The 144,179-nt window shown below is 40.6% G+C and overlaps 5 protein-coding genes and 1 long non-coding RNA gene across 7 annotated transcripts; 2 read left to right on the top strand and 4 right to left on the bottom strand.

Moving 5' to 3' along the window:
• Positions 1 to 9,953: 9,953 nt before the first annotated feature.
• On the bottom strand, positions 9,954 to 14,188 carry LOC133552375 (uncharacterized). Its single transcript, XR_009806691.1, has 2 exons — positions 14,111 to 14,188; positions 9,954 to 10,508 (listed from the first exon to the last, which is right to left on the bottom strand). It is a non-coding gene; the product is annotated as an uncharacterized LOC133552375 (long non-coding RNA).
• Positions 14,189 to 38,743: 24,555 nt separating this feature from the next.
• pigh (phosphatidylinositol glycan anchor biosynthesis, class H) lies at positions 38,744 to 41,991 on the bottom strand. Its single transcript, XM_061901276.1, has 4 exons — positions 41,172 to 41,991; positions 40,448 to 40,657; positions 40,007 to 40,090; positions 38,744 to 39,914 (listed from the first exon to the last, which is right to left on the bottom strand). Exons 1-4 carry the CDS (start codon positions 41,346 to 41,348, stop codon positions 39,843 to 39,845), a joined length of 543 nt encoding a protein of 180 aa, XP_061757260.1. The 5' UTR covers positions 41,349 to 41,991; the 3' UTR covers positions 38,744 to 39,842.
• On the top strand, positions 41,540 to 56,165 carry zfyve1 (zinc finger, FYVE domain containing 1). The gene is made up of 12 exons (XM_061901274.1): positions 41,540 to 43,270; positions 43,341 to 43,590; positions 43,769 to 44,029; positions 44,092 to 44,306; positions 44,401 to 44,507; positions 46,345 to 46,453; positions 46,526 to 46,623; positions 48,089 to 48,206; positions 48,297 to 48,467; positions 51,161 to 51,341; positions 52,985 to 53,098; positions 53,165 to 56,165. Exons 1-12 carry the CDS (start codon positions 42,779 to 42,781, stop codon positions 53,398 to 53,400), a joined length of 2,352 nt encoding a protein of 783 aa, XP_061757258.1. The 5' UTR covers positions 41,540 to 42,778; the 3' UTR covers positions 53,401 to 56,165.
• wdr21 (WD repeat domain 21) lies at positions 56,028 to 73,334 on the bottom strand. The gene is made up of 13 exons (XM_061901275.1): positions 72,936 to 73,334; positions 69,577 to 69,677; positions 64,476 to 64,633; positions 62,465 to 62,547; positions 62,278 to 62,359; positions 62,045 to 62,188; positions 61,887 to 61,936; positions 61,706 to 61,785; positions 59,315 to 59,407; positions 56,914 to 57,011; positions 56,657 to 56,839; positions 56,476 to 56,590; positions 56,028 to 56,411 (listed from the first exon to the last, which is right to left on the bottom strand). Exons 1-13 carry the CDS (start codon positions 73,052 to 73,054, stop codon positions 56,182 to 56,184), a joined length of 1,536 nt encoding a protein of 511 aa, XP_061757259.1. The 5' UTR covers positions 73,055 to 73,334; the 3' UTR covers positions 56,028 to 56,181.
• A 732-nt stretch (positions 73,335 to 74,066) lies between these two features.
• Positions 74,067 to 137,663, top strand: dpf3 (double PHD fingers 3). 2 transcript variants are annotated; one of them, XM_061901272.1, is made up of 12 exons: positions 74,067 to 74,220; positions 92,510 to 92,670; positions 101,320 to 101,427; positions 110,563 to 110,696; positions 116,748 to 116,843; positions 117,273 to 117,345; positions 117,682 to 117,723; positions 120,352 to 120,492; positions 120,581 to 120,709; positions 131,570 to 131,682; positions 131,818 to 131,899; positions 131,992 to 137,663. In XM_061901272.1, exons 1-12 carry the CDS (start codon positions 74,189 to 74,191, stop codon positions 132,057 to 132,059), a joined length of 1,179 nt encoding a protein of 392 aa, XP_061757256.1. In that variant the 5' UTR covers positions 74,067 to 74,188; the 3' UTR covers positions 132,060 to 137,663. The 2 variants fall into 2 exon arrangements, with proteins under 2 accessions (XP_061757256.1, XP_061757257.1); XM_061901273.1 differs by lacking the exon at positions 117,682 to 117,723.
• LOC133553258 (uncharacterized) lies at positions 95,972 to 99,779 on the bottom strand. Its single transcript, XM_061901271.1, has 2 exons — positions 99,442 to 99,779; positions 95,972 to 98,568 (listed from the first exon to the last, which is right to left on the bottom strand). The coding sequence occupies exon 2, from the start codon at positions 98,530 to 98,532 to the stop codon at positions 96,289 to 96,291; it is 2,244 nt and encodes a 747-aa protein (XP_061757255.1). The 5' UTR covers positions 98,533 to 98,568; positions 99,442 to 99,779; the 3' UTR covers positions 95,972 to 96,288.
• Positions 137,664 to 144,179: the final 6,516 nt, after the last annotated feature.

Here is a 144,179-nt window from a genome sequence, read left to right as displayed (position 1 = left end):
TTGGATAAAACAATGCTCAAAGTAGTAATTTTAGTTGTTTACCTTGTAAGCCTAAATCATAACTAGTCTGGATATGGAAGACGTAGAACACACATTTAAGAACACACATTAAGGTGAGTTGAGTTCAAAGTGTTATTGCACATAACAATTCTCAACTGGTTCTAAACAACACAGAAGTCATTGTTTTTATGTAATGATTGTAGATATATGCTGTTTTTCATTTACTGTAGGTAGAGAAAATTAATAGCCTTATAGGATTTCTGAAGGTTAAACATTCAGTTACATAAATGCAGTGTCAAAAAAAGGGTGTAAGGACCCCCAGAGTGAGTTGTAGGGTGCCCCCTGTTAAATGACAGTTAATAGTAATGGACCTTTATTGGGCCATTTAATTCCATATATACACTCTCAGTTACATTAACATTATTACCAGTACAAGAACTTAAAATGTAGAAGTCTGGGAATAATTTGATTTTGTTTGACTCTGTTCCACAATCAGAAAAATATGTTTACTTTTAAATATGTTCAGTTTTATTGATTTCTTTACACGTAAAGATAGAGTTTGTTAAAGGGGAAGGGCACTTATTTTGGAATTTTGCCTACCGTTCACAATGATTATGATTACGTGATGACGGACATATTTTTTTAAAGTATTATAAATATTAAATAAACGTGATCAAAAGTCCGCTTACAATGGAGCCTAAGGGAGACACTCTATTCTGCCTATAATGCCCTTAAAAACATCTAAACAGCTCCATTAAGATTGTGTATACATGATGTAAGCATGTATGTAATATAGTAATAGTCACATGTATAATAAGATGTAATATTTTAATGTGATAATTTTAAGCATAGGCGACGCATTCATTTAAAAAACGCATCACAACATTTGCTTTTTCTTCCAACATCACTGATTATTAATGAGAGCAGACAAATATAATAAAACATCACTTGCTGTACAAGGTCTGCTGTCATTAAGATGCTGATTGATAGAATCTAGTTACATTGCGGTTTAGATGACTCATAATCCTCACGGAGAAAAGGGAGGAGGAGCCAAGTGTCTTTTCATGTCATTCTCGCTATTACCAGGTCTAAATTGGCTGTCAAAGTGTACCAACTTGTTGGAATTTGCCTCAGCCTTCTTCTATCCAGGTGAGATGCATGATTTATGATCTATAATAAACATTCAAGGAGCAAGCTAGCGAGGAAACAGCTGACCACTCGTTGCCGCTTTGAGGAATCCCCCCAACTGACACAAATTCAACCAATCCTCGCAAATTATGTCTGGCCTCACAACTTCATCCAATTGTCCACATATGCATCGCATATTTTAACCAATCAAATATGTCTCTGAGCGCTGCACAATTGCGCACGTCAACTGTCTGATCAAAACATATGGTGTAGACGAAGCAGGAACATCAACGTTTAACAATGTATCTACTTTGTATTACCAGCACAGCACAATTGTTGTCCTCCTGCAGCTCAGACCTACTTCCTGTTCCTGTTTGAAGCACTAAGCCTTCTGGGTGATATAGTATATAAACATTTACATGTATTCATAGATTTATTTAACTTTTACATATCCAGGTTAAGACAAGAACATATTTTCATTTATAATTCTGACCTAACAAAGAAGCAGTATTTACATGTTAATGTGTGATGATAATCTCTCATTGTCTTTCATTTACAAACCAAAGTGCTATAGTGCTAGAGATCGCTGTCAACAGTTTACAAATGCTCTTAACGTGCAGGGGCAAATATTTACGGACATAAATTAATGTTTTAAGTTGGACACTTTGGGCATGATTATCTTATCACGTGTTGCTCTCTTGAAAGGCAGCAGCCAGGGAGGAGAGAGATGGTGGAGCTGGAGCGAGAGCGAGAGCAAGAGACAGAGACAGCCGGAAAATGACATTTGCTGAAACGCACCGATGAGACTGAAATATTGAAAAATAAAACAGTGTTCCAACCCTGCAATGGAACTCTCATGTCAGTGCTTGGTGGCCCGAGGAGCCTGGAGGAGAGAAACCTGCACATATAATTATTACTATTTTTAGTTATACTGAATTAAAACCGTACAGAGCTCTGAGTATGTGCTTTTACTGCCATCTAGTGTCTACTCTTAAGTCTTACTGGTATAAAATGAGCAAAACATCAATAGAGATTTGTTTTCCAAATTGTATTGAAATCCTGTACTTTTATAGGGTATGGTTACAAGGAACACTTAAAATATTGTTAACAAATTCATAAAATCAATGTCATTGAAAAGAAATAAGCCTCAAAACATGACAGCTTTTGCCGCAAATTTCTGAAAAAGATGGCATGAATTCAGGCATTTTAGATGGCAACTATCACAAAAAAAGGCCACAAAATCCTGAATGGACTAAGTCTGTTAAGTCCTCACAGAAGGCCAAGGTACAAAAGACAAGTCAACTGCATTTACTGTGGAATATTTTTGCTACGTTATGACTAGTTTGGTATTGAATTCCAATACTTTGTGTACATTTGTTAAAAAAAATTTTTGCTAAGATAAAACCACAACAAAGACAACCCCAAACTTTATTGGACAAGGAAGCATAGATCACAAACATTGTGGACAAGTGTTTTCCAAATGGAATGTCTGTAAAAAGGCTGCTAATGACAGGCTGAATGTGAAAGAGGTGAGGGATGTTGTTGTTTTGGAGGAAAGGTTACACAAAGGTCAGCGCTGTGATGGACATGGCAGGGCCAAGGCTAGCTGTCAGACTCCTCGTCACAAATGCACTTGAATTTATGAAGCTTTTTCCCTCTCAAACCGTTTTACGCTGTTAAGTTCAGACAAAACACAGATGCTTCGCTTCACATCAAAAGGGGAGAGAGTGTCATGGTTTGAAAGATGTGTTATGCAAGCATGACCACTACTACGTTTGACCAGTTTTTGGTCCCTGAGTATCTGTTCACCTCTTAGTTCCACATGTTCGTCATCTATTTTGTGCGGCTTCTGCTTCTCCTCCCAGGATTTTCCGGAGGTTGGCGATTGTGTCATAGGAGTCGTCAACCAAGTCTTCATCTGGCAACCTGCCAGTTTCACTCCAAAGTTGCAACATTTTGGCAAGCGCAGTGTGGGAATCAGGCACACCAACTGGTCCGCCTGGCTTTGCAGTCCAACGCAAGGCCTTGTGCAGCCCTTTGAGACACTTGTGATTTAGGGCTATATAAATAAACATTGATTGATTGATTGTTTGTTGGTCCAAGGTGTACTTATTGTAACAGAAAGTATTCATCCAGACATCCATTTTCTACCTGTTGTACTTATTTGAAACTAATGTTTTGAGTAAAAAAAATTGTTTATTTATTGTCGATATAGATGTTGAATAGATCTACCAAAACCTAACCTAACCAACTAACCCATATTATTTGTATTCTTGATTTGTTTCATTAGGAATTTATGATGTAATAAGACTGTGATGAGGTGGCCAATTTTCCAGGGTGTACGCCGCCTTCCGCCCGAATGCAGCTGAGATAGGTTCCAGCACCCCCCGCGGCTACAAAAGGGACAAGCGGTAGGAAAATTGATGGATGGATTTAAGAGAAATTTATCTTTAAATGTCCAAAAATCGTCTTATTTTACAAGTATAAAAAAAAAAACTTTCTCCCAAAGATAATAGGTTGAAACATCAAAATAAATGTAATATGTAAAAAATTAATTCAATCATGTTTTTATTTAAATATATTTTTAATTTATCAATACCAAATGACATATTTTACATAATAAAAAATATTAAATAAAGATATTTAAAATGTTAACAAAAATTGTACCAAGCCTTATAAAGTTGGCTGTTTTTATTTGTATTTCCGCTAAAACAGAGGCACCCACCTAATGAATAACACTTTTCTATTATGCAAGGTACTTTGATTGGTGCATTTGCAGGATTCAATCAAAAAGGACTACTGTATGAAGCAACAGTATGTACGGAGGTGGCAGAGGCGAACAATATTTTTTGTGAGGATCTGGACAAAAGTTGCTGATTGAGAATAGTATTTTCGAGTGTGTCATAATTTTAGTCTTGGTGGTGGGAAGTCAATTAATATCCACCCAGTTATCCATCATGCATAATTCAGTTGTTTTTCAAGCCAACGTTCACGTTGTTATTTAACATAATCTCCTTGGGAAAAGGTTTAAAAAACACAACATTTTCATTTGCAGATGACTTTCCCATGTAAGTCCGTTATTCATCTTCCATAAACTGCCAGTTTCGGTGTTGAGTTCGTGAGAACTGTCCCAAACTGATTTCACCTGAGGCAACGTGCTGATTTTTTGTTCTAATCCGAGTCACCTGTGGTGAGTAATACACATGTTGATTGTTTTTATTCTTTGAGCGTGTAACTTGGCTCGTACACCTTAGCCATTCAGCTGTCATCACCTTGTTGTCTGTTACAAGCTTTATCTCCAATCTGCATGCATCAGGAAGTAAATAGCCACCCGTCGATGACTGCACCTGATGGAAGTTGCAGCTGCAGAGTGCATTAATCCTTGAGGAGGAGCCCAGCCAGAATATTATTTATTGACTAGTGTTTCCAACTGTAGCTATATTTGTGGTACATTGCTCAGTCAAAGAAAACTAGTGAAGTGAATTATTTTTATATAGCGCTTTTCTCTAGTGACTCAAAGCGTTTTTACATAGTGAAACCCAATATCTAAGTTACATTTAAACCCGTGTGGGTGGCACTGGGAGTAGGTGGGTAAAGTGTCTTGCCCAAGGACACGCGGAAGCGGGGATTCGAACCTGGAACCCTCAAGTTGCTGGCACGGCCACTGTACCAACCGAGCGATACCGCCTATATATATATACATATATATATGTATGTCTTGATTGGATTATCCAGAGAATAGTGCTCGATACCGTGGTAGAGCGCAATATGTATGTGTGGGAAAAATCACAAGACTACTTCATCTCTACAGAACTGTTTCATGAGGGGTTCCCTCAATCATCAGGAGATTTTAATGGAAGCCAGATGGAATAATCACAAGGCCTCCTTTAGAAACCAGACTTTGAGGAATTCTACAGAACTCAGCAAGCACATTTGGAACCTCAAAGACAATAATGTTGAATATTCAATAACATGGCAAATTCTTGCATCCAGCACACCTTACAACAGTGGTAATAAAAGATGCAACCTATGCTTAAAAGAGAAACTGTTTATTATATATCATCCAGACCTGTCATCCCTCAACAAGCGCAGTGAAATCATATCAACATGTCGTCACAGACGGACACACCTCCTAGGTAACACATGAGCCAATAACCACACCCTTACGCCTGCCTGTACCCACCCACTCTGTGCCCTTTATGAACCATTGTATGTGAATGCTTCCATTAAATCTACTGATGATTGAGGGAACCCCTCATGAAACAGTTCTTTAGAGATGAAGTAGTCTTGTGATTTTTCCCACACATACATACATATGTATATGTATATATAAGTGTTTTGCGTCATTTCTTTTTGGTCATTTGTTGTCCAAATCCTCCTCCTCCTATCGTCAATTTGTTCAAGGTATTACACAAACTACACACTGATCTCCAATAATCTTTGGACTTTTGAAATAAAAATTAAGAAAAAAGAATGGCACTTCAACGCAATGCATCTTGAGTCTTACTGCACTGTAAGAGCTTCTTTACATTGGGGTTGAATGCAGGATTCTGTCTTAAAGTTTAGTTAATTTCTTTAACAAGTTTAAAACATGGCATGAATGTGCGACATAATAAATTGTCTCAGTGGTTGACATGATTGTTTCAGAAAGAAAAATATTTTTCTTATTTTCAGTGTAGAAGCAAATTCAAGGAAGTCAGGGGAGTGAGCTAATACAGACACGATGAATAGCTTGGATAGCAGCTGTGAGACGATCAAACATCACTTTTAACGCCATCACATGGTACATGTTGGTGTCTTCACAGCATTTTCACACTAGTCATTTTGAATCAAAGCATCTTTAATTTTGTTGCACATGTAGCCTTTAGTAGGCTGTTGTCGCTAGCCAAGTTAAGATAGCTGCAGGTTAGGAAGAACAGAGTATTTGGGAAAAGAGCAATAGCAATATTCATTGATCAATAACTGAGAAGACTTTAAATATTTCCCAAATCAAAGCAGACTTGAAATATACTTCGTTTGAAACACATTTCTCCAGGAGACACCACACAGTGACGAGTCCTGTTGACTTACCTCTGAAAGGACTTCAGTCTTCTCTTCCTGATGTAAAATCCGAGGTTTTGCTCTGACCCAAAGTTGGTTCATCCGTGAGCCTTCACCGACTTTGCATTCCGAAATGTTTAGCCTGTACAAAACTGACTCAGCTGACGACCAAGATACAGGACTGTCACGACCGGGTTGCATGATGATGCAGGGTTCGTTCTCCCAGGATGCAAACGGACTTCAGACACAGTGTTCCGGTAGGGAATGATTTATTTTAGAAATTAGTCAGACGGGAAAAAAGAAAAACGTGCTCATAGCACAGAAGGCACAACTAAAGGGGCTAGCGTGGGAGCTAGCAAGTAAAAGGGCCTAGCGTGGAAGCTCGCAGGTACAGAGCAGGAATCGAAAACTGTCGTCGACTGTTGCATAAAGCAAATTAGGAAGCCAGGCCAAATGAGGCCAGGGCATAGAATAAATACCTCTCTGATTAGTGCCTGGGCAAAAGGTGAGGGTCCTGAACACTAACCAGAGGCAGGTGAATGTAATCTGCCGTCATCGCAACTGAAAACACACAAACTCAAAAGGTGCTGAAAACACAGGTGACTCGAAAAACTTAAAAAGACTATGATCCGGGCAGCGGATCATAACACGGACGTGCTCATATGGATCCATCCCACCATCTCTACTTATTTTTCAAGATGGCCCGACTTTGGAACATGGTCCATTTGTTTTGGTACAGGCCCTTAATTTTTTTTCTTTTGTAGGATCCATTTGAATCTAGTATTTTACTCTCTTTCACAATACCGCTGGTTGAGTACAACCATGTAAACAAAACCCTGTTCAGCAACAATGGTCACCAGCCCCACAATGCATTGCAAAATCACGTGTCCTTTCGAGCCTTATAAAAACTATGAAGTAGCCTGTTAGTTAACAAACCGACAAACAAACGTAGATTTTTCACTTTTGTTGCTGGAAATTATACTTTCTGTTTGGGTCCTGATGGAACCATTCCCATAGGATACATGGGAATGTACATTCTGACTATTCAGAGAAACATGAGTGCACTTTCATTGAAAAAAAGTTGGATGATATTACATAAAACTCCATTTCCACTGAACTTTGAATTTTAAAATAATTATTGATTTGGTACAATTTTATGCCATTCTCCATGAACCAGGAAGTAGCCTGCTCGCTAACAAGGGGTGGCACTTTCGTGACCTCTGTGGTGCTTTTTTTGTGGACTTCTGGATCTGCCTCCCGGGAGCCTTTTGACTATGGAGACCAGCTGCTGGGTGTCTGCTACACCAGAGTATGTTTGGATGTACTGGAGGAGATGCTGATGAGGGGACAGGACTGCGGAGCTAGCACTGAGCGCTGGGACGGAGAGGCTTCGCGGTGTCTTGACTGGGTGAGCAGGTGTCGGACACCTCAGTCACCTTGGACGTATCCTCGCTCATCCATTCGGCTGTCTTGGTTGCTTTGTTGGGTCTGCTCCTGTCTCTGACCATGCTCCCTCCTCCCCAGCAGACGATGGCGTGGAACACCGCAGAGGCCACCACAGTGGATATGTTTATTTTACTTTTTATTCATAGCTGTATGTAGAAGTGTCTGGTTGAATCTGCTGCTTTAATGTCTTTAATGTCCTCTGTGTTCTTTGATGTTTGATGTTTCCCTCTTACACACATGGAAGAGGGATGTGTACCATAGTTATGAGTTGTTCTTTTATTTTTTTTAATTTTTTCCCTTGGCCTCAGTCTGCACCTCCTCTCCAGGGCCCAGGCAAAGACCGATTTTTTTTATTTTATTTTAATCTTCTATTTTTTTTCTCTCTTAAGAGTGTAAAAATCCACTCCATCTCATTTAAATGATCTAATAAAGGATATTACATAGGCTGACCATGTTGTGAAATCCCAAAAAGAGGACACATATATGCGTGCTAAGGCGGGCAGCATGCCAAGGCCGGGACTAGGTGAAAATTTGCCAATGATACTGAACTTGCTTTATAAATAATATATTTATTTAAATAAAGCATTTTTTCTCCTCTGTTGACAGCAGTGTTGGCGCTAGGAATTTTCTAAATGGGGTCCCATGGACCCCATCAAGTCATAAAAATGGGGTCCGACAGTACATTTTTGGGGTCCCACTTTTTTGTAAGCATTTTGAAAACAAATGATAAACGTATGCATTGTCCTGTTGTATCTCACATTTTATATTGTCTTTTGGAAAAAGGTTGTCAGAAACTTTACTTAATTCATTAAAAGAAATAATATAAAAAGAAGACAAATTTGTATGCATATGTAAATGTATTCTCAGCTACAAGCGCCCCCCGCGACCTCAAAAGGGAATTAGCAGTAGAGTATATTTAAATTTTCCTGAAGGAATCAATAAAGTACTATCTATCTATCTATCTATCTATCTATCTATCTATCTATCTATCTATCTATCTATCTATCTATCTATCTATCTATCTGTTAGGGCTTCTTTGTATTTGTTCTGTTGTGTTTATGTTGTGTTACGGTGTGGATGTTTTCCCGAAATGTGTTCGTCATTCTTGTTTGATGTGTGTTCACAGTGTGATGCATATTTGTAACAGTGTTTCTTGGGTTGTACTTGTATTGTTAACCGGATCACACACGTAGTTTGCTTAAGTCCTTTTGAATTACCCTACTACGTTTTGATCATGTTTTGGACTACCGATCCCGTTTGTTAGCGCACTTCCGTGTTTTGTATGGTCACCATGACAACTTAATTCGCTCCTCCTGCACGCTCTGTTCACACACCGGTTTGTTATTAAGTTCTCTGTATTTAAGCCCACCTGTTACCTTAGTTCAGCCTGGCTGTTTCGTTTGCTCACGCGACAAGTTACGATTTGTTATTCCTCATTGTTTCACTCTGCTAAGTTTTAGCTTAGCTTTCCGCGCGCTCGGCTCGCGCTCCTTACGGACTTTTGAACTGTACCCTTGCTACAAGTAGCATTTAGCTTTTCGTGCGGTGGCATGCCTTTTCTGTTCCTTTGTCAAGTGTTTTGTTGTGTTTGATTATTAAAACTAGTTCCTACCTCCACTCCTGCTTGCTCCCAACTTTGGCATCTTGGGGCCGACACCTCCGCGCATCGCAATGCGCCCACCAAATCGTAACATGTATAGCGCTTTTCTACCTTCAAGGTACTCAAAGCGTTTTGACACTACTTCCACATTTACCCATTCACACACTGATGGAGGGAGCTGCCATGCAAGGCGCTAACCAGCACCCATCAGGAGCAAGGGTGAAGTGTCTTGCTCAGGACACAACGGATGTGACAAAGTTGTTACTAGGTGGGGATTGAACCAGTGACCCTCGGGTTGCGCACAGCTACCCTGACACTGCGCCTGTCAAATAAAAAATATTTTAATTCCAACTTTCAGATTTCCAACCAACCTTTTGCCATCATTTCCAATACTTTAAGCCCCCAAACTTCTCTAATCCATTAACTTGGCCGTGCTGCCACCATCTCTACTTTTTGGTTTGTTTCTGACCGCTCATGCCAGATTTGACATGGCCGTATAAAGTTGTTTATACGGCCACCCTCAGTGTGACCTGTATGGCTGTTGATCAAGTATGCGTTGATTGACAATCAATCCACTACCTCACTCTCTCTGTCTCTGCCCCTCATTCATTGATGTTGCTGCGTGCGCACACCTTTACAATTTGTTTTGTTATTACATTGAAAAGACATGCAAAAACGCCGGACATGCAAAAGACGACATGTCCGGGAAGGGGAAAAGAGGATGTATGGTCAGTCTATATTACAGAAACTTCTTTTATAGTTTACAGTCAGAGCAGCCATCTTTGAAGCCAACTAAGGGGTGATGAGGACTTCTTTGACTTTCCCCGTAGGACATCCAAACTCATGGGACGTTGTCGTTGACATTTTTGACTTCCAAGTAGAAATGGAACACAACATTATGTTGCCTTTTTGACTTCTGACTCACAAAAGTTAAGCATCCTTCTTTCACCAGAATACAAATGGTAGAGCTCTCTCAAACTATTCATAACATCATAAATCACAAAGTAGCCTGCAAGCTAACAAGCATCCATCCATTTTCTAACACTTTGTCCCTTTTGAGGTCAGGGGGGGCTGGAGCCTATCTCAGCTGCATTCGGGCAAAAGGCGGGGTACACCCTGGAAAAGTCCCCACATCATCACAGGGCCAACACAGATAGACAGACAACATTCACACTCACATTCACACACCAAGGACAATTTAGTGTTGCCAATCAACCTATCCCCAGGTGCATGTCTTTGGAGGTGGGAGGAAGCCGGAGTACCCGGAGGGAACCCACGCAGTCACGGGGAGAACCTGCAACAAGACAAAAAAACATTAGTATGGCACTTCACAAGATTTTCACTTTTGTTAGAGAAATTACTTTTCAGTTTTTTTCTTTACACACTGCACCAAATTAACACATATACTAATTTATCATAACATATGTTAACATAATTTGATTCCCGAGCAAGGCCACCACTGCTGCTCACTGCTCCCCTCACCAGCCAAGGGGTGATGGGTCAAATGCAGAGAGTAATTTCACCACACCTAGATTGTGTGTGTGACTTTCAGTGGTACTTTAACTTCAACTTTATGAACAAAGAAGTAGCCTGCTGGCTAACAAATGACCAAACATAAATATGGAACTTCATCAAGTTTTCACTTTTGTTAGAGGAATTACTTCTCTGTTTTTGCCATTGATACTGCCCCAAATTAGAAATATACTAGCTGACTTGAGCAAGGAAGTAGCACGTAAAATACTCAAATAAAAATACGATGCTCTACCATTTTGCTTTCAGTCTGTATGAAAATGTTTACTCGACGACAAGACACACTGAGTGCTCACGACAAAACTCTGCAAAAGCAGACAAAAGCTTGAGCGACACTTGCAGTAAACTTCAGTCATTGTCTTGCGGATCACAGTCAAAGGAGTGCAGATGAAAGAATACAGAAATTAGTCCCTGGTGTTTACAACACCTTCCGTTGGCGTTGTTGTAAGACTGTTGTGAAAATTCCTCAACGGCTCATTCCGAATGAAAAAAGCAAAAGAAGGCTAGCCAAAATTCAAAGTGGGATCCTGCTGGTAAAGATGTGAATAATCAACTCGTGTAAGATACACAAAAGGTTGTGTATTTAAAAAGCAAACGAGCGTCTCGTCTTTAGCTACAACAGCCAACAATAGTGGAGTGTTGCAAGGGTGTCAAACTCATTTTAGATGGGGGGCCACATGAAGAAAAATCTACCCCCAAGTGGGCCGGACTGATAAAATCACGGCACGATAACTTAAAAATAAAGACCACTTCATATTGTTTTCTTAGTCTAAATATAGAACAAGCACATTCTGAAATTGTACAAATCATAATGTTATTGGGTTTTTTTTACACTTATATGTTGTGGTTAATTGTATTCTACCTTTATTTTCGTCATTTATACTTTCTGAATAAATGAAGTGATAATGTTCGTCAGTCAACTAATTGGTGTTCATTTTCAATCCATCAAGATAAAAAAAGTAATAATATCAAAATCAAATTACAGGATTTTATTTACGTAGTTTGGACATTTTCCTCGACTGGTGTACTAACATCATGTGGTTTATTTTCATTTTTTTTACATATGAAGCATCATCTACAAAGATACAAAGAATTTCTATGGTGACATCTAGTGGACACATTTAGAACAGCAGTTTCTTTCATTCAAAAATTTCGGCTAATTTGTATACTTAGCAAACTCATCCCGCAGTCCGGATAAAACCTGTTACGTACGTTTGACACCTGTTAGAATAATGATGTATATATTATCATCATAACTTTATGCTTAAGGGCCGTCCCTATATAGTACTGTCAATTTATGCCGAAGTGGTATTTCAGTATTTGTGCAGAGCTAGCAATCCAAAGATTGCTAGCCTTTTTTATCAGTGTTTTGTCCAGACTCGGCCTGCTGGCTGCCAATTCCGAACATTGAGTACCCGGAGCAGACAAAGCAGAGACTGGGCGATAGCACCAAGTGTCAACATATTTTCATTTTTGTATAATCATATATTATGTCTAACTGGAGTTGTCGCGTCTACCCCCTTCCCTCAGAGACAGTGATGTAATAGGGAGTTTCCTAATAAATAGAGGAGGCGCGCGGGCTTGATTTTTAGAACATAGTTTGTATTCGTAACTAGAGTACAGCCCAAAACACGTGTCTCCTCATGAGCTAAATGGAACTCTGTCTCTGCATGATTCCTTTCTTCTTGTCTAATTAATAAATGTCATCAGGGACGGCGTGGCGCAGTGGGAGAGTGGCCGTGCGCAACACGAGGGTCACTGGTTCAAATCCCACCTAGAACCAACCTCGTCACGTCCGTTGTGTCCTGAGCAAGACACTTCACCCTTGCTCCTGATGGGTGCTGGTTGGCGCCTTGCATGGCAGCTCCCTCCATCAGTGTGTGAATGTGTGTGTGAATGGGTAAATGTGGAAGTAGTGTCAAAGCGCTTTGAGTACCTTGAAGGTAGAAAAGCGCTATACAAGTACAACCCATTTATCATTTATTTATCAGTGTTTGAACCTGAGAACACCCCTGTTCTAAAGTGTATGCAAGAACTCTATTACTTTTGAATTAAATTAAACACAGTACAGTAAAGGTAGTTTGAATCTTTTTTTTTATGATACAGTGGTCCCATCAAGGGAAGAACCATATTGTTTTTAAATGATATGCAACAATGTGGGACAATCAAGGTAGTTTAAAGTCAACAAAAGCTCCTTTCATGGATTCATCAACTACTTCACTGGCTCTGTAGCCTTCAACCGATAATTCTTGGATTTTCTCCACTAAAGTCAGACTCTTATTTATTTTTTAGTTGTTGATTAAAGTCAGAAATCACAGATGATCTTTAAACATTCAGGGAATACATTTCTGCTTCAAAGCCAGAAATCTATGAATTTTGTCCTTTACTTGTCATAGTATTCATGGTCGTGTGAAATAGATTAGATTAGATTAGATTAGATAGTATTTCATTTATTCCTTCAGAAGAGTTCCTTCAGGAAAATTAAAATTTTCAGCACAATCCCATTCAATATCAGACAAACGTTACAGGGAGACAGAACAGGATCGCTGCCGGGTCTGCCGGCTTCCAGCGCCCCTTACAAAAAAGGTGAGATACAGGTAAACAAGTGGGGGAAATGGGAGAAAAAAATAGAAGATTAAAATTAAAATTAAATATAATAAAAAAATTGCTCTAAGCCTGGGCCCTGGAGAGGGGGTCCAGACTGAGGCCAAGGGAAAAAAACCAACAACAACTCATAGCCATAGTACACATCCCTCTCACATGTGTGTAAGAGGGAAACATCAAACATCAAAGAAAACAAAGGACATTTAAGACATTAAACCAGCGGATACAACCAGCAATCTCAATCACTATTGTTTTTGAACCTATTGTGTTGCTCGCCAATCAGTGTAGGTGAAGTCAAATAGTTGCTTTCAAATGTCAAACATTCAGAGGAGGTGTTTTTGTTACTTTTCAGTGTGAACCCGATTGATTTTGAACGTTTGACAAGATTATTCAGAGTTCAAGTCGAAGCCAAATCTCCTTTTTGAATGACCTATTTTACTTTCCACTACTTTATTAATCTATAATTCATCGTATTTACTTAGTCTCTCTATATTTTTGTCTCTGTCAAAGCAAGAACCTTATTGATTTTGAAGAACATCTGACAAGTACAATCCAATATCAGGACTTAAAAGTCTCCTTTTCAATCCATATATTGGTGTCTTTTGTTTTGTAATTTCTACCAGTATTGAAACACAGCCAAGTCAGGCAGGTCGCACCAGTACACCTCCAGATTTAACCCATCATCATAATCATCATCATAATCAGACATGCAAGGACAGTAGCTCACATCAAAGCAAGGCATCTATTGATTTTGATAGTCACCATGAATTATGGGTTTATTTGACCACAAAGTGCTGTTCCCGAGGCGAACGGTGACTTGTCAATGAGTGTGAGGAGAGTGTTGATTTGGGCGTGACGGTCACGTCTGGGAGTTAAAGGGGTGGGGCGTTCTCACGGTGACATCAGCAAGAAAGGGTGGGTGTGTGGGAAGGGGGTGATTTGCACACAATTGCCCTGAAGTTGCAAAGTAACTCAGACGACATCATGATACAATATGACATCATATGATATATGACCATACAATGCAATATGGATATTTTGTCCCATGCCTACGGTCAGATGCTCCACTGGTTAGCGACAGCATGTCAACAGCTGCGGCATTGTGCTTAAAACCTCTGTGGTGGCTGAGTAAACATTGTTGTGTCGTAACGTGCTCTCGTTTAGATTGTACCCAATGTTGCTGCTCACAATACACAATAACTCACCTTGCTCGGCCTGTTTGTGTCACAGTCACGTGTGTTTGTGTGTGTGTCTGCGTGCGTGCGTGTGTGTGTGTGTGTGTGTGTGTGTGTGTGTGTGTGTGTGTGTGTGTGTGTGTGTGTGTGTGTGCGCGTGTGTGTGTGTGCATACCTCTCCCAAGGTTGACAGTTTAACTCAGGGGTGTCAAACCTACGGCTCGCGGGCCTGAACAGATTTGATCCAGCCCGCTTAATGAGTTTGCCAAGTATTAAAATTAGTTGCTTTTTTTTTTTTTTTTTGAAAGAAACTGCTGTTTTAAATGTGTCCACTGGATGTCACAATAGCAATTCTGTTAGGACTAGCAAGAGGTACAAAGTAAAGCGTGGCTGCGGCTCCTCTCCCTCGACCCAAATGAAACTTAAAACCTGCCGTTCTATGTCTTCTGCTTCGAACACATCATTATTTGGCACCCTTACTCCCCCATATTGTCTCTGTCAAAAACAAGAAAACTGAACACTTTTGAATAGTTTTTACCACCGTTTCTTACGGTTTGTTGAGTTAGCACTGGATTGATGCGTGGACATGACAAGGGAGGTATTAAAAGTGAAAAGTTAAAGTACCACTGATAGTCACACAGACACTAGGTGTGGTGAAATGTGTCCTCTGCATTTGACCTACCCCTTGTTCCCACCCCCTGGGAGGTGAGGGGAGCAGAGAGCAGCAGCGGTGGCCGCGCTCGGTAATCAAAATTTGATTTGATCCCTAGAAGAGTTTACATGTTGTGTTTTTTGTTCAATCCTGGAAAGACTGTGACTTAAAGTTTAACCGTGGCTTTGTAGATACACACTGAGATGAAGTCTAACCTCCTTGTGTTTTAGAATAGAATAGAAAATCCTTTATTGATTCCTGGGGGAAATTCAGCACCACAGTTCGCTCACAATAAACAATACACACTTAGGTATTTTTTACATGTGAATAATATAAATACAGTCTATTATATAGCATTATTCACATGTGAATAATATAAATACATTCTTCACGGTGGAAGAGGGGTTGGTGCGTCTGCCTCACAATACGAAGGTCCTGCAGTCCTGGGTTCAAATCCAGGCTCAGGATCTTTCTGTGTGGAGTTGGCATGTCCTCCCCGTGAATGCGTGGGTTCCCTCCGGGTACTCCGGCTTCCTCCCACTTCCAAAGACATGCACCTGGGGATAGGTTGATTGGCAACACTAAATTGGTCCTAGTGTGTGAATGTGAGTGTGAATGTTGTCTGTCTATCTGTGTTGGCCATGCGATAAGGTGGTGACTTGTCCAGGGTGTACTCCGCCTTCCGCCCGATTGTAGCTGAGATAGGCGCCAGCGCCCCCCGCGACCCCAAAAGGGAATAAGCAGTAGAAAATGGATGGATGGGCATTCTATTATACAGCATTATTCACAGTCTATTTTTGAAGCTGCACCAATTTCCTCAAAATTTTCAACAAACTTGAAATGTTTTGTCCAGAGGATTATTTGTGATTTATACAAATTCATAATGTGCTTGTTCAAATTTTTGGCCAAAGAAAAACAAAGAAAACAACCTGGAGTTGTCTTTATTTTTAAGTTACCATGCATGATTTTACCATTACGACCCACTTGGGAATACATTTTCCTCCATGCGGCCCCTGAGCTAAAATGAGTTTGACACCCCTGGTTTAACTGCATAAACACACGAATGATGACGTAAGTGTAAGTGCTATTTCAGTGCACGGCGGGGTCAAAACAATGCATATCAGAACTGCATTGGGGATTGGCGGACGGCGGAGAAGTTTTGTGGCAGTGCCCTCAGCAATACGATACACATCCAGTGAAAATACAGGGTTATGCTGTCTTTAAGTTGAAATTGAGGGGTAATAGTTTTTGGCAACACTTAGTGGCTACAATAATTGATAAAGGTAAACTTGTGATGTAGTAAGTGGAATGATGCAGACACATTTGTTACTGGATACTTTCTAATAGACTTCTGCCTTGAAGACTTTAAGACGTGTAAGTAATATGCTACTATAATTGTTTGATCACTTGTATTAGCAGATATTTAGAAAAAAATTGGCTGTGTTGACTTATTTTCAGTCTGGAGTAAATATGTTACTAAAGCTGTACAATGACAACTCTAAAATACATTCAAGTGTACGTTCTATAGTATTAACCACTGAAAAAATAGATGAAATTGCTTCACAATGTTGGAAGTCATGCTTGGTGAGGTTTTTGTTTCACTTCCGATACAATACCAGCATTGGAGCGTAGGCCGATACTGATATTACAATAATCTGATACAATATCAGAACAAATAAAGACTACTTTCATTACTTAGTAGTGTGGTATGTTAGAACATGTTTTATGAAGTGATTTTAGTCAGACAGAGAACAATGGTAGGTAGGAAAAACACTTACAGTATCTATTTATTATTAACCATCTATAATGGACGTATGTTGTCTTTAAGTTGAAGTGGGGTGGTAATTGGATGTTGTTTTTTAGCGACACCTGGTGGCCACAATAAATCATGAAGTTAAACTCACGATGCAGTAAATGTGTGATGCGGACACTGTTCTTACTGGATACTTCTCCCTTACAGTCTCGTAGTGTGGTGCCCAGGCTCGTGCAGAGGGTCATAAAAAACTCCCCAAAAATCATCGGCTGCCCTCAGCCCACTCTGGGACACGTCTGCCTCAGGAGAACCACGGGCCATCACGGAAGACCCCTCAAACCCTGTTTGACCTGCTGACCTAGAAGACGTTACAGGTCAATAAAATCCCGCACCAGTAGACTGACAAACAGCTTCTTCCCCTGGGCCATTCGGGCTGCAAACACCCACAGAGACATCCACACCAGCAAATAGACTGCGATATCTCCACCCCTAACATCTGCCCCCCCGATCCACGAACTATAAAGCAAACTACCTCCTGAACTCTTGCACCTTTTATTGCACACTTTTTACCGACCTCCATTGCACCATCAGTATTTATATTTTGTATTTCTTGCATTACCATCCAGTTTAATACTCATCGTACTTTCAGTATTAATTTATTCAGAGCACTTTTTTATAGCATTTGTCTCTGTTTTTATTGGCACCTTCATATTTTGTCTTTGTTTTTATTTTGTTTTTGTCTGTGCTGTACACAGTGGCCGTGGGAGTACATCCCCCTAAATCTTGTTGTAACCCCCAGTACAATTAACCTGACTCTCACTGAGCTCCACACAAGGATCTGGGACTTCTCAATAGGAGATGTACTTCAGAAGGTGGGGCCTTGAAGAAAAAAAAGTAATTGTATGTGATTGGATAAACCACTTGTCTGATATCTTGAATGAGGTGCTGCTTCAACCACTCACATCGAAATCAGCCTGTGACACTGATGAGAGCGACGCTGGGAAATCCAAAAGAGAGCGAAAAGTTCTCTGTTCATCTTTTAAAAAATTGATATTCGATAGATTCGAAAAATCATTTCCAATAGCTGAATCAATGTCAGCACACGACTCCTCGCTGCGTACCACCACTGTTGTTTGAATCAAACATTACCTTCGGTGCTACCTCACATCTATGAAATCTCGCCCGGCGATCCTGATTGGTTCATTATTTTTTGTTATCTGGAAGGAGTTTGCATTGGCCTCAAGCCCAGACCCTTGTGTGGAGCTCAGCGTACTACAGGGATCTGGTAAGAGTCAGGTTACAGTACAATGACAATAAAGGTGAATCTGAATCTGAGGACTTTGTAAGTGTAAATAACATACTAATATAATTACAATTGATACTTGTTTATAGTGCAAAAGTGCTGTCCTATTCTGCAATAGTGTTTTAATAAAGGACAATTAATATGTACAGTATATCTAACTTGTGTGCTATTGTGCGCTTAGCTGTTGTGTAGTTGTTAGATTCTAGTTGGCTATAGCTTACCATGTTTACCATCCATCCATTTTCTAACGCCTATCCAAGCTGTACCCTGGACAAGTCACCACCTCATCACAGGGCCAACACAGATAGACAGACAACATTCACACTCACATTCACACACTAGGGCCAATTTAGTGTTGCCAATCAACCTATCCCCAGGTGCATGTCTTTGGAGGTGGGAGGAAGCCGGAGTACCCAAAGAGAACCCACGCAGGAAGAACATGCAAATGCCACACAGAAAGACCCCAAAATCCGGGACTCGAACCCCTGTACCACTGGGGTGCCTCCTTTTCGTAAATGACTTGACTAAAATATAAGAAAATGTGATGTCAGGGTTGCATGTCATTGCGCGGATCGTTTTACCAGGATGCACACAGAACTCCGGAGGCAATGTACAGGTAAGACAATGATTTATTTACCATAAATCAGTCAAATTCCAAAAATACAGGAAAATGCAAACAAACACAGGAAAAGTGGACGATTGCAGCCGGTAGGTAAGGAAATAGCGAACAGGAAGACTTCGCATTGAATCAGGAATGAAATAGTATACCCACGTAACTTGTTGCAAAGCACAAACAAGACAGCCAGACTGAGTGTGGCGAAAAGCAGGAACTAATCGCTCTCTGATTAGTGCCCGGGAGCAGGTCAGCGTCCCGAACACTAATCGGAGGCAGGTGAAAGTAATCAGCACACATGGTAACCAAGAACACACAAACCTAGGGGTGCTGAAACATAAATAAGTCTCTAACCAGAGGTGGGTAGTAACGCGCTACATTTACTCCGTTACATCTACTTGAGTAACTTTTGGGATAAATTGTACTTGTAAGAGTAGTTTTTATGCAAGATACTTTTACTTTTACTTGAGTATATTTATAGAGAAGAAACGCTACTTTTACTCCGCTCCATTTATCTACATTCAGCTCGCTACTGTTTTTTATCGATCTGTTAATGTTTGTTTTGGTTTATCACAGACCTTCAAAGTAGGATCTACGCATGCCTGCGTTTTACCAATTACATGCAGTCACTGGTGACGTTGGACCAATCAAACAGAGCCAGGCGGACACATGACCGTCACACGTGGAACCCGACTTAAACAAGTTGAAAACTTATTGGGGTGTTACCATTTAGTGGTCAATTGTATGGAATATGTACTGTACTGTGCAATCTACTAATAAAAGTTTCAATCAATCAATCAAAAGTGTAAAGGAAAAAAGACACTTTTTATTTCAACCGTACTTCCCGTCAAACGCCGAAAGACTGATCGCACAGTTCCTGTCTTCACAATAAAAGTGCCGCTCCATCGCGCCCGCGCTAACAAAATAAGAGTCCGAAAGCCAGCGCAAACAAATTAGCAAGCTACGGAGTTTGCCGCCAATGTATTTCTTGTAAAGTGTATAAGAACGAATATGGAAGCTGGACAAATAAGATGCCAAAAACCAACGACTTTCATGTGGTATTAGACAGAAAGGAGGAACTATTTTTCTCCTCCATTTGAAAACGTGGATGTTATCAGCACTACTGTCTGATTCCAATCAATGCAAGTCATCAGAATCAGGTAATACACCAACTTATATTCTTGTCTTCATGAAAGATAGGAATGTATATGTTAAACATGCATATATATTCATTAAAACACCTTTAACATGTCAACAAAAACGGCAAAATAAATAAATATAAATTATATACTGTATATATAAATGTATGTGTATATATATATATATATATACATATACATATACATACACACACATCATATACACATATAAATATATATATTGTGTATGTATATGTATATATAAGGTAGATCACCTCGACTTGGTCATTTATTAAGTAATTGATTAAACTTGAAAAACCTATTTGGGTGTTACCATTTAGTTGTCAATTGTACGGAATATGTACTGTACTGTGCAATCTACTAATACACGTTTCAATCAATCAATCAATCAATCAATCAATCAATCAATCAATCAATCAATGCCTACTGAGCCTATGGTGCTGTTAAGTTATTGTGGTTCAATTTGCCTTAATCATTTTTATTGTAATGTACTATTATTTAATATATATTATTGTTTTAGTTGCTTAAGGGACATTCCTGGCTCTGAATTTTCTCATTGCTATTTTTATCTTTTTGTGCAATATTTGTTGCCGTAATCATTAAACGAACAAGTTACTCATCAATTACTCAGTATTTGAGTAGTTTTTAAAATCTCACATTTTACATGCAAACTGATATCATCCTTTACTCGTTTTCTTACATCCATCCATCAAGTTTCTACCACTTGTCTCGTTCGGGGTCGCGGGGGGGCGCTGGTGCCTATCTCAGCTGCATTGGGGCGGAAGGCAGGGTACACCCTGGACAAGTTGCCACCTCATCACAGGGCCAAACCAGATAGACAGACAACATTCACACTCACATTCACACACTAGGGACCATTTAGTGTTGCCAATCAACCTATCCCCATGTGCATGTCTTTGGAGGTGGGAGGAAGCCGGAGTACCCGGAGGGAACCCACGCAGTCACGGGGAGAACATGCAAACTCCACACGGGATTGAACTCAGGACTACTCAGGACATTCGTATTGTGAGGCACATGCACTAACCCCTATTCCACCATGCTGCCCCTGTTTTCTTGCAATTGGAGCAAAATCCGATATCAATAATGAATTGGGACACTTCTGAAGATTACCCTCAATGAACCGTTCTTCTACCGTGTTGGCAGCACTTTTAGAACGAGATGTGCAGTACATGCATGTACACCGCAAATTCTTCGTCAAAAGTCTTAGGAAATAAGTACAATCGATGCATAGAAAATGTCAAAAGTGGTTGTCTGCATTTGCGTAAAACATGATCATTACGCCCATTAGTGACTAGTGTGGTGAAATTCTAACTCTTAACGTCAAACACTTACTGGAAATCCACAGTACACAAAGTAATGACACACCTTTACAAATTGCCGTTTTAGATTTGTCATTCTTTCAATTACATTACTCTAGTCCCAATAATTTTGTCCATCTGATGAATATAAGCAAGGCTGTCCACATAAAAAGGGGGCGTGTCACATTCATTAAATAGTTTTTTACTGGAGTGTGATGGTGCATTGGATTACGTGTGAAAAGTAATCAGTCGTTCTCTGAGTCATGTCCTGGTCTGCAATTATTTGTGTGTTAGCATGGTGAGTGCTAATGTAGCACATACCTCTTCGGTGACGCTGCTATTATGACACAATGTCTCCATCGTCATACTGGAGAATCAGCTGATGATAGAGCCAGGGGGCGTCGCCACATTTATACTGCATGTGCACGTCTGTGTCTGCGCAGGCGGGGATGACCTCTGTGACATTGTTCAATTTTTGCTCACAGAAGGTGAAGGGTACAGTACGTGTTGTGTTTGTTTACACAACCGTGAAAGAGTTGGTGAAGGAGGTCATCAGAAGGCATGAACAACTAGACTCAGCAGGAATGTCCAAACGTTTTCCCCTTAAAGGGGAACATTATCACCAGACCTATGTAAGCGTCAATATATACCTTGGTGTTGCAGAAAAAGACCATATATTTTTTTAACCGATTTCCGAACCCTAAATGGGTGAATTTTGGCGAATTAAACGCCTTTCTGTTTAGCCCTCTTGAAGCAATGACGTCAGTACGTGACGTTGCCTAGGTAGGAAAGCCGCCATTTTCATTTTCTCAAACACATTACAAACACCGGGTCTCAGCTCTGTTAGTTTCCGTTTTTTTGACTATTTTTTGGAACCTTGGAGACATCATGCCATGTCGGTGTGTTGTCGGAGGGTGTAACAACACTAACAGGGAGGGATTCAAGTTGCACCACTGGCCCGAAGATGCGAAAGTGGCAAGAAATCTGCCGCCAGACCCCATCGAATGTGTCGGAGTGTCTGCACATTTTACCGGCGATGCTAAGGCAGACATGGCACAGAGATGTATGGATAACCTGCAGATGCGTTTGCAACGATGACGTCAACAAAATCACAAAGGTGAGTTTTGTTGATGTTGTTGACTTATGTGCTAATCAGACATATTTGGTCGCGGCGTGACTGCCAGCTAATCGATGCTAACATGCTATTTAGGCTATAGCTGTATGTACATTTGAAACTATATTACGTTTCCTTCCACCCACATTTAATGCGAAAAAAATACTTACCAATCGACGGATTTAAGTTGCTCCAGTGTCACAAGATGCTAAAGTCCTGATCGTTTGGTCAACACATTTTACCAGCGATGCTAACGCAGCTATTCGGCCATGCTATGGCTATGAATAGCGTCAATAGCTATTCGCTCAATAGCTTCAGTTTCTTCTTTAATACTTTCATACTCCAACCATCCGTTTCAATACATGCGTAATCTGTTGAATCGCTTAAACCGCTGAAATCCGAGTCTGAATCCGAGCTAATGTCACTATATCTTGCTGTGCTATTCGCCATTGTTTGTTTACATTGGCAGCACTGTATGACGTCACAGGAAAATGAACAGTGGCATCGAGAGAGCAAAAATAAGGCACTTTAAAGCTTTTTTTATGGATATTCCAGGACCGGTAAAATTTTGAAAAACATTTCAAAAAATACAACAAGCCACTGGGAACTAATTTGTATTGTTTTTTTACCATTTTGAAATTGTGATAATGTTCCCTTTTAAAGCAGGAGTGTCAAACTTATTTTAGATGGGGGGGCCACATGGAGAAAAATCTACTCCCAAATGGGCCGGACTGGTAAAATCACGGCACGATAGCTTAAAAATACAGACAACTTCAGATTGTTTTGTTTAAAAAAAGAACAAGCACATTCTGAAATTGTACAAATCATAATGTTGTGGGATTTTTTTACACTTACATGTTGTGGTTAATGGTATTGTACCTTTATTTGTCGTTATTTACATTTTCTAAATAAATGATGTGATAATGTTCTTCAGTCCATGAATTTACCATTTACCAATTTACATTTACTAATTACCATGAATTGATTAACGTGGACCCCGACTTAAACAAGTTGAAAAATGTATCCGGGTGTTACCATTTAGTAGTCAATTGTACGGAATATGTACTGTACTGTGCAATCTACTAATTAATGTTTCAATCAATCAAAAAAAGTAAACTCATTGGTGTTAATTTTCAATCTATCAAGATAAAAAAAATTAAATCAAAATTCAATTACACAATGTTATTTATGTAGTTTGATCATTTTCCTCAACTAATGTACTAATAACATCACGTGGTTTAGTTTGTACACATGCAGCATCATCTACAAAGATACAAAGAATTGCTTTTGCTACATCCAGTGAACACGTTTAGAAACAGCTGTTTCATTCATTCAAAAATGTTTATACTTAGCAAACTCATCCCACGGGCTGGTTAAAACCTATTCGCGGGCCAGGTCAGGCCCTCGTTTGACACCCGTGCCTTAGGGCCTCATACTAAACAAAATCAAAGCACTCATGGCCATTTTGATATTTGATGTTTTGTAATCAAAAACCCTAGTGTGTAGATATACTACGAAGTAAAACATAAAAAAAAAACGGCCTGTATTTCAGCTGAGTGATATAAATTAAACTCCCCACTTCACTCTAAGGCAGTTTTTCTAAATGTATTTATTTAAAAAAAAATCTTATCGAGGTTCCTCGTTGTTTAGCGTTTCACTGTGGCCTATTTGTCAAAAATATGCATATTCAAGCACATTTTTATATATTTTTGGCCTAAATTAAGCATGTTTGTGCCTAAAACTGGATAAATTAATTTGAATGAACAACAGAGGGGTTAGTGCGTCTGCCTCACAATACAAAGGTCCTGAGTAGTCCTGGGTTCAATCCCGGGCTCGGGATCTTTCTGTATGGAGTTTGCATGTTCTCCCCGTGAATGCGTGGGTTCCCTCCGGGTACTCCGGCTTCCTCTCACTTCCAAAGACATGCACTTGAGGATAGGTTGATTGGCAACACTAAATGGTCCCGAGTGTGTGAATGTGAATGTGAATGTTGTCTGTCTATCTGTGTTGGCCCTGCTACCCTCGGGCAGATGCTACAGGGTGCTAAAAGCTGGCACAAATAGACTAAAAAACAGTTTTTACCCAAGAGCCATAGTAACATTAACCAGGCACTGAGTGAGCACAATGTGTCCATCATGTCCTCATGTGTCATGTATTTATATTTTTTCGGACTATAATGTGCAATAATGTTATATTTATATGTGTATATATATTCATATGTATGCATATTGGCATGTGTATGGATATATATACATCTATATATAGATACATCTCTTATTTCTATCTTCTTTTACTACTGTAATTTCCGGACTATAAGGCGCACCTGACTATAAGCCGCACCAGTTAAATTTAGGGGAAAATACAGATTGCTCCATGTATAAGCCGCACCAGACTATAAGCCACAGGCGTTTTGATGTGTAATTACCGTAGTATATAGGGGTTCCTGCTACCACGAAGGGGATTGTCGGGACAGAGATGACTGTTTGGGAACGCAAAGCGTCCCATTTATTAACAATAAATCTTTCAATCATTCAATCAAACTTTCACATCTTTGACATGGTGAACAGCATTCGTGCAGAGTACAAATAATACAACGGTGCAAAGTAATACAAAGTGCTCGCCTGTAACACGGAAGTAAAAGTGCAGTCTTCATGCTGCCGTCTCAATGTCAAGGGTACGTGCAGCAGCTCTATTTCCTTCTTTGACAGCCAGATTGATTGCCTTTAACTTAAAAGCAGCATCATATGCACTTCTCCGTTTGTTTTCCATATTGAGGGTGTTTGCATGAACACTTCCTTTGCGCAAACTGTCGCTGACGCTCTCCTACTCTTTGTTTTGCTCTTGTTCCCTGGCACCAGATGTCTGCCTCGGTCTCGCGCATCCACGGTAGCGCGCGGCCCTGGTTACCGTAAGCCGCACCGTTGTATAAGCCGCAGGGACCAGAGCGAGGGAAAAAAGTAGCGGCTTATAGTCCGGAAATTACGGTATTCATATTACCAAATTGTATATGCACCTAAGGCGATCTGCTCCAATTTTGTTGTTCTTTGAACCTGTTCACTGAAATAATGACAAAAAAACCCTCTAATCTATTCTATTCTATGAGGTGGCAACTTGTCCAGGGTGTACGCCGCCTTCTGCCCGATTGTAGCTGAGATGGGCTCCAGCACCGCCCGTAACCCTGAAGGGAATAAGCGGTAGAAAATAGATGGATGGATGGATGGATGGAACTCTAATGTACTGTATTGCGCAGCAGATCATAATTGAACCTTTTTTTTTTTTTTTTTTTTTTTTACAGGTTATGTCTATCACAATACAATAATTCTCATTTTCGACTGTTACGTCTACTATATTGGTTTAAAGGAGTGTAAAGGCGTTATTTCATGTTAAAGGGTATTTCATACTATTTAAAACTGATCTTAAAACAGTTGTTTTAATGCTCCATTTATGAAAATATTAGATTTATAAAGAATTCCTAGTTCACTGAAATGTACATATTGGGTTAGGGTTTGGAAGCAGTCATAAATGAAGGCCGACTGTAGGTGAAAAAACAATGTGAACTGTGATCTTAAGTGGTCATTTTTTTCCATTTTCCAAACATTTAAACTGTTTTCTTAATAATGTGCTTTTACTTGGAATATTTTACCAACTTAATCTATCTTTTTTTGCAACTTTGTTCCGTAAAAATACAACTACAACTTTGTATCTGTCATATTTATTTTTTTCCCCTCATACGATGAATTTTTTCCTCTAAAACTAAAAATATTTTCCTGTAAAATTACAACTTTTTCCCTTAATACCACTAAATTCTCCCAATATTTTTACTTTATTTTTGCTGTTTTTTTCTTGTATTTTAAGAGGAGACAAGGATTAAAAGGGCCACAAATAGGCACCCTCAGACGAGAAAGAGCAGTGCAAGCTGCTTGCTTCTTGCCTCCAGACCGACCAGCACGACCGGCTAGTCTACGCCTTATCTGCCGCCAGCTGGTCTGACGGGAACTTCCTTTCGCTTACCTGACGTCTGGCAGGTGACACAGCGAGGGTGCGGCCTCTCTCTTCTCACTGGCTGTCTGCGGAACGCTAAAAGACAAGTTTGTTGCCAACAAATAATGTTATTACACTTCCTCTTGGTTTATTGCTACATAATTATTTAACATATTGGCAAATATTTAAACTACAGTTTGTAAATAGAGAACTTTGTGTCAAGAAGTTGGGAAGTTGTAGAGTGCCCCAAAGCATCCAATCACGTTACAGACGTTTCTCATCTACCTGGAAGTAAAAAAATAAATCCACCAACTTAACCGAGGAAAAACCTTTGAGTGACCTGATTTGAATTCAGTGTTCGGAACTTTGAGGTGCAGTTGGAACAGAAACCTCACGGACTACAAAGTAGTAATTTCTGGTGATAGAAAATCTTGGAAATGTTCAGTTCAGTTTCAATTTATTTGGAACATGCATACGATACAATTTAATGCTTCACACAATTCCAGTTTTTTCATTACAGCACATCCGAAAAGGAGTAGGAAGAAGCAGAGCTTATTTAGTCCTACCCCTTTTCATACCATAGCAATTTTATCCAATTTCCTTGTTCATGTTCCTTGCATGCTAACGGTTTGTATGCTGACAGTTGGCATGCATAAAATACAAACCCCGTTTCCATATGAGTTCGGAAATTGTGTTAGATGTAAATATAAACGGAATACAATGATTTGCAAATCATTTTCAACCCATATTCAGTTGAATATGCTACAAAGACAACATATTTTATGTTCAAACTGATAAACATTTTTTTTGTGTGCAAATAATCATTACATTTAGAATTTGATGCCAGCAACATGTGACAAAGAAGTTGGGAACGGTGTCAATAGATACTGATAAAGTTGAGGAATACCCATCAAACACTTATTTGGAACATCCCACAGTTGTGCAGGCTAATTGGGAACATGTGGGTGCCATGATTGGGTATAAAAACAGCTTCGCAAAAAATGCTTAGTCTTTCACAAGAAAGGATGGGGCGAGGTACACCCCTTTGTCCACAACTGCGTGAGCAAATAGTCAAACAGTTTAAGAACAACGTTTCTCAAAGTGCAATTGCAAGAAATTTAGGGATTTCATCATCTACGGCCCATAATATCATCAAAAGGTTCAGAGAATCTGGAGAAATAAATCCAAGTAAGCGGCAGCCGGTAACCAACATTGAATGACCGTGACCTTCGATCCCTCAGACGGCACTGTATCAAAACCCGACATCAATCTCTATAGGATATCACCACATGGGCTCAGGAAAACTTCAGAAAACCACTTTTACTAAATACAGTTTGTCGCTACATCTGTAAGTGCAAGTTAAAGCTCTACTATGCAAAGCGAAAGCCATTTATCAACAACATCCAGAAACGCTGCCGGCTTCTCTGGGCCCGAGATCATTTAAGATGGACTGATGCAAAGTGGAAAAGTGTTCTGTGGTCTGATGAGTCCACATTTCAAATTGTTTTTGGAAATATTCGACATCCTGTCATCCAGAACAAAGGGGAAATGAACCATCCAGACTGTTATCGACGCAAAGTTGAAAAGCCAGCATCTGTGATGGTATGGGGGTGCATTAGTGCCCAAGGCATGGGTAACTTACACATCTGTGAAGGCACCATTAATGCTGAAAGGTACATACAGGTTTTGGAACAACATATGCTGCCATCTAAGCGTCGTCTTTTATCATGGACGCTCCTGCTTATTTCAGCAAGACAATGCCAAGCCACATTCAGTACCTGTTACAACAGCGTGGCTTTGTAAAAAAAAGAGTGTGGGTACTTTCCTGGCCCGCCTGCAGTCCAGACCTGTCTCCCATCGAAAATGTGTGGTGCATTATGAAGTGTAAAATACGACAGCGGAGATCCCGGACTGTTAAACGACTGAAGCTCTACATAAAACAAGAATGGGAAAGAATTCCACTTTCAAAGCTTCAACAATTAGTTTCCTCAGTTCCCAAACGTTTATTGAGTGATGTTAAAAGAAAAGGTGATGTAACACAGTGGTGAACATGCCCTTTCCCAACTACTTTGGCACGTGTTGCAGCCATGAAATTATAAGTTAATTATTATTTGCAAAAAAAATAATAAGGTTTATGAGTTTGAACATCAACTATCTTGTCTTTGTAGTGCATTCAATTGAATATGGGTTGAAAAGGATTTGCAAATCATTGTATTCCGTTTATATTTACATTTAACACAATTTCCCAACTCATATGGAAACGGGGTTTGTAGAATATTTGTCTTTAGGATAAATAAACCTGCAAAATTGACAGTAGCATGCTAGCCTGCTACCAGTTAACATGCTGTCAAGTAAACAAATGTGTGACTCTAAGGTGTATACCAGCAAAACACTGCTAAAAAGTTAGCATGCTAACAATTAACATTCGGCAAGTAACAATAGCAACAATTAGCTTTAAAGCTAGCTTGCGAACTTGCTAACAGTTAACATGCTAACACTCAACATCCATCAAGCATCCAAATATTCGACTCTGAGGTGTACATACCAGCAAAAAATAGCTAAAAAGTTAGCATTTAAACACACTCCCAGCTAAAATGCTATCAGTTAACATGCCAACAGTCAACATCCATCAAAATATTTGCTTAGCAGAAATTGACTAACAGTATCGAGCAGCATTTAGATTTAGGAATGGTTTCAATCGGTTGAGAAATGTGGGAGTAGTAAGTTTTTATTTTAATATAGAAAAGTGTTGTGTAAAATGGAAAAAAGTGGGATTTTTTCGGACATTGAAAGAATGAATAAGTAGAATGTGTTGCTGGTGGAATGGTTGAAATTGGTCGAAATATGTGGGCGAAGTAGTTGAAAGAGAAAAGTGTGGAACTAGTGGTATTGAAAAGTGAGATTTGCAAATTGTTAGTTTGAATGTCCAGGAGGTATGGAATGTGTCAACGGTGGAATGTTTGAAGTAGTTGAGAAATGTACGAAATTTGACGTTTGAAGAATTGTCTATTTATATTGATTGTGAAAAATGTCTTAGAAAGTGTGGAATTGCATGAAATGTGAGAATTTTTTGGAGAAAAAAAAAAGCTAGCACGTGTGTCATGAATGAGTTGAAGCGTTTCAGAGTGCAATGGTAGTAGGGGGCAGAAAGCGAATGACAAACAGGGCGGAACAATAAGAATTAGAATACGGTGTGTTATTCACACAATTAAAAAGGATATGACTAGTTTCACATCTTACTGCTTTGCTGTCAGGACGCAAAGATAAAGGACACACTGACACAAATTAAGACATGTGAGCGTGTCTCGTTCCACCCTTTGTACACATTGAAAGACACTTTGCTTGTTTTCTACAGTTGAGTAAATAAAGGATCACTGAGGGAATACAAAACATAATAAGTTGCTGAGCATGAGAATTTCTGGTATTGGACCTCAACAGGGCAGCACGGTGGAATAGGGGTTAGTGCAGTGGTTCTCAAATGGTGGTGCGCGTGCCCCTGGGGGTACTTGAAAGTATGCCAAGGGTTACGTGAGATTTTTCAAAAATATTCCAAAGATAGCAACAATTCAAAAATCCTTTATAAATATATTTATTGAATAATACTTTAACAAAATATGAATGTAAGTTCATAAACTGTGAAAAGAAATACAACAATGCAATATTCAGTGTTGACAGCTAGATTTTTTGTGGACATGTTCCATAAATATTGATGTTTTTTTTGAAGAAATGTTTAGAATTAACTTCATGAATCCAGATGGATCTCTATAACAATCCCCAAAGAGGGCACTTTAAGTTGATGATTACTTCTATGTGTAGAAATCTTTATTTATAATTGAATCACTTGTTTATTTTTCAGCAAGTTTTTAGTTATTTTTATATCTTTTTTTCCAAATAGTTCAAGAAAGACCACTACAAATGAGCAATATTTTGCACTGTTATACAATTTAATAAATCACAAACTGATGACATAGTGCTGTATTTTACTTCTTTATCTCTTTTTTTCAACCAGAAATTCTTTGCTCTGGTACTTGAATTACAAAAATGTTTACAGGTGGTACGTCACTGAAAAAAGGTTGAGAACCACTGGGTTAGTGCATGTGTCTCACAATTCGAAAGTCCCGTGTGGAGTTTGCAAGTTCTCCCCGTGACTGCGTAAGTTCCGTCCGGGTACTCTGGCTTCCTCCAAAGACATGCACTTGGGAATAGGTTGATTGGCAACACTATCAATCAATCAATCAATGTTTATTTATATAGCCCTAAATCACAAATGTCTCAAAGGACTGTACAAACCATTACGACTACGACATCCTCGGAAGAACCCGCAAAAGGGCAAGGAAAACTCACACCCAGTGGGCAGGGAGAATTCACATCCAGTGGGACGCCAGTGACAATGCTAACTATGAGAAACCTTGGAGAGGACCTCAGATGTGGGTAACCCCCCACCCCCCTCTAGGGGACCGAAAGCAATGGATGTCGAGCGGCCTTAGTGTGTGAATGTGAGTGTGAATGTTGTCTGTCTATCTGTGTTGGCCCTGTGAGTGTGATGTGGTGGCGACTTGTGCAGGGTGTACTCCGCCTTCCGCCCGAGTGCAGCTGAGATAGGCTCCAGGACCCCCAGGCGACCCCGAGAGGGACACGCGGTAGAAATGGATGGATTGAACTCAACAAGTGTACTTAATTAAGCGGAAGTGTCATTTACAGGTGCGACACTTTACACACTATCACTATCTTAAACAACTACTTTTCTGTCACTCATGGCCATAAAGCCTGCAACACTGCAGCAGTTGTGTAAATAATGGCTTCTATGACGTCTCCCAACAAACCAGACTGAACCTATTACCCTGTGTGTGTGTGTGTGTTTGTCATTTGGATGGGCCAAACTCTGGTATCAGGTATCCCAGCATGCTTTGTGCCACAAATTTATCTGCTTTCAGATTCAAATCCAAACTGAAGCCAAGTTCCAGCTGTCATCCTGCATGCACCATGAAGAACAAACACATTTGTAACAAAAAGTCATGACTCATTATTTCCTGCAACAACATGGCTGCAAGGCATCGTGTGAAGACTGCATGTTACTGCTTTAATCTTTTGTACGTGCAAATAATGGAGTAGACATGATCTCTTCATAAAACCTTTAAGTGAACATTCATGTTTAAAGTACATCATCCATCACCACATCACACTTCCAAGTTTGCTGCTTCAGTTAATCTCAGATTTTACATTTTTTTGAAGCACATCCTTCATACTTTTAGCCTAAATTAAGCATGTTTTACAAATAAATATCAATATGACAATATTGGTCACTAAATAAGACCAAACCAATCAGAACACGCTGTTCAGTATCGTGACATCTGATTGGCTCAGTCTCAGGTGGTGTTCCTGTATTAAATTAAACGAGTGGAAAGCACTATGTGGGTGTTAGTTCATGTCTAGAGGGTTCTCATAATGTTACAACATGTATTTAGAAGGTCATGAAACATTTGTCTAATGCTGTAGCAATGCAAACATTACATTTATAATGAATTCCATCCATCCATACATTTTATACCGCTTATTCCCTTCGGGGTCGCGGAGGGCGCTGGTGCCTATCTCAGCAATTAATTCCTACTTTTCAAATAGTTATGTACCGTGGTCAAAGCCAAACCAATAAAAACGATAAGAGATGACAATAAAATGCTAGCAAGCGTAAAAAGAAGCCAACTGCTGTTGCCAGTAAAATGTAAAAACAACAACAGTAGCTACAGTTATCATTGCTATTGATTTTGAAACATTGAATTACAAATCATTAATTGCAACTTTTTTGTTGTTGTCGCTCTTCATCACCAGGAATCCTCTTCCTCCTATCCAGGAGATCACAAAAAGCCGCTGCCTGGCCAGGGCTCAGAAAATCTGCAGACTCCTCCCACCCTCACCAAGGAATGTTTTCACTGTTGCACTCTACAAAGAGGTTTAGCAGCCTCCGTAGCAGAACCTCCAGGTTCTGTAACAGCTTCTTCCCTCAGGCCATAAGACTCTTGAACGCATCATAATAATCCTCTCAATTCCCCCCCAAAACGGATTAACTCGCTGGAATATAAAGACAATAAAACATACATCCATAAACCTGGATGCATATACAAAAGTGCAATATATTTATCTGTACGGTAAGCTATTTATTTATATCTGCACCTTATTGCTTTTTTATCCTGCACTACCATGAGCTAATGCAACAAAATGTTGTTCTTATCTGTACTGTAAAGTTTAAATTTGAATGACAATAAAAAGGAAGTCTAAGTATTATGTCAGACTAAAAAAAAAACAACTTGGATTTATATCGCGCTTTTCCAAACACTCAAAGCGCTCACAGAAAAGTGGGACTCAAAATTCATTCACACCTGGTAAAGAACACTACGGATTTTGGTAAACAACCTCTCCTAGTAACCGTAATTACTTCTTACTGGATAATGAGGTAAGAACTCAATTAGTTTTAAAACAGGGGTGTCCAAACTGCTGCTTCGGCTATTTTTCAATGGTCAACTGACAAAAGGAAAGTTTAATGAATGACCTAACAGGAGTAACGTAACAAAAAAGGTTGGAATATAGACACTAATAACACAAAGCTGACATGCAGGCAATTTTTTTCGCTAAAAATATTGTATTGTTTTGGTTTTATAAGCGAAAAATAGCAAAATTGCAAACACATAACTTGATTTTTCAGTGTGCAGCCCTTAGTGTAAAAAGTTTCAAGTCATTTACGAATTGTAAACATGGTATGCTATAGGCCACTAGAAGCTGGCAGCTACCCAACAGCTAAGCACACAATTGCTTGTATTCCGTCACGTGACTTCTTCCCAAAAGGGAAAAAAAGTGGTGGTCAAGCAAGCCTAGGTGGCTGTTGTGCAGCAAGCAGCGCAGCAAACTTTGCAAGGGGTTTAGATCTTCCAGCAAAAAGAAGATACGAGCACACAATCTACAAACCCCGTTTCCATATGAGTTGGGAAATTGTGTTAGATGTAAATATAAACGGAATACAATGATTTGCAAATCCTTTTCAACCTATATTCAGTTGAATATGCTACAAAGACAAGATATTTGATGTTCAAACTCATAAACTTCATTTTTTTTTGCAAATAATAATTAACTTAGAATGTAATGGCTGCAACACGTGCCAAAGTAGTTGGGAAAGGGCATGTTCATCACTGTGTTACATCACCTTTTCTTTTAACAACACTCAATAAACGTTTGGGAACTGAAGAAACTAATTGTTGAAGCTTTGAAAGTGAAATTCTTTCCCATTCTTGTTGTATCTAGAGCTTCAGTCGTTCAACAGTCTCCGCTGTCGTATTTTATGCTTCAGACAGGTCCGGACTGCAGGCGGGCCAGGAAAGTACCCGCACCCTCTTTTTACAAAGCCACGCTGTTGTAATACGTGCTGAATGTGGCTTGGCATTGTCTTGCTGAAATAATCAGGGGCGTCCATGAAATACACGGCACTTTGATGGCAGCATATGTTGATCCAAAACCTGTATGTACCTTTCAGCATTAATGTTGCCTTCACAGATGTGTAAGTTACGCATGCCTTGGGCACTAATGCACCCCCATACCATCACAGATGCTGGCTTTTGAACTTTGCATCGATAACAGTCTGGATGGTTCGCTTCCCTTTTGGTCCGGATGACATGATGTCATATTTCGTAAAAACAGTTGGAAATGTGGACTCGTCAGTCCACAGAACACTTTTCCACTTTGCATTAGTCCATCTTAGATGATCTCCGGCCCAGAGAAACCGGCGCCGTTTCTGGATAAATGGCTTGCGCTTTGCATAGTAGAGCTTTTACTAGCACTTACAGATGTAGCGACAAACTGTATTTAGTGACAGTGGTTTTCTGAAAGTGTTCCTGAGCCCATGTGGTGATATCCTTTAGAGATTGATGTCGGGTTTGGATACAATGCCGTCTGAGGAATCGAAGGTCACGGTCATTCAATGTTGGTTTCCAGCCATGCCGCTTACGTGGAGTGATTTCTCCAGATTCTCTGAACCTTTTGATGATATTATGGACCGTAGATGTTGAAATCCCTAAATTTCTTGCAATTGCACTTTGAGAAACGTTGTTCTTAAACTGTTTGACTATTTGCTCACGCAGTTGTAGACAAAGGTGTGTACCTCGCCCCATCCTTTCTTGTGAAAAGCTGAGCATTTTTTGGGAGGCTGTTTTTATACCCAACCATGGCACCCACCTGTTCCCAATTAGCCTGCACACCTGTGGGTTTTTCCAAATAAATGTTTGATGAGCATTCCTCAACTTTATCAGTATTTATTGCCACCTTTCCCAACTTCTTTGTCAAGTGTTGCTGGCATCAAATTCTAAATTTTATGATTATTTGCACACAAAAAAAAAAAGGTTATCAGTTTGAACATCAAATATGTTGTTGTAGCATATTCAAGTGAATATGGGTTGAAAATGATTTGCAAATCATTGTATTTTGTTTATATTTACATCAAACACAGATTCCCAACTCATATGGAAACAGGGTTTGTAACGTTGCAATAGAATAGATCCATTTACTTTCCCCCAAATTTTTTTGTCTTGTGATATCAAGTGTGACCCGTTATTGGAGTTCTCAGACTTATCACCCTATATTGTTCTCTCTCCGATGTCATTCTACACGACATAACAGATGACAACTTGGAAAAGCATGGAAGTCTACAACTTCTTTTTTTGTGGCTGGGTCAAGGAAATTGGTATCGAGACACCCGTGCTATTTATTTAATAAATATGACAATTACTGAATCATTACCATATTTAATTTTTGTTCTATTGTCATATGTACTCTGACATATTTGTGAACAAAATAAACAAGAGGGAAGATGTAGAAGTACCTTTCCTGATAAAGTATCATTGACTCTGGCTTTCTGGTTTCTTAAAAATTTAAATACAAACAATGTTAGGATAATACTTAAATGAGACATACTAAACGGGAAAAAGTGTACTAAAAATACATCAAACAAACCTTTAACGGTGTGGTCACTCTAAACTTGTTCCTCGACTTTGCTCCCTTGTACTCGAGTGCTAGCCACTTTTGTCGTCATCTTTCGTTAAATCTTGAAGTCATCCGCTCTGTCAAGGAAATCTGAAGAAACATTCATCCTCTTTGCGTTTTGAATGGTTTGTACAGCCAAAAACAACACAAGCATAGGGCATTTTGCTTCGAGAAAAGCTAAACGGCGCCTACTATCCATTGAGAACAGCCACTGCTCCACCACCACCAGTTAATAATGAGCGGACGTAAGCCGGACGTGACGCCATTAAAATCCCAGCAATAGCACACAAGCTAGACACACATAATAAGTGCCTTTAATTAAAAAAATATTAAAAGAGTGCATTTGTCAATAAAAAAAAGTATTAAATATTATAGGCGCATATTACTTACACATTAAAAGTCTCCAAGGCAGAAGCATATTAGAAAGCATCCAGTAACAAAGGTGTTCGCATCATTCCACTTACTATGTCATAAGGTTACCGTATTTTTCGCACTATAAGGCGCACCGTATTATAAGGCGCACCTTCAATAAATGGCCTATTTTAATATTTTGTTCATATCTAAGGCGCACCGCATTATAAGGCGCATAGAATAGATGCTACAGTAGAGGCTGGGGTTACGTTATGTATCCTTTAGATGGAGCTGCGCTAAAGGGAATGTCAACAAGACAGTCAGATAGGTCAGTCAAACTTTATTAACAGATTACAAACCAGCGTTCTGACAACTCCGTTCACTCCCAAAATTAATAAACAGCTGTTTTATTATTTGCTCCGGTTCAATAAACACGTAAAAAACAGTCTGATACTGTTACGGTAAATCAAACGTTAGTGCAATCACAATATAGTAACACTCGAAATAGTGCAAAGCAATAATACATCAATAACTCAACGTTGCTCAATTGATAATGTCACACAACACAACACACAAAATAAACATGTAAAGTTCACTTTATTAAGTTATTCCTCATCCACGAATCCCTCAAATTCTTCTTCTTCAGTGTTCGAATCAAACAGTTGGGCGAATACGAATAAAGTCGTCATTAAACGAGTCAGTGACGATGCTGTTAATGTTAAATTCTCTCGCTGCTGCTCGATTCCCGTGTTCTATTGTGTGACTGATCGCCTTGAGTTTAAAATCGTCACGCCTCCCGCAGTCATATATCCCAGAATGCACCGCGCACTTTTTCTTCTATGAGGGAAAATAAGGCAGGCGGCTGTTTACCGTAGTTGCGAAACCTCTTGTGGCATGTTTAATTCGGACACTGAAAAAGAAGAATTCGAGGGATTTGTGGATGAGAAATAACTTAACAAAGTGAGCTTTACATGTTTGTGTGTTGTGTTGTGTGACATTAACGTTTGAGCAACGTTGAGTTATTGATATATTGTTATTGCTTTGCACTATTTCGAGACGTCGTTAATGGAGTCAGTGTCGCTGCTGTTGTCTAGCAGTTCAGTGACAATTAAATGGGTTGTACTTGTATAGCGCTTTACTACCTTCAAGGTACTCAAAGCGCTTTGACACTACTTCCACATTTACCCATTCACACACACATTCACACACTGATGGAGGGAGCTGCCATGCAAGGCGCTAACCAGCAGTAGCAAGGGTGAAGTGTCTTGCTCAGCACGTGACGAGGTTGGTACTAGGTGGGGATTGAACCAGGGACCCTCGGGTTGCTTGCGCACGGGCACTCTCCCACTGCGCCACGCCGTCCCTAATTCCTGCTTTCCTGAAAATCATTAATCTCAATAGGAGCCATTTTGGTGTCTTTACATAAACACACAAATGGAAATGAAACGGCACGGCCTGGGGCAGTCATATATCCCAGCATGCACCGCGCGCTTCTTCTCCTACGGGGAAAATGAAATCGATGGCTGCTTACCATAGTTGTGAGACCTGTTGTGGCTCAATATTGGTCCATATATAAGGCGCACTGTCAGCTTTTGAGAAAATTTTAGGTTTTTGGGTGCGCCTTATAGTGTGGAAAATACGGTAATTTAATTTCTTGTGGTCCTGAGGTGTCTTCAAAAAAATTATTACCACTCCACTTCCACTTAAAGACAGCATATATTCATTCCAAACAATAGGTCAGTGTTTTTCCTACCTACTATAATTCAGTGTTTGACTTATTTCACTTGATCAAATGCTTTCTAATATTTCACACCACAAAATAATAGAAGTATGTATGATTACTGCTGGTATCGTATCAGACCAGTATCGCCCATAATTTAAGGTCTTATATCAGTACTGTATCAGAAGTGAAAAAATTGCATCTGGACAGCCCTATTAATGTGGGTCTTCCATGTGTTAAGAGGACCACCACCACCCCTAAAAAACCCAACCCACTAATCAACACGCTTTTCACACCCGAGCAGACGTCAGACATCCATGACTTGCAGTAAAGATTCAGCAACAGTGGGAAGCAGATGATACAGAAGAGAACTGAAAATGGAAAGAAGTTTCATGGGCGATGAAGAAAAGGTCAAAAGTAGAACTTAATAGGAGTTAAATGAACGTAATTATTGGTCCACACCTCTGCCTAAAGACAGCCTCACATGGACATTAAGTATAATTCACACTCAGGGTCCATGTGGAAGCCCTGAGGTGCACCCCCAATTCAGTGTTGTTCCCGGCTGTTTCGCACCTCTGAGGTGGTAGCAGAGGGAAGGGGGAGAGCAATTATCCTGTCAGGGGCCGTAACGCTTCTCGCCGTGAAAATCACACCCTTGTGCTTGTTTTAGAGTCTTCGGGAGCGTCGGGTTCAAACACTTGTGCGACTCAGGGGGCCGCAGATGGCGTGGGAGTGGACGGAAAACACAACAGGGAAGAGAACCAGTAAAACACTTGGAGAGGGTCTTTGGCACATAGTTAATTCATATTTGTGGCCGTTAAATGCAATCATTATGGTAAGTAGTGCCTAGGTGGCTCATGGAAAGCAGTTTTACATAATTAGATATTTTACACATATTTTAAATGGTACTTCTTATGCATCCATTCATTCATCCATTTTCTACCGCTTGTCCCTCTCGGGGTCGCGCGGGGGTTCTGGATCCTATCCCAGCTGCACACGGCCAGAAGGCAGGGTACACCCTTGAGAAGTCCCCACCTAATCTCAGGGCCAACACAGATATATTATTAAAACAGAATGGATCCTATATATAGTTCTGATAAGTACAGAACAAATAAGCAGCAACCGCTTTGACTCATTGCCTGTTAAATTGTAGTGTGGTGCTTCTCCCTGCAGGAGAGATCATTGAACTACAGTTTCAACCTTTCTATGAGTGTATGAATAAGTGACGCAACGTTCATTCTCTTTCACATTTTAATATGCAATCGGGGGAAAGCATTTGGAAAATACAAAACAATATATCAAGTATATTTACACCAATATATAAAGGCAATTAATATCGTTTTGCATTACATATGTAATGTTAGTATATTGCAATTGAAATAGGCAAACTTGTCATGTTAAACAATTAAATTATATTGTAACAATAAATGACAATACAGGCAAACGTTTCATGTTTAACTTTTTTTTTACAGTCTAAAGCAACGATTACACAATTAAATTATATCTTAACAATACATGACACGATTATTCTCATTACAAAGGCCAAATTATAACACAGCTCTTGCAGGTGTACTTGAAGCACCTGTTTGGAACTTTTATGCAAATGTCTAGAGAGCGTAAAATTTCTAAAGTGTTTGCTCTCTTATGGCTTTCAGCACATAATGACATAACTCTGCCTGTGCGTAATGTGTGCTCGCACTTCCTGCATGTACAAGACAGTGAGTAACAAGCATGAACGCCAAGGAGTTATATACGTAACAAAAAAAAGGCAAAATAACTAAAAACATGTTTTATATTCTAGTTTCTTCAAAATAGCCATCATTTGCTCTGATTACTGCTTTGACGAGTGTTGGCATTCTCTTGATGAGCTTCAAGCACACCAGAGAAGTGACAACCCTTTCACTTCACCTCTAATAAGCAGTAACTTGAGCAAAGGGTGGCTATTTTGAAGAAACTGGAATATAAAACATGTTTTCAGTTTTTTTACCTTTTGTTGTTAAGTACATAACTCTGCATGTGTTCATTCATAGTTGTGATGCCTTTAGTGACAATGTAAATAGACATGAAAATAAAGAAAACACATTGAATAAGAAGGTGTGTCCAAACTTTTGGCCTGTACTGTGTGTGTGTGTATATATATATATATATATATATATGTACATATATATATATATATGTGTGTGTGTTTGTGTGGGTGGGTGTGTGCGTGCGTGCATGTTTAATCATGTGTGAGTGTATTCATGCACTTTGGAAAAGGGGAAAAAAACATGAGAAAATCCTCTATAAAAAAAAGAAAATTATGTATAAAATCATGACCTGGCGTTGACTGTTGTCAGCACTTGGAGAGAATCTCCTGGCAGCTTTTGTAAACTTTAGTCAAACAGTTCAGCCTTGGCTTTGAGCTCTGCAAGACAAACATAGTACAGGGTATTGTGATTTTAAGATATTATGTGATAACAGCAGGTGTATGAGAAGAAGGTATAGATCTATTTTCACCTGAAACAAGGGAACGACACATGACACTCCATCAGGAGCTGAAGGGTCCTTCAGAAGTATGCAGAGGTAATAGATGATTTGATGCTGCAATGACAAACATCTCTTCAGCTCATGTGTATATAAATAAATGATAAATGGGTTGTACTTGTATAGCGCTTTTCTACCTTCAAGGTACTCAAAGCGCTTTGACACTACTTCCACATTTACCCATTCACACACACATTCACACACTGATGGAGGGAGCTGCCATGCAAGGCGCCAACCAGCACCCATCAGGAGCAAGGGTGAAGTGTCTTGCTCAGGACACAACGGACGTGACGAGGTTGGTACTAGGTGGGATTTGAACCAGGGACCCTCGGGTTGCGCACGGCAACTCTCCCACTGCGCCACGCCGTCCCTATATGAAGCACAACTAGCAGAAACATAATACTGCTTTATCACCAAGTAAATAGCTTCGTTGATGACGATGTCCTTGACTTGGCTCATTTCGATGAAAGTGCTCGTTTCTCGCCCAGAGGCGTAGCTGGAGGACACCTGGATGCCTACAGTGCCGATGATGAGCACTGACTCATGATCCACCTTCACAAAGTGGATGTGGAGCATCATTCCAACCAGGGTGACCAGGATGGCACTGGACAGCACGGCGGTGTTCTGCATCACAAATTAAGACAAAACAGCACACATTGAATTACTAAAACTCAACATGGCAATGAAATTATTTTTTATGTTCTTCGCCATATACGAGTTAGATAGATAGATAGATAGATAGATAGATAGATAGATAGATAGATGGATAGTACTTTATTGATTCCTTCAGGAAAATTTAAATTCCAGCAGCAGTGTACAGAGTTGACATCTATTTAAAAAAGTAAATAATGGGTGTTTAAATGGAAAAAAAATAGAGAAATATTACAATAACAATAAAAAGAAATAGCAACAATGGAAATAAAAATATAACAGTAAAATAGGAATATGACGAGAAACTAGGCAGTAGTGACCATGTTATGAAAAGGTATTGCACTGTTTTTGTTTTGCATCCCCTGTCATCCTAGTACCCCCCTCATCCCGCAGTCAGAGGTGTAAAAGCTGGCAAATAGTTTTGCTTAGTGCAGGCAATATTACACAAATCAATGCAAGATTGCTGATGATAGCAAGTCCTACTCACTTGAGTGAAGAAGAACACAGTATATGCAGCCAGCCACACACAGCAGGTGTACACCATCACCTTACCGATGGACATTTTAGGGGAGCTGACAATGAACTCCCTGCAAAAGCTAGAGTGATTTTGACAGTCCAGAGATATTGTTTTGCCACTAATGTCCGAGTAGGCTTCATCTCCCATCTTTTACAGAAGTGAAAATTAGAATAATAAAAGTTAACCGACGAAGCAAGCTAGCATAAATGCTGGGTGGTTAATATTAAGCTAATACTATACATCCAAGGTCAGCTGTGTAGAATGAATAACTTATCCACAATGCTTTAAAAAGCGAGGAATGTCAACAATCTGTTTGATGCGACAGTAATGAAATATTAGCTACGACCCAAATAGCGCGACACAGGTGAATATGTCACAGATTATGACAAATACAGAAGTCCCGGTGCTAAAAGCTAACCGAGCAGTTGATAGACTAGATATTGACACCGGGGCATCCCGGTAACATTAAAGCGAGGGTTGGTAAAGGCGAAAACTTGTCTCCTATTGTCGGTGTACGCCGGGTAATATAAAAAGCAAACCCCCAGATAGCCAGCGGCCACCAAGCATTTTGGGAAGGAGTTTACATACGGTACACATGCCGCTTGTTGTCGAAAAACACACACTATTGTCAAAAGTGTTGTCATAAGATATCAAAACCGAGCTACAATAACAAAAATCTAGTGTTTTTTTTGTCAAGCGCCGAGCTAACAAAGCGAGCAATGTCCTACAATTCCCAGAATTCCCTGCGCCATCAATGACTTTTGACCCCTGGGTAACAACAGGCCGATCAGCTGATTTAAAGGCAACAACAACATCACTTCCTGGGGGGTTTGATACGGAATAAATAACCCTGCAGCAAGCTAACTTCCTCGCTGTCAGGTTAGTACGTGGCACCGGTCGCTGTTTGGGATGTTATTATTAGATGTTGAGGCTAGTTTTAGACCGTGACGAGGCAGCGGTTTACAGTTAACAGAGTCAGTCGTCGTCTGCCGGACTCCTAAAAACAACTGCGAGGTCAGTTGATGTAAAATAGTGAAGGTTGTTTTTTCTTACAGTACTAGTGCTGATTATTAATAACTGCTTAATTGAGTATACAAATAGCTGTGGACAGAGCAAGTAGCATTTAGCAACCTATTTATTATAGTGTAAACAAAGCAGAAGGTGCTGGATAGTTATTGTTAGCTTCATTAGTGTTTTGTCACAACAAAACAACAATTTAAGCCTGCACTGCTTTTTGATATTATTGTGTAATGTGTTTTCTAAGGGGTTCATATTATATGCAGCAGTGGTGGTGTTAAGGGTATGTTATTACTGCAACACTAGCTAAGTTTGAGTGTTTATTCTACCATGTGAAAGTGACATTTGGCCAATAAATATCCAAAACAAGTAAATAATACACAATGCAGAGACTTTGATTAAAGTCTATGAAAGAGGATCAACATTAGTAACTGACAAAGGCCAAAGGTCGTGGTTGTAGTGCAATTTTAGGTACAGTCGCACTGGCCATCTTTTAAAATAATCCTTTGTAGTAATAACCCATCTAGTTTTCCATTATCAGCACCTCTAAAGAGTGGACCATGAGTGGTCAAGGTCCAGCTGTAGATAAAGGGATGAACACCATACTAGTCTGCCAGGAGAGTTACACTTGTGGGGGCTCCGACGAAGCCGCCTTTGAATGCGACGAATGCAGCAGCTTGCAGTGCGCCCGCTGTGAGCTGGAGCTCCATCGCCAGGACCGCATGAGGAACCATGACCGAGTCCGGATCTCCCCGGGCCATGTTCCCTTCTGTGACTCGTGTAAAGGGGATGGCAGCGGTAGTTCTGTCACGGCTGGACGGCTGCGAGCCGCGGTCCGTTGCCAGGGATGCAAGATCAACCTGTGTTTGGACTGCCAGAAGCGAACTCACAGCGGCGTAAACAAGAAAAAGCACCCCGTCACGCCGTATCCTCTGGCCAAACCCACTCAAGAGAACAGCGTGATATCCGGGAAGTCTGAGATGGAGATCCTGAGAGACCAGCTGGACGAGGTGTACAGCTTTCTGTTGGTGGACGAGAAAGAGGAGATGCAGGTAAGTAGGTTGAAATGAAAAATCTCTTCGATGGGGGGCTGGGTTACTCTTGTGAGGTTTCCGCACGCAGGTGAAGGACGACAAGGAGTTTGAGTTTGTGAGCAGACTAAGATGTGGGGCTGATGAGCTCCTCAAGGTGGTCTCCATCTTTGGGAACACTGGAGAAGGGAAGTCCCACACAATGAACCACACCTTTTTTCATGGGAAGGAAGTGTTCAAAACTTCGCCCACTCAGGAGTCCTGCACTGTGGGCGTGTGGGCGGCCATGGACCCTTTTCACCGAGTGGTGGTCATTGACACAGAAGGACTGCTTGGGGCTGGTAAGCACAGTTACTTTAAGAGTGTATACAAAGAATGCCATCACAGTCTGGCACATTTGGAACACCTCTGCAAGAAAGAGTGACAAAATATTGCCAAGTAAAGACATGATGTTGTCATTAAAGCTAAAATATATATTTTTAACATTCACATTCTCTACCCTTTCTCTTTTCCACTTAGGATCTAGCCAAGGTCAGCGAACACGCCTCCTCCTCAAAGTGCTTGCTGTCTCGGACATCATAATCTATAGGACCCATGCTGACCGTCTCCACGACGATCTCTTCAAGTTCCTCGGTGACGCCTCGGAGGCCTACCTGAAGCATTTCTCCCGGGAGCTAAAAGCGACCACCACGCGCTGCGGTCTGGACGTCCCGCTGTCCACCCTGGGCCCTGCCGTCATCATCTTCCATGAGACGGTCCACACCAAGCTGTTAGGATCAGGTACAAACACCAAGGTGGTGTTTTTCCATTGAAGCCCTTTTGAAATATGTTTTCCTCTGTAGACAAGCCATCCGAATCGGTAGACCGTCTCCTGCAAGAGCGTTTCAGGAAGCTGGGACTGTTTCCCGAAGCTTTCAGCTCTGTACAGTACCGCGGGACGCGAACCTACAATCCTCCCACGGACTTCAGTGGGCTACGGCGAGGCCTGGAGCAACAGCTAGACAACAATGCCACCCGCTCGCCACGGTCTGCCGGCGTAATTTTCAAGGCTCTGCAGGTCTGCTCGTGGTTGACTCCCTCCGCCAAGGATCTTTGCCAAGTTGTCATCAATGTCGAGTCTACCAATGTCCCTTCTTTCACATTCCTTCCAGGCGCTGAGTGAGCGTTTCAGTGGCGACATCCCAGATGAACACATGACCAGTAACTCCTTCTTCCCTGATGAGTACTTCACCTGCTCCTGCATCTGCCTGAGTTGTGGGTATGTATGCGTACTATTTTACTACCTCAAGAGTTTTGATTAAAGCATCCTTTAATTAATTTGATGTTCAAACTCAAACTTTTTTTTTTTTTGCAAATAATAATTAACTTAGAATTTCATGGCTGCAACATGTGCCAAAGTAGCTGGGAAAGGGCATGTTACTCACTGTGTTACATCACATTTTCTTTTAACAACACTTAATAAACGTTTGGTAACTGAGGAAACTATTTGTTGAAACTTTGAAAGTGGAATTCTTTACCATTCTTGCTTGATGTTCAATAGGTCTTGTTGTCGTATTTTACGCTTCATAATGCGCCACACATTTTTGATGGGAGACATGTCTGGACTGCAGGTGGGCCAGGAAAGTACCCGCACTCTTTTACTACGAAGCCACGCTGTTGTAACACGTGGCTTGGCATTGTTTTGCTGATATAAGCAGGGGCGTCCATGATAGCGTTGCTTGGATGACAACACATGTTGCTCCAAAACCTGTATGGACCATTCAGCATTAATGGTGACTTCACAGATGTGTAAGTTACCCATGCCTTGGGCACTAATACACCCCCATACCATCACAGATGCTGGCTTTTGAACTTTGCACCCATAACAATCCGGATGGTTATTTTCCTCTTTGTTGCGGAGGACACCACGTCACAGTTTCCAAATATAATTTGAAATGTGCACTCGTCAGACCACAGAACATATTTCCACTTTGCATCAGTCCGTCTTAGATGAACTCGGGCCCAGAGAAGCCGGCGGCGTTCCTGGGTGTTGTTGATAAATGGCTTTGGCTTTGCATAGTAGCGTTTTAACTTGCACTTAAAGATTTAGCGACCAACTGTAGTTACTGACAGTGGTTTTATGAAGTGTTCCTGAGCCCATGTGGTGATATCCTTTACACACTGATGTCGGGTTTTGATGCAGTACCGCCTGAGGGATCAAAGGTCCGTAATATCATCGCTTACGTGCAGTGATTTCTTCAGATTCTCTGAAACTTTTGATGATTTTACGGATCGTAGATGGTAAAATCCCTAAATTCCTAGCAATAGCTCATTGAGAAATGTTGTTCTAAAACTGTTCGACAATTTGCTTACAATTTGGTGACCCTCGCCCCATCCTTGTTTGTGAAGGACATAGCATTTCATGGAAACAGTTTTATACCCAATAATGGCACCCACCTGTTCCCAATTAGCCTGCACACCTGTGGGATGTTCCAATTAAGTGTTTGATGAGCATTCCTCAACTTTATCAGTATTTATTGCCACCTTTCCCAACTTCTTTGTCACGTGTTGCTGGCATCAAATTCGAAAGTTAATGATTATTTGCAACAACAAAAAAAGTTGAACAGTTTGAACATCAAATATGTTGTCTTTGTAGCATATTCAACTGAATATGGGTTGAAAATGATTTGCAAATCATTGTATTCCGCTGAGATAGGCGCCAGCGCCCCCCGCGACCCCAAAAGGGAATAAGCGGTAGAAAATGGATGGATATATTCCGCTTATATTTACATCAAACACAATTTCCCAACTCATATGGAAACGGGGTTTGTATACTGTGTGTGTAACATTTTGGCCAATCAGCGTAGTTTTTGCCAATTAAATCTGTCTCTTAAAAGAATAATTATAAATTCATCAAATAAAAAGTTGATTAAATCTGTAAAATTTGCTACTTTTGCCACAACTTTCTGAAAAAGTTGCTGTGATTTCAGACATTTTAAGCAAACAAAAACAAAAAAAATCCAGAATCCAATGATACAGTAATAACTTTTCACATTTCAGAAATATAAATTTTGCCTGCATTTATTGATAGTATCATTTTTTAAAATCCATTTTAGTTCAGGCTGTAACAGGAGCATGAATCACCTCAAGGAGGGACTCGAACATGAGGCCAAGCATCGCTGCCGCTACTCAGCATCGTATGACAACCGCATCTACACATGCAAGGTAAGTGCATGTTTAAGTTTTTCATGTTAAACCGTTTGATGAGGATATAAACACCTTAACCAAACATTGCAGGCCTGCTATGAAAGAGGCAAGGAGGTGATAGTGCTTCCCAAAACGACCGCTTCGTCTGATTCGCCGTGGTTTGGCCTGGCCATCTACGCCTGGTCTGGGTGAGTCAGGAAGTCTGTATGACAAACATGCATTTAGAGGTAACTTCCAAAAATGACACACTCCAGTCTGGCTCACTATGATGTTTCCTTAGCAACTGACTGTCCTACAAAGCATAGAAAGGACAGCGAGACAGAGACAGAAAATTGTCAGGCAAAGTAAAACAGGCTGATTAGGGTCGTTATTTTCCACAATATAAAGATTATGAGTCAAGCTTGTCTTATTAATTGTCGCAACTGAGTCCCTGCTCTGTATTTTGCTACATTCCAAACAAATTATTTGTGTTCTCCATAACGTAATGGTGGTTCTTTGGTCAAAATTTTCCACAGATTATGAATGACAGACCATCTTCAAGACACTTACTGACCGTCTCTTCAGAATGCGTCGTTTTGTGGGCAGTCTTATTTATGTGGCTCAATTTTGAGTGCGTCTTCTCCCCGTCAGCCATGTACCAGTTGTAGTTTTTAGTGCATCCATATGGAGTGTACTGACAGATTGATATAAATTATAAAAAAAACGCTACTTTGTATTAGAAAAGGCAACAGCGGAGGATGCATGTGCATGTACGAGCCAGTCTGCTCCACAACAAGAGGATAGATAAAAATGAGGAGCTTACTGACTGCAGCATCGGACTACTATGGCGGTAAAACTTAAACTTAACCATATATGGAGATATTCGCTGACGTCACAAATGGGGAAAAACAGCTTGTTTGGAGAAAGTATAAAAGGAAGACAATATTATTTGGATTTCAAAATGTTGGGACTCGCTCAGAAACCAAATGCACAAAAACATGTACCAATAGGTAAGAAAAGTTGAATTGCATAATAGGTCCCCGTTACATATACAAACAAAGAATGTCGGTATTATATACATGACATACAAAATAACTTCTGTGGGACTTTACAACATAAAAAAATGCATTATAACAAATGCGGTAAGTCAATTCTAATAATTAACATTAGGGATTTTACATGCCGAATTTAACACTTCCAACTTTGGCTTTCAAAACTACAACTTAGATGCATGTTACAATCAAACAGCTGGTGTGTAATAAGTACAATATTTACAGTATCTGTTAAATACTTATTAGGACTCAACAAAAGACAAGACTCGCACATTCAACTTAATAGCAAAAACTACTTCATCACTACGGCAACACACCTAGGACAAACTGAAACAAATGCATACTTGCAAAAAGTGTACTTAGAAGTATAAGAAACAAAATATAACAACTTTATAGTAGAGTCCATTTCAGACACTGCTCAAGAACTTCTATCAGCAGTGCCAGGATCCAGCATGTTGCGATGCTGATATTTGATTGATATGAGTATCAGCCAATAGTCAAGGTTGCAATATTGGTATCGCACTGGATGTGAAAAATGTGGAACTGGACATCTCTAATTAGCTTAATTTAAATGTTTGGGTGGTTACAAAAAAAGACTATGAGTCAATGTTGTTTGTTCCAGCTATGTCATCGAGTGTCCCAACTGTGCAGTGATTTACCGAAGCAGGCAGTACTGGTACGGAAACCAGGACCCGGTCGAAACGGTCGTACGAACCGAGATCCAGCACATCTGGCCAGGGGTGAGTTAGTTGTGGATGCTTTGAATTACCCCCACAATGCTAATGATCATGTGTAATGTTGAAATATTGATATAAGTGCTCTTGTTTCAGTCTGACAGCTTTCTGAAAGACAACCACAACGCCGCCCAGAGGCTGCTGGACGGAGTCAAATACATTTCCCAGTCCGTGTCAGAGCTCAGCGTCAAGCCGGCCAAAGCAGTCACCTCTTGGCTGACCGACCAGATCGCTCCCACCTACTGGACACCCAACTCTCTCATTGTGGTACTGTGACGAAAACGCACAATAGCTAAACATACAACTTACAAGCTCAATGGGTTCAGCAACTGAGCTTTTAACTGAAAACACTTCTATCACATATCAACTTTGCTCATTACTTCTGCCTCCCAAAACAGCACAATTTTAACATGTAACATGCCTTTTAGAAGGAAAAACTCACTTTTAGATAAGAAATTAAAACAATACAATACATTACTAAAGTAGTACTGTACTAATGTAATTCAGATCTTATTCTGGGAAGCAGACTTTTGTAGGTATCGCCTACCAGCTGCCTCTCTGTCACAATAGGATTTATTCTTGTTGGTTATGTTGCACACTGACAACATTGAGTGACAGACCGGAGAGGTCAGAGTTGACCACAAGCGATAAGAATGTCTGTTTACTAAGGGCAATTCTCGATCGTCCAATTTGTGAAGTCAGGATTAACTGAAACACGTCAAACAGCATCAGCATCTTCTCAAGATTTCTATGGATAAATGTTTGTCCTTTAGACGTTTGTTGCTGCATGCTGCGGTGGCTGGCTGCAGCGTCTTGTTACAATTCTGCAGTTGGGCTGACTTGCTGGGTTAGCTAACCGTTAGGCCCAACATTCCCTCTAGGGTGCGTACCTCCCTAATTGCGCACTGCTCACGAGTCCTCTGCCCACACCAAATCTATGCACCGTACAAAATCTAATTCCATTTGAACTTTAAACAAAATAAACACATAATTTATTCAGTATGATTTTACAATGCAACTATCAGTGACAGGTGACAACAGATAAAACAATGTTCTTCAAAACTTCAATTATTGTAATGTCTGTCAGGACGCTTTGAAGCAAAACTGGTCATTGTCTGCCGTACAAACCAGGCCGAAACCAACTCTTTCTCATGTCATATTAACAGCAGCCGCGCTCTCTCTTTCGCGAACACATGCACTGATGGCACTTAGCCACTGATGCGTTTATGGCCACACAAAACATCAGAAAACTCCAATACCACACATAAAGTGTAAATTCCAGGTTTTTACACTATAACTCCTCAGTAAGATGTGTGCTTATTCTACTGTCATTTATCAACAATGTTAATTTATGGATATTACTAATGAAATGCTGTTACTAGATTACAGAAATGCTTATAAAAAGATATACTTTACAGACAGAAAGTTCAAGGAATGTACACTTTATCTCATACTTACATCTCATTTTGCAACATGAGAATGTTTTAATGTAAACTAAATGTGATTTCTGAAAGGGGTATACATTATTTCCAAAGCAGGACCCCCACAGAGACATACAATACTAGTACACAGCTCATAAAAACAATATTTTTTCAGTTATTTTCATTTTAAGTGGGCCAAATGACCTATATTAGAAAATAATCTCGTGAAAATGACTGTTGCAGTTTGATTATAATAAAACATTTAACTTGTCGGTTTGAGACAAGTGTGCTGCTGGTATGGCCAGAGTGTGCACGTCTGATGTTGGTCACATGTGATCCAAGGAATGCTCAGGAAGATTTTGCGTATGCTCACACGTAACAAGTTAGAGGGAACATTGGTTAGGACATATTTTTAATGGTTTATTTCTATGATTCGGTTGTCCGCTTCTTTTCCTCCGAACTAACTTTCCCAGTTCCATCGGCGGGAGTGCAGGAGTGGGTCGATCTCTGGGTCTGGACAATCACTTCCTAAACCGGCAGCGGGGATGCTCGTAACTTAACAGCCAGGAGACGGTTTGTATCTTAAAATACTTGTAAATTGAGGTACCAATGTACTTTCATAATCTTGTGAGGAGAAATATCAAATCATAACATCCATCCATCCATTTCTACCGCTTGTCCCTTTCGGGGTCACGGAGGGTGCTGGAGCCTTTCTCAGCTGCACATGGGCGGAAGGCGGGGTACACCCTGGACAAGTCTCCATCTCATCACAGGGCCAACACAGATTGACAGACAACATTTACACTCAGATTCATACACACGGGCCAATTAAGTGTTGCCAATAAACATATATTTTTAAAACGAAAATTTAAAATAGTCAGAGCAACAATAAATACATGTATTTTATTCATATTTATAAAAATGGCGCAAAAGAAAAAGTTAAAAAAGGCTGCATGAAGCACTGGGCAATTGTAATACTTCTTTCTACCTCTCGAGGGCCTAATCAGCCACCATTGCATTAAATCTATTTATGTGCTTATCTAATCACTTTAAAATGGTGTTAATGTAAGGTTTTAGGTTTTGCAGTAAGATGTCAATCAGTCGGTAAATCAAAGTTGTTTTTATATAATAAATTATCAAAAGTGTCTCAAAGGGCTTCACAAACTCACAACATCCCTTGATCTACACCCACAAACACAACACAAACTGTTGAAAGAAACTGGATGCTTTTGGGGCCGGTGGGGCTTGTGTGGTAGAGCAGCCATGCCAGCAACTTGAGGGTTCCAGTTTCGATACCAGCTTCCGCTATCGTATTCACGTCCGTTGTGTCCTTGAGCATTGCTCCTGATGGGTCGTGTTTAGTGCTTTGCATGGCAGCTTCCGCCATCACTGTGTGAGTGTGGAAATATTTTCAAAGCGCTTTAAGTACTAAGTATTAAGTAGGAAAGCGCTATATACTGTAAGTATAATTCATTTATGTATGCTGCCCCCTGTTGTTTGAAACATTGCTAACGTTTACTTGTGTCGTTTAATGCGCAGCAATGCCAAAAATGTGCAGTGGAGTTCCAACCCAACGACACTAAACACCACTGCCGGGCCTGCGGTGAAGGTTTCTGTGATGCCTGCTCCTCCAAAACCCGACCGGTCCCAGAAAGAGGATGGGGTCTCACACCCGTCCGTGTCTGTGACGCATGTTTCCATAACAGGGGGATCCCGACTGGTATGCAAATGAAGCCTTAGGAGTGGTACCCATATACAAACCCTGTTTCCATATGAGTTGGGAAATTGTGTTAGATGTAAATATAAACGGAATACAATTATTTGCAAATCCTTTTCAACCCATATTCAATTGAATGCACTACAAAGACAACATATTTGATGTTCAGACTAATAAACTTTTTTTTTTTTTTGCAAATAATAATTGACTTAAAATTTCATGGCTGCAACATGTGCCAAAGTAGTTGGGAAAGAGCATGTTCACCACTGTGTTACATCACATTTTCTTTTAACAACACTCAATAAACGTTTGGGAACTGAGGAAACTAACTGTTGAAGCTTTAATAGTGGAATTATTTCCCATTCTTGTTTTATGTAGAGCTTCAGTCGTTCAACAGTTCGAGGTCTCCGCTGTCGTATTTTACGCTTCATTATGCGCCACACATTTTCAATGGGAAACAGGTCTGGACTGCAGGCGGGCCAGGAAAGAACCAGCACTCTTTTTTTTTTACGAAGCCACGCTGTTCTAACACATGCTGAATTTGGCTTGGCATTGTCTTGCTGAAATAAGCAGGGGCGTCCATGAAAAAGACGGTGCTTAGACGGCAGCATATGTTGTTCCAAAACTTGTATGTACCTTTCAGCATTAATGGGGCCTTCACAGATGTGTAAGTTACCCATGCCTTGGGCACTAATGCACCTCCATACCATCACAGATGCTGGCTTTTGAACTTTGCGTCAATAACAGTCTGGATGGTTCCCTTCCCCTTGGGTCCGGATGACACGATGTTGAATATTTCCAAAAACAATTTGAAATGTGGACTCGTCAGACCACAGAACAAATTTCCACTTTGCATCAGTCCATCTTAGATGATCTCCGGCCCAGAGAAGCCGGCGGCGTTTCTGGATGTTGTTGATAAATGGCTTTTGCTTGCATAGTAGAGCTTTAACTTGCACTTACAGATGTACCGACAAACTGTATTTAGTAACAGTGGTTTTCTGAAGTGTTCCTGAACCCATGTGGTGATGTTCTTTATAGAGATTGATGTCGGTTTTTGATACAGTGCCGTCTGAGGGATCGAAGGTCACGGTCATTCAATGTTGGTTTTCGGCCATGCTGCTTACGTGGAGTGATTTCTCCACATTCTCTGATCGTATCGACCGTAGTTGTTGAAATTCCTAAATTTCTTGCAATTGCACTTTGTGGACAAAGGGGTGTACCTTGCCCCATCCTTTCTTGTGGAAGACTGAGTCTTTTTTGGGAAGCTGTTTTTATATCTAATCATGGCACTCACCTGTTCCCAATTAGCCTTCACACCTGTGGGATGTTACAAACAAGTGTTTGATGAGCATTCCTCAACTTTATCAGTATTTATTACCAGCTTTCCCAATTTCTTTGTCACATGTTGTTGGCATCAAATTCTAAAGTTAATGATTATTTGCAAAAAAAAAATGTTTTTATCAATTTGAACATTAAATATGTTGTCTTTGTAGCATATTCAACTGAATATGGGTTAAAAATGATTTGCAAATCATTGTATTCCGTATATATTTACATCTAACACAATTTCCCATCTCATGTGAAAACAGGGTTTGTTAAAGAATCAATCTTTAATACGATCAGTGATTAATGTCCACCTGTTGTAGAGCTTCTAGATGCGGCATTGGAGGAGGAAGGTGGCACTCTGATAGCAAGGAAGGTCGGGGAGGCGGTTCAGAACACCCTAGGTGCTGTGGTCGGTGCCATTGACATACCTCTTGGTGAGAATTATCCAGAACACTGACCTGAAACCAGCGTGTTATTAACCCCCGCTGCTGTCTTGTCAGGCTTGGTGAAGGATGCTGCTCGCCCCGCCTACTGGGTCCCAGATCAGGACATTCACTGCTGCTGCAGCTGCCAGAGGGAGTTCTCCGCCTCTCGCCTCTCCATCCACCACTGCCGCGCCTGCGGTCAAGGCGTGTGCGAGGACTGCTCGCAGGAGCGGCGCACAGTGCCCTCCAGGGGGTGGGATCACCCCGTGAGGGTGTGCAGCGTTTGCAGCCAGAAGACTGGAGAACTCTAACAGGAGCATCAAAATAGGACATTTTGGTGGCATTTCCATTTTGTACTTGCAGTCGATCAGTTGATGACTAAAGGCTACGTTCACACTGCAGGGTAAACTCTTAATTCGGATGTTTTGTTAAATCCCATCTTTTTATGTAGTCATAAAGTGTTTTGTAATGTCAACAAAATGTGTCCCTGAAGTGACACACATGTAATGACATCACACACAACGCAGTGTGTTCACTGAAGTAAACTTGGCTCCAATTCCAGTACGTTTCACTCCTGGCACATTTGTGGCAATTTCAAGGATTTTCTGCAAAATTTTTTTAACCAAATTATGTTTTGCATGAGATTAATTTTGCCTCTTGCAGTTTGTGGGCATTTTCTTCAATATGTGTATCGAGGAGCGTGTGGAGGAGCAATGGATTGATGTTGGTATGAGTTCTACAACATTTTCACCATTTGGTGGTCATCACACTATTTCTTTTAGCATTTTACCAAATAATGATGTACAACGTTCGTTGCTAGGTTTGATGAACACGACTTGATCGTTCAAACTGCAGTTGTATCAGAAAGATAACTGTCTGTGTCAGATTTGACAACATTTAGAATTGCATTGTTCACATTGACATGGAAAAAATTAGATACAGGTCACATATGGCAAAAAAATTTACCTGCAGTGTGGACAAGGTCTATGAAAAGGAGAGAACAAGCGATATAACCAAGTTGTGGACAATCCCTACTTAGTTTTATTGTTGGGAGGAGGGTTTGCTGGGGACAAGAAGTCGGCTCACCTATCAACACAAACAGGAGTAGAGACACAACCTTGCACACTACAGTGACTAGAGCATTGCAACAATAATGTCTTCAGTTTTGCACATGTATTTGGAAAAAAAAACATTTTAATTTTAACCAATTTGCTCCATGAGCTTTTGCTTCTCTGCCTTTTTTTTTTAACTTAAGAATCAGAACATTGTTGTACTTAACAGATGCATTCCGACATACATATACATACATATATATATATATATGCATATAAACATACCTATATATACATACATGTGTATGTATATATACATATCTATATATGTATATATATATACACACACATATATATATATATATAATGTGTATATATATACATCATATATAGATACATACGTATATGCCCTTATGTGGGCCTACCGAGGATGTCGTAGTGGTTTGTGCAGCCCTTTGAGACACTAGTGATTTAGGGCTATATAAGTAAACATTGATTGATTGATATATATATATATATGTATACATATATATGCACACACACACACACACACACACACACACACACACGATTACAGATAACACTACAATAACGCTACAAGCCTTTGTAGTTAGTGCATTCAAAACAGGTGGCTAATAATAGAAGAGCTTTGGAAAGATTGTTTCACTTGTTTTATTTACAAAATGTCGTTTTTTTACTTTCTGCAGTGTGACTTTAGCAATATGATAACTTGAAGCCATCTTTGAGGCTGGAACCTCAAAACCGGCTTTGCGTTTATTTTTTTTTTAGCTCATTTTGAAGTTCAATCAAGGCATTATGAGAGCTGAGGACTTGAATCTTAAAAGATGCTAACAAAAGCAATACTTTTTATTATTATTGATAAAGTACAGTGGGGCAAAAACGTATTTAGTCAGCCACCGACTGCAAGTTCTCCCACTTAAAATGATGACAGAGGTCTGTAATTTTCATCATAAGTACACTTCAACTGTGAGAGACAGAATTTGGGAAAAAAATCCAGGAATTCACATTGTAGGAATTTGTAAAATTATGGCAGAAAATTAGTATTTGGTCAACCATTCAAAGCTCTCACTGATGGAAGGAGGTTTCGGCTCAAAATCTCACGATACATGGTCCAAGTCATTCTTTCCATGACATGGATCAATCGTCCCGCTCCCTTAGCAGAAAAACAGCCCCAAAGCATGATGTTTCCACCCCCATGCTTCACAGTAGGTATGGTGTTTTTGGGATGCAACTCAGTATTCTTCTTCCTCCAAACACGACAAGTTGAGTTTATACCAAAATGGATACATGGATGATAAAGCAGAGGATTGGGAGAATGTCATCTGGTCAGACAAACGTGTTTGGAGGAAGAAGAATACTGAGTTGCATCCCAAGAACACCATAACTACCGTGATGCATGGGGGTGGAAACATCATGCTTTGGGGCTGTTTTTCTGCTAAGGGGACAGGACGATTGATCCGTGTTGAGGAAAGAATGAATGGGGCCATGTATCGTGAGATTTTGAGCCAAAACCTCCTTCCTTCAGTGAGAGCCTTGAATGGTTGACCAAATACTTATTTTCCACCATAATTTATAAATTATTTAAAATTCCTACAATGTGAATTCCTGGATTTTTTTCCTTCACATTCCGTCTCTCATAGTTGAAGTGTACATATGATGAAAATTACAGACCTCTGTCATCATTTTAAGTGGGAGAACTTGCACAATCGGTCGCTGACTAAATACTTTTTTGCCCCACTGTATATATGCCAAGGACACAATCTCAAGGAGTAGTTTGATATTTTTTGTGTTTGGATTTTAAGACAAGATGCTTTTGTTGCTGAGCCAGTTGCAATGTGCTTTAAGTCACTCATGAAATAACTGCAAACTGTTATTTTTTTTATTAACACTTTCAAGTCACCTTGATAGAGATGTAGCTAGGATTAGCTTTCAGTATGAACCACAATATGAAGATGGAATTATCAGAATTTTGCATTTTTTTTCTATAAAGCCATTGTACCTAATGAAGTGTCCTGTCTTCTAAATGTCCAGCATCTCTCCACTTTCATGGCAGTCTGCACTGTAAGGAAAGTAGAAGATGTCCTGCTTGACGGCCATCAGCAGGCCGGTGAGGCCCCTGTGACCGCCGATGTTGGAGGAGTAGACGACGCTAGGGAGGCCGTCGTTCGCAGCCGGGTGGGGCGACGGGATTGTCCTCAGCAGCTGGCCATCCCTCAGGCTCCACAACCTGGTGTGGCAGTCTTGGCCCACTGAGACAAGAAGAGGCCTCATGATAAACAATTTGGCACTTCTCAGATAGATTAGTTCTCCTACCTGCCAAGAGAAGCCCCTCTGGCTCGCTGATGTGGACGGGGAGGCGGGTGTGCTCGTTGTAGTGGCCCCTGTACTCCTGCACTGGCTTTGAGACTCGTACGTCCCACAACTTAATCTGCAAACATTGCTAAATCAGTTCCTAGTCTCTCATGGTCCCGTCTTAAAAGTCATTATTTCTGACCTGGCCCGACATGTCTGCAGCAACCAGGTAGTTCTCATCCTGCAACACACGCACACACGTGATAGCCGACTCCTGTTTGAAGCTTGTGGTCTTTGCGTCTCTGTGGTCGTTGTGTCTGCCAAGCTGTCGCAGGTCTGTGCCGAAAATCTCGCCTGATCGGCAGCCGTTGAACAGCATGGGAGTCTGTACAAAGTCAGTAAAGAGTTGCCTGTCACCAGATAGTTCGAATAACAACCTAATAAATGTTTTTGACTCACTTGAGCACAAAATTGCTGAGCCAGGACGTCGCTTCCAACGCTGAGTGTTTGTTTTTGTCCCGTGACGGCATGTTGCACGATCACCTTATGAGACAGACCTGTGTGAAATATGTCAACACACACGGACACTTTTAAAAGTTAACTACTATGCAAAATGTACTTTTAATAATACAGTAACATGACTCTCAAGCAGGTCCAAACTTTTTTTTACGGAGCGCCTCAAACTGAAAAATTAGAATGCAATGCCCTTTTGATTTTTGTTTTCTTTTGAAACCAGTAAAATATATAAATTATTTTCAAAGTAAAAATGTGCTTGTCAACATTGTTTTATTTCAACATTACACAGGTTTCCTCCTTTATTCAGCTTTCTAAAGTCTGTATTTTAGTAATAATTTTAGAATGTGCCGGGAGCCATTAAACAATTTGCTGTGAGCCGCAAATGGCCCCTGTGCCACATTTTGGACAGTCCTCCTTTAGAGTCAGTTTATGAGCACCAAACGTGAGAAAAATCCATTATCTTCTTCACTTGTCTGCGCCTCTTCTGTGAAAGGCTCTCAAACGACATCATGAAGAAAACGTCTGCTTCAAATGCAGCCTGGAGCTCTGTTTTTCTTCATCAAATAGGCTAAAACTTGATGTTGCTGGTAAAATGTAAAGTCAGCATGTAGTTAACACAGCTATGCTAGGGTTTAAAATATTTGTGTTCCTGTCGCACCCTCAAGGGGTTCTTTTGAACTTGAGGACAAACTTCAATCAATCAATGATTATTTATATAGCCCTAAATCACTAGTGTCTCAAAGGGCTACACAAACCACAACGACATCCTGGGTAGAGCCCACATAAGGGCAAGGAAAACTCACACCCAGTGACAATGATGACTGAGAAACCTTGGAGGGGAACCGAAAGCAATGGATGTCGAGCGGGTCTAAACTTCCACTACAGAGGGGCCCAGGGCCCACTCAAATATTAACACGATTAGTTAACTTACTCTTAATTTAATCTTTTATTCTAACTACAGTTTAAAATGTTGTATTGATAATGTTGATATGAAACCTTGTGTAAATCACAAATATTAGTATCTATTTAACACATAAACCTTAGGCTTAGGTCAGGCTTTGGTTATAAGTACTAAGCAAATATACACAATACAGACTCATAAATAACTGATGAAAAATACATTTACATACTATTATCTTGTGCCAAAATAAATAAAGTAAATTAATAATGAATATTTTTCTTAATAAACTGTCAATGAAATCAAAGTGCAAATTAAAATATAGCTTTACGACTTTAGTCCTAATTTTTGCATTTAACAAACGTCTGTATGACTTCAGCTTCAGACATTTTCTGTTTGTTTCATACAGAGTTGTGAATAAAGTTTCCGGCGATCTCTTCAATTATTGGTCAAACGGATCTTCAGTGACTACAGACTCACAAGACCAGACTGCGACCAACTTTGAGCTGAACCTACAGTATGTTTGTGGCGCTTCCTGTCAGTTTTTCAACATGTAAGGATGCCCTGTTGTGCAGTATGGGGCTGCTCCACCCGTGAGAACTGTGGAAAGCTTTTACATCACTTTCCCCTCAACTCGGAAGGAAGACAACTATGAGAAGTGAAGGTTCGCAAACAACACTGAACAGCCACCGATTACAGGGTCATGTGCGAGGTAAACACATGACATAACCTCTGCGTTTTGTTCATGAGACAACACACAGAAGCTAATACAAATAATAACAGAAGAAATCAACAAATTGAAGACATGGTGTGACAAAAACAGACTATTCTTGAATCACAGTAAAATTAAAATATTGCAATTCCGTGACAGTAGAAGAACAAGTCAAACACAAATACAAATAGACAAAGTTGTCATTGAAAAAGTAAAATAAACCAAATTTTGGGTGTAATAGAGAAAATTAGAAAGAAATACGAACTGGAAATTTCTTAAAAATATATACATCATAAATTGGCAAAAAATACGTCAATAATGATTAAAGCAAAACATGTTCTGGAATATCAAAAAATCACTTCATATGGTCTGGTCCCCAGTCTTAATATCTGAGTTATTGTGCAGAAATAATGGGAATTAACTACAAAAGTAAACATATTCACTTACCATGTTAAGAAAAAGAAAGGTTAGTTAGAATAAAACAACATGAGAAGGCAGCAACTACAGTTGACATAGCTAATTAGCTTTAAAGCTACAGACACACAAATCAGCGTGTTGCCAGTAGGGCTTATGACAAGCCCTTTTAAACTGTCTACATTCCAGCATCAATGTCAGAGTCTGGTTAAGACATTTTAAATACGCTATTGCTACACCTCTGATACTTAGTTAAAATGGTTAACAGATATTTTACATTGTTGTACAATATGAAACCTCTAATAACAGATTACACTGACCTGTACTGAACATCTTGTCAAACTGTGGATGTAAACACCAAGCACAAGACCAGGCTGTAGACATCTTAAAGCTGCACAACATCCCTGGTTGATCTGCAGAAGAAAAGGGACAATTTTTCAAGGACACCTGCACTATAATAAGAGCCAAGACAAATTATCTGGGGTGTCCTGAGCCTATCCATCCGTCCATTTTCTACCGCTTATTCCCTTTGTGGTCGCGGGGGGCGCTGGTGCCTATCTGAGGTACTATTGGGCGGAAGGCGGGGTAAAGCCTGGTTAAGTCGCTACCTCATCGCAGGGCTGTCCTGAGCCGATATTGATATAATTTATTAGTCCAATATCATCAAAAAAAAAAATCAAGTATGGGATTATATGTGTTTGCATGTAATATGAGTGATATAATCTCCGATTCAAGCAGTCCTGCAACGTGTTTACTTGTGCAAAGCTGGACAGCCAGTTGGCATCTAAATGTCCTCCACTAAGCACACGAGGTTGGTCTTTTCTTTTATTGTGGCAGGCAATAGGCTACTAGGAGGTAGATGTTATACATTATCTAAGCGCATAACTGAACAATAATGTAGTCTAAAACAGCACATTTGTCAATATAAACGAGTATTAAATAATTATAGTTGCATATTACTTATACATACTGTACAAAGTCTCCAAGGTAGAAACATATTAGAAAGCATCTAGTCACAAAAGTGTATGCATCATTAAATTTACTGCCTCATGAGTTTAACTCCATGAATTATTGTGACCAATATGTGTCGCCCCCAAAAAATGACCAATCCATTTAAATGTAAAGACAGCACATGTCCATTCCATCGTTTAGTGTTTTTATACCATCCATTATCCTTTGTTTTACTAAATTTACTTGATCAGACCTTTTCTAACATTCCACACTACGAAATAATAAAAGTATATATGATTCCTGCTAATATCGTATGGGAATAATATCGGTATTGACCAATATTTCATTCAAAGCTTCAGTATCATATAGGAAGGGTAAACGTATTAGGACATCCCAGCATTTTATGATCACTTTTGGAACTACATCCTACTGACAGCTCTTTCTGATATTCTGACGTTTTTGTGTTGCTGAACACAGCAAAAAAATAAAAAATAAAGAAATTTAGAGCGCAGTTGTTACAACATACACTACAGTATATTGCCAAAAGTATTTAGCCACCCATCCAAATGATCAGAATCAGGTGTCCTAAACACTTGGCCTGGCCACAGATGTAAAAAAATAAGCACTTAAACATGGAGACTGTTTCTACAAACATTTGTAAAAGAATGGTCCGCTCTCAGGCACTCAGTGATTTCCAGCGTTGAACTGTCATAGGATCCCACCTGTGCAACAAATCCAGTCGTGAAATGTCCTCACTCCTAAATATTCAAAGTAAACTGTCGGCTTTATTATAAGAAAATGGAAGAGTTTGGGAATAACAGCAACTCAGCCCGTAGAGGTGGACCAAGTAAACAGACATAGAGGGGTCAGCGGATGCTGAAGCGCATCGTGCAAAGACTTTCTGCACAGTCAGTTGCTACAAAGCTCCAAACTTCATGTGACCTTCCAATTAGCCCACATACAGTACGCAGAGAGCTTCATGGAATGGTTTTCCATGGCCATCAGCTGCATCTAAGCCATACATCACCAAGGCCAATGCAAAGCGTTGGATGCAGTGGTGTAAAGCACGTTGCCACTGAACTCTAGAGCACTGGATACACATTCTCTGGAGTGATGAATCATGCTTTTACATTTGGCAATCTGATGGACGAGTCTGGGTTTGGAGGTTGGCAGGAGAACGGTACATTTCAGATTGCATTGTGCCGGGTGTGAAATTTGGTGGAGGAGGAATTATGGTGTGGGGTTGTTTTTGAGGAGTTGGACTTGGCCCCTTGGTTCCCCTTAGTGAATGGAACTTTGAATGCCCGAGGATACATTTTGGACAATTTCATGCTCCAAACCTTGTAGGAACAGTTTGGAGCGGGCCCCTTCCTCTTCCAACATGTCTGTGCACCAGTGTAAAAACCAAGGTCCATAACGACATGGATGACAGAGTCTGGTGTGGATGAACTTGACTGGCCTACACAGAGTCATGACCTGAACCCAATAAAAAACCTTTGGGAATAATTAAAACGGAGACTGAGACACAGGCCTTCTCGAATGGTCCTATAAACACACTCCGCAACCTTGTGGTTAGCCTTCCCATAAGAGTTGAAGCTGTAATAGCTGCAAAAGGTGGACCAACATCATATTGAACCCTATGGGTTAGGAATGGGATGGCACTTAAAAGTTCATATGTGAGTCAAGGCAGGTGGACAAATACTTTTGGCAATATAGTGTTTATGTGAGAGAAAATATGGGGATGAAAAAAGTGATGTAACCTGGGCTGAAGTTGCTAAAGAGTGAAGCCGGGAGTAGAGTAACACAGCCGGGTGTGTCCGCCGCCCCCACCAGACAAAGCCTGACAGTAGGTCAAGGGGCATACTATAAACAAACTGCTTGTAGGAAGCAAGAAAGATGAAAATCAAAAAGTACACAAGTTACACAACATCTGAAGGATACAACAAATGAGAGTTTGGGTAGTTGACAGAGGCCCAGCAGAGGCAATTCAACTGGAAGAGAATAAAGATGAATTGACAACAATTACAATGACATCTCCTGTAAATCTACAAGCTGATTTTTTATTTCAATAGATTGTGCATGATTGGATTGCAAAATGCCTTTTCATTGGTCACATAAAGGTTGTCACATGTTTCCACCCTCAAGGACCCACGTCTGCTGCTGCTGAAGCTCATGAAGCCGTAGCTGCAGCCGCCGTGAGACAAGTCGTTGACTGTCAACACTTGCTCGCAGGCAGAGTCTGCCTGAGGAAGCAACAAGTCCAACAATACTTCAAAATGGTTGCTTTACTGCACTTACAGTCTGAAAAATTTGCTTTGGCGCAATCATTGACCATGATATGTCGGAAGTTGTTCGAGACCTGCGTCTGCAGTCTGTGGCGTCTCATGGCACTTATTTTCCCCTCATGGACCAGTCTGCAAATGCACAGGAGCCACAGTAACACTTTGGCAATGCTCATCGTGGGTAGTTAATTAATGACTTATGGGAGACTTCATTAGCAACACATTTGTCTGCAGTACCTGCAGTAGGACATGTCAGATAGAAGGCCAAGACGTTGTTTCTGTAGCAGCAACAAAGTGTTCAGTCCTGCTCTGGGGGCTTTCTATGAAGAGATAACACTCAGTTCATTTGCTCACATTTTAGTCAGACCCTCCAGGATTTTGCAATGGCGCCAACTCATGTAAGTTCCGCAACTTCCCCACAAATTTGAATTCATTATTCTCGTTTACGCCAATCTCCTTTGTCCCAGAGCTTCACTTAAATGCGCACATCAACTGTCTATTGGCAACCATACCAGAATTTCAATAGTCGATACTATATCTATGAATTTCCACGATTCTCGATACTTATTCGATACCACGATAAAACAAACAAATTGAAACTATGTACTTTTATATTTACTACTTTGTTGAAATTTTTTTTAAATTGTCAAGTAATTGAGACCACTTTGTTTCAACATTTTCTTTCATATTTTAAATTGAACTACCAGCTGCCAGGAAGTAACAATGCTGTTTTTTTTGTTTTTTTAATGTGGTGTTCTAGAAACTCCCAGTAAATAAAAATAATTAATAGTGTTAAATGCATATAAATGATAAATGGGTTATACTTGTATAGCGCTTTTCTACCTTCAAGGTACTCAAAGCGCTTCGACACTACTTCCACATTTACCCATTCACACACACATTCACACACTGATGGGGGGAGCTGCCATGCAAGGCGCTAACCAGCACTCATCAGGAGCAAGGGTGAAGTGTCTTGCTCAGGACACAACGGACGTGACTAGGTTGGTAATAGGTGGGGATTGAACCAGGGACCCTCGGGTTGCGCACGGCCACTCTCTCACTGCGCCACGCAATAGTCAACTATTTTACATTTAAAAAGAAAAACGAACAGCAGTGATGTGGATTCTTCATGTACAGTATATAAACCAATATTTGTTTTAATTATTCTGTCATTATGGTAGTAGCGTGACATGTTATTTGTAGTTAAATAGGCTGATAAAAAATGCTAAACTGTTTAATTAAAGATACATCTTTGTTTTTATTCCCTATTAGTGTCAACATTTCAGCCTTTTTTCATCACATTATGCATGTTTGCTCTATTAATACATTTGTGTTGTTTATTTCTACAGTGTGCAATAAAAAAAGAGCTGCATTACGCAAATGTCCCCCAGGCCAAACTATGCCTTCATGGTAAAAAAAGTAAATCAGCGGTGTTCAAAGCGTTGCCAAATGACATAAGAGTGTCTCTAAGCCGTTTTTTTAGCACTTATAGAAGTGAGAAAGGTTGGCTTCATGTTTTGGAGGTTTTCTGGCTACTGCAGTGATGCACACTCCCTGGTAGGTCTCCGCTCTCACTCACGCAGAGAACACTTTTGTGACCACTTCTATCTGATTAGTGAATACATGCAAGACACAAGAAATACCTCTCCTTATTTTTTAATATATACCTCTAGGGGCTAAAGTGCATCACAGATCATTTCTGCTACGTCTTATTCTCTGGCAAACTAGGAGTGTATGAGGTGTGTTGTAAAGGCCAAGTTACGCCACACTTAGTTATGCTACAATGACACTCTTCTATAACAATTTGTTTATGAGCGAGCGCAAACTAAAAGTTGAAAATCCGCATTTGTGACAGACTTCCACATACAAATACATGGAAACACTGGATAATTTTTCTAAAGACAAAATGCGCTGACTCAGTGCTCATACACCGAGGAAAGTGTACAGTAACCGATACTGGCGATGCTGAAAAAAATTTGATATTGGTATTGACTTTCTGCCGAAGTAGTACATTTGACAACCTTATTGTCTACCTAATCAACAGTGTACCGAGATCACCCACCCAGTCCTCACAAAATCACAAGTTGTCAATGTTATTGGGGGAAAAAAAGCCTCAAAACATGAGAACATTTGCTTTTTAAGAAAGCTGCCACGTATTCAAGCATTTTAGACCACAACAATCGCAAAAAAAAGCCTTCAAAATCTTGGAGAGACTGATGAATGTCTGTCTATGTAGGTAAAGTAGTACTTTTCTGCTCTTGCCATCCTCCACCAGCATCCTGTTTCTCTCCTTCTCTCGCTCCTTCTCCTGGAGATGCTCGCGGGTCAAAGGGTTGCAGTTGTTGTGTCCTGGCAGCAAGCGGAAGTATCGGTTCTTCTCCGGGTCAAAGTAGAAACCTGGTAGTTCTGTTGGGATGTAACGATTACTGGCATTAACAATAACCCACGGTAAAACTCCCAATGGTTAGGATTAACATTTCAAATTAAAAATATTGTGAAACTGTGATTGATAACCACAATTCCAAAAACTCATGGACTTGCGATACTGCTCAGTTCATGGAGAACAAAGTTAGAGCCACTAATTGCTAACTGATAGCTACTAGACAACTGGTGCGCTAGTCCCTAAATGTTAACATGAATACAGGACATATTTACGTCGTACCCCAATCAAAACTTGTATAAACAGATGGCTGTCTGAGCAATTAAGCTATTTACAAACCCCGTTTCCATATGAGTTGGAAAATTGTGTTAGATGTAAATATAAACAGAATACTATGATTTGCAAATCATTTTCAACCCATATTCAGTTGAATATGCTACAAAAACAACATATTTGATGTTAAAACTGATAAACATTTTTTTTTTGCAAATAATCATTAACTTTAGAATTTGATGCCAGCAACACGTGACAAAGAAGTTGGAAAAAGTGACAATAAATACTGATAAAGTTGAGGAATGCTCACCAAACACTTATTTGGAACATCCCATAGGTGTGCAGGATAATTGGGAACAGGTGGGTGACATGATTGGGTATAAAAGCAGCTTCCACGAAATGCTAAGTAATTTACAAACAAGGATGGGGCGACGGTCACCAATTTGTAAACAAATTGTCGAACAGTATTAGAACAACATTTCTCAACGAGCTATTGCAAGGAATTTATGGATTTTACCATCTGCGGTCCGTAAAATCTTCAAAAGGTTCAGAGAATCGGGACACAATCACTGCACGTAAGCGATGATATTACAGACCTTTGGTCCCTCAGGTGGTACTGCATCAAAAACCGACATCAGTGTGTAAAGGATATCACCACATGGGCTCAGGAACACTTAATAAAACCACTGTCAGTAACTACAGTTGGTCGCTACATCTGTAAGTGCAAGTTAAAATTATACTATGCAAAGCGAAAGCCATTTATCAACAACACCCAGGAACGCCACCGGCTTCGCTGGGCCCGAGCTCATCTAAGACGGACTGATGCAAAGTGTAAAAGTGTTCTGTGGTCTGACGAGTCCACATTTCAAATTATATTTGGAAACTGTGGACGTGGTGTCCTCCGGAACAAAGAGGAAAATAACCATCCGAAATGTTATAGGCGCAAAGTTCAAAAGCCAGCATCTGTGATGGAATGGGGTGTGTTAGTGCCCAAGGCATGGGTAACTTGCACATTTGTGAAGGCACCATTAATGCTGAATGGTCCATACAGGTTTTGGAGCAACATATGTCATCCAAGCAACGTTATTAAGGACGCCCCTGCTTATTTCAGCAAAACAATGCCAAGCCACGTGTTACAACAGCCTAGCTTTGTAGTAAAAGAGTGCGGGTACTTTCCTGGCCCGCCTGCAGTCCAGACATGTCTCCCATCGAAAATGTGTGGCGCATTATGAAGCGTAAAATACGACAACAAGACCCCAGACTGTTGAACAACTTAAGCTGCACATCAGGCAAGAATGGTAAAGAATTCCACTTTCAAAGCTTCAAAAATTTGTTTCCTCAGTTCCCAAACGTTTATTGAGTGTTGTTAAAAGAAAATGTGATGTAACACAGTGGTGAACATGCTCTTTCCCAACTACTTTGGCACGTGTTGCAGTCATGAAATTCTAAGTTAATTATTATTTGCAAAAAAAAATAAAGTTTATGAGTTTGAACATCAAATACAGTGGGGCAAAAAAGTATTAAGTCAGCCACCGGTTGTGCAAGTTCTCCCCCTTAAAATGATGACAGAGGTCTGTAATTTTCATCATAGGTACACTTCAACTGTGAGACAGAATGTGAAAAAAAAATCCAGGAATTCACATTGTAGTAATTTTAAAGAATTAATTTGTAAATTATGTTGGAAAATAAGTATTTGGTCAATAACAAAAATTCAACTCAATACTTTGTAATATAACCTTTGTTGCCAATAACAGAGGTCAAACAATCACTATAGGTCTTTACCAGGTTTTCACACACAGTAGCTGGTATTTTGGCCCATTCCTTTCTATGCAGATCTTCTCGAGAGCAGTGATGTTTTGGGGCTGTCGCAAGCAACACAGACTTTCAACTCCCTCCACAGATTTTCTGTGTGGTTGAGGTCTGGAGGCTGGCTAGGCCACTCCAGGACTTTCAAATGCTTCTTATGGAGCCACTCCTTCGTTGCCCAGGCGGTGTGTTTGGGATCACTGTCATGCTGGAAGACCCAGCCACGTTTTATCTTCAAAGCTCTCACTGATGGAAGTAGGTTTTGGCTCAGAATCTCACGATACATGGCCCCATTCATTCTTTCCTTAACACGGATCAGTCGTCCTGTCCCCTTAGCAAAAAAACAGCCCCAAAGCATGATGTTTCCACCCCCATGCTTCACAGTAGGTATGGTGTTCTTGGGGTGCAACTCAGTATTCTTCTTCCTCCAAACACGACGAGTTGAGTTTATACCAAAAAGTTCTATTTTGGTTTCATCTGACCACATGACATTCTCCCAATCCTCTGCTGTATCATCCATGTGCTCTCTGGCAAACTTCAGACGGGCCTGGACATGCACTGGCTTAAGCAGGGGGACACGTCTGGCACTGCTGGATTTGATTCCCTGTCGGCGTAGTATGTTACTGATGGTAACCTTTGTTACATTGGTCCCAGCTCTCTGCAGGTCATTCACCAGGTCCACCCGTGTGGTTCTGGGATTTTTGCACACCGTTCTCATGATCATTTTGACCCCACGGGATGAGATCTTGCGTGGAGCCCCAGATCGAGGGAGATTATCAGTGGTCTTGTATGTCTTCCATTTTCTGATGATTGCTCCAACAGTTGATTTTTTTCACACCAAGCTGCTTGCCTATTGTAGATTCACTCTTCCCAGTCTGGTGCAGGTCTACAATTTTTTTCCTGGTGTCCTTCGACAGCTCTTTGGTCTTGGCCTTAGTGGAGTTTGGAGTCTGACAGTTTGAGGCTGTGGACAGGTGTCTTTTATACAGCTAACGAGTTCAAACAGGTTCCATTAATACAGGTAACGAGTGGAGGACAGAAGAGCTTCTTAAAGAAGAAGTTACAGGTCTGTGAGAGCCAGAGATCTTCCTTGTTTGAAGTGACCAAATACTTATTTTCCACCATAATTTACAAATAAATTCTTTAAAATTCCTACAATGTGAATTCCTGGATTTTTTTTCTTTCACATTCGGTCTCTCACAGTTTGAAGTGTACCTATGATGAAAATTACAGACCTCTGTCATCATTTTAAGTGGAAGAACTTGCACAATCGGTGGCTGACTAAATAATTTTTTTCCCCACTGTATGTTGTCTTAGTAGTGCATTTAATTGAATATGGATTGAAAAGGATTTGCAAATCATTGTATTCCGTTTATATTTACATCCAACACAATTTCCCAACTCATGGAAACGGGGTTTGTAATTGTGTACATCAGAGTGGCTTATATGTGTGTGTATGTGAATCTGTGGGGTAGTAGTCTAAGCAGATAAGCTCAGACTCCCCTCTCCCCAGCTACTTTGTCCAGCTCCTTCCAGGGAATCCCGAGGTGTTCCCAGGTAGACTGAGTGACATAGTCTCCCCGACGTGTCCTGGATCCACTCCGAGGCCTCCTACTGGTCGGACGTGCCCTAAACACCACCCAGGGTAGGCATCTGGGGGCCATCCTGATCAGATGCCTCAAACAACTCATCTGGCTCCTCTGGATGAAGAGGAGCAGCAACTTTACACTCCCGAATGACAGAGCTTCTCAACCTATCATCTCTAAAGGAGAGCCTTGCCATCCGACGGAGGAAACTCACTTTGGTCGCTTGTACCCATGATCCTGTCCTTTCAGTTATAACCCAAAGCTCACAACCATAGCTGAGGATAGGATTCTTTTTTAAATTATGTTTAATTCGGGCCTCCCTACGTCTAGCATTAAAAGATTACAGTTGGTACAAAATGCAGCTGCTAGACTTTGACAAGAACAAAAAAGTTTGATCTATTTGCACCTACACTGACTCACCTGCACTGGCTTCCTGTGCACTTAAGATGCAACTTTAAGGTTTTACTACTTATGTATAAAATACTAAATGGTGTAGCTCCATCCTATCTTGCTAATTGTATTGTACCATATGTCCTGGCATGAAATCTGAGTTCAAAGAACTACTGCTTATTAGTGATTCCCAGAGCCCAAAAAAAGTCTGCAGGATATAGAGCGTTTGTACTCTGGACTGCCCTACCAGTAACAGTTAAGAGATGCTACCTCACCAGAAGCATTTAAGTCTGATCTAAAAACTAATTTGTATACGCTAGCCTTAAAATAGACACCCCTTTTAGACCAGTTGATCTGCCATCTCTTTTCTACTCTGCCCCCCTCTCCTGTGTGGAGAAGTTATTTGGTGACCACAGATGATACCATGAATTGATTAACGTGGACCCCGACTTAAAAAAGCTGAAAAACTTTCCGGGTGTTACCATTTAGTAGTAAATTGTACGGAATATGCACTGTACTGTGCAACCTACTAATAAAATTATCAATCAATCAATCAATCAATGATTCCCTAGCAGCTCAAAGTTGGGACCCGGGGTCTGTGCGTCAGTTGGGGACGTCTCTGCACTGCTGACTTGTCTCCATTCAAGATGATCGCCTGCTGGCCCCAACGCGGACTAGCATTCACACTAACTAGATCCACTCGACGTCCATTGCACTGGTCGCTTAGGGTGGGCTTGGGTTGAGTTTTTTCTTGCCCTGATGGGGGATCTGAGCCGAGGATGTCATTGTGGCTTGTGCAACCCTTTGAGACACTTGTGATTAAGGGCCATATAAATAAAACTTTGATTGATTGATAATACACTGAAGTGAGATATAGGTAGTTACACAAGTAAGATTGACTTTAATTCACTTACCAGGTGCTGCACTGCTGCTCGAGGAGGAAGACGAGCTAGCTTGGTCGTCAGATGTAGTCTGAGATTTTCTGAAAGATCGACCTCCATCACCATACCCATTCCTGTGAATAGCAGTCAAACTTTTACATTTGATATTTACATAACTTGCTGTCAGTGCTCCACAGATCAACATGTTTGCAATGTTCTAGCACAGTGATTCTCAAACTGCGATCTTTGTGGTACACCAATTAATCAATTGATTAACATAAAATGTGTTATTTTTCTATATCCAAACACAATATTCCTGTTCAAACTGTGTTGCAGTGGCCAAAAATATTAAATATACTAAAACCGCTGCCTTGTTTTGAGTGAATGCTTTGGCCTACTACACTACTGTATTTGATTGTTGGTCATTATGTTGGTACTTAGAGAGCTAAGTTTTTTCTACCATACCCATTGTTATGAATATATGCCAAACTTTTACAATTGATATTTACTTAACTTGCTGTCAGTTTTCCATAGTTTAACATGTATGAAGTGTTCTAGCACAGTGATTCTCAAACTGTGATCTTTGTGGTACACCAAATATCATCAATCAATCAATCAATGTTTACTTATATAGCCCTAAATCACTAGTGTCTCAAAGGGCTGCACAAACCACAACACAAACCACTACGACATCCTCGGTAGGCCCACATAAGGGCAAGGAAAACTCCCACCCAGTGGGACGTCGGTGACAATGATGACCCAGTGGGACGTTGGTGACAATGATGACTATGAGAACCTTGGAGAGGACGAAAGCAATGGATGTCAAGCGGGTCTAACATGATACTGTGAAAGTTCAATCCATAATGGATCCAACACAGCCGCGAGAGTCCAGTCCAAAGCGGATCTAACACAGCAGCCAGAGTCCCTTTCACAGCGGAGTCAGCAGAAAACCATCCCAAGCGGAGGCGGATCAGCAGCACAGAGATGTCCCCAGCCGATACACAGGCAAGCAGTACATGGCCACCGGATCGGACCGGACCCCCTCCACAAGGGAGAGTGGGACATAGGAGAAAAAGAAAAGAAACGGCAGATCAACTGGTCTAAAAAGGGAGTCTATTTAAAGGCTATATATAAATAATCAATTGATTAACATAAAATGTGTTATTTTCCCAAATCCTAACACAATATTACTGTTCAAACTGTTACAGTGGCCAAAAATATTAAATATACTAAACCCGCTGCCTTGTTTTGAGTGAATGCTTAGGCCTACTACGCTGCTGTATTTGAATGTTGGTCATTATGGTGGTACTTAGAGAGCTAACTTTTTTCTACCATACCCATTGTTATGAATAGATGCCAAACTGTTACAACTGATATACTTAACTTGCTGTCAGTTCTCCATAGATCAACATGTATGAAATGTTCTAGCACAGTGATTCTCAAACTGTGATCTTTGTGGTACACCCATTAATCAATTGATTAACATAAAATGTGTTATTTTCCTATATCCAAACACAATGTTCCTGTTCAAACTGTGTTGCAGTGGCCAAAAATATTAAATATACTAAAACCGCTGCCTTGTTTGAATGAATGCTTAGGCCTACTATGCTAATGCATTTGAATGTTGGTCATTATGTTGTTACTTAGAGAGCTAAGTTTTTTCTACCATACCCATTGTTATGAATAGATGCCAAACTTTTACAATTGATATTTACTTAACTTGCTGTCAGTTCTCCATAGATCAAAATGTATGAAATGTTCTAGCACAGTGATTCTCAAACTGTGAACATTGTGGTACACCAAATAATCAATTGATTAACATAAAATGTGTTATTTTCCTATATCCAAACACAATGTTACTGTTAAACTGTGTTACAGTGGCCAAACATATTAAATATACTAAAACCGCTGCCTTGTTTTGAGTCAATGCTTAGGCCTACTACGCTGCTGTATTTGAATGTTGGTCATTATGGTGGTACTTAGAGAGCTAACTTTTTTCTAACATACCCATTGTTATGAATACATGCCAAACTTTAACATTCTATATTCACTTAACTTGCTGTCAGTTCTCCATAGATCAACATGTATTAGATGTTCCAGCAGAGTGATTCTCAAACTGTGATAATTAATTGATTAACATAAAATGTGTTATTTTCCTATATCCAAACACAATGTTACTGTTCAAACTGTGTTGCAGTGGCCAAAAAGATTAAATATACTAAAACCGCTGCCTTGTTTTGAGTGAATGCTTAGGCCTACTATGCTGCTGTATTTGAATGTTGGTCATTATGGTGGTACTTAGAGAGCTAAGTTTTTTCTACCATACCCATTGTTATGAATAGATGCCAAACTTTTACAATTGATATTTACTTAACTCGCTGTCAGTTCTCCATAGATCAACATGTGTGAAATGTTCGAACACAGTTATTCTAAAACTGTGATATTTGTGGTACACCGATTAATCAATTGATTAACATAAAATGTGTTATTTTCCTATATCCAAACACAATGTTCCTGTTCAAACTGTGTTACGGTGGCCAAAAATATTAAATATACTAAAACCGCTGCCTTGTTTGAATGAATCCTTAGGCCTACTACACTAATGCATTTGAATGTTGGTCATTATGTTGGTACTTAGAGAGCTAAGTTTTTTCTACCATACCCATTGTTATGAATAGATGCCAAACTTTTACAATTGATATTTATTTAACATGCTGTCAGTTTTCCATAGATCAACATGTATGAAATGTTTTAGCACAGTGATTCTCAAACTGTGATCTTTGTGGTACACCAAATAATCAATTGATTAACATAAAATGTGTTATTTTCCTATATCCACACACAATGTTACTGTTCAAACTGTGTTACAGTGGTCAAAAATATTTGATATACTAAAACCGCCGCCTTGTTTTGAGTGAATTCTTAGGCCTACTACGGTGCTGTATTTGAATGTTGGTCATTATGGTGGTACTTAGAGAGCTAAGTTTTTTCTACCATACCCATTGTTATGAATAGAGGCCAAACTTTTACAATCTATATTCACTTAACTTGCTGTCAGTGCTCCACAGATCAACATGTATTAGATGTTCTAGCAGAGTGATTCTCAAACTGTGATGTTTGTGGTACACCAAATAATCAATTGATTAATATAAAATGTGTTATTTTCCTATAAAACACAATTTTACTGTTCAAACTGTGTTAAAGTGGCCAAAAATAATAAATATAATAAAACTGCTGCCTTGTTTTGAATAAATGCTTAGGCCTACTACGGTAATGTATTTGAATGTTGGTCACTATGGTGGTACTTAGAGAGCTAACTTTTTTCTAAGGTGGTACTTGGTTAACAGTTTGAGAAACACTGCCCTAGCACAAAAACAGGTCCATAAACGCACCACCGGTCGTCCCATGAAGGTCTTCGCCGCTTTCCTTGGTACCGTCCACGGTTCCGACCGTCTCCTTGTCCTCTTTGCGGGCCCCGACCTTCTCTTTCTCTCCAGTTCCACCTTTTCATCACAGCTCGCGTCCTTTGTAAACGGAAGCCACGTTGCTGGGGTTGTTGTTGTCGCCAATGCACACTAACTTCAGACTGCTAAACTAAGGCTACACAAAAACTTCAAACTAAGATTTTTAAAAGGTTGCTCATAGAGTTAACAATGAGGTTCACGTCAGAGCTAAAAAAAATGTCATTAGTGTAGTTGTGTAGAATTAAATGGTATAGATTTAGGATAAAAACAAGTTTCTTGGCAGTTAGAGCCCGCCATGTTGTCCCGCCTTCCAATGATAGTGATTGGTCAATCGTTACCCGTAGTAAATGACGTAGTGCATTCTCGTTGGCTGTTTTTTTCTAGGTAGACTTTTGATTTAATACTATTGCCCCATCCATATACAAAACTACATTTTATTGTAATTGTATTTGATTGTTATGTGAAGATTGTATCAATTAAATTGATCATAAAACGAAACATTGTGAAACACTGTTATGTATATAGCAGAGTGATTCTCAAACTGTGATGTTTATCAATTGATTAACTTAAAATGTTTTATTTTCCTGTATCCAAACACAATGTTACTGTTCAAACTGTGTTACAGTGGCCAACAATATTAAATATACTAAAACCGCTGCCTTGTTCTGAATGAATGTTTCGGTTGTATTTGATTGTTATGTGACGATTGCATCAATTAAATAGATCACAAAACGAAACATCGTGAAACACTGTTATTTATATCTTCACTGCACAGCAAAAACTGTAAAAAAAGTATATTTTAAAATTTTTGATACAATAAAATATAATATATGAATAATGTGAGTGTGAATGTTGTCTGTCTATCTGTGTTGGCCCTGCGATGAGGTGGCGACTTGTCCAGGGTGTACCCTGCCTTCCGCCCGATTGTAGCTGAGATAGGCGCCAGCGCCCCCTGCAACCCCGAAAGGGAATAAGCGGTAGAAAATGGATGGATGGATGGATATGAATAATAATATATATGTTTGAAGTGTTGACAGCATTCTCAGAAGCCACGCCCAGTGCATTGATACCGTGGTTGCATTGGCTGCAGTGTGCAGGACCGCATTGGTGCTTTTTTCCCCCTCATTCAGGTCCCAAACTACACGGAGAATTGGAATATTACGTTACAGTCCCGCTGAAAAATGGCGACTGTAATTCAGAACCCCTTGAAATCGTAAGTAAGCGTTTATTAGTATTACAATGTTTACGTGTGATTGCCAGACGAGTGTCTGGGCTTAAAATCAGAGAACCCGACAACAGATTTGTTAGCCTTTGTTATTATTCCAAGTGTACAATCTGCGTGCGTGATCTGCAGATATCATCTTCCCTTTGCTGCAATATATTGGAACACGCAGGGAAAGAAACAGATCGTGTGAAAATGTCTCACGTGCACTTTTACTGAAAGTGAGTCACTTAACGAAAGGTTGCTGCAAAACAATTATAATTGTTGCAATGAGTATTAATGACTGCAAAGTATACTTTGCAGTCATTAATACGTAGTCTGTCTGCACAGCGAAAGCTCAATTGAAAACCAACACTTTTTATATTGTGTTTGTTTTCACTTTTCTTTGTCCTCTTAAATCTAAGTTCCTAATAATAGGTCAATGAGATTGTGCCTTGCAAAAAAGTACAGCCTTTAATTGACCTTATTAATAAGTACCTAACATAACATTGCTTGTGTCCATCATTATATTTATTTAATAACTATAACCGTATTAACACAAGCACATATGCATTTTAATGTAGTTTTTTTGTGCCAAATTAAGGTTTAATTTTTATTAAGCAGCTGTGCACTCTATTACTTTTTTTTACTGGCACTGATGAGCTAAGTCACACTCCTGAATTCCTCAGTGAAAATGATTTGGGGGCATTGTAAAACATACAGAACTGCACACTTTAAGCTGTTGAATTCCTGCAAAACCGCTTAGGCTGCACACAATGTGGCAACTGCACTGTACTGTACTTTGTTTTTGTTTTCATGCATGTCCAAACAGCAGTTTGTGAGCAGCCTTGTACACTGCAGGGCCCGTCTGTTGTCAGAAGAAAGTCTAAGAGAGCCTAACATAATCTTTGCCTGGATTAAAATCACACATCACATCCACAGGCTCTGGTTTTGTTATTTAGATTCAGGCATTGCTCGCTGATACGACACATTATGAAAACATGTTTTAAAAAATGCAGAGAAAAACTCTGCATCCACCCATTTATCCAGACTTTCACCAACATCTAATACTGCCTGCCCTATGACCTGACAATGTTGTATTTACTCCTTTTACAGCAGTGATACACTTCTTACTCATTACGTTTTTTTAGGTACTTCCTCACAAACTTAATCATAGAATTCAATTTCACTGAATCGCTGCCGTTTTCTTGTTGTGATGCTGTCAATATAAACAAATAACTACATCTGACAACTACATGTATGTCTTTTATTACAACTAAATTTGACAAAACAGAACTACTAAAAAATGTGTGTTGGCCCATATTAGGCAAGTTTATTTAATTTCTGTACAAAATTCCTAAAATGAAGACGACTCATTTGAGTAATATGAGTGACTTTTTAGCATGGATGTAGCAAATAAGTGAAATATAGCCACATTACATTTACGCTAACAGGGTAACAGGACTGAGCAAAAACCCAGTGACACTAGTTAAGTGTGCAATTTAAAGGTGCTGTTTGTTACTAGCTCAAAGTTAACATTTTTAACCATAACACTCACATACATACATACACACACACACACATATATATATATATATATATATATATATATATATATATATATATATATATATATATATATATATATATATATATGTAAAATGTCTACTGATACGATATCAGCAGAATTCATACATACTTTGATTGTTATTATTACAGTGTGGATTGTTGGAAAAGGTCTGATCAAGTGCATTTAGTCAAACAAAGAACAATGGTTGGTATGAAAAACACTCACCTTTGTTTTACTAACGGTCTGGAATGTGCTGTCTTTAAATTTTAATGGAGTGGTAAATGACACAGTTAATAATTTTATTGAATAAAATAGCCTGTCAGCCTGAGGAATTTGGCGATCATATTTGTCATGGTTTTTGTTATAGTAGAATAAATGTTCAATTATAGCTAATATTAGTAGCTGAGGGCAGCACAGCAACACAGGGGAAAGGGAAGGTACTGGGTTCAATCCCAGGGCTTGGGGCTTTTCTGTGTGGAGTTTCCATGTACTCCCCGTGACTGCGTGGGTTCCCTCCGGGTGCTCCGGCTTCCTCCCACGTCCAAAAACATGCACCTGGGGATAGGTTGATTGGCAACACTAAATGGCCCTAGTGTGTGAATGTGAGTATGAAGGTTGTTTATCTGTGTTGGCCCTGTGATGAGGTGGCGACTTGTTTAGGTTGTGTACCTCGCCTTCCGCCCGAATGCAGCTGGGATAGGCTCCACGCCCTGCGAGTAAGGGGACAAGAGGTAGAAAATATATGAATGGATTAGTAGGTAAACTTTGATAAATCACTAACATTAGATGACAACAAACAAAACTAGCATGTGTGTGTGTGTGTGTGTGTGTGTTAAAAATGTGCATAGTTTATGTGCTAAAAGTCGGAAGAGGTCTTGATATAATGCTAAGAACACTTTGGAACGTTAGTGCCCTCGTGGCAGCTGCATAAAAGTTGCAAATAGTCACTTCAATTGAATGTATTTTTGAATAATCCTAAAGTAGAGCCTGGTTTAGGGATTGCAAATTACAAATATAAGGATAAACTGCAGTACAATATCCAACGGTTATTATTACCAAATTCCAATTGTAATCATTATGAAACCGCAATAGATTACTACACTTTGAAAAAGTGAGAAGCAGTTAGCCAGCTAATCGCTACCTATCTTAAATGCTAAAAGAAAAAGAAGACACATTAACGTTTTAAAAATAAAACTTGGTAAAAAAAAATGTCAGTGTGTGTAAGTGCATGTTGAGTGCATTCAACAATACTGTGATAATACTGATAACCGTGATCATTTTGGTCGAAAATTACTGTGATATTAAATTTTCATCTAATTACATCCCAAGTTGGGATAAAGAGTAGTACAAAGATTTCAAAGATATGACATGTTTGACGGATTTGAATGATTATATTTTATGGTATCTTATGTAGCACAACATGAGGATGTTATTCAACAAAAAGCATGTATTTTTCTGGGAAAAAAAAAAGCTGCTTTGTGTTGGTTTTGGATAAACTCAACCTTTTGAGGTACATGTGTTACAATAAACATTGACAATAATATCATACGTTTTTAGCAGTGAATCCAAAATACATAAGCAGTAAAATAGTGCATTTAATGTAATGGAAATTGTCATTGTAGTGTTTTTTATGCAGCGTGCTGCAGGGAGGGAGTGAAGAAGGGGATCAGGATGATTGTGTATTTTTATGAATGTGTGTTTGTTGCATGTGTCATGTAGCTGTGCGCCCCTCCCCCCATGTTGCATGTTTCAGTGATGGAGGGGTTTAGTTTTTAGGGGGGTTGTGTGTATGTGCATGTATCGCATACGCTCACAGAACACACACAACCTTGGCCTTTGTGTGTGAGAGACATGATTGTCTCTTCTGCAGAATAATAAAAACAACATCAGCAGCATCAGAATCAGGTATTAACTCCCCCCAGCCCCCTTCCCTTCCACCCCTTCCAGTGATGCCCTTTCTCTACCCCTACACGTGCCCCCCACCTCGGCACCATGCCCCACCTTTCCCCTTTGTGTGTGCACATAAAATGAGGGTGACACGGGTTGAAAAGGAACACGTGTGCCCCCGCACTATGTCAGACGACCCCCACCCAACATCATTTTTGTTGTCTTGGCTCCTCCCACATCTTTTAAAAAAACATGTACGTTTGTTTTAACCCTTCACTACACTGAACTTGGGCATAACAAGTCTGAAATAGGGATGGTTATGTTAAACACATACAGTAATCCTGTTAATTGGCTCTAGACTTGACCGTGGTCAATGAATTTCAGCCAAGTAGTTATTCATTATTAATCGAATGTTTTCATACATAGAGAATAAAACATGTTTACAATTTTCTAAATGCACTTTTTAACATTATGAGAATCACCTTTGCACCCCTTTAATCAAATATAGTAATGCTGCCTCAGGCTGAGCCAATCCTGAATCCTAGTACTGTAAATTCCGGACTATGTGACGCTACTTTTTTCCTAAGCTTTGGACTCTGCGGCTTGTAAATTGGTGTGGCTATTTTATGGAGCGTTTCCCAGTTGCTTTCAGGCGGAAGGCATATCCAATATCAATATCAGAAGGGGACACTCTTAATAGTAACACCTGCTGTATAAGGAGATGGAGCTCTAATATTACATCTAATTTAGTTGGATGCTTGCTGTACTTCCACACTTTGTATTTTTGTCCTTCATGCGTTGCATCATTTCTTCCATCCATCCATCCATCTATTTTTCTACCGCTTATTCCCTTTGGGGTCGCGGGAGGCGCTGGTGTCTATCTCAGCTACAATCAGGCGGAAGGCGGCGTACACCCTGGACAAGTCGCTACCTCATCGCAGGGCCAACACAGATAGACAGACAACATTCACACGCACATTCACACGCTAGGGCCAATCTCTACAAAATGCAAGTGGACCCCTGCCTGGTTGCCTGGATTTCGAACTACCTCACCGACAGGCCACAGTACGTCAGACTGAAGGACATCACGTCTGACACTGTGATCAGCAGCACCGGAGCACCGCAGGGAACGGTGCTGGCCCCTCTTCTCTTCACCCTGTACACCGCTGACTTCTGCTACAACTCAGAGCTGTGTCACATCCAGAAGTACGCGGATGACACAGCCATCGTCGGGTGCATCAAGGACGGCAGAGAGGAGGAGTTTCGGAACCTGGTGAGGGACTTTGCAGTCTGGTGCCACAGGAACCTCTTGCAACTCAATCCGTCAAAGACCAAGGAGCTGGTCATTGACTTTGGGAGGTCGAGTCCACGGTCACAACCTATTGTGATCGAGGGAGTTGAGGTACAGACCGTGGACTCATTCAAGTACCTCGGGGTTTGGGTGGACAATAAGCTGGACTGGACTGTTAACACGGACCACCAGTACAAGAAAGGACAGAGCAGGCTGTACTTCCTCAGGAGAATGCACTCCTTCAACATCTGCAAAAAACTCCTGTGGATGTACTACCAGTCTGTGGTTGCCAGTGTTCTGTTCTACATGGTAGTGTGCTGGGGGGGCAGTACATCTAAGAAGGACAACTCCAGACTTGAGAAACTGATCAGGCGGGCCGGTTCTACAATCGGAATGAAACTGGACTCACTGGTGACGGTGGCAGAGAAGAGGACTGTGGACAAACTAGTGAGCATCCCGGATGATGCCAGTCACCCTCTGCATAGCGTTATCAGTAGCCAGAGGAGCCTGTTCAGTGCTAGACTGCTTCATCCCAAGTGCAGGACTAATAGACTCAAGAACTCCTTTGTCCCACACGCCATTAGACTGTACAACTCCTCTCTGGGACGGGGGACGGGGGGTATTAGGATGACAGGGGATGCAAAACATTAACAGTGCAATACGTTTTCATACCATGGTCACTACTGCCTACTTTGTCTTGTTATATTCTTATTTTACTGTTATTTTGTTTTTCCCATTGTTTTTATTCTTTTTGTAATATTTCTCTATTTTGTTTCCTTTTAAAACCCCATTATTTACTTTTTACTTTTTTTTTAAATTGATCTCAACTCTGTACACTGCTGCTGGAATTTTAATTTTCCTGAAGGAACTCTCCTGAAGGAATCAATAAAGTACTATCTATCTATTTAGTGTTGCCAATCAACCTATCCCCAGGTGCATGTCTTTAGAAGTGGGAGGAAGCCGGAGTACCCGGAGGGAACCCACGCAGTCACAGGAAGGACATGCAAACTCCACACAGAAAGATCCCGAGCCCGGGATTGAACCCAGGACTACTTAGGACCTTCGTATTGTGAGGCAGACGCACTAACCCCTCTTCCACCATGCTGCCCATCGTTTCTTCCTCAGTTCACAAAACACTACAGTGACAAAGTTCTGCAAGAAAAACATAATTACTCACATCAGGTTTTCCTGGCTCCATTATCATCTTCTAACACAGCCATAATGTTTTAAGAAAAAAGTGGAGGTGTCAGAACCTGAGGCTCCGAAATAAACAACTTTACATTCGAATGCATAAGACAACAATAACAAAATAGGATGGATTTTTGTTCCAATATTTTAGAAAATTCCAAACTATTTTTAGTCACTAATGCGCTAACTTTGCCTGTATGGGAACCCAACGCCATTTCCTCTACATGTCCGGGTTCATACTATGTGTTCTTTGCAATATTTACAAACATTTTTTAGTTAAAAACTACAACAATTTTATACGGCTGTAACACTTTTAGGCAGGCGGACAGGAATGTTTTAAATGAAATCTATTATAGAGTTGTAAATACACTTTCTATAGATAAATTAAGTATACAGTATGTAACACTGCTCAGTCTGTGCAGTCCAGCTGTGCACACGTCACTTAAACTGGCAGGCACAAATCCTCACTGATTAAGAGTTAAGTTGAGCAACGCTTGCTAATGAGTTAAACTCATTGTCTAACACAGCTCCTAAGGCACCAAATGATAAATGGGTTGTACTTGTATAGCGCTTTTCTACCCCTTTTTAAGGACCCCAAAGCGCTTTGACAGTATTTTGACATTCGCCCATTCACACACACATTCACACACCGACGGTGGGAGCTGCCATGCAAGGCGCTCACCAGGACCCATCAGGAGCAAGGGTGAAGTGTCTTGCCCAAGGACACAACGGACGTGACTAGGATGGTAGAAGGTGGGGATTGAAGCAGTAACCCTCAGATTGCTGGCACAGCCACTCTACCAACTTCGCCACGCCGTCCCAACCAGTGAGTGATGTTCATACAATGTATATACTGTATATATAGCTGGGATTTATTATTTATTTATTCATTTATCTAAAATTATCAATACTACAAGTCTGTAGGCTACTAGGACCTAGCACCGAGACAACAGCTAAGCACACAATAGCACACAAGCTAGACATATGTTATAGGTGTGTCCTTTGGAACAATATAACAGTCTAAAACATCACATTTGTCAACATAAACAAGTTTCAAATCATTTTAGTAGCATATTACTTACACATACAAGGTCTTCAAGGGAGAAGCCGGTTAGAAAGTATCCAGTGAAAAATATGTTCGCATCATTCAACTTACTGCGTCATGGGCTTTTAACTTCATGTGTTATTGTGACCACTCGGTGTCGCCAAAAAAACAATTACCACTCTACTCCATATTAAAGACAGCAAGTCCATTTCAGATAGTTAATAGTAAATAGATTAGTGTTTTTCATACCTACCATTGTTTTCTGTTTGACTAATTTCCCTTGATTAAACTTTCTCTAACATTCCACACTAGAAAATAATAAACGTTTTTATGTTTCCTGCTGATATCGTATCAGATCAATATCATCCATCCATCCATCCATCCATCATTTTCCGCTTATCCGAGGTCGGGTCGCGGGGGCAGCAGCCTAAGCAGGGAAGCCCAGACTTCCCTATCTCCAGCCACTTCGTCTAGCTCTTCCCGGGGGATCCCGAGGCATTCCCAGGCCAGCCGGGAGACATAGTCTTCCCAACGTGTCCTGGGTCTTCCCCGTGGCATCCTACCAGCTGGACGTGCCCTAAACACATCCCTAGGGAGGCGTTCGGGTGGCATCCTGACCAGATGCCCGAACCACCTCATCTGGCTCCTCTCGATGTGGAGGAGCAGCGGCTTTACGTTGAGCTCCTCCCGGATGGCAGAGCTTTTCACCCTATCTCTAAGGGAGAGCCCCGCCACACGGCGGAGGAAACTCATTTCGGCCGCTTGTACCCGTGATCTTATCCTTTCGGTCATGACCCAAAGCTCATGACCATAGGTGAGGATGGGAACGTAGATCGACCGGTAAATTGAGAGCTTTGCCTTCCGGCTCAGCTCCTTCTTCACCACAACGGATCGATACAACGTCCGCATTACTGAAGACGCCGCACCGATCCGCCTGTCGATCTCACGATCCACTCTTCCCCCACTCGTGAACAAGACTCCTAGGTACTTGAACTCCTCCACTTGGGGCAGGGTCTCCTCCCCAACCCGGAGATGGCACTCCACCCTTTTCCGGGCGAGAACCATGGACTCGGACTTGGAGGTGCTTATTAGTGATTCCTAGAGCTCAAAAAAAGTCTGCGGGCTATAGAGCGTTTTCCGTTCGGGCTCCAGTACTCTGGAATGCCCTCCCGGTAACAGTTCGAGATGCTACCTCAGTAGAAGCATTTAAGTCTCATCTTAAAACTCATTTGTATACTCTAGCCTTTAAATAGACCTCCTTTTTAGACCAGTTGATCTGCCGCTTCTTTTCTTTCTCCTATGTCCCCCCCTCCCTTGTGGAGGGGGTCCGGTCCGATGACCATGGATGAAGTACTGACTGTCCAGAGTCGAGACCCAGGATGGACCGCTCGTCGGGACCCAGGATGGACCGCTCGCCTGTATCGGTTGGGGACATCTCTACGCTGCTGATCCGCTTCAGATGGTTTCCTGTGGACGGGACTCTCGCTGCTGTCTTGGAGCCACTATGGATTGAACTTTCACAGTATCATGTTGGACCCGCTCGACATCCATTGCTTTCGGTCCCCTAGAGGGGGGGGGTTGCCCACATCTGAGGTCCTCTCCAAGGTTTCTCATAGTCAGCATTGTCGCTGGCGTCCCACTGAATGTGAATTCTCCCTGCCCACTGGGTGTGAGTTTTCCTTGCCCTTTTGTGGGTTCTTCCGAGGATGTTGTAGTCGTAATGATTTGTGCAGTCCTTTGAGACATTTGTGATTTGGGGCTATATAAATAAACATTGATTGATTGATTGATTGATTGATTGTCATTCCGGTCGCTTCACACTCGGCTGCGAACCGATCCAGTGAGAGCTGAAGATCCCGGCCAGATGAAGCCATCAGGACTACATCATCTGCAAAAAGCAGAGACCTAATCCCGTGGCCACCAAACCGGATCCCCTCAACGCCTTGGCTGCGCCTAGAAATTCTGTCCATAAAAGTTACGAACAGAATCGGTGACAAAGGACAGCCTTGGCGGAGTCCAACCCTCACTGGAAACGTGTCCGACTTACTGCCAGCAATGCGGACCAAGCTCTGACACTGATCATACAGGGAGCGGACTGCCACAATAAGACAGTCCGGTACCCCATACTCTCTGAGCACTCCCCACAGGACTTCCCGAGGGACACGGTCGAATGCCTTCTCCAAGTCCACAAAGCACATGTAGACTGGTTGGGCAAACTCCCATGCACCCTCAAAAACCCTGCCGAGAGTATAGAGCTGGTCCACAGTTCCACGACCAGGACGAAAACCACACTGTTCCTCCTGAATCCGAGGTTCGACTATCCGGCGAAGCCTCCTCTCCAGTACACCTGAATAAACCTTACCGAGAAGGCTGAGGAGTGTGATCCCACGATAGTTGGAACACACCCTACGGTCCCCCTTCTTAAAGAGAGGGACCACCACCACACCGGTCTGCCAATTCAGAGGTACCGCCCCCGATGTCCACGCGATGCTGCAGAGTCTTGTCAACCAAGACAGCCCCACAGCATCCAGAGCCTTAAGGAACTCCGGGCGGATCTCGTCCACCCCCGGGGCCTTGCCGCAGAGGAGCTTTTTAACTACCTCAGCGACCTCAGCCCCAGAAATAGGAGAGTCCACCACAGATTCCCCAGGCACCGCTTCCTCAAAGGAAGACGTGTTTGTGGGATTGAGGAGGTCTTCGAAGTATTCCCTCCACCGATCCACAACATCCGCAGTCGAAGTCAGCAGAACACCATCCGCACCATACACGGTGTGTGATAGTGCACTGCTTCCCCTTCCTGAGGCGGCGTATGGTGGTCCAGAATCGCTTCGAAGCCGTCCGGAAGTCGTTTTCCACGGCTTCCCCGAACTCTTCCCATGTCCGAGTTTTTGCCTCCGCGACCGCTAAAGCTGCACACCGCTTGGCCCGTCGGTACCCGTCCACTGCCTCCGGAGTCCTATGAGCCAAAAGAACCCGATAGGACTCCTTCTTCAGCTTGACGGCATCCCTCACTGCTGGTGTCCACCAACGGGTTCTGGGATTACCGCCACGACAGGCACCAACAACCTTGCGGCCACAGCTCCAATCAGCCGCCTCGACAATAGAGGTTCGGAACATGGTCCACTCGGACTCAATGTCCCGCACCTCCCTCGTGACATGTTCAAAGTTCTCCCGGAGGTGTGAATTGAAACTCTCGCTGACAGGAGACACTGCCAGACGTTCCCAGCAGACCCTCACAATGCGTTTGGGCCTGCCAGGTCTGTCCGGCATCCTCCCCCACCATCGCAGCCAACTCACCACCAGGTGGTGATCGGTAGAAAGCTCCGCCCCTCTCTTCACCCGAGTGTCCAAAACATAAGGCCGCAAATCCGATGACACAACTACAAAGTCGATCATGGAACTGCGGCCTAGGGTGTCCTGGTGCCAAGTGCACATATGGACACCCTTATGTTTGGACATGGTGTTTGTTATGGACAATCCGTGACGAGCACACAAGTCCAATAACAAAACACCACTCGGGTTTAGATCCGGGCGACCATTCTTCCCAATCACGCCTCTCCAGGTTTCACTGTCGTTGCCAACATGAGCGTTGAAGTCCCCCAGTAGGACAAGGGAATCACCCGGGGGAGCACTTTCCAGTACTCCCTCGAGTGTACCCAAAAAGGGTGGGTATTCTGAACTGCTGTTTGGTGCGTAAGCACAAACAACAGTCAGGACCCGTCCCCCCACCCGAAGGCGAAGGGAAGCTACCCTCTCGTCCACTGGGTTGAACTCAAACGTGCAGGCTTTGAGCCGGGGGGCATCGAGAATTGCCACCCCAGCCCGTCGCCTCTCACTGCCGGCAACGCCAGAGTGGAAGCGGGTCCAGTCCCTCTCGAGAGAACTGATTCCAGAGCCCTTGCTGAGCGTCGAGGTGAGTCCGACTATATCCAGCCGGAACTTCTCTACCTCGCGGACTAGGTCAGGCTCCTTCCCCCCCAGTGAGGTGACGTTCCACGTCCCAAGAGCTAGCTTCTGTAGCCGAGGATCGGACCGCCAAGTGCCCTGCCTTCGACTGCCGCCCAGCTCACAATGCACCCGACCTCTATGGCTCCTCCTATGAGTGGTGAGCCCATTGGAGGGATGACCCACATTGCCTCTTCGGGCCCCATGGGGACAGGCCCGGCCACCAGGCGCTCGCCATCGTGCCCCAACTCCGGGACTGGCTCCAGAGCGGGGCCCCGGTGACACGCGTCCGGGCGAGGGAAATCTGAGTTCATTTTGTTGTAATTCCATAGAAGTCTTTGAGCTGCTCTTTGTCTGATCACTCACCTAGGACCTGTTTGTCTTGGGAGACCCTAACAGGGGGCATGAAAGCCCCCAGACAACATAGCTCCTAGGATCATTGGGACACGGAAACTCCTCTACCACGGTAAGGTAGCAGCTCAGAGAGAATCAATATCAGTATCGGTCAATACGCAAGGCTCCAATATCGGTATTGTATCTAAAGTGAAAAGTTGTATTTACATTCGGGACACCCCTATTACAAAAACATGTTTCATTTTTTCAAACAGCATAATCCAAAATAACAGTTATCTACATTTAAGCCTTCAATGGTGAGCAAACATGTTGATTTCTGAGCGGGTGGGAAAAAATATGTTTTTCACAGAAATGCAAAGAATGCTAAGTTGGACAGACCACATAAGAATCTCACAAAGATGTGTAGCTTTCGGGTGGAGGGAAAGAGAGGTGAAAGGTGAAAAGGGGGGGAGGGAAGATACATTAAAAAGACACAACTTTCGGACAAAACATTAGGTACACTTCATTCAAACTTGACAAAAATTATTGAATACTTAGGCTGCTTCTTACATAAGTGTGCGTGTGTGTGCGCGTGTGCACGCATGTGTGTGTGTGTGTGTGTGTGTGCCATTACATGCATTTCCTTTATGGGGCTCCATTAAAATGGAAAAAGTTAGTGTGTGTGTGTGTGTGTCCTGAGAACACCCTCGAGCTAGCAGCTTTACTAACCAAGAGCACGACTTAGGCATCACAGATTACATGATGTCACTCTTGTTTGCTTCATATTTAGTTTTCTGATGCTTATGTAACAGTCATGGCAAAAAACACATTCCTCTCTAGTCCGTAGCTTCCAGCATACTGATGGATTCTGCAGCCATTGTGTGCATGTGTTTGCTAAATGTATAAAACATTTCTCAATGGACTAAAAAAAAGGGACAGACCTCTTTTTTTGCACATGAATGTTAATTGCGGATCTGGGAAAGACACTTTGGTCAATTGTATGCTTTTATAGTGATGGGGAACATTTTGGGGGAAGCCTATTTTAGTTTCTAGTACACAAACCATAGTCCATTAAGGCATGTTTGGATGCCTTTGGGCAGGAGTGTCCAAACTTTTTGACTTGGGGGGCCGCATTTTGGCAAAAGAATTTGGCTAGGGGGCGGAAGACATGTAAATGTTAAGTAACAAGACACACACACAGACAGACACAAAATCTACATACTATATGTATATAAATATTATATATGTGTGTATGAATATATATATATATATATATATATATATATATGAATATATATATACAGGACTGATTGTAGAAAAAGTAATATTGCAATGTTTAGTTGCAAGCCGATACTTGTTTTTTTAATGCTGATTTTTGACCGATATGTAATATTAATATCGAAAATGGGCACCCCTAATGAGTTCAACAGGTCAGTATGAATATGTGTTACATTTAGAAGCCAGCCTTTGGCAGGCCAAATTTGCCATTTTGAGCAAGTTTGTAGGGGGATCCTATATATATATTATATATTCAAAAATCAGCATTAAAAAAAACAAGTATCGGCTTGCAACTAAACATTGCAATATTAGTTTTTCTACAATCAGTCCTGTAGTGTGTTGTATTGTGTAAAGTTCTAAATGTCCTTCAGTAGGCAGATAATTTATTATATTTTACTGTAGTCATCTACAGAAGGTAAACATGCGGTACTATAGGCTACTAGGAGCTTGCAACTATCGAACAGCTAAGCACACAATATCACACAAGCTAGACTTACGTAATAATCGTTAAACAATAAAACATAAAATCATTCAATATAAACATGTATCAAATAATTTTAGTAGCATATTACGTTTGTATTGAAACATACAAAGTCTCCAAGGCAGAAGTTTATTAGAAAGTATCCAGTAACAAACGTGTTGCATCATTCAACTGACTGTGTCATGACTTTAACTTAGTACATTTTTGTGATCACTTGGTGTCGCCAAAAACAATTACCATTTCGTTTCAACTTAAAGACAGCTTAAGTCCATTACAGACAGCTAATAATAAATAGGGTATTGTTTTTATACCTACCGTTGTTCTCTGTTTGACTCAATTTTTTTGTTCAAATCTTTTTTTAACATTGTACACTCCTAAATAACATAAGTATTTATTATTCTTGCTGATATCGGATGGGACCCATAACGGTATTGAAAAAGTTTGGGACACACTTGACGCTCACACCATTATTGATGGCATGTGAAGGAATCAATAATGTACTATCTATCTATCTATCTATGTATGCAAGTTTAACTAGTTTCCATCTATCATTACTATTAGTACGATATATAGAAACGTTTTGGCTATTATTGTTTCAAGCTTAAAATTGCTGTGTTTGGCCCGCGGCCCATTGGCACATTTTCAAAAAGTTTGGGCACCCCTTTTCGAGAATGTTTTTCCACAACAGTGAAAATGTTAAAGCTACAAAATGTAGAATCAGCTCCATATTGTCTTCCGCGTTCTACAGTAAAAACTAGTGATGTCCTGATATAACTCTTTCACTTTTGATACAATGCAGATATTGGATCCTTGAGTATTAGCTAATACTCATATTAATATTATACAATAGAAGCAAATTTACTTTTATTTTGAAGTCTGAAATGTTAGAGAATGTTTGATCAAGTAAAATTAGTCTAACAGAGAACATCGGTAGGTATGAAAAACACTAACCTATTTATTGTAACCTGTCTGGAATGTTATGTCTGATTTAGCATAGTGGATGTGACCCCAGGATGCAGAGATAAAGAGGTAATGTGCATGTAAAAAGAGCCCTTCTATTAGAGGAAAAACAAGCAAATGCATGACTAGGCAAGCCTTTCCGTAGCACCACAAGTGGAGTGGTAATTAGTATTTGGCGACACCTTGGGGATACAATGATTCACGGCGCAGTATGATGCGGACACTTTTGTTACTGATTAGTTTCCAATACACTTCTTACTTGGAAACCTTGTATGTGTAAATAATATGCATCTATAATTATTTGATACTTGTTTATATTGACAAATGTGCTGTTTTAGACTGCAATATTGTTCACTTAAGGACACGTATTACGTATGTCTAGCTTGTGTGCTATTGTGTGCTTAGCTGTTGTGTAGCTGCTAGCTTGTAGTATCCTAGACCTTTATCTTTTGTAATTGCTTGACTAAAATACAAGAAAATACCAACCTTGTGTGCTTATTGGAGGACATTTAGATGTTAACTGGCTGTCCAGCTTTGAACAAGTAAACACGGTGCCGGACTGCTTGCATCAGAGATTACTGTAAATTCCTGGCTATAGACCGGTATTTAAACCGCACCAATCAAATTTGTGAAGAAATGTATATTTTTTTTACATATATTAGCTTCACCAGACCATAAGCTGCAAATATATATCGATACAAAATATTTTGTATATGTTTATTTACATACACATCGTTTCCAAACGGTACCTGTCACAGCAGTAAAGTGGCTGATCAAACAAAACAGAAATCATCGTCATAGACCCATGAGCTAAGAAAGCTTGCTTTTAAAGCAGCTAAACAGACTCAATAAGTTCACAGTGACGTTTTGGTGAATTTTCAAAACTGAAACAATACAAAAGGAATGCCATTTTAAGTTAATAATACTAACACAGACACTTCTAAACGTGTTAGAATATTTGCTAACACTAACGACACTAGCTTGATAATTAATATTATTATGATCATAGCACATACAGATATGCATGGAAACACTATAGAGACATCACAGATGGGGCGGTTTAGTATTTATGAATAGTTTTAGATATATTGTAAAGCTTACAAACGTTGCTTGGAGAGATGAGTGAAGAATCCCTTCAAGCAGGAACGCTATGGACGGCTTTACTTACGGTTCAAGGCATGAAACAGGAAGTATGTTGTCAACCCGCAGCACCTGCATTGAGCGAAATCATCCAAAAGATGAATCCATAGCACAAACAATAACGCATATTTTCCATGTCTATGTAACGTAATATGAAACCTTTTTGTTGAATACAAAATATTACGGCCATTAGCGGAGAAAAGGCCATAAACCAGCCGCACTTCTTCATAAGCCACAGAGTCCAAAGTGTTGGGAAAAAAAAGTAGCTGCTTATAGTCCAGAAAAAAACGGTATACCGCACATTTTACATGCAAGTATATGTAATCTCATCCTTTTTTTTTACTGATACTGGACCGATATCCAATAACGATATTGGATTGGGACACCCTAATTAGTTATATTAAAATAATATAATGACTTTTCACATTTCCACAAATTATTGCCTGCTTTGTAAAAAAAAAAACATCCTGGCGACATTTAGAACTTTTACAGCAACTCGCAAAAATGTGTTGGTGTAAATGGCTACATGCATGTGCCCAGGTAGGCCATATTATGTTATTTTATAACAAAATTATCGGAGTTGCCGCAATAGTGTAATATAAGTGTGTTGTTCTTGATGCTAGAATTTAAGCAGTATAATGGTTGTTATAGCCCAACACCTGTGCAATTTACTAATAAAAGTTTCAATCAAAAAAAAAAGAAACCTTTTTGTGTGCACATGTGTGTAAATTTATTGCCTGAGGCATGCTTTGTCACCCATAGAGTGTGTGTCTCCAAGAAGTACTATTGTGTACTAGATCCACTTTTGACATATACACTGTAACTTTGCACTTGTCCAACATAACAGATCACTATGTTGATCATTGATTACAAACAACGTAACATTAGCAACAGCATGTGAGCTACATGCTAACATTAGATTTTAAAGGGGAACCACACTTTTGGGGGGATTGTTCCTTATCATCCACAATATTTATGTGAGACAAGCACACATGTGCTTGTAAATATATGGAAATTAAAAATAAAGTCAGCTAACAATGGAGTCTACACACTAAAAAGTGTTGGGTTGAAAAATAACCCAATTTTAACCCAATTGCTGGTTCAGAAAAGGACTAACCCCTTCTTTGAGTTATTTTAATTCAACATTTTGGGTTAATTTTTTCAACCAAACTATTGAGTTGAAATATTTAACTCAAAAGTTGAGTTATGCTAGCTCAATGTTGGGTGATTGTAAATAATGTTAATGAGATTAATCCTTAATAAATTCCCTTCAAGAAAAAAGTATATTTTTAATTTTAAAAAAAACAACCTTTTACCCAAAAATGCGTTATTTGTTGAAAAACAACCCAAAAATAGTTCACATTGTTGAAAACCCAGAAAATTTGTTAAAATAATACCCTTATAAGCCAAAAAATGATTGCTCTTCATAAAAATAACTCCAAAATTTAACCCAACACTAGTAACTCATAAATTGGGTTATCAAAATAACCCAGCATTTTTTAGTGTGTATAGGAGTCGCTTTCTTTTGTCTATAAAGCACTCTAAAAAACATCCAAAAACCTCCATCAATGTTTTATATACACACAGTAAGTCAATATGTAACGTGGTAATATGCACATTCATAATAACATGTAACACTTACACATTTTTCTAAATGTTATGCATACAGCGGCGCTTTAATTTCACAGACACATCACAACGTTCACGTTTTCCTTTGACAACAACTCTACTACTCGACAATGTCACAAATGACTAACTTCTCGGTTTATGGCCACAGCATTTTTCTATTCAGTTGAGAGGCATGATTTATCGACTCGATTCAACTTTCACCAGCTAACATGATCATGAAAGCAGCTCAGGACGTCCACACTGCAGCTGCACAAGCAAGTCAGCACTCTTAGATCACGGCACGGCTAAAAATAGTTTGTCTGCGTAAGCTCTTATAATAACAATAATGCTAATACGTGGTATATTGAAATGTAGAATGAATGTAGAAATATGTTAAATGTTAGTACGGCGGGACCTCGGCTTAAGTGTGGTCCACCATACAATTGTTTTGAGATACAAGCCCTTTCTTGACTACTTTTTTCCTTTTTTAATTTGCTAGCACCAATTTGAGTTACGAGCCAGATTTAGACGCCTCCCCGCTGCTGCTTGACATAGCAAAAGCCACAAAGAACTATGTAAGATACGGTCACTCTCATTAGTTAGTTGGCTATTAAATGGACTTAATATCAGTTAAAACTTCCGATTAGGTACAATAGTTTAAAAAACAAACAAAAATACAGCATTTCACAAAAAATGTACCTTCACAAAATTGCCATTATTTCTATGGAAATGTTTTTTTTTTTTTTATATTATATATGGAATTTGTAACACTTTTTGTAATATTACAACTTTATTGTTGTTATATCATGACTTGTTTTAATACTCCTTTATATGTATTCAATACAGCGTATTGAAAAAATATATAATACATAAAAAGGCAGAGAAATTAAAAAAAAAATTACAACCTGGTTTAAATAAATAACAATAGAAAACATTACATATTGTTGGAGAAATGCAATTTTTTTTTGGCACACTGATGTGATGCTCTTGGGTCACAAGATGTAAATGAGTTAGTGCTTTTTTTCGGTGCATTTTGAGACTGAACAATAGACTGATTTAGAGGCTAAATGGATTACTCCCATTAGCACCATAGCTAGCCACCTAGAACGAGAAAATGATTGCTAATTAAAATGCAAAAAAAAAACTTATGAGTTCTTGTCACTTATTAGGATTGTGGATAAAAGGCAAAATTGCCCAAAAGAGCAGTTCTTCTTTAACATTATGATAGCTTAGCATATTCAATACAGAAAGAAAACATTATCAAACTTACAAATCCCATGTTTGTAGCTTGCTGATGGGCAGGCTGAATATTAAAATGTGTAGCAAAGCCTGGGGAAAGATTTTTTTCCTTCACCAGGCTGTGAAAACATCAACAGCAAGGTTTTGAGAAAATATTTATCCATGGACACGTTACAGTTGGAACACCATTAAAAAGTCAGACCTTTAACCAATATAATTCACACCTGGCAGATAACGATGGATCCAGTCGTGTTCTTGTTGAAATCAACTATCCAATTGAAGTGAGACCTTAACATAAAGTGTCCAACTAATGTGTTCCACCTACTGTCCGTCCAGGCTGGGTGACCAGTTCTACAGGGATGCCATCGAGCACTGCCGCAGCTATAACGCCCGTCTGTGTGCCGAGCGCAGCGTGCGCATGCCCTTCCTGGACTCGCAAACGGGCGTGGCCCAGAACAACTGCTACATCTGGATGGAAAAGTGCCAGCGGCAGCCAGGTGAGAGGTCTCACTCCAACCTATAAACCACATCTTGGTTCTGTGGTTAAATGTCTGTCTTTGTTTGTGGAAGCCAGAGGTCTTCAGCACGGTGTCCGTAGGGTTACAACAAGGGGGTTGTAACAGTTTTGGTCGATTAGACTTTTTGGAAATTTTCCCCAAAATATAGGTGTTTTTAAAGGCCTACTGAAATGAGATTTTCTTATTTAAACGGGGACAGCAGGTCCATTCTATGTGTCGTAAATGGTAAATGGTAAATGGGTTGTACTTGTATAGCGCTTTTCTACCTTCAAGGTACTCAAAGCGCTTTGACAGTACTATACATACATATATATACACATTATACATATACACACATATATATATATATATATATATATACACACACACACATACATATATATAAATATATATGTACACATTGTCGTACTTGATCATTCCGCGATATTGCCATATTTTTGCTGAAAGGATTTAGTAGAGAACATCACCAAAATTTTGCAACTTTTGGTGCTGATAAAAAAACCTTGCCTTTACCGGAAGTCGCAGATGATGATGTCACAAGGGTGAGGGCTCCTCACGTCCTCACATTGTTTATAATGTGAACCTCCAGCAGCAAGAGCTATTCGGACCGAGAAAATGACAATTTCCCCATTAATTTGAGCGAGGATGAAATATTTCTGGATCATGATATTGATAGCAAAGGACTAGAAAAAAATAAATACAATAAAAATAAAGTATAAAAAAAAAGGCGATTGCATTAGGACAGATTCAGATGTTTTTAGACACATTTACTAGGACAATTCTGGGAAATCCTTTATCTTTCTATTGTGTTGTTAGTGTTTTAGTGAGCGTAAGTGTTGTTGAAAACTTACACTTAATATTTTTTGTTTTAAGGATTAACATTTTTTGTTGTAAATTATTATGGTTCTGAAGTCATGTTATATTTTTTGTAAATAAGACACATTTGGGTTACTATAAAAGGGGCAATTTATTTTCTTTGTCACACCGCTATGCTCGCGAGATTTGGTGTGGTGTTTGGAGTTGCAGACATGCAAAGGACTTTGGGCCATCAGCAGCAGTGGGGAACATTTGGCTAGCTGAACAAGGTATTTGTCATATTGTGTTGAAATGTTCTGTATATTTGTGGTGTGCATTGGTTTGATTTTTTTGTAGGCTCATGTAGTTGCACAACACTGGAGTGTTTGCTGCACAAGAACCTCCGAAGTGGCAGGCGGCCACGAGGTAGCTATTTTTGTTTGGCACCTTGTTTGCCTGGGACTGAAGTATTTCTAAAACTATTGTATTTCATGTCTTGTCCTGTAGTTTTCACGGCTTAAAACTCAAGTAAAGAGCCCGTCTTTAAGAAACCGAGCCAGTGTTGTCATTTCGGAGCCACAGTGAGATTAAATAGTACCTGATAGTTGGAGGGGTTTGTCCACGGGGGTGTCTTGAGGCCAGTCTCTGAGGGAAGTCGACGGCAGCTGCATGGACGGCGCAAGCTCATCTGATCCCCGGTAAGAGGCGACTTTTTACCACAATTTTCTCACCAAAACCTGCCGGTTGACAAGTGGTCGGAGACCATGTTCGCTTGACCGCTCTGATCCATAGTAAAGCTTCACCTCCGGGAATTTTAAACAAGGAAACACCGTGTTTGTGTGGCTAAAGGCTAAAGATTCCCACCTCCATCTTTCTACTTTGACTTCTCCATTATTAATTGAACAAATTGCAAAAGATTCAGCAACACAGATGTCTAGAATACTGTGTAATTGCGCCATGAAAAGAGACGACTTTTAGCCGCAAATGGTGCTGCGCTAATATGTCCCCTGCAACCCGGGACGTCACGCACGTTCTGCGACGTTTTCAACAAGAAACTCCGCGGGAAATTTAAAATTGTAATTTAGTAAACTAAAAAGGCCGTATTGGCATGTGTTGCAATGTTAATATTTCATCATTGATATATAAACTATCAGACTGCGTGGTCGGTAGTAGTGGTTTTCAGTAGGCCTTTAATTACACATTAAAATTGATCCAACACACTGTGGTGTAGTTTATAAATGACATTGACATGTACACTATTCTTCCTGTAATTTACTGGTTTAAAATAAATCATGAATAAATATTGATATTTGTAAGCTTTCCTACTCACACAGTCACACTGGAAGCCAGTCGTTCGGGCTTGACGGGAGATTTTTTCTTCCGATTACTCACACATCCACAATGCATCGACTTTTTAGTCGCTCTGCTTTCTGTTCACCAGTCTCTGCTTCCGTCTCCCCGGTCTCAAACAAACTCCTTGCGCCCGGCTGCTCACTGTTAAGGACAACGGATGATTACTCTAACACGTACCACCTGCGCGACTAATCATCTGACAGCTGTGTCTCTCAGCCAGCACATGCCACGCCCCCGTCTGAGGGTGTGCTGTCGCCAGTCACCCAGACGGGGTCGCTGTCCTTCACTCCAACAGTGCACTGATCACAATCCTCCCCTACATACCTCCACCGCCAGACTTAGGCCGGGACATCGTCCGGCCGCACATACTCCCCCCCCCCCGCGCCTGAGAGCGGGAGAGAAAGTCCGCCACGACCATCTGCGCTCCCGGCCTATGGATCACTCTGAAATGGTAGGGTTGTAAAGCAAGTGATCCGCGCGTTGGCATCTTTCATGCGGTGGAGCCACTGGAGAGGCTTGTGGTCCGAGCAGTGGCTGAACGGGCGTCCCAGCAGGTTGTACCGGAGGGCACCGACCGCCCATCGGATAGCCAGGCACTCCCTCTCCACAGTGCTGTACCGGCTTTCTCGTTCTGACAGCTTTCTGCTGATATATAAGATGGAGTGGTCGATACCCTCTTTCTGATGGGATAAAACAGCTCCCAGTCCTCTGCCCGACGCGTCCGCCTGCAAACAAAATGGGAGGGAAAAATCAGGCATGTGCAGTACTGGCCCCTCGCAAAGTGCTTTCCTCACCTTCTCGAATGCCTGCTGGCACTGCTCCGTCCACTGGACCAGATCTGGAGCACCCTTCCGGGTGAGGTCAGTTAGTGGGCTGGTCAGGTCCGCAAACCGGGGGACGAACCTCCGGTAGTAGCCCACCAGCCCCAAAAACTGCCTCACCTCTTTTTTCGTCTTCGGGGTCGGGCAGGCCGCAACTGCCGCGGTTTTGTCTATCTGAGGCCGCACCTGACCTTCCCCCAAGTGGTACCCTAGATACTGTACCTCCCTCCGGCCAACCGCGCACTTCGCCGGGTTGGCGGTGAGCCCTGCCCGCCTCAGGGACTCGAGTACCACCCCCCCCCCCCCCCTCTGCATATGCTCCGCCCAGTTGTTCCCCTGGATGATGACATCATCCAGATAGGCGGCAGCATATGCAGCGTGAGGACGCAGCACCCGGTCCATGAGTCTCTGAAAAGTGGCGGGCGCACCGAACAAGCCGAACGGAAGGGTCACGAATTGGTATAAACCTTCCGGAGTGGAGAATGCCGTTTTTTCCTTAGACTCTGGAGACAAGGGAATCTGCCAGTAACCCTTAGTTAAATCCAATGTCGTAAAAAAATGAGCAGTGCCCAACCGGTCTAGGAGCTCGTCAACCCGGGGCATCGGGTAGGCATCAAAGCGTGACACATCATTTACCTTGCGGTAGTCCACACAGAATCGCACCAACCCATCTTTCTTCCCTACGAGAACTATGGGACTGCACCATGCACTGTGTGACTCTTCTACTACCCCCAGTTCCAGCATGGCTTTTAAATTCCTCCCGAGCTACTTTGCGCTTGTGTTCGGGTAGCCTATAGGGCCGAGACCTCACCGTAACGCCTGTGCTGGTCTCTATGTGATGTTGGGTGAGGTTCATGCGGCCTGGCAGGGGGGAGAACATGTCAGCAAAATGTTGCTGTAAATTAACCACATCTGCTTTTTGTGACGGAGTCAGATTATCATCACAGCGGAGAAGGGAGGACCGGGGGGAGGGGGGAACCTCCGGCCCCACTTCCTCGTCCTCCGCTATCGCCGTCACCATGGAGACGGGCTCCGCTTCCCTCCACCCTTTTAATAGGTTGAGGTAGTAGATTAGGGTTGCCCCGCCCCTGTCAGACTGCCGGACCTCATAATCCACGTCACCCACTCGTCGTGTGACCACGAAGGGTCCTTGCCACTTGGCGAGTAATTCAGAGCTGGATGTTGGGAGTAATACAAGTACTTTCTCTCCCTGTGAAAATTGTCTGAGTTGCGTCCCCTTGTTATACAGGCGTAGCTGACGTTCTTGGGCTTGGAGCAAATTCTCCCGTGATAAGTGTCCCAATGTGTGGAGTTTTGCTCTCAAGTCCATGACGTACTGAATTTCGTCTTTACTGGAACTTGGACCTTCCACCCAGCTTTCCTTAACTAGGTCCAGTACCCCTCGCGGCTTCCTGCCGAATAACAGTTCAAACAGGGAAAACCCTGTGGAGGCCTGAGGAACCTCCCGCACTGCAAACAATAGGGGATCCAACCATTTATGCCAATTTGGTTTGTCCTCGTGTACGAACTTCCGGATTATGGATTTCAAAGTTCTATTCATCCGTTCTACCAGCCCATCTGTCTGGGGGTGGTAAACGCTGGTTCGAATAGATTTGATCCCCAATAATCCGTACAGCTCCTTTAATGTGCGTGACATAAAGGACGTGCCCTGGTCAGTTAAAATCTCTTTCGGGATTCCAACTCGGGAGATAACTTGAAACAGTGCCTGTGCTACACTCTTTGCAGAGATGGAGCGCAGTGGTACTGCTTCGGGATAGCGCGTTGCGTAATCCACCAGGACTAGCGCAAAGCGATATCCCCGGGTGTTCGGATGAAATGGTCCGACGAGGTCCATACCAATACGTTCAAACGGGACCTCTATGAGTGATAATGGCCGCAAAGGAGCCCTAGGGGTGGCCGCGGGGTTGACTAGCTGACAATCCGGGCAGGACGCACACCAGCGGCGCACGCCCACTCGAATGCCGGGCCAATAGAACCGGACCATTATTCGATTAAGTGTCTTATCATACCCCATGTGGCCGGCCATGGGATTAAAATGTCCCGCCTGGAAAATCATTTCCCGACGGTTTTTCGGCACCAACAACTGGGTGATTTCCTCCCCTGTCTGAGTGTCACGACTCACTCTGTATAATCTGTCCCTAATCAATGCAAAGTGAGGGAAATCCCGCGCTATCCCCGGACGAACCAGCTGTCCATCAATTGAAATCACTTGGTCCCAGGTCGCGCGCAGAGTGTCATCTCGAGACTGCTCAAGTGGAAAATCATCCATGGGGCGCCATTGGGGAGCCGGGGAAACTTCCTGAGAAGCCCCCGCCGTCTCCTCTTCCCCCTCCCCCCCAGCAGCGTCGGATGATCTCGCGTCGCCGATGAGAACAGCGCGGATATCCCCTTTCCCTACCGGTCGTGAACGCACCCCTGCGCACTGCTCTATTAACCCATTAAATCCCGACCAATTGATTCCCAAGATTAAGGGGTGCGCCAGGCGCGAATTTACAGCCACCTTAACATTATGTTTTTTTCCCTTAAAAAAAATTTCAACCGGCACAATAGGGTACTCGTGAATATCCCCATGCACACATTTAACCCGCACCCGTGTACCCATTCTCAACGCCCCAGGTCGAACCAGATTCTGGTGGATCATGGACTGCTCGCAGCCCGAATCCACCATCGCCCGGTGTGTACTCCCTTGTATCCTTACCGGTACGTAGTACGTCTCTCCTGGCCCGGGGGAGGGCGCCGCAGGGTCGACGACCCGGATCACCTCACCCACCTCCATGCTAAGACATTCCCGCTGCAGGTGTCCAAGCCGTCCACACCTCCAGCACACCTGCCCAGGCATCCGAGGAGCCATTTGCGGGGGAGACACAGCGTCTGTAACGGCCGGGTTCTGGGGAGGAGAAAAAACAGTTTGAGCATTTTTAAATCTAGTCCATTGCTGATTCCCATCACCCGGCTGCGCGCGCATCTTGCGCGGCGCTGGAACTGGGCGCTCCCCCGCCTCCGCTGCCTTTTCCTCCTTCCGATGCACTGCCAAATGATCTTCTGCTAGGGCCACCGCCGCGGCCAGGTCTTGTGGGCGGTGATACCGGACCCACGCTGAGGTCCGTGCCGGGATCGCTTCCATGAACTGCTCGAGAAGGATTTGTCCCATCACTTCCTCGACTCGCCCGGGTCGCAGCCATCTGTTCGCCGCGTCGCTGAGTTGCTGTCCCAGGGCGAAAGGCCCGGAATCGGCGCCTGTGATCCTCTTTGGATCCTCCCGTCCGGTCCAGCACTGCGCGCCTCAAGTCCCGGTACCTTACCCGGGAATCTGGTGGTAGGCTGAGTGCCGCTCGTTGCGCCTCTCCCGCCAGCAGCGGCAGCAGACACACTGCCCATTCCTTCTCCGGCCATGCGCATGCGCCCGCCGTGGCTTCGAACATGTCCATAAATGATTGTTGATCTTCCGTCTCCGCCATTCTGTGCATCCCCACAGTCGCTAGGGATGGCCTCGCTGTTGTGGGTGTTCCTGCTCCAGACCTCTCTGTCATGGCTCGCAGGATTTGATTTTGTTGCGCGATTTGGTTTTGCATCGCCTCCATCTGCCGGTGATTTGCGGTAGATACTTCCCCCAACAGCTGCCCCAATGCTTCAATCGGGCTAGGTGTCGACATTGTTTTTAATATAAATGTATATATATATATATATATATATATATATATATATATATATATCTTTTTTTTTTTTAAGTTGAGCGCCAAATGTAAGCTTTTCTACTCACACAGTCACACTGGAAGCCAGTCGTTCGGGTTTGACAGGAGATTTATTCTTCCGATTGCTCACACATCCACAATGCATCGACTTTTCAGTCGCTCTGCTTTCTGTTCACCAGTCTCTGCTTCCGTCTCCCCGGTCTCAAACAAACTCCTTGCGCCCGGCTGCTCACTGTTAAGGACAACAGATGATTACTCTAACACGTACCACCTGCGCGACAAATCATCTGACAGCTGTGTCTCTCAGCCAGCACATGCCACGCCCCCGTCTGAGGGTGTGCTGTCTCCAGTCACCCAGACGGGGTCGCTGTCCTTCACTCCAACAGTGCACTGATCACAATCCTCCCCTACAATATTATTATATCCCTGCTAGCATTTTAAAATAGCTAGTAATAACCACTTTAGTTGCTAACTAGTCATTAGCAACGCAAACTGCCAGCTAGTGATTAAAGTGCTAGTTGCCAGTGAGCTATTAGCAGCACTATACTATATTTGAATGTTTTAGTATTGCACAATAGCAAAGTACCTTTAGGACCAGTTCAATTTAAAACAAATTTGTATACAAGATATATACGTCTACATCAGTTTGGGGTTTGTTGGCTTGAAAAACTTTCAAGACCCCCTTATTTTGTCAGACAAATACACCGTCAACGCAACAACCTGGCGCTTTTCTCGAAGGTAGAAAAGCGCTATAAAAGTATAATTTGTGAAATTCCAAAGCTTGACCCCACTAGAGGGATTCAATTTCTCACTCAGCTCTAACTGTAACTTTGTGGTCACCACTAAATTAGGTACAACTGTTTAGGGGACTGACAAGCACGTGTGTGTACAATTTAAGCAAGATTGGTCCAAAAACATGGCCGCCATAAAATCTTAACATCTTTACAGGGACACAGGGGCGGCGGGACTTTTCAATAAGCAATTGTTCATTGGTCTAATGATAATAAAACTTCAATATTTGTATCACATGTCTGCCAGCATGTCTTACAATGCATTTTGACCACAACCCATAGGGGGCGTCACACATATTTCCAGTCATGACATTAGCAAAAAAATAAATATTTTAAACCTGCTAGCTTGAACTGTACTAATGATGTCACCCATAGTGAGACACCTTCGAGACATAAGTATTGGGACACATGGTCATTCCACATATTGTAACTGAACATATTTCCAGCTATAATCAATCAATCAATCAAAGTTTATTTATATAGCCCTAAATCACGAGCGTCTCAAAGGGCTGCACAAGCAACAACGAGATTCTTGGTTCAGGTCCCACATCAGGGCAAGGAAACCTCAACCCAATGAGCTACAATGAGAAACCTTGGAGGAGACCGCAGATGTGGGGACCCCACACATCCCTATAACAGCTTCCACTCCTATAAGACATTCTGTAAGACTCTAGAAAGTTTTTGAGAGGAAATTCGTGATTTTCCACCACAACACACTTATTTATTTCTCCATATTCAAAAATGTACGTTCCACCTGTGTCTCCCGCACACGTACTAACAGCACAGCAAGGCTGCTCTCTGTACAGAGCGGGAGAAAGCTAGATACAAATAGATGGTTCTGGGACCGCACCCTACACTTTGTGGCAAACCTGACGCACATTATGTTACATTCATGCTGCCTGCAGGAACACAAATAAACATCGCTATCAGTCTACCTCATGTATGGGAGGGACTGCATCTCACAGCACGGGCAGGATTTCCTGAAATATGTGCAACATTAGCCTGAACACTCACATACTTGTGTGTGCGTGTGGTGTGTGTGTATATGTGGTGTGGGGGCTCTCAATGGAAGTTTTGTTCCAATGCTGAAGCTTGACATTGGTTGTTAAAATTCTTCCTGTTTGCCTGTGTTGTCTCTTATGTGTGTATGGACAGGGAAGGCGGCGGGACAGATGTATGCCTACCCTGCACGTTGCTGGAGAAAGAAGAGGAGACTCCACCCACCCCTCGACCCACAGCTTCGCCTGTGTGAGCTAAGACTAGGTAGGCAACACACACACACACACACACACACACACACACACACACACACACACACACACACACACACACACACACACACACACACACATAAGCTTGCTTCACTGACCATAATCACACAGAATGTAACTTCCTGTGTATACTGCTTCTAAATAATGTCAAGTGTGTGTTCTGGTTTTCATCACAGTGTCGGGACATAAAATTATTGTCATGGTAACGTCATTAGGAACTCTCACAGCAGGGATATCCAGACCTTTTCCAAAACAAAAGGAGTCAGTATTCTTATTCTTTATTTTTTTGTAAATGGTTTATTTTTTTAAGGGTCCCTATTACGCAAAACCAAGTTTCCTTAAACATTGTTACATGTTTTTGTGTATTTGGGAACTGCCTAAGTCCTGAAATTTTTAAATCAAACCATAGTGGCGATGCGGGATTATTATAAAAACAATCCTGCCTCCTTCATACTTCCTCCAAAAGAGCCCTTTTGGAATTTTCCCCAAATGTGATGTTTTTCCCAAGTGTGATGTCAGCGGGTTATCCACGTATGGTAAAGTTTTACTCAAACAGTTTTGCGCGTTTCGGCCATTGTAGTCAATAAATAAATAACTTAGATTTATATCGCGCTTTTCTAAACACTGAAAGCATTCACAGAGAAGTGGGACTCATCATTCATTCACACCTGGTGGTGGTAAGCTACATCAGTAGCCACAGCTGACCTGGGATAGACTGATGGAAGCGTGGCTGCCAGTTTGCGCCCACGGCCCCTCCGACCACCACCTATCATTCATTCATCATTCATTCACCAGTGTGAGCGGCACCGGGCAAAGGGTGAAGTGTCCTGCCCAAGGCGAACCTGCAACCCTCAGGTTTCTGGCCGGCCGCTCTACCCACTACGCCATGCCGTTCCTTCTTTTTCTCTATCCTCTCTTGTTGTGGGGCAGACTGTCTCATACAGGCACATGCATGCTCCGCTGTTGTTGTGAAATAGCGTATAGTTGTAACTTATATTTGTCTGCAGATTTCATATAAACGGGTTAAAAACCACAACAAAGATGGCGGGGAACAGACACAATCAAAGTGGAGCCACATAAATAAGACCGCCCACAAAACGGCGCGACCTGAAAAGACGGCAAGAAAGCAGCCTGAAGATGACCTGTAACCATAATCTCTGCAAAATGTTGACTTAAGAACCACTATTACATGTATGTGGACCACAAGTAAGTGTTTTAAATGTAGAAAAAAAAAATTACGCCTTTAAACATGCATACAAGATTACATTGCACACTTGAAAATTTTCATAAAGGAGCAGGAAGAATCTTAGCTTACTTAATCCTACCTGGTGTCTCAGTAATTACTGATAATTTCAGACTAGGGGTGTGGGAAAAAATCGATTCAAATACAAATCGCGATATTCACGTTGTGCGATTTTAATCAATCCAAAAAACCAATACACAGCAATACCATAACAATGCAATCCAATTCCAAAACTAAACCTGACCCAGCAACACTCAGAACTGCAATAAACAGAGCAATTGAGAGGAGACACAAACACGACACAGAACAAACCAAAAGTAGTGAAACAAAAATGAATATTATCAACAACAGTATCAATATTAGTTATAATTTCAGCATAGCAGTGATTAAAATTCCCTCATTGACATTATTATTAGACATTTATAAAAAAAAAGAAAAAAAAAAGAACAAGTGTCACAGTGGCTTACACTTGCATCGCATCTCATAAGCTTGACAACACACTGTGTCCAATGTTTTCACAAAGATAAAATAAGTCATATTTTTGGTTCGTTTAATAGTTGAAACAAATTTACATTATTGCAATCAGTTGATAAAACATTGTCCGTTACAATTATAAAAGCTTTTAAAAAAAATCTACTACTCTGCTAGCATGTCAGCACACTGGGGTAGATCCTGCTGAAATACTATGTATTGAATGAATACAGAATCGTTTTGAATCGGAAAAATATCGTTTTTGAATCGAGAATCGCGTTGAATCGAAAAAATCGATATATAATCGAATCGCGACCCCAAGAATCGATATTGAATCAAATCGTGGGACACCCAAAGATTCGCAGCCCTATTTCAGACTGCTATTTTGTTCAATGAAGGACTCTTATTTTGTCTGTTTTGCTTGTGTGCTATTGTTTGCATAGCTGTTGTGTAGTTGCTAACTCCTATTAGCCTATAGCTTACCATGTTTATACATCCATCCATCCATTTACTACCGCTTGTCCCTTTCGGGGTAGCGGGGGGTGCTCGAGCCTATCTCAGCTGTATTCTGGCGGAAGGCGGGGTTCACCCTGGACAAGTCACCACCTCGTTGCAGGGCTTTTTCTAAATGATTTGAGTAAAATACAAGTAAAGATCAGCCGTGTGTGATTTTTAAAGGACATTTAAATGTTTACTGACTGTCCAGCTTTTCACGAGTAAACATGATGCAGGACTGCTTGTATTAAAGATTATATCACATTATTCACGTTAACCCATGTAATCCTTTACTTGAATTTTGCTCATATTGGACCGATATCAATACCCAATCCGGACACCGCTACTTTTACTCTTCAATTGTAAATTTGTAGCTTCTTTGATAATGAACAAACAAATAGTCAAATTTATTTTTGGAAGGTTCCAAAATTTATGTTGGATTTCTTTCTGATTGTCTTTATCTGATTTACGCTACTTTGTATTAGAAATGGCAACATCAGAGGATGCATATGCATGTACAAGCCAGTCTGGCCCACAACAAGAGGATAGAGAAGAAGAAGGAATTTAATGACTACAACTGAAGAAAAATGGCGCGGTCGCGCATACATGGAGATATCTGCTGAAGTAACGAGGGCGAAATACGTAATCGAATCGCGACCCCAAAAAATCGATATTGAATCGAATCATGGGACCCCCAAAGATTTGCAGCCCAATTTCAGACAGTTATTTTGTTCAATGAAGGAGTCTTATTTTGTCTGTTTTGCTTGTGTGCTATTGTTTGCATAGCTGTTGTGTGGTTGCTAACTCCTAGTAGCCTATAGCTTACCATGTTTATCCATCCATTTACTACCGCTTGTCCCTTTCGGGGTTGGGGGGGGTGCTGGAGCCTATCTCAGCTGCATTCGGGTGGAAGGCGGGGTTCACCCTGGACAAGTCGCCACCTCATCGCAGGGCTTTTTCTAAATGACTTGAGTAAAATACAAATAAAGATCCACCGTGTGTTATTTTTAAAGGACATTCAAATGTTTACTGACTGTCCAGCTTAAAACAAGTAAACAGGATGCAGGACTGTTTGTATTGAAGATTATATCACATTATACACGTTAACCCATGTAATCCTATACTTGAATTTTGCTCATATTGGACCGATATCAAGACCTAATCCGGGCACCCCTACTATTACTCTTCAATCGTAAATTTGTAGCGTCTGTGATAATGAACAAACAAATAGTCAAGGTTATTTTTGGAATGTTCCAAAATGTATGTTGGATTTTTTTCTGATTGTCTTTATCTGATTTACGCTACTTTGCAGTAGAAATGGCAACATCAGAGGATGCATGTGCATGTACAAGCCAGTCTGCCCCACAACAAGAGGAAAGAGAAGAAGAAGGAATTTAATGACTACAACTGAAGAAAAATGCCGCAGTCGCGCATACATGGAGATATCTGCTGAAGTAACGAGGGCGAAATACGTCACTAAAGTCTCAAATTCCAAATAACTCATTCAGGGCATGGGCCCCAGAGTGTACAGAGTGATGCGTGGCTTTACCACTAAAAATGGACCTACCGTCAAATCCAGAAAATGGCGTACGCCAGTAAAAATTCAGATGTATGAAAGTGTTCGCACGCACAAATCGAAGCACATTATTTGTTACAACGCAGTCTACTTGAAATCGACCGCAGACGTGTGCGTGGCTTGGCACACCCAGACCACGCACAAGCCACGACCCCTTTTAAATACGTAAATCATATTAACAGTAGCAATGTGACTGAGAACGACATGCGCTGCCCAATAAAGACTCAGTATTAGGTGCTTCTTTCTCCTGTTACGGTAAAAACAGCACACAGGTAAAACAATATTGATAATTGGTCGGGCATCAAGCACAAAGAAAGTGAAGTAGCAGAAGGATGTTCATCGCCAAAACATACGAGCCTTTGAAAAGATAATGGCTGCAACTGATGAGCACATTAATCAGTCTGATGAGTAAAACTTGGCATTTTTGTCTGTGAACTGTTACCCAGCACTATTTTTGTGTGTAGCTAAAGTATCCACAGGCCGTAGAAATGTGCTATGAAGTTGCCGCAAGGCAGTGCACATTTCCACGTCGTTGTCAGTTTTTTATACATCTCATCTTTGCCAGGAAAAAGAGCGTAGTGTAGGTTTTTGTGCATACACAAGCTTTGTTCATGAGGGTCCAGGCCTGGAAGAAAGCAAGATTGTGACTTATGGGGATCCCAATTACACAAAAACAGGTGCCAACTGGTAAGAAAAGTTTATTTTTATAACAAGCCCCATTTAATGCTTCTCAAATGATCTGATGCCTCATGTATTGAGATTTGTGTGTTTTTCCTACAAACATTTACGTACATTAAAATCCAGAAAACAGCGTATGCAAGAAAGGCGGATCAAACGTGAAATTGATGCCAATGTTTGCTTGGAGAATCATAGTGAAATTAGCCATGTGCCTGAGATTGGCACACGCTGCCCTATTAGAATTTAGTAGGAGTCAATAGGAGGTGCTTCTTTTGAGTGTTTTGGGCGAACGAAAGAGGGTTGAGATTGTGAGCCTGTCAAAGCTGTGGACTCCAGGAACCGCATACAGGCTGAAATTAAAAAGTAAAGATTGGACATCAGGAAGAAAGTAAAGAAGAAGATTGATGTGCACGGCCAAGACAGGCAAAGGGACCGGAGGTAAATTAGTGCTGCACCCTGTTTGAAAAGATAGTCGCTACAATATGTCGAATCAATAAATAAATAAGCAATACAATATTAGAGAAAAATCAAATTGAAAACTTTTGTATGCACATACAACAGTTAAAACATTTACTTTATCAGTTTGTGGAATTAAATTGTGGAATGGATTAAACAAAGAAGTTAAACCGTGGCCTTATATGATCCAATTTAAGAGGATGTTCAAACTAAAAGTGTTTACCAAGAACAAAGAATAATTTTAATGATCATCTTAAACTTTATTGAAAATGAGAAATCATTCATCTCATATGTGAACCATAACTGACTTATGTATTAAGAGATCTGTTGTATTTCATTGATGTACATTGTGTTACAAAATGAGGACAACAAGTGAATATGTGCTACTAAATTGCTATGAAATGGAAAAAGGGGTAGGATTAAATAAGCGTTTCTTCTTCCTACTTTTTTTAAGGAAGTTGTAAAGAGAAATGTAAATATGTAAGCTATATGGTGTATCACTTGTAGTTGCATACATGTTCAAAATAGATTTAAACCAGGGGTTTCAAACTCTAATTACCTGGGGGCCCCTGGACGCAGAGTCTGGGTGAGGCTAGGCAGCAAGAAAATATATTTTTTAAAAATGTTGCATACTCCTCAGCATGTGTAGTTGTATAATGACGTTTCAAATTGTATCCCTTGTACACCGTAACTTTCTCTTTGCAAATAAGACATGTCGGGGTGCCCCTGTGCTCAACAATGACATATTGCTTCTCCCACTTTTCCTGGAATTGTCTTTGCACATCACTAACCTTTCTCTTCCCTGCAGGCTTTGAAAAACACATGTTTGGGGTTGTGGAATATATTTGTATTTAGCCCACGCACGGAGAATAATGTTATTTACGCAATGTGTGTCGTTCCGCTTTTCCTCCCTACAGCAACAGGGCGATCGGCGGATAATAGCCGGGAATGTACCAGGATAGCGAGCGCAAAAAAGTGACGGCTCTCAGAGTGTTATCCGCCGTCATATAGAAATATATATAGTGTTCATCGTGTGAGGCAATGCAAATTAAATAATGAAAAAAACAAATAACTGTTTGAAATAGTCCAGGTTATCGGGGACTGTTATTACTGACGGACAGGTGACGCGGTGTGACTGTAGCCAGGCACGTAAGAAAACCCTCGTCTCCATGGCAACGTTTCTGTGGTCTTCACTCATTTGCCGCTTTTCCACCAACGCAGGGGTAGGCAACCCAGAACGTTGAAAGTGCCATTTTGGACCCAACACTGTAAAGCGCCATTCGTATAAAACTCATGGGCCGCACTAACATTAAACTTTCATATTGGATAGGATAGGGTAGGTCTTTATTGTCATTGCACAAGTACAACGAAACTTAATATTAAGGTGGGGGCCGCAAAATAACGTCTAGCGGGCCGCATGTCTGAGACCCCTGATTTAAACCAAACCAAAGCAAACCAAACTTTAGAAGAGATGGGTGAACAAAATGTGTTCATACTGTAGCCTGCTCACAGACAGATTAGAGTTTCATGTGAAAATTATGTAATATTTGGTTTGTTATCTTTTAAATGTTAACATGCCAGCATGTCAAAAAGCATATGAAAGACTTTGACTCTTGTTTGATTACTCAATCTATTATTATAACACCCGAGAGCTTCTTGTGTTACAAAGTCGGGACATTCCTCCACCGTTACCGGTACCTTAAATGTACCGCAAACATCGGCTGCTGCTGTCGGGCCGACTGGCTATGAAGCTGTGCTGAAGTCCCAGGAACACATTGTGACCGCAATAGGTGGCCAAACTATCACCTACATCAGGGGTCGGGAACCTTTTTGGCTGAGAGAGCCAAGAAGCCAAATATTTTAAAATGTATTTCCGTAAGAGCTTTATAATATTTTTTTAACACCGAACACAACTAAACGCGTGCATTTTTAAGTAAGACCAACATTTCTAGAGTATAGTAGGTTTTTTATTCTTTGGAATAACATTGTTATTCTGAAGCTAACTGTGGAGGGGGCCTCGAAATTAGCGACAGACCTGTCGCTCTGTTATAAGCAGCAGCCAGGAGGAGGGACGGAGTTGGGGTTGGAGCCAGAGCGCGCGCGAGAACGAAAGAGAAAAAGACAATTGCTGGAAAGCAACTGAGAGACTTATTGGAAAATAAAACAATATTTTAACCCTGAAACAGGCTCTCATGTCGGTCCTTGGTGGTCTGAAGAACCCCCAGGAGGTTCAAGCCCCACACTAACCAATAATAAATACATTACTTTTTACCATTAACGCAACTTCTTGAACGTAAAAAAGCATGAGAATGTTTTATATTTTAAACGTTATCTTTAACACTGTGATTACAAGCGGAATTATTCATTACTTATTGTGTCAAGCAATGTCAGCTCAAATTTATCCGAGAGCCAGATGCATTCATCAAGAGAGCCACTACTGGCTCGCGAGCCATAGGTTCCCTACCCCTGACCTAGATAAATGGATGGACATCCTCACAAATATTAATATGAATATGAAGCATTAAATGCATTGCCGAAAAAGTTGATTTTATGTCCTTACCTCAATCTTTTTTACATCGTTGAAATCAAATGTTGGAAAAGCCAGAATGAACGCCAATTGTGTGTTGCCAAAGTATCCACGGCCTGGAGAAATGTGCGTACGTGAAGCATGAATTTGGCGTGAGGCTACGCACATTTCCACGTCAAGTTATCGTGCTTTGCTCAATAAATCTCAGCTTTGCCCTGAAAAAGTGTGTAAGCAAGGTTTTTGCGCGAACGCATTTTATATGAGGTCCCTGATGCTTGTAAAAAGTTTTGATTACATTCTGTAAACCAATAAAAAAACCGCAAATGGTCTCTGGGTGAAATTTTGGAGACCCCTGTCATAAAAAGTAATATGTATAATGACTGCAGTGACAAGTGTATGTGTGTGTGCGTCTGCGTATGTGTGTGTGCGAGTGTAATTCCACACCCTGCCCTTTGAGTGGCGCTCAGGCTCACTATCTGACCATCTGGCTCTGGTTAGCCAGGTCTCCAGGTTCATTCTCTCCTCCAAATCAATGCCCCCTCTCACTATTACCCAGATGCACACACACACGCACACACACACACACACCCACGCACACACACACATGGCACAGAAACACCTTAACTGGGCCTCTAATCATTTGACCATGAGGCATTAGACTGTAAGTGAGTCTTATGAAGGGCATGTGTGTGTGCTTGTTTTTTTTGCATGCATGCTCTTGTGTGTATACGATGTGTGCTTGTGCGTGTGTGTGTGTGTGTATCTTCTCGCAAAGGAATGGCTTGGGAACCTGATAAGCCACCAAGACATGTCTTTGTTTCAGCTTCGCCGCCGTTGTATTCCCCTTACTTCCCTCAACACTCACACTTCATGTCATCTGCACTTAATCGTTCTTCATGCCAATGAAGAAGAAATAGAAAGATGTGGAGTGTGGCCCAGATATCAATCACAACACAGTGGAGGAATGCGACTGCTCCCCTCTCAGGATTGTGTATTTAATACTTCCTGAGCTGGGTTAGTGTGCATGTAGTCACAAGGTTCAAATAGTTTCAATATGAGCAGAAATCTCCATTACATGCATAAAAAAACATTTAGTGTGTGTGACTTTGTTAAAAATGCTTAGTGTATGTTTTATAATCAATACACAAACGATCAATGACTTATGGACAATTAGTTGATAAGTGAAAGATGTTTTGTTTGATGACAGCCATCTTTTTCTAACAATCTTCTTGAAATTTTACACACCCATGTTTGTACCATAAAGGCGTGTACCAACTTGGGTGGTCATACAAAATAAACAGCTTGGAGTTACAGTGTATGTTATGCATTGCTGGGTGAGAAATTTCAAGTCACTCCTTCTTATAAGAGCACCCCCCGGATTGTAAATAATGTAAATAATTCAATGTACATACTATGATGATTAACTTGTGTGATGACTGTATTATGTTGATAGTATATATTTGTACCATGAATAGATTAACGTGGACCCCGACTTAAACAAGTTGAAAAACGTATTCGGGTGTTACCATTTAGTGGTCAATTGTACGGAATATGTACTGTACTGTGCAAACTACTAATAAAAGTATCAATCAATCAATCAACCACCTTGGGGTGTACTTGTTGCCCTGTACATATGAGCCATTAGAAAAATGTGTATTTATGTTTAATCTCCTGTCCTCAGAGGCTGAAATGGCCCCCAAGCGTGAGGGCCCCCCTGGGGAGGCCACTGCCTTGGAGGCCCTACTGAGGGCGGACAACCTCCTGGAGAAAAAAAACAATTTGGCAAAGGAAGAGGAGACCATGCTGGAAATACAGGTGTTGATGTACTTTTTAGTTACTTTTGTGCGCAACATCTACAGGTGTTTACTATTAGTTATTTTAGTACGCAATTACAACATATGTTTACTTACTTCTGTACGCAAGTACTCCGGTGTTTACTTTTAGTTACTTTGTATGCACGTACTACAGGTGTTGATTTACTTTTTTAGTTACTATTGTATGCAACAACTACAGGTGTCTACTTTTAGTTACTTTTGTATGCAAGTACTACAGGGGTTTACTTACTTTTTAACTAGTTTTGTAAGTAAGTGCTACAGGGCTTTACTTATTTTTTACTTACCTTTGTAAGCAAGCATTACAGGTGTTGACTTACTTTTTACTTACTTTTGTGTGCAACAACTACAGGTGTTTACTTTTAGGTATTTTAGTATGCAAGTACAACATATGTTTACTTTTGTATGCAAGTACTCAGGTGTTTACTTTTAGTTAAATTTGATGCAAGTACTACAGGGGTTTACTTTGTAATTACTCTTGTAAGCAAGTACTACAGGGGTTTACTTATATTTTACTTACATTTTTAAGCAAGTAGTACAGGTGTTGATGTACTTTTTAGTAGCTTTTGTACGCAACCACTAAGGGTGTTTACTTTTCGTTACTTTGTATGCAAGTACAACAGATATTTACTTACTTGTGTATGCAAATACTCAGGTGTTTACTTTTAGTTACTTTGTACGCAAGTACTACAAGTGTTGATTTACTTTTTTAGTTACTTTTGTACGCAAAAACTACAGGTGTCTACTTTTACTTACTTTTGTATGCAAGTACTACAGGTGTTTACTTTTTAATTACTTTTCTAAGTAAGTACTACAGGGCTTTACTTACCTTTGTAAGCAAGTATTACAGGTGTTGACTTACTTTTGTGTGCAACAACTACAGGTGTTTACTTTTAGGTACTTTAGTATGCAAGTACAACTTATGTTTACTTACTTTTGTTCGCAAGGACTCAGGTCTTTACTTTTAGTTATTTTGTACGCAATAATTACATGTGTTTACTTTGAGTTACTTTTATACACAAGTACTACAGGTGTTTACTTACTTTTTGATAACTTGTACTTAACAACCACAGGTGTTTACCTTTGGTTACTTTTGTATGCAAGTACAACAGATGTTTACTTACTTTTGTACATAAGTATTCAGGTGGTTACTTTTAGTTACTTTGTATGCAAGTATGACAGGTGTTGATTTACTTTTTCGTTACTTTTGCACGCAAGACCTACAGGTGTTTACTATTAGTTACTTTTGTATGCAAGACAAAAGATGTTTACTTACTTTTGTATGCAAGTACTCAGGTGTTTACTTTTAAATTTGATGCAAGTACTACAGGGGTTTACTTATATTTTACTTACATTTGTAAGCAAGTAGTAAAGGTGTTTATGTACTTTTTAGTTGCTTTTGTACGCAACCCCTAGGGGTGTTTACTTTTAGTTACTTTGTATGCAAGTACAACATATGTTTACTTACTTGTGTATGCAAGCACTCAGGTGTTTACTTTTAGTTATGTTGTACGAAAATACTACAGGTGTTGATTTATTTTTTTAGTTACTTTTGTATGCAAAAACTAGAGGCGTGTACTTTTAGTTACTTTTGTATGCAAGTACTACATGGTTTACTTACTTTTTAGTTACTTTTGTAAGCAAGTACTACAGGTGTTGACTTACTTTTTAGTTACTTTTTTATCCAACAACTTAAGGTGTTGATTTACTTTTCAAGTACTTTTGTAAGCAACAACCACAGGTGTTTACTTTTACTATTGCACGCAAGTACAACAGATGTTTACTTACTTTTGTACGCAAGTACTCAAGTGGTTACTTTTAGTTAGTAAATCAACACCTGTTGTACGTGTTGATTTACTTTTAGTTACTTTTGTACGCAAGAACTACAGGTGTTTACTATTAGTTACTTTTGTATAGAAGTACTAAAGTTGTTGATTTAATTTTAGTTACTTTAGAATGCAATCACAACAGATGTTTACTACAAACCTCGTTTCCATATGAGGTGGGAAATTGTGTTAGATGTAAATATAAACGGAATACAATGATTTGCAAATCATTTTCAACCCATATTCAGTTGAATATGCTACAAAGACAATATATTTGATGTTCAAACTGATAAACACTTTTTTTTTGCAAATAATCATTAACTTTAGAATTTGATGCCAGCAACACATAACAAAGAAGTTGGGAAAGGTGGCAATAAATACTGATAAAGTTGAGAAATGCTCATCAAACACTTATTTGGAACATCCCACAGGTGTGCAGGCTAATTGGGAACAGGTGGGTGCCATGATTGGGTATAAAAGTAGCTTACATGAAATGCTAAGTAATTCACAAACAAGGATAGGGCGAGGGTCACCAATTTGTAAGCAAATTGTCGAACAGTTTTAGAACATTTCTCAATGAGCTATTGCAAGGAATTTAGGGATTTTACCATCTACGGTCCGTAAAATCATCAAAAGGTTCAGAAAATCTGGAGAAATCACTGCACGTAAGCGATGATATTACAGACTTTTAACCCCTCAGGCGGTACTGCATCAAAAACCGAAATCAGTGTGTAAAGGATATCCCCACATGGGCTCAGGACCACTTCATAAAACCACTGTCAGAAACTACATTTGGTTGCTACATCTGGAAGTGCAAGTTAAAACTCTGCTATGCAAAGCAAAACCCATTTATCAACAGCACCAAGGAACGCAGCCGGCTTCGCTGGGCCCGAGCTCATCTAAGATGGACTGATGCAAAGTGGAAAAGTGTTCTGTGGTCTGACGAGTCAACATTTCAAATTACAGGGCCAAGGACCACACCCTGGGGAACTCCACACGTTACCTTAACATAGCCCGAGGTCACATTATTATGGGAGACGCACTGCATCCTGTCAGTAAGATAGGAGTTAAACCAAGACAGGGCTAAGCCTGACATACCAATTCATGTTTTGATAAGCTCTAATAAAATATTATGATCGACGGTATCGAAAGCAGCGCTAAGATCGAGAAGCAGCAATATAGATGACGCATCATAATCCATCATTAGCAATAGATCATTAGTCATTTTTGCGAGTGCTGTCTCCGTAGAGTGATTTGCCCTAAAACCGGATTGAAAGGTTTCACATAGATTGTTAGACGTTAAGTGTTCATTTAGCTGCTCTGCAACAATTTTTTCGAGGATTTTTGAAATAAATGGAAGGTGAGACACCGGTCGGTAGTTTACCATGAGGTCAGGATGGAGGTTAGGTCTTTTAAGGAGAGGATGAAGAACTGCTTTTTTAAATGCTAGGGGAACACTGCCAGAGGAAAGTGATAAGTTTATAATATTAGCACTGATGGACCTAATAATACAAAGAGCTCCTTGATAAGTTTCCCAGGAAGTAGGTCAAGTAAACATGTTGTTTGTTTTATTCCATTTACACGTTGTAACAATTTTTCCAATGTTATTTCCTTAAAACGAGAGAAACTATTTTGGAGGGCAGTATCGGCCGTATATACAGACATATCTTTGTTAATGGAACCCAGTTGTAGCTGGGACGCATTGTCTTTAATCTCCTTTCTAATGACTTCAATTTTCTTATTAAAGAATTGCATAAAGTCATCTGCTGAGTGGGTGGAGCTACTGGAAGGAGTCCCTTGTTGGGTTAGCGATGCTACCGCACTAAACAAAAATTTAGGATTGTTTTTATTAAGGTGGATGAGATTTGAGTAATATTTAGCTTTAGCTAAGGTAAGTTATTAAACTATCACTCCATGCTTGATGGTGCACCTCAAGTTTAGTCGTGTGCCATTCGCCTTCCAGCTTTCTACAAGATAATTTCTGAGCTCTAGTTTCTTCTGTAAACCATGGGGTACGCCTTTTTGGAGCATTTTTTAACTTGAGCGGTGCTATACTATCAATGGTTTCGCGCAGGGCGTCGTTAAAGTTGTTAGTGAGGTTATCATTAGTATGCCAGCAAGGGTTGTCGTTGTGGAAGCATTAATGTTGCGGCTGCTATAGCAGTTATTATTATTATTAGTTTGCCGAACATGAGTCTGAACTTCGAATTTTATAAGGTAATGATCGGACATTACTTTAGTATACGAGAGTATCATAACTTTGGAAACGGTGATACCCCTGACAAGCACTAGGTCTATTGTATTACTGTTGCGATGCGTGGGGTCATTTATTATTTGTGTAAGACCACAGCTATCAATTATAGTCTGGAGCGCCACGCACGGTGGGTCTGATGGGGTATTCATATGGGTATTAAAGTTCCCGTTATAATTATATTATCGGCGTCCGTCACTAGATCAGCAACGAACTCTGAGAATTCGTTGATAAAGTCCAAATAGGGCCCTGGGGGCCGGTAGACAACAGCCAGGCATAGAGGCAGCGGTGTGACAGACCTCATAGTAAGCACTTCAAACGATTTATATTTATTATTTATGTTAGGAATAAGGTTAAAATTTTTGTTGTAAATTAGTGCGATCCCCCTGCCCCTTTTAAGGGGACAGGCAATATGCGCATTCGTATAGTTAGGAGGAGATGCCTCATTTAGCGCAAAAAAGTCATCTGGTTTAAGCCAGGTTTCGCTGAGACCGAGGACGTTAAGATTGTTGTCTCCAATGACCTCATTAACTAATAACGTTTTGGGAGACAATGATCTTTTGTTTAAAAAGCCTTTACTATAGGTAGTGGGCTGTTTTAAGGAGTTTTTGATCAAAATATCCGTAGTAGCAATATTAATAATGTTGCGTTTATTATCCGTAGTGCACTTAAAATAATTACGACCATATCTAGGAATTTATATGACGTGAATTTTCCGATTGTTTGTTTGGTGCTGCGATAAACTGAAAGCATCATAATTTGCCACCTCAGTAGAACTCATGTCCAACTCTGACATAGTCATAGCAGAAAAAACTTGTTCTAACTTAACACGGTGTGGCGCAGTGGTAGAGTGCCCGTGCGCAACCTGAGGGTCCCTGGTTCAATCCCCACCTAGTACCAACCTCGTCACGTCCGTTGTGTCCTGAGCAAGAGACTTCACCCTTGCTCCTGATGGGTGCTGGTTAGCTCCCTCCATCAGTGTGTGAATGGGTAAATGTGGAAGTAGTGTCAAAGCGCTTTGAGTACCTTGAAGGTAGAAAAGCGCTACACAAGTACAACCCATTTATCATAACTGACTCCTTACCCAGACCAGTAGGCTCGTGTCTTCCATTTGAATCCGGCTTCAGGATGAAGGGAAGCGGTGTTCTGTGGGGATTAGCCTTTTGCTTTGTTGAGCAAATATCTTGTCTTTGTAGTGCATTCAATTGAATATGGGTTGAAAATGATTTGCAAAGCATTGTATTCCGTTTATATTTACATCTAAAACAATTTCCCAACTCATATGGAAACGGGGTTTGTAGTTATTGTATGCAAGTACTCAGGTGTTTACTTTTAGTTACTTTGTACGCAAGTAAAACAGATGTTTACGTTCTTTTGTACGCACGTTCTCAGGTGTTTACTTTTAGTTACTTTGTAGGCAAGGACTTCAGGTGTTGATTTAATATGTAGTTACTTTTGTATGCTGGTACGGCAGGTGTTGATTTTCTTTTCATTTACTTTTGTGTGCAACAACTACAGGTGTTTGCTATCAGTTACTTTTGTATGCAAGTACTGCAGGTGTTGACTTACTTTTTAATTACATTTTGTTCACGACAACCACATGTCTTTACCGTTTAGTTACTTTTGTACACAAGTACTACAGGTGTTTACCTGCTTTTTAATTATGTTGTACAAACGTACTAAATGTGTTTAATTAGTACGTTTTAGTTACATTTGTATGCAAGTATTAGACTTAGACTTCATTTTATTGTCATTCAAATTTGAACTTTACAGCATAGATAAGAACGAAATTTCATTACATAAGTTCATGGTAGTGCAGCGAAATTTCGTTCTAACAGGTGTTTAGATCCTTTTGTTTGGAAGTACATGCGTCTGTGGCCGTAGATATGTGCAACCAGTAACAATGTGGTTTTAATAATAATAGTATGTATAATTTGTTTGCATGTTTGCTATGTAGCGGGTTCTAGAGGCAGAGGAAAATGGGGACAGCTGTCAAAATGATGAAGACTTTGAAGTGGATACTCCCAAGAGGAAGAACAGAAACAGAGGAAAAGTGAGTTACTACTCATGCTACTTCAAATGCACCTACTGCCATCTTGCAGAGTTCATTAAAACAATAACATAAGGAGGTTGCCTACAGCCACACCTGTTAAGGTAACTCATGACCTTTGCAGTAATTTACTTTTGTCGCCTATAAAAATTGATTGGAGCATTTATGGTATTCGACATTTCAGCCCACCAGGGGGCGGTGTATCAAAAGTATACTGTACAAAGACACTGTTCTCTAAGAAACAGCATATAACTAACTAACTACCTTAGTTCAAGTCAAAAAGAAGCATACTTTTGTTTTTACAATATTTTAGAAGCGGAAAAACACTATAAATGCCTCACTAAAGTAATGATAAGCAGCAAACACTGCATTTTATAGCATAATATTTTTTGTACCATTTTGAAACCAGTTAATGCATTTTTTTCTTTCCAGAACAGAGGTTCCAGTCGTAAGAAGACAGAAGCGGCGAGCGCGGACGACCAGGACAAACCTTACGTTTGCGACAGTAAGCGACAACACATGGACGTGTCTAATCTAATAAATACCTGTGTGTGATGGACATGTTAGTATATCCTAAAGCCCACAGTCTCCAAAAGCAAGTATGATTGTGATAACATTTCAAGTCACTTCCTGTCACCTGTCAGTCGTAGCCCCTCCCCTCGCATTCCAACAAGCAGCGTTTAGCAGCATGAAGAAAGACTTTGCGGTTCAGGCCTGATTAGCATGCTACTCTCCTGCAGAGCAAGGATGTGAACTGATGAATGAACAAAACATGACATCTCATCCTCATTTTATGTCTTGTCCGTTCTTTCTGTCTGCTTGTTTGTCTCCTCTGTTCCAGATAGACACAAACAAAAGCATAACTCAAAAAAGGCTGAAGAAGGTACCGGAACCCGAGGCACCGTGAATGTTTTTTATCTAGCGACCTACGTGCTTTTTGCAGATCTCTAACACTTAAAATGCTTGTTAACACGCTGAATAGAAACGCATGTCAGCAACGTGCTTTTGACGCTGAGACGTGCTACCTGGCTAACTAGATAGCTCTGACGCGTGCATGTTTCCCCATACACTTTTGTAGCCATTGTAGAAATATTCAAAGACGATTTGGAAGAATTGGCAATACATTGCTGCAGAACTGCTGGAAGAAATAAAAGGTTTAACGTTAAATTCTACAATGGCTTCAGCGCCAAATAAAAATGATTAACCTTTTGTATTATTATTAGCCATGTGGGTTACTTTATTTTAAAATGGAGTCTTATTGTACTCCTCTTTCTAGATTATTTCCATGAGTATATGACACTTAGTCATCCTGTACATATTTGTATTTGTTTTATTTGAATACATATAATATAAGGCCACATTGAACAGAAAATAAAGGCACATTAACGAGAAAAAAGTCGTAAAGTTATTGGTCTTAAATATTAATGTTACATAAATTGTGTTTTAGAAAAATAAGTTGTAATGTTAATAAAAATGTTAAGATACACTGCATACGGAAATTATTCATAGTGTTTTATTTTTTCCACATTTCGCGATGTTACAGCGTTATTCCAAAATGGAATAGATATATGTTTGTCCTCAAAATTCTACACACAATAGCCTGTACTGACGATTTGAAAATGTTTTTTTGAAAATCACATTTACACGAGTATTCACATCATTTACTCAATACTTGGTTGATGTAGCTTTGGTAATACAATGCCACAAGCTTGTCACACCAATTTTGGGCAGTTTTGCCCATTCATCTTTGCATCACCTCTCCAGCTCCATCAGGTTAGATGGGAAGCGTCGGTGCACAGCCATTTTCAAATCTCTCCAGAGATGTTCAATCACATTCAAGCCTGGGCTCTGGCTGGGCCTTTTAAGGAAACTTTGAGTTGTCCTGAAGCCATTCCTTTGATATTTTAGCTGTGGGCTTAGGGTCGTTGTCCTGCTGAAAGATGATTTGTCTCCCCAGTCTGAGTTCAAGAACAGTCTGGAGCAGGTTTTTATGCAAGATGTCTCTGTACATTGCTGCAATCATCTTCCCTTCTATCATGAATAGTCTTCTAGTTCCTGCTGCTGAAAAGCATCCCCACAGCATGATGCTGCCACCACCATGCTTCACTGTAGGGATAGTATTTTGCTTGGTGATGAGCAATGCCTGGTTTCCTCCAAACATGACGCCTGGCCCAGCCAAATATGCATCAACAAAATATTGAGTGAATGGTCTTATTACTTATGCACATGTGTTTTTAATTTTTTATAAATTTGTGTTGGGGGAAAAAAACTTAAACTTTTTACATTATGGGGTGGCGGGGCTCTCCCTTAGAGATAGGGTGAGAAGCTCTGCCATCCGGGAGGAACTCAAAGTAAAGCCGCTGCTCCTTCACATCGAGAGGAGCCAGATGAGGTGGTTCGGGCATCTGGTCAGGATGCCACCCGAACGCCTCCCTAGGGAGGTGTTTAGGGCACGTCCAACCGGTAGGAGGCCACGGGGAAGACCCAGGACACGTTGGGAAGACTATGTCTCCCGGCTGGCCTGGGAACGCCTCGGGATCCCCCGGGAAGAGCTAGACGAAGTGGCTGGGGAGAGGGAAGTCTGGGTTTCCCTGCTTAGGCTGTTGCCCCCGCGACCCGACCTCGGATAAGCGGAAGATGATGGATGGATGGATGGTATGGTGTGTGTGGAAGTTATGAGACAAAATTAATAACAAAATGCGTAAATAGTGAAACGCTGTGAATACTTTCCAGATGCAGTGTATACCAGAATAAAGTTGGAATGATGACAAAAACATGTTTATAAGAAAAGAGTAATGTGTTTTTTTCCTGAAAATATTTTTGAAACATGTAAGAAGTTCTGAAAGTCCTAATATTACTAAGTTAAATTACGTTTTGGGAATTTTATTCATTTATTTCTGACAATGAAGTCATTACATTACCAGAATAAAGTTAATAAACTTGTATTCTGAGGAAAAGTAGTCAACGTTTCTTCATTACATTACCAGAACAAAGTTAATAAACGTATATTGTGAGGAAAAAAAGTCAACTTGTGAGAACTTTGAAAATTTTAAAACAATGAAGTTAATGGTGAAAAAAGATGTAAAAGAAAAAGATATATTCTGAGATTACTGCAAAAATTAACTTGTAATTTTTAATTTTAATTATGTGTTTTTCTTTTGTTATGATTACTTTTTTACTTGTTAGTAATGGATGTTTTCATCATGTCATTGTCATATTTCTAAATCTCCATAAAATTCAGCTTTCTTCTTTTGTTTTGTGTTATTACTTTATACTAAAAATATACAATTACATTAATTCTAATGAAATTACGACTTTATTCTTTTAAATGTACGACTTTGTCGTGTCTTAATTTCCTTCCTGTTTGATGTGGTCCTCATAATTATTTGTAGTTTTAAAACATAAAATCAAGTAACAATGATGTCCATTCAAGCACTGCTACAGTATTACTGCCATTATTTGCTTGAGGTAAGTTGTACCCAATCTGAATATGTGTTTTTTATGTGTACAGTCTGTGGAAAGCGCTACAAGAATCGTCCTGGCCTGAGCTACCACTACACTCACACCCACCTGGCCGAGGAGGAGGGCGAGGAGGAGCGAGTTAGTGATCCTGCACCATCTCCTCCACCACGCATTTCTGAGAACCACAAACGTACGCTACAACGCTCAAATACTTACCAAATACTACAATTGCTGCTAACAGGTATGTGCGCGTGTGTGTATGTGTGTTATGGGTGTAGCTCAGAAGGGTCCAGACGGTGTCATCATTCCCAACGATTACTGTGACTTCTGCCTTGGAGACCAGGACTCCAACAGGAAAACGGGCCAAGCAGAAGAGTTGGTGTCTTGCTCTGACTGTGGACGTTCTGGTGAGTCCCCACAGTGCTGCACTAACTGATAATAAACTCCAAGTCACGAGAGGGCAGCACTTTGCCTGTACTATCTTCCTCTACTGTATTTAGGCAGGAAATCTTAGCTAATGGTAAATCTTTCACGAATCAAACACTTTACATCCATCCATCCATACATACATTGTCTACTGCCTGTCCCTGTCAGGGTCGCAGGGAGGCTGGATCCTATCCCAGCTGCATAGGGGCGGGAGGCGGGGTATAAAGAATATAATAGAAATATAGTGTATAAAAGTTATATCTAATGCAATTCATTTATTCAGGATAGCCCCTTGAGTTGGAGCATGTCGCAAACATTGATCTAGGAACTAATGCTGGGTCTCTGAGGAATATAAAGGGGAGTGATTAACTATGGAGATAGGTGGGACTACTAATCATAAACTGAAGACAGGCGTGTGCATTTAGTGTCCATTGCAACAAAAAAAGTCAACAAAGGGTGAGGCGCTGAGGACAAAACAGAACACAAAACAACCAGGGAATTCAGGTCATGAGAGGAGCCCCTTCCCGCTCACCAATGGACGGATTCCCGACATTCCAAGGGAGGACTTGGCAGTGGGTCGCCAGGCCAAGTGTCCCCGAATGTACAAGAGATGAGTCAGGTGACACTGCTGCAGCTGGCAAGGCGGGTATCCGCGAACAAGCCACCACACTTGTGGCCGACAAAGAGTTGAGCGAGCGCCAAAACAGAACTTCCGCAACTGTGTAATGGCATTGCCGCTGATGGTACAAAGGCCGTCCATGAACTGGCCACATACGTGGCCGACAAGGAGGCAGACGTGGGCGATAATACTTTCCCAGCAGCCATTTTGGTCCACGTCCAAGTGCTGGGAGTGGACTGGCTGACGAGGAGGCAGGCCGCGAGCACCTGATGGAGGCCAAGCGAGCAGGCTGCTGGGCTGGAAGTGGCGATGGTGAAGGAGGATGACACCCGCTGGAGACAAGGATGGTGGTGTCGTCAGAATACCCGCTGGAGACGAGGATGATGGCATTGTCGGAAGACCCATTAGAGACGAGGATGGGGGCGTCATAGGAAGACCCGCTGGAAACAAGGATGGTGGCATCTGACCCACTTAAAAGGATAATGGCGGAGTCCGTGCAGAAGATAGCAGCCTGGCTGGACGTAGGACTGGCGGCGTAGGCTGTGCAGGAAGTGGCAGTTTAGCTTGACGTAGGACTGTTTGGGTGAGCTCGGCTGGAGCTTGCATGGCTGCTTTGCAGAACTCGGCTGGAGCAAACTTGACAGGGCAGACTTTGAAGCTGACGCGAGGTTGATCGGGCATTGAAGCAACAGTGACCTTAACTTGAGTGGGCTTTGAGGTTGGAGTGACCTTGGCCTCATGCGGTGTCGTCGCAAGAATCAGATCTTTCATTTCCAACTTAATCAACACCTTGCGGTACCACTCGTCCATCCACGCCGCACTGTACGTCTCTTGAGATTGCGACATACTTTCGAGATGTTGCGCCTTGGCAGGAGGAAGAACTGGCGGCGCCCCCACTGGTAAAGAGGTGGGTAGCGCCCTTGAAAGAAGTGAAGGCCTTGCAGGACAAAAAAGTGGTACTGGAGGAAGCTGTGTGTCAGCTGCTGCACAGCTACCAACACCAGCCCCCCCCCCCGTTATGAAGCGGATTTAAGACACTATCTCGAGGTAGTGGGAGAAGCTGGTCTGTACCCTCAGCGGGAGTGGATGGTGATTTGACTTTGGGAAGCCTGGGAGCTGACATTTTTGGAGAGCCAGGGAGTGCAGGAGCTTGACAATCTGAGACGGTGAGGTGGCCGGAGCTTGCGACTAGGAGGCTGAGGCAGACTGGCTTCTTTAGTCATAGAAGAAATGTACATAATGTCAGCACAAGGTTGCCTGGTAGACAAAGTTAGGGGAACAGTGTCTGTCTATTAATATACTGTACATATGTACCTAGTTTGATATATTATTGCAGAGACTTTCAAAACGGGCACTTAATATACTTATTATACTTACTGTCACCAAGTTTTGAGAAAATCAATGACTTGCAGTTCAGTAAAAACATTTAAAAACATTTCTCTTTGACATAACGACCAAATTGCATTTGTATCCAAATATTGGCGTTGTTGTTTTAGGCAAATGTTATTTTGTTATTTTTGCAAGCAAATAATAACCTGTGATATAAACTGTATGTGTGTGTGTGTGTGTGTATATATATATATATATATATATATATATATATATATATATATATATATACATATATATATATGTATATGTATGTATGTATGTATGTATATATATATATGTATATGTATGTATGTATGTATATATATATATATATATATATATATACATATATATATATGTATATGTATGTATGTATGTATGTATGTATGTATATATATATATATATGTATATGTATGTATGTATGTATGTATGTATGTATATATATATATGTATATGTATGTATGTATGTATGTATATATATATATATATATATATATATATATATATATATGTATATATATATATATATATATATATATATATATATATATATATATATATATATATATATATACACTCCTCTCTGAGCTGCTACCTTACCGTGGTAGAGGAGTTTGCGTGTCCCAATGATCCTAGGAGCTATGCTGTCTGGGGGCTTTCATGCCCCCTGGTAGGGTCTCCCAAGACAAACAGGTCCTAGGTGAGTGATCAGACAAAGAGCAGCTCAAAGACTTCTATGGAATTACAACAAAATGAACCCAGATTTCCCTCGCCCGGACGTGGGTCACCGGGGCCCCGCTCTGGAGCCAGGCCCGGAGTTGGGGCACGATGGCGAGCGCCTGGTGGTCGGGCCTGTCCCCATGGGGCCCGGCCGGGCACAGCCCGAAGAGGCAACGTGGGTCATCCCTCCAATGGGCTCACCACTCTTAGGATGGGCCATAGAGGTCGGGTGCATTGTGAGCTGGGCGACAGCCGAAGGCAGGGCACTTGGCGGTCCGATCCTCGGCTACAGAAGCTAGCTCTTGGGACGTGGAACGTCACCTCACTGGGGGGGAAGGAGCCTGACCTAGTGCGCGAGGTAGAGAAGTTCCGGCTGGATATAGTCGGACTCACCTCGACGCACAGCAAGGGCTCTGGAACCAGTTCTCTCGAGAGGGACTGGACCCTCTTCCACTCTGGCGTTGCCGGCAGTGAGAGGCGACGGGCTGGGGTGGCAATTCTCGTTGCCCCCCGGCTCAAAGCCTGCACGTTTGAGTTCAACCCAGTGGACGAGAGGGTAGCTTCCCTTCGCCTTCGGGTGGAGGGACGGGTCCTGACTGTTGTTTGTGCTTACGCACCAAACAGCAGTTCAGAATACCCACCCTTTTTGGGTACACTCGAGGGAGTACTGGAAAGTGCTCCTCCTGGTGATTCCCTTGTCCTACTGGGAGACTTCAACACTGATGTTGGCAACGACAGTGAAACCTGGAGAGGCGTGATTGGGAAGAATGGTCGCCCGGATCTAAACCCGAGTGGTGTTTTGTTATTGGACTTTTGTGCTCGTCACGGATTGTCCATAACAAACACCATGTTCAAACATAAGGGTGTCCATATGTGCACTTGGCACCAGGACACCCTAGGCCGCAGTTCCATGATCGACTTTGTAGTTGTGTCATCGGATTTGCGGCCTTATGTTTTGGACACTCGGGTGAAGAGAGGGGCGGAGCTTTCTACCGATCACCACCTGGTGGTGAGTTGGCTGCGATGGTGGGGGAGGATGCCGGACAGACCTGGCAGGCCCAAGCGCATTGTGAGGGTCTGCTGGGAACGCCTGGCAGAGTCTCCTGTCAGAGAGAGTTTCAATTCACACCTCCGGGACAACTTTGAACATGTCACGAGGGAGGTGCGGGACATTGAGTGCGAGTGGACCATGTTCCGAACCTCTATTGTCGAGGCGGCTGATTGGAGCTGTGGCCGCAAGGTTGTTGGTGCCTGTCGTGGCGGTAATCATAGAACCCGTTGGTGGACACCAGCAGTGAGGGATGCCGTCAAGCTGAAGAAGGAGTCCTATCGGGTTCTTTTGGCTCATAGGACTCCGGAGGCAGTGGACGGGTACCGACGGGCCAAGCGGTGTGCAGCTTTAGCGGTCGCGGAGGCAAAAACTCGGACATGGGAAGAGTTCGGGGAAGCCATGGAAAACGACTTCCGGACGGCTTCGAAGCGATTCTGGACCACCATCCGCCGCCTCAGGAAGGGGAAGCAGTGCACTATCAACACCGTGTATGGTGCGGATGGTGTTCTGCTGACTTCGACTGCGGATGTTGTGGATGTCTCCCGGCTGGCCTGGGAACGCCTCGGGATCCCCCGGGAAGAGCTAGACGAAGTGGCTGGAGATAAGGAAGTCTGGGCTTCCCTGCTTAGGCTGCTGCCCCCGCGACCCGACCTCGGATAAGCGGAAGATGATGGATGGATGGATATATATATATATATATATATATATATATATATGTCTTGATTGGATTATCCAGAGAATAGTGCTCGATACCGTGGTAGAGCGCAATATGTAGGTGTGGGAAAAAATCACAAGACTACTTCATCTCTACAGTTCTGTAGAGATGAAGTAGTCTTGTGATTTTTTCCCACACCTACATATATATATATATATATATATATATATATATATATATATATGTATATATATATATATATATATATATATATATATATATATATATATATATATATATATATATATATATATATATATATATATATATATGTATATATGTAGGTGTGGGAAAAAAAAAAAATATATATATATATATATGTGTGTGTGTGTGTATATACAAACCCCGTTTCCATATGAGTTGGGAAATTGTGTTGGATGTAAATATAAACAGAATACAATGATTTGCAAATCCTTTTCAACCCATATTCAATTGAATGCACTACAAAGACAAGATATTAGATGTTCAAACTCATTAACTTTTTCTTTTTTTTGCAAATAATTAACTTAGAATTTCATGGCTGCAACAAGTGCCAAAGTAGTTGGGAAAGGACATGTTCACCACTGTGTTACATCACCTTTTTTTTTTAACAACACTCAATAAACGTTTGGGAACTGAGGAAACTAATTGTTGAAGCTTTGAAAGTGGAATTCTTCCCCATTCTTGTTTTATGTAGAGCTTCAGTCGTTCAACAGTCCGGGGTCTCCGCTGTCGTATTTTACGCTTCATAATGCGCCACACATTTTCCATGGGAGACAGGTCTGGACTGCAGGCGGGCCAGGAAAGTACCTGCACTCTTTTTTTACGAAGCCACGCTGTTGTAACACTTGTCTTGCTGAAATAAGCAAGGGCTTCCATGATAATGTTGCTTGGATGACAACATATGTTGCTCCAAAACCTGTATGGACCTTTCAGCATTAATGGTTACCCATGCCTTGGGCACTAATGCACCCCCATACCATCACACATGCTGGCTTTTTAACTTTGCGCCTACAACAATCCGAGTGGTTATTTTCCTCTTTGTTCTGGAGTACACCACATCCTCTGTTTCCAAATATAATTTGAAATGTGGACTCGTCAGACCACAGAACACCTTTCCACTTTGCATCAGTCCATCTTAGGTGAGCTCGGGCCCAGCCAAGCTGGCGGCGTTTCAGGATATTGTTGATAAATAGGTTTAGCTTTGCATAGTAGAGTTTTAACTTGCACTTACAGATGTAGTGACCAACTGTAGTTACTGACAGTGGTTTTACTAAGTGTTCCTGAGCCCGTGTGGTGATATCCTTTACACACCGATGTCGGTTTTTGATGCAGTACCGCCTGAGGGATCAAAAGTCCGTAATATCATCGCGTACGTGCAGTGATTTCTCCAGATTCTCTGAACTTTTTGATGATTTTACGGACCATAGATGGTAAAATCCCTAAATTCTTTGCAATAGCTCGTTGAGAAATGTGGTTCTAAAACTGTTCGCCAATTTGTGTACAAAGTGGTGACCCTCACCCTATCCTTGTTTGTGAATTACTTAGCGTTTCATGGAAGCTGCTTTTATACCCAATCATGGTACCCACCTCTTCCCAATTAGCCTGCACAACTGTGGGATGTTCCATATAATTGTTTGATGAGCATTCCTCAACTTTATCAGTAATTATTGCCACCTTTCCCAACTTATTTGTCACGTGTTGCTGGCATCAAATTCTAAAGTTAATGATTATTTGCAAAAAAAAAACGTTTATCAGTTTGAACATCAAATATGTTGGCTTTGTAGCATATTCAACTGAATATGGGTTGAAAAAGATTTGCAAATCATTGTATTCCTTTTATATTTACATCCAACACAATTTCCCAACTCATATGGAAACAGGGTTTGTGTATATATATATATATATATATATATATATATATATATATATATATATATTTTTTTTTTTTGGTGTCCCACGATTCGATTTAATATCGATTCTTGGGGTCGCGATTCGATTATATATCGATTTTTTCGATTCAACGCTATTCTCGATTCAAAAACTATATTTTTCCGATTTAAAACGATTCTGTATTTATTCAATACATAGGATTTCAGCAGGATCTACCCCAGTCTGCTGACATGCTAGCAGAGTAGTAGATTTAAAAAAAAAGCTTTTATAATTGTAAAGAATAATGTTTTATCAACTGATTGCAATAATGTAAATTTGTTTTAACTATTAAACGAACCAAAAACATGACTTATTTTATCTTTGTGAAAACATTGGACACAGTGTGTTGTCAAGCTTATGAGATGCGATGCAAGTGTAAGCCACTGTGACACTATTGTTCTTTTTTTTTTTTTTTTTATAAATGTCTAATGATAATGTCAATGAGGGATTTTTAATCACTGATATGTTGAAATTATAACTAATATTGTTACTGTTGTTGATAATATACATTTTTGTTTCACTACTTTTGGTTTGTTCTGTGTCGTGTTTGTGTCTCCTCAATTGCTCTGTTTATTGCAGTTCGGAGTGTTGCTGAGTCAGGTTTGGTTTTGGAATTGGATTTCATTGTTATGGTGTTGCTGTGTATTGGTTTGTTGGATTGATAAAAAAATTAAAAAAAATAAAAAAATTATCGGTTTAAAAAAAAAAAAGAGAATCGATTCTGAATCGCACAACGTGAGAATTCGCGATTCGTATTCGATTTTTCCCCACACCCCTAATATATATATATATATATATACATACATATGTGTGTGTCTGTGTATATATATACACACATACATATAAACACACACACATATATATGTGTATGTATATATATATATATATGTGTGTGTGTAAATATATATATAAATGTGTGTGTGTATACATATATATGTATGTGTGTGTAAATATATATATAAATGTGTGTGTGTATATATATATATATATAAATAAATATATATATACATATATATATATATATATACATATATATATATATATATATATATATATATACATATATATATATATATATATATATATATACATATATATATATATATATATATATATATATATATATATATATATATATATATATATATATATATTAGGGCTGGGCAACGATTAAAAATTTTAATCGAAGTTAATCGCGCTATTTCCCCGATTAATCGCGATTAACTGCATTGTATACGCAAAGCCAAATAATGAATTCAAAAGTAGTGTGTAATGCACCTTTATTGGAATATTTTCCCACATGAAGCGACTTGTCCAGGGTGTACCCCGCCTTCCGCCCGACTGTAGCTGAGATAGGCGCCAGCGCCCCCCGCGACCCCAAAAGGGAATAAGCGGTAGAAAATGGATGGATGGATGAACAAAAGCGCCAAAACATTTGTTGTGCAAACACAATTTAAATCAGTCCTTGTTAAACAGTAGCAGTTAAATAGCATATTTTGTGAAAATCAACTCAAAAAATGTGTGGAGTTTGCATGTCCTCCCCGTGAATGCGTGGGTTCCCTTCCGGGTACTCCGGCTTCCTCCCACTTCCAAAGACATGCACCTGGGGATAGGTTGATTGGCTACACTAAATTGGCCCTAGTGTGTGAATGTGAGTGTGAATGTTGTCTGTCTATCTGTGTTGGCCCTGCGATGAGGTGGCGACTCGTCCAGGGTGTACCCCGCCTTCCGCCCGATTGTAGCTGAGATAGGCGCCAGCGTCCCCCGCGACCCCAAAAGGGAATAAGTGGTAGAAAATGGATGGATGGATGGAACTCAAAAAATGTAAATACAAACATTTAAGCTTATTGCCACTGGCAGGGTATTTAAGTTATCCTGTTTGTTATGGAAAATAAATATAATCTACATACAAATTTCTGAGCCACAATCATAACATCTGAACGGGCAATTTCTGAGGTAACAGCAGAAACATTTTTTTTATCAGGGTCTTATGTTTAAAAAACCTATATTATAGGTAGTGGGCTGTTTTAGGGAATTTTTGATCAAATTATCCGTAGTAGCAATATTAATAATGTTGTGTTTATTCTGCGTAGTGCACTTAAAATAATTATGACCATATGTAGGAATTGATATGATGGGAATTTTCCAATTGTTTGCTTGGTGCTTTGATAAACTAAACGCATATACATGGTACTATTTGTGATGTTATGAGCCAGGGGAAAAAAGAAGTACCCTACCCAGCATGCAACAGGAGTGACGAGCATGCGCGGTAGCCCGGTATAGGTTGTGTGTCGCCATGACGGCATCTTGTATGTTTGTTATATGCACGCTCTGAAAGCAAATGTTAAGAACTCAGCCAACACTCGTCTGCATTATTCATAAATAGACAGACAACACAAATACTCCGCTGCTTCACAGGCCGCTGGATGTAGCCGGCAAAGTATTCCCATGCTAGCTAGCCGGTCTAGCAAGCACGCGTCATTCAGTCCAAAACGGCCCGATCTATCCACATCCAGAATTGTCTGGCGATCGTAAGTGATCCCGGAGTGACCACGCTGTAAGCCAGCCATGAAATTTGCAGAATTGTCCGGTATTTTTGCCAAATGTTCCATCTTTACCAAGAGCCCCTCGACGCCGAAGTACATCCGGGAGATGCCATCTTGTTAAGAAAAGGCGTTAACAAAATAAAAGCATGTAAACAACATACGCAAATGTGCGATAAAATAATTGTCGGCGTTAATAGATCGATGAGTTAACGCGTAATTAACGCATTAATTTGCCCACCCCTAATATATATATATATATATATATATATATATATATATATATATATATATATATATATATATATATATATATATATATATCTTGATTAGATAATCCAGAGAAAAGTGCCCGATACCGTGGTAGAGCGAAATTTGTATTACAAGACTACTTCATCTCTACAGAACTGTTTCATGAGGGGTTCCCTCAATCATCAGGAGATTTGCGCTCTACTACAGTATCGAGCACTATTCTCTGGATAATCTAATATATATATATATATATATATATATATATAAATATATATATATATATATATATATATGTGTGTGTGTGTGTTTCCCTGCTCGCCAGGGGAGTTTATGTGTTTATGTGTTTTTTCCTGAGCTAACATACGGTATATTCCGCTCAACCCCAGTATTGAACACTGTATAATGGATAAACCACAGAAACCTTGACTACACACATATATATATACAGTGTGTATGTATATATATATATATATATATATATATATATAAAATAGTTTTTTCCCTCACAATATCCATCCATCCATCCATTTCTACCGCTTATTCCTTTTGGAGTCGCGGGGGGTTGTCACGCTTTGCGGCGCGCTTTGCGGCGCGCTTTGCGGCGCGCTTTGCGGCCCGCTTTGCGGCGCACTTGCTGCGCGCAGTTGCCACTTCGTGGATGCACACACTACCAGTCAGCAGGATTGCAGGTAAGAACAAGTTTTAATACAATAAAACAAACAAACAATGGTGCAAAAAGGGGAAAAACAAAGCACGTGCCAATGCATGGAAAGCTAATGCTAAAACATAGCAGGAAACAGAAAACATTAAACGACGTGCCTCACGCACGTGAAATTAAGGCGGAATTTAGCACAAAATAATCTATGATACCAAATACAAACCGTGACGTGTTGCGAAAAGCAAACAATGGACCGAGGACGAACTAAGGAATCAGGTGGGCTTAAATACACAAATAATTATTAGAAACAGGTGTGTGACAGGAGCCAGTGAGGAGGAACACAATACGTTGCCATGGTGACTAACACAAACAAGGAAATGCTCAAATAAGGATCGGCAGAGTCCAGAAACAAAACATGAACAAAGACATAAAAAGGGCAAAACCATGAACGATCCGAGTATGGATCGTGACAGGGGCGCTGGTGTCTATTTTAGCCACAATCGGGTGGAAGGCGGTGTACACCCTGGACAAGTCGCCCCCTCATCGCAGGGCCAACACATATAGACAAACAACATTCACACTCACATTCACACACTAGGGCCAATTTAGTCTTGCTAATCAACCTATCCCCAGGTGCATGTCTTTGGAGGTGGGAGGAAACCGGAGTACCCGGAGGGAACCCACGCATTCACGGGGAGAACATGCAAATTCCACACAGAAAGATCCCGAGCCTGGGATTGAACCCAGGACTACTCAGGACCTTTGTATTGGTAGGCAGATGCACTAACCCCTCTGTCACCGTGAAGCCCCCTCACAATATCATAATTGTAAAAAGCGAGGATTTGAATGCCGTTTCTCTCAAAAGTGGAGTAAACACATGTGGGAGATGATAGATTTTCATCATGTTTGGTGCTCATAAACAGGCTGTAGGAACACATGTTACTGTTCGCATGTTACTGATAGCACATCATTACCACATCACCCCATTTCTACATTACAGGTCACCCGACATGTCTGCAGTTCACAGACAACATGATGCACGCCGTGAGGACGTACCAGTGGCAGTGCATTGAGTGCAAGTCATGCAGCCTCTGCGGCACCTCAGAAAACGACGTACGCACTTTTCTCTCTCACTTAGGACTGAAAGGATCATTTAGACTCTCGCTGTAAATTTAAATTTAAGAAGAAAAAAAAAGCTGCCTTTTTGTGTTTCCGCATTGAGGTGTTTTAAATGTGGTGTTTTTGCAGGACCAGCTGCTGTTCTGTGATGACTGCGACAGAGGCTACCACATGTACTGCCTGAAGCCGCCCATGACACAGCCCCCTGATGGTAGGACACTCACTCGCTGTTTTGTTTTTGTTTTTTTATCCCAGTATTCAACACTTTATATGAAAATAGAACATCTCTGTGTCCTTCTACAGGAAGCTGGAGTTGCCACGTGTGTCTGGACTTGCTGAAGGACAAGGCCTCATCCTTTGGAGAAGCATAACAACCGGGCACTTAGATTGTGGTCGTCTACACTCACGCATTTCTGCTAGTTACTGTAAATGCTCTTATTATAGCCGGGACGTTTATTTACCTAAACCACAAAAAAGGAAGCACGGCGTTATATTATAGAAAGGAATGTGAAAAGTCATTATATTATCCATCCATCCATTTCCTTCCGCTTGTCCCTTTTGGGGTGGCGGGGGGTGGGGGTGCTGGAGCCTATCTCAGCTGCATTCGAGCGGAAGGCGGGGTATACCCTGGACAAATCGCCACCTCATCGCAGGGCCAACACAGATAGACAGACAACATTCACACTCACATTCACACACTAAGGCCAGTTTAGTGTTGCCATCAACCTATCCCCAGGTGCATGTCTTTGAAAGTAGGATGAAACCGGAGTACCTGGAGGGAACCCAAGCAGTCACGGGGAGAACATGCAAACTCCACACAGAAAGAACCCGAGCCTGGGATTGAACTCAGGAGTACTCAGGACCTTCATATTGTGAGGCTCATGCACTATCCCCTGTTCCACCGTGCTGTCCGTCAATATATTATATTATTATAAAATTTAGGGGTGTCCCGATCCAATATTTGTATTGGAAATTGGTCTGATACCAAAAGAAAAACAAGATTTGGAAGATACTGTATGTTCTTGCATGTAAAATGTGTAATTTAATGTCCGATTCAAGCAGTCCCGCAGTGTTGTTTACTTGTGCGAAGCAGGACAGCCAGTTAACATCTAAATGTCCTCTATTAAGCACACAAAGTTGGTGTTTTCTTGTATTTTAGTCAAGTCATTTACAAAAGGTAAACATGGTAGGCTATAGGCCAGGTATGTCGCCGACTAGTATTGGCTGCTTTTCTTGAAAAAGTAAGTGATCGCCACACCTTTCAATGCCGATCACAAATGCTGACAAGCCAACAGCTAATTGTATATCTCCATACACGGTGTGGATCCGAGAAGTACATGCTACTTTGTATTAGAAATGGCAACAGCGGAGGATGCATGTGCACGTACGAGCCAGTCTGCCCCACAACAAGAGGATACGGAAAAAGAAGGAACTTATTGACTGAAATGTCAGACTACAATGGCGGACTCGCGCAAAGCACTTTCGGTAAAACTTTACCTTATATGGAGCTTTCCGCTGACATCACCAATTGTAAAACATCGCAAATTGGCCAAATGCCTAACGGTTTGTTTGGAGGAAGAATGAAGATTGTTGTATAAATATCGCCGCCAGCGTTTGTTTTCATATTTTCTAAACTTATGCAGATCCCAAATACAAAAAAACAGGTACCAATAGGTAAGAAAAGTTGGTTTCGCATAATAGGTCCTCTAAGTGTCATAATTAAGTATTAGGATGAGGCTAAACATGTTACACACCTAGAGCAAACCAGGATCAGGCATGCTATAACTAAGCTAACCGCTAACCTAGCTTTAAACAACACCTATAAATAATTGCTCAGTAAAGTTGAAGAATTGTAAATGGAACAATGTTATAGCGGAAAGTAAGAAGTTATTAACAGGTAATTGAGAAGTAGATCAATAAGAGTACAGAGAGACGATAATATAACAACAGCATTGTCACAGCTAGAAGTACACGTAAGAAGAGGAGGGCAAATTGATCCATTAAATCATCAAGTGTAATATCAGTATTAGATCGATACTAGTATTATTAGATTGATATCTTTATTTTCCGATAATAATTTTTTTATTGTTTTGGTCATCTTTACAAATTTCAGATGATTCATGCCTGCCTGGACACTGGAAGAATTTGATGGCAAAAAATATTTCCAAGAGTAACTGATAAGAGGTATTGATTTTGTCCATTTATGGTGTACGATTGACTTTGTCTTGCTCAAACAGTTGTATCTAATACAAGAGAATAAGGAATCAATCAATCAATCAATCAATGTTTATTTATATAGCCCTAAATCACAAATGTCTCAAAGGCCTGTACAAACCACTACGACTACGACATCCTCGGAAGAACCCACATAAGGGCAAGGAAAACTCACACCCAGTGGGACGCCAGTGACAATGATTACTATGAGAAAACCTTGGAGAGGACCTCAAATGTGGGCACCCCCCCCCCCACCCCCCGTTTAAGGAAGTAGTTTTAATATTATGTTGATATTGTTACACTACTAATAGTTTTCAAATTCACAGTTAAGACATTTCATCAGTATTGTTATCAGCCAATGTCACTCATGGATGATCGGTGTCAGAAAACACTGATCTGAACTTCCCTACTATAGGCTACTAGGAGCTAGCAGCTACACAACAGCTGAGCACAAAATAGCACACAAGCTTAATATATGTAATATGTGTCCTTAATTGAACAATTTGCAGTCTAAAACAGCACATTTGTCGATATAAACAAGTAAAACATCCTTATAGTTGCATATTGCTTACACATACAAAGTATCCAAGGCAAAAGCCTATTAGAAATTACCCAGTAACAAACGTGTCCGCACCCTTCAACACACTGCATCATAAGCTTAACTTTATGTACTATAGCCAGTAGGTGTTGCTAAAAAAAGGGAAATTACAACTCAGCCTCAAATTAAAGACAGCATAAGTCCGTCATAGTTTTAGTGCTTTTCATACCGACCTTTATTCTCTGAGTAATTTCACTTGATCAAGCTTTTTCTTTTACTTTTTAATAAATTTATGTATGATTTGTACGGATGTCGTATCAAATTAATATCGTATCGGCCAGAACTCAAGGTTCCAAAATCAGTATCGTATCGGAAATGAAAAAGTTGTATTGGGACACCCCTAAAAATATATGATCTGTATGTAACTTTAATATATTTATTTGGAGTGCATAACAAAGTGGAGAGGAAACTTGCATTTCTCTTTGACCACATGCTCATGTACGAACAAGTGTAATGTACGACACGACAGCAACACAACCGATGTAATCTGAGTAGGCATTAATAGTGCTGATGAGTGGATTTATCCACAACATTAGCCACAAGTGTAACACTTAACAACACTAATTTAACAGCGCTTGCGGCACTAGATAAAGCTCTTTGGATCGTGTGGACTATGTAAAATAGTTACCACAAAGAGGTTGCCTACAGCCACAGCTGTTAATGTGTTTGCTCTATTTAGAGATGCTTGGTGATTATTTGCTTCTGTCAACGACACACATTGCGACTTTAGTAGTGAATCTAATAGAGCTGTTAATTGGAGCATTTACAGTACATTCCTACATACATTCTGTTGTAGTTTGTAGTCTGGATACTTCAGACCAGCGACTATTCAGGGTTCTGTTTCTACCCGCCATCTTACTACCTCACCACTCAGAGCAGGCATCAAAAATCTTTGCATTTAGGAAAAATTGTGCTTAATGCAAAAGTCAACACAGCCTTGACAAAAAGCTGGTTGTGGTAATGTTTAAAAACAAAAAAATCCTATTAGGCAACCGTGACTTTTTATTGTTCTAACAGTAATCAGTCCCTCCGGGAATTCACAGGCTTTATTTGTGAATGTTTGCCTAAAATGTCTGAATTCTTTCTGAAAAAGATGCGACAAAAGTTGCAATGTTATAAGACTTTTTTTGTTTTGTTTTTAAAACTTTGGATTTTATGAATTTGGTATCATTGTTTTAAGTGTTCCTGTAAACTTAACCTCTAAAAGTCCAGGATTTCAACTAAAACTTGAAAACAAATACTCTATTGATGTTTTTCTCATATACCAGACGGACTAAAAAGTGGTCACTAAATGACAGTGAAAGCCCATTGTCAGAGCTCTTTGTCAAATTACAGCACTGTTTTAATTCAGTATAACTAATAATAGTAATAATTATAATTACAGGAAGAAACACCACCAAAGGCTTCCTCATTGCCCACACTCTGCTCTGTTTGCCACATGTTGCAGACATTCTCTGCGGATGTTTTACGCTTGAAAAGTGTGCATCTCAAACATTCATTGAAGTCCCATCACATTTACCCCCGGACATTGAGATCATTTGTGTTTAGAGCGATAGAGCAAATTGTTGCTGGTAAATTAGAGACGATGAGAGATTATTATCACACTTCAACATCTCAAAAATGTAAATGCTTCCTCTTTGCTAGGTCAAAACTCACTTGTTCTTAATTGCCTTACCCTGGATAAATAAATGTTTACATATATAAATACATGTAAAGTAGGAAGTAAATGTGTATGTAATGCATTACCCAGAAGGTTTAGCACTGTAGACAGGAACATGAAGTCGGTCAGAGCTTGATATATTGTTACACGTTTTGTCTACACAAGAAGCAAATATAAGTGTTGATTAGACAGTTGACATGTGCGTTCGAGCGTGGTTCAGAGACAAATTTGATTGGTGAAAATGGCGCTGATTGGCCAAAATGTGCAGGAAGGTGTGGGCATTGGCCGCGCAACTTTTAATAATTGGCGCCATCGCAAAATCCTGGAGGGACTGATTAATGAATGAATCCATGTCTCCGTTTACACTGGACACCAAATCAGATTTTTTTGCCCTTAAGTCACACAGATCGCATCATTTTTGCCAGTCTCAATGATCCACAGTGCTTGAAAGCTGATATTTTCGCTTCAGACCTGGGCTACATTAGAAGGTAATTAGAATCCGTATGCAATCTGATCTTTTCAATTGTGACTGCGATCTAAACGGCAATGCGACCTGTTTGCGACTTTTATGTCGTCCATGGTCGAGCTACGTCATTTGTGTGTGCAGGAATGCAATTCGCAATCCTCTTCTTTCTTCATCTTGTAGTTTTCCACCATCTGCCTAGTTCCACGGCACAAACCCACTAGCACCCTGAAATATGGCGTCCATGTTTTCTTGTGTCATAGCAACCTCCTTGCTCATTTACATAATCCAGTCGACATTCATCGTTTTCACTATAAATGCACATGCAAGTGGCGTTGAGGCCACAATGGGGCCTAAGCGCGTTAATACTGGAGTCTGACAAAAAAAAATCAGACTTCGAAAAAAACCTGATCTGGTTCACTTTGGCCTGCAGAGTAAACGTAGTCCATGACTTCATGAATGGAAAAATTCCTTCCATGAGCTTCGCTACACATCCTAAAATAAACTTTTAGAGCTCTGCTGACTGTCCATCAGTCAGCTTCAGACCTGGGAAGTGTGTTTTGATGTTTTATTAATAAAAGCCTGCGATATGAACAAGGTTGTGTTGACGTTCTATCGACAGTCTAATGGCTGTGTGTGTTTAAAAAAAAAAAGTGTCCTCTCATGTTTACACTTCACTGTGACAAATTCCAGAGTTATTCCAGAGTTATCTGTGACATTTTTAGCTTGTGTCAGTAAAACCAACATTTTTTTCCTTCCTTCCTCCTTCAGACTGTTGGATACTTCTGATCACGTGTCCTTGCTGTTACTTATTTCAGTTTCTTTTTTTTTGTATTCCAGACAATCGTGCTTTGTGTGTGTGTGTGCGTGCGAGCGTGCGCCTGTGTGTGCGTGCGTGTGCGTGTGTGTGTGTGTGTGTGTGTGTCTATATCATATTTTCATGGCAACTAAAGTGTCATTTGATGCTAGCAGCATGTACTATTTGTTACACAACTGTTTGTTATTAGTTTTGTTGTAATAAAGATTTTTGCAAACAAAAACTAAGTATTGTATAGTTTCAGTTCATTTTAGGAATGTCAAAATTAAAATTAACACATCAATTAACACAAGCGGTGAATCACAAAACATTATTGCATTAATCAGGTCAGTGCATATATATAGACACCAACTGCCGTGTTTGTGGGTAAATTTAGCTTTAAAATAAACCCAGATGGGACTTGAGATCAAATTAAGGTAAATTGCTTTTACTGAAGTGATTAATTATTTTATCATGGAAGCACAAATGTAAAATCGAGAAGCACAACATGTTTTTTAAGCAGGCGCCAGCAAGATCACTGCAGTGGACGATAAATAAAATATTGGGTTGTCGTTTAAAGCGAATTTGAAGGGGTCTTATGCAAAAACAACTTTTCCTACCGATTGGTAGCTGTTTTTGTGTATTTGGGAATCAGCCTCTAAGTCAGGGGCGTCACTAGACCTAATACTGTACTGGGGCACACCTGGGGCACAAATAATTCACGTGAGCGTGCAAAGCGCGCAAGCAAAAACATTTTTAGCACTTATTTATCGTAAAAAAATACATAAATAGTGCTTTAAACTATGAAATCATATCAGATTATGTTGTATGGATCATTGATTAACCACCTGAAATTAACTAATGCATTTGACCTACTTGTGCACTTTTTTACTCCAGACTTCTAAACTGCTACTGGTAAAAGCAAAAAGGAAGAGCAATTAATCTTTTTGAAATATTTATTGCAGTAATCATCTGCAAATTTAACATCTACAAAAGTAAAACAAAAAATAAAACACCCCTACATCTCTGGGTTCTTTTATATTATTTAATTTCCATTTATGGCAATGTGGCTAATCCTATTTCAGATACACACAACTATAAAATATACACAAAACAATAAAGCCACAGTAGTAGAATAAATGAACAACTATTGTGTGTCTGTTCAGGGAATCATTTTCTGAGAAGTAAACTAACGTCTCGTTTTCATTTTTGCAAAGTGGTCTATCACTCTGGACAGACATGGAAATATTACAGTAACTGTTATACAGTTGACCAGTGGTTCCCAACTGCTGGGTCGTGACATAAAAGTGGATTGTGTGTCATTTTCAGTGAGTCGCAGTCACATGTGGGCATGAAAAAAAAAAAAAAGTTTAGGGAGAAAAAAAATAAAATTGTGGCAACAAAACCATATATTTTTAGCCATTTTTCTAGTGACTATTAGTGAGTATTTTAGCAAAAGGCAAACTGACTGACAAGTTGGAGGAGGACTCAGGACAGACATGGAAATATATATTTTTTTAAATATAAATGGGGCAACAAAATCCAATATTTTCAGCCATCTCTCTGAAAACAAATACAGAAATTTTACTATTTTTTCTGGAAACAAAACCAGATGCTTTAGCTGTAGCCATTTTTCTGGTGACAAAACAAGATTATTTTAGTCAAAGTCACACCGATTAACAAGCCAAGTCTACTGTGCTATTTTTCTGTGAAATAAACTTGAATGATTTAGAAATTTGGCTCACGACTTGATGATATGGAAAAATGTTTTTCTTTCTGAAGATAAACCATTTGAGAAGCACTCAACTCACACATGCTTACTCCAAATCATCATTGATGCAGAACCAGCAGACAATAACCAACATTATGTTTCATGTTCATTGGAAATTCCCCCGACAGCTCGTACAGCAAATGAATATGTTTGTCTTGATACAAGGAATAACGTTAGCTAATTTAGCATCAACTTAAGACAATGATGTTGCCTAGCTAGGTAGGACTTCACTTACATCTCTCATTCCTCGCTGCTTCTTCTCTGCTGCCGGCGAATAACTTTCTTAAATCCATCTAGGAGTTACAGTTTGAGTCAAATCAAACTCAAAATATTGTAATAAACAAATTGTTGTTGGCTAACGTCACCTACCTCACGCAGTGATTCGAATCCCCCCCCTCTCTCTCTATCTCTCTCTCTCTCTCTCTCTCTCTCTCAACCGAAATCTCGATCCACACGTGAATAAATTAATATATTAGTAGCCATGTGCTCACTGTTTCGTGGAGTGAATACAGTAGCAATCAATTACCATACTAAGTAGTATGTGCGCTGTTGTCTATGTTATGTAGACTTAAAACTCTGAAGCGTTTTTTTTTATTGGTGAAATTTTTACTGGGGCACTGCAGATCAACAGTGGGGCACGTGCCCAAGTGAAATATGTCTGGCGACGCCCCTGCTCTAAGTCTTGAAAATATTAAATCAAGCCTGAAATTTCCAAAACAATCCTGCCCTTCTTCATACTTCCTCCAAACGAGGCGTTCGGAATTCGCACAATTTGTGACGTTTTTCAACACGCGATGTCAGCGGATATCTCCTTATATGGTAAAGTTTTACCCGAAGAGCTTTGCGCGAGTCCAACAATGTAGTCCAATACTGAAGTCATTAAGTTCTTTTTTCTCTCTATCCTCTTGTTGGGGGGGCAGACTGGCTCGTACATGCACATGCATCCTCTGCGGTTGCCATTTCTAATACTAAGTAGCGTATTGTTCCAAATTATATCTGTCAGTAGACTCCATACGGAAGTGCTAAAAAGTACAACATGGCTGACAGAGAGAAGAAGCAATCAAAGTGGAGGCATGTGAATAAAACCGCCCACAAAACGGCGCATCCCAAGGAGATGTTAAAAAAGCGGTTTGGAAAACATAATCCATGCTAAATTTTGACCAAAAAACACCATTACATGTTATGTAGACCACAAGGAAGTGATTAACATTTAGAAAAAAAGTCATAATGACACCTTTAAATTATGCAAGCAAGTAATGAACTGCTTGAAATGACTAATCACCTTTTAAAATGTATTGTTTGACAGTAGGGCTGCAGAAATTAATTGAATTAATTAAATTGGGAAAGCAAGCTTTGATTTCAATGTTGTAGCTTTGACAAATTATTTGATGAATAAAAATTGATAAACTCTGGACTGCATCAGTGTTACCCCAGTGATAGTTCTAATAGAGCACACATGAGATCTGTATGCCAGCTAAACAGCAGCTATTAAAAAAATATATATCAATGCATACATGTGGTTTAAATGTTGTTCATTTATTAAATGGAAATAATTCAGGTTAGGGGCAAGCAGACTTTTTTATTTATTTATTTAAACTATTCCCAAAAATACACATTGAAGCCGAGAAAGTGCGTTTTATCCAATTATTCAATTAACCAAACAAAATTATAGCCAGATTACTTGATTACTAAAATAATCTATGGATGGAACCCTAATGCAAATACACTAATATTTGAAAATATACAATATTTAACACATATATTGCACTATTTACACAACCATTAATGTTTAGAATCTGTATTTCAGTAAAACCATTTGATTTGCGGCCCTGCGATGAGGTGGCGACTTGTCCAGGGTGTACCCCGCCTTCCGCCCGATTGTAGCTGAGATAGGCGCCAGCGCCCCCCGCGACCCCGAAAGGGAATAAGCGGTAGAAAATGGATGGATGGGCATTTGATTTGCATTCCGTTCCAGCTAATCTTTCGTAAATAAATGTACATTAATGCGTTTATTTCATACATGTATGTACGTGTTCTTGTTTCTTGCATTGAACAAAGAGAGCACAGTCTACCAAGTCAAATTCCTTGTGTGTTAAACATACTTGATTCTGATATATATTATTTGTCATATCATTGTAGTTGACTTTTATCCACTAGATGGCGCCAGTGTACCATCAGTGCTATACTAGTAGTACAGTTTCAGAATCAAAGTGTTGGATCCCCTCAAACAACGAAACTCTATTTTAGTAATCTTTCACAAATGTGTGCTTTTCTGAGAAGTAAATCATCCATCCACCTAAACCAATTTGATAGATATATAGATAGATAGATAGATAGATAGATAGATAGATAGATAGATAGATAGATAGATAGATAGATAGATAGATAGATAGATAGATAGATAGATAGGTAGATAGATAGACAGATAGATAGATAGATAGATAGATAGATAGACAGATAGATAGATAGATAGATAGATAGATAGATAGATAGATAGATAGATAGACAGACAGACAGACAGACAGACAGACAGACAGATAGATAGATAGATAGATAGATAGATAGATAGATAGATAGATAGATAGATAGATGGATGGATGGATAGATGGATAGATAGATAGATAGATAGATAGATAGATAGATAGATGGATAGATAGATAGATAGATAGATAGATAGATAGATAGATAGATAGATAGATAGATGGATAGATACACGGATAAAGAGTAGGGGTGTGGGAAAAAATCGATTCGAATACGAATTGCGATTCTCACGTTGTACGATTCAGAATTGATTCTAAAAAAATTTAAATGGATTTTTAAAATTTATTTATTTATTTATTTATTTAAATCAATTCAACAAAACAATACACAGCAATACCATAACAATGCAATCCAATTCCAAAACCAAACCTGACCCAGCAACACTCAGAACTGCAATAAACATAGCAATTGAGGAGACACAAACACGACACAGAACAAACCAAAAGTAGTGAAACAAAAAATAATATTATCAACAACAGTATCAATATTAGTTATAATTTCAGCATAGCAGTGACTAAAAATCCCTCATTGACATTATCATTAGACATTTATAAAAAAAAAAAAAAAGAACAATAGTGTGACTGTGGCTTACACTTGCATCGCATCTCATAAGCTTGACAACACACTGTGTCCAATGTTTTCACAAAGATAAAATAAGTCATATTTTTGGTTTGTTTAAAAGTTAAAACAAATTTACTTTATTGAAATTAGTTAATAAAACATTGTCTTTTACAATTATAAAAGCTTTTTTGAAAAAAAAAAATCTACTACTCTGCTAGCATGTCAGCAGACTGGGGTAGATCCTGCTAAAATATTATGTATTGAATGAATACAGAATTGTTTTGAATCGGAAAAATATCGTTTTTGAATCGAAAATCACGTTGAATCGAAAAAATCGATTCATAATCAAATCAGGACCCCAAGAATCGATATTGAATCAAATCGTGGGACACCCAAAATTCGCAGCCCTAATAGATAGATAGATAGCACTTTTACTATGATATGTTCCTGTGTATATGTATGTTGGCACAGTGAATGTGTATGTATTACTGTATTTATGTATGTATGTATGAATGAGTTTTAAAATTGGGCTTAAATGCTTCTACTGGGGTAGTATCTCTCAATGTTACCGGTAGGGCATTCCAGATTACTGGAGCCCGAATAGAAAACACTCTGGGCTCTGGGAATCACTAAAAGGCAGGAGTTATTAATCGTAAGGTACGCATAAATGAACGCAAGAATAATGAGCTCAGCGTTGATGGTGGACAAAATGGGACAAATTTTAGCGATATTACGGAAATGAAACAAGGCTGTTTCAGTAACACTCTAAATGTGTGACTCAAATGAGAGAGTTGGGTTGAAGATGACACTAAGATTCTTTACCGAGTCACTTTGTATAATTGTTTGGTTGTAAAATTTTAAGGTGGTATTATTGAATAAGTGTTGTGTCTAGCAGGAGTGATAATCACATTTTCTTTTCCTTAGCATTAAAGGGGAACATTATCACCATTTCTGAAGGGTTAAAACAAAAAAAAATCAGTTCCCAGTGGCTTATTTTATTTTTGGAAGTTTTCCTCCAAATTTTACCCATCACGCAATATCCCGAAAAACGGCTTCAAAGTGCCTGATTTCTACCATCGCTATATCCACCCGTCTATTGTCCTGTGACGTCACTGCGTGAAGCCACCAGAAAAAAACATGGCGGATAGTAGAGAAAGGTATAGCATATTAGCTCGGATTCAGACTCGGATTTCAGCGGCGCAAGCGATTCAACAGATTACGCATGTATTGAAGTGGTTGGTTGGAGTGTGGAGGCAGGTACCGAAAACTAAATTAAAGAAGAAACAGAAGATTTTGAGCCATATCACGACAGACAGCGCACGGGAGGAAGCGCAGACGAATTCGGCGATCGCCTTCTAACCAACGATTGGTATGTGTTTGTTTGGCATTAAATGTGGATGGAGAGAAAGGCTGGATGCAAATATAGCTACAAATGAGGCATAATGATGCAATATGTACATACAGCTAGCCTAAATAGCATGTTAGCATCGATTAGCTTGCAGTCATGCCGTGACCAAATATGTCTGATTAACACACTCCACATAAGTCAATAACATCAACAAAACTCACCTTAGTGATTTTGTTGACTTTATCGTTGGAAATGCATCTGCTTTGAGTGTCGCAGGATATCCACACATTCTTGCCATCTCTGTCGTAGCATAGCTGTCGTCAGTACAGTGTGCAGAACAAACGAGGGACTTTCGCATCTATTGACCACTGGTGCAACTTGAAACCGTCGCTGTTCATGTTGTTACACCCTCCGACAACACACCAACGAGACATGACGTCTCCAAGGTACGGAAAACAGTCGAAAAAACGGAAAATAATAGAGCTGATTTGACTTGGTGTGTGTAATGTGTTTGAGAAAATGGCGGGTCGCTTCACGAT

The sequence above is a fragment of the Nerophis ophidion genome, linkage group LG05 (assembly GCF_033978795.1).
Source record: "Nerophis ophidion isolate RoL-2023_Sa linkage group LG05, RoL_Noph_v1.0, whole genome shotgun sequence".
Taxonomy (NCBI): domain Eukaryota; kingdom Metazoa; phylum Chordata; class Actinopteri; order Syngnathiformes; family Syngnathidae; genus Nerophis; species Nerophis ophidion.
This window is presented reverse-complemented; position numbering and strand designations above follow the sequence as displayed.

Bases quoted from the DNA above. Each gene is read 5' to 3' on its own strand.
- wdr21 (XM_061901275.1), bottom strand. From the start codon at position 73,054: ATGAAAAGGTGGAACTGGAGAGAAAGAGAAGGTCGGGGCCCGCAAAGA. The intron at 62,548-64,475 runs GTACTACTTTAC...ATCTCTTCATAG, and splicing joins AGGATGGCAAGAGCAGAAAA to AAAGCCCCCAGAGCAGGACT. The intron at 57,012-59,314 runs GTCAGTGTAATC...TATTTCACACAG, and splicing joins TGACAAGATGTTCAGTACAG to GTCTGTCTCATAAGGTGATC.
- pigh (XM_061901276.1), bottom strand. From the start codon at position 41,348: ATGGGAGATGAAGCCTACTCGGACATTAGTGGCAAAACAATATCTCTG. The intron at 40,658-41,171 runs GTGAGTAGGACT...TTTGTGATGCAG, and splicing joins CTGTGTTCTTCTTCACTCAA to AACACCGCCGTGCTGTCCAG. The intron at 39,915-40,006 runs GTGAAAATAGAT...TTTGTCTTGCAG, and splicing joins GTGTCGTTCCCTTGTTTCAG to AGCTCAAAGCCAAGGCTGAA.
- zfyve1 (XM_061901274.1), top strand. From the start codon at position 42,779: ATGAGTGGTCAAGGTCCAGCTGTAGATAAAGGGATGAACACCATACTA. The intron at 44,508-46,344 runs GTATGTATGCGT...AATCCATTTTAG, and splicing joins TGCATCTGCCTGAGTTGTGG to TTCAGGCTGTAACAGGAGCA. The intron at 51,342-52,984 runs GTATGCAAATGA...CACCTGTTGTAG, and splicing joins TAACAGGGGGATCCCGACTG to AGCTTCTAGATGCGGCATTG.
- LOC133553258 (XM_061901271.1), bottom strand. From the start codon at position 98,532: ATGGCTCCTCGGATGCCTGGGCAGGTGTGCTGGAGGTGTGGACGGCTT.
- dpf3 (XM_061901272.1), top strand. From the start codon at position 74,189: ATGGCGACTGTAATTCAGAACCCCTTGAAATC. The intron at 92,671-101,319 runs GTGAGAGGTCTC...GTGTATGGACAG, and splicing joins AAAGTGCCAGCGGCAGCCAG to GGAAGGCGGCGGGACAGATG. The intron at 101,428-110,562 runs GTAGGCAACACA...TCCTGTCCTCAG, and splicing joins CCTGTGTGAGCTAAGACTAG to AGGCTGAAATGGCCCCCAAG.